At 46.4% G+C, this 124492-nt stretch overlaps 2 protein-coding genes across 2 annotated transcripts; one reads left to right on the top strand and one right to left on the bottom strand.

Annotated features, from left to right (window-relative positions):
* Positions 1-10054: 10054 nt before the first annotated feature.
* On the top strand, positions 10055-53906 carry stambpl1 (STAM binding protein like 1). The gene is made up of 11 exons (XM_033034374.1): positions 10055-10367; positions 28560-28665; positions 33030-33247; positions 35902-35977; positions 36613-36708; positions 37852-38197; positions 38721-38845; positions 46164-46301; positions 49083-49195; positions 52094-52193; positions 53555-53906. The coding sequence occupies exons 2-11, from the start codon at positions 28630-28632 to the stop codon at positions 53609-53611; spliced, it is 1305 nt and encodes a 434-aa protein (XP_032890265.1). The 5' UTR covers positions 10055-10367; positions 28560-28629; the 3' UTR covers positions 53612-53906.
* Positions 53907-55934: 2028 nt separating this feature from the next.
* acta2 (actin alpha 2, smooth muscle) lies at positions 55935-74313 on the bottom strand. Its single transcript, XM_033034375.1, has 9 exons — positions 74181-74313; positions 68396-68541; positions 67672-67800; positions 65037-65147; positions 63398-63482; positions 62346-62507; positions 61045-61236; positions 59941-60122; positions 55935-56102 (listed from the first exon to the last, which is right to left on the bottom strand). The coding sequence occupies exons 2-9, from the start codon at positions 68522-68524 to the stop codon at positions 55959-55961; spliced, it is 1134 nt and encodes a 377-aa protein (XP_032890266.1). The 5' UTR covers positions 68525-68541; positions 74181-74313; the 3' UTR covers positions 55935-55958.
* Positions 74314-124492: the final 50179 nt, after the last annotated feature.

Here is a 124492-nt window from a genome sequence, read left to right on the forward strand (position 1 = left end):
TCCTCCACGAGGGATCCCGGGCTGTAGACGCCGCACCAGCTGGAGTTCTGCAGACCGCGGCTTCAGGCTGCCGGCTGCCGGCTGCCACGGGCCAGCGTAACAGAGCGCTCCGTGAACCTCCGCCCCAGTCTCAAGTCTTTTGCAGACTCTAACAGGTTTTCTTCCAAGATTGCCCTGTATTTGGCTCCATCCATCTTCCCATCAACTCTGACCAGCTTCCCTGTCCCTGCTGAAGAAAAGCATCCCCACAGCATGATGCTGCCACCACCATGTTTCACAGTGGGGATGGTGTGTTCAGGGTGATGTGCAGTGTTAGTTTTCCGCCACACATAGCGTTTTGCATTTAGGCCAAAAACTTCAATTTTTGTCTCATCTGACCAGAGCACCTTCCTCCACATGTTTGCTGTGTCCCCCACATGGCTTGTGGCAAACTGCAAACGGGACTTCTTATGGATTTTTTTCAACAATGGCTTTCTTCTTGCCACTCTTTCATAAAGGCCCGATTTGTGGAGTGCACGACTAATAGTTGTCCTGTGGACAGATTCTCCCACCTGAGCTGTGGATCTCTGCAGGTCCTCCAGAGTTACCATTACCTTCTTGGCTGCTTCTCTGATCAATGCTCTCCTTGCCCGGCCTGTCAGTTTAGGTGGACGGCCATGTCTTGGTAGGTTTGCATTTGTGCCGTACTCTTTCCATTTTCGGATGATGGATTGAACAGTGCTCCGTGAGATGTTCAAAGCTTGGGATATTTTTTTATAACCTAACCCTGCTTTAAACTTCTCCACTACTTTATCCCTGACCTGTCTGGTGTGTTCCTTGGGCTTCATGATGCTGTTTGTTCACTAATGTTCTCTAACAAACCTCTGAGGCCTTCTTCTTCTTCTTCTTCTTCTTCTTCTTCTTCTTCTTCTTCTTCTTCTTCTTCTTCTTCTTCTTCTTCTTCTTCTTCTTCTTCTTCTTCTTCTTCTTCTTCTTCTTCTTCTTCTTCTTCTTCTTCTTCTTCTTCTTCTTCTTCTTCTTCTTCTTCGTTTTACGGCAGCCGGCATCCACAATGTTGCATTGCTGCCACCTTCTGGCTTCACTCCACAGTCCTCATGTCTTTACATTATATCCTTTTTATAAGGCCAGAGGCCCTCAAGAAATTAAACAACACCTTTACTCCTTTTCCTTCCCCTCCATACTCTAGAATGTTCTTTTCTGATATATCTGTCATTCCAATTTTCTTCATTTCAATGATCAAAACTCTTCTTTCTGTTTCATATCTTCTACATGCAACTAGAGCATGCTGAACTGTTTCCGGCTGATGGCATTCCTCACACATCCCAGTAGGGTGTTTTCCCAACATTTTTAATGTGCTGTTCAGGTGAGTGTGTCCTATCCTCAATCTTGCTAATACTACCTGTTCTCTCCTGTTCCCCCCTCTTCTTGCTGTAATGCCCACTCTGTTTTGTAGCGAATAGAGGTGTCTCCCCTTTGTCTCCTGTTCCCAGTATTGTTGCCATTCCTGATTTATTTTCTTCCACACAATGTGTTTTCCTTCAGATTTGGATAATTGTAGGTTTACCTCTATGTTCTCTTTTTTAACGGCCTCTTTTGCTAATTTATCCACTTTTTCATTTCCTAGCACACCAATGTGTGCTGGGACCCACAACAAAGTCACGTCACTGCCCTTCCTTGTTACTTGGCTTAATAGTAGTAGAATTTCATACACTAGGTCAGGCCGCCTATGGGATGCACCAGACCCAATACTCTGGATTGCAGACAATGAGTCGCTACATATTAATACTTTGCATGGTTGCACCTGTTCTATCCACCGAACTGCCATCAAAATAGCGTACAGTTCCACTGTATATACTGCCAAATAGTTATTTGTTCTTTTTCAAATCTCAACATTCATCCCTTGCACTACCACAGCTCCCCCTGTTGTTTCAGCTACTGGGTCCTTTGATCCATCTGTGAAAATTAAGAGGTGTTCCCTGTGTCTATTATATATATGGTTATGGTATTCTGTTTTTAGGTCCGAATTTTTTCCCCTCCTTTTTCCTCCCATATCTCCAGATCAACTTTTGGGATGTTCAGTAACCATATTGGGACAGATGGCCACAATACTGCAGGGCAGAACTCTTTGTCCTCTACTTCCATGTCCCTTGCCACACCTCCTCCAACCCAGCCGAAGCTTCCAGACTGAGCCACCCCTCTCTCCCAGCACTCCTGTACTACCTGTTGTGTTGGGTGGTTCTCTCCATGACCCTTAAGGCTTAGCCAGTAATTAGCCATTAGTTGTCTGCGGCGCAGACTCAACGGCATCTCCCCAGTTTCCACCTGTAGTGCACATACAGGTGACGTCCGCACACCTCCTATACAGACACTTAGAGCTTCCGCTTGGACTTTGTCCAAATCGGACAACACTGACTTAGATGCTGATCCATAAGCTATACTGCCATACTCTAGTCTGGATCTGATCAGTGATACATAGATATGTTTAAGAGATAATATATCTGCTCCTCACTCTAAACCTGCTAAGCATCTCATTACATTGATGGCTTTTTTGCATTTTCCAATTATTTTTGTAATGTGGACCCTCCATGTTAATCTGGAGTCAAAATGGACTCCCAGGAAACGGAAATCTTTTACTCTTTCCAAATTGTTGCCGTATAGTTTTAACTGGACATCCTCTTTAATTTCCTTCCTTGTGAAAACCGTTGTCTTTGTCTTCTCTATAGAGAATTTAAAACCCCATTTCACTCCCCACTCTTCCACCTGGGCTATCCCTTGCTGCATTTTTTCCACGATAAAATCTATATTCTTCCCCTTTCTCCATAGGCTGCCATCATCTGCAAAGAGCGATCGCCCCATCTCTGGTTGAATGTTTGCAAATATATCATTGATCATGATTGAGAATAGGATCGGGGTTATCGCACTTCCCTGGGGAGTTCCATTCTCGACTACACATTTACTAGAGATGTCTGACCCTATTTTAACTTGGATACTTCTACCATTAAGAAAATCCATTATCCAGTTAAAAATATTTCCTCCTACTCCCATTAAATGCAGCTTTATTAGAAGACCTTCTCTCACCTCTGAGGCCTTCACAGAACAGCTGTATGTATACTGAGATTAGATTACACACAAGTGAACTCTATTTACTAATTAGGTGACTTCTGAAGGCAATTGGTTGCACTGGATTTTATTTAGGGGTATCAGAGTAAAGGGGGCTGAATACTTTTGCACGCCACACTTTTCAGTTTTTTATTTGTAAAAAAATTTGAAAACCATGTATCATTTTCCTTCCACTTCACAATTATGCGCCACTTTGTGTTGGTCTATCACATAAAATCCCAATAAAATACATTTACGTTTGTGGTTGTAACGTGACAAAATGTGGAAACGTTCAAGGGGTATGAATACTTTTGCAAGCCACTGTAGATACAGTTACTCTAGCTTTTTGTGTCTATCTTCGGTTTCAACCAACATCTGCAGTTCCTTCCTGAACAATCCATCTGCTCCACTTAGAAGTTAGCGTGTTGTGTTCAGTTTTGGGCACCATGTTAGAGGAAAGATGTTGTCAAGCTGGAAAGGGTGCAGAGAAGATTTACGAGGATGTTTCCAGGACTCGAGGGCCTAAGCTATAGGGAAAGGTGGAGCCGGCTAGGACTTTATTCCTTGGAGCGCAGGATTAGGGTGATCTTATAGAGCTGTACAAAATTATGCAAGGAACAGATGCACAGAGAGTCTCTTGCCCAGAGTAAGGGAATCGGGAACCAGAGGACATAGGTTAAAGGTGCCCCATCTACACTGCCTGCGTTTGGCCCATTTCCCTCTAAACCTATGGGCGATGATGATGGCGCAGCGGTAGAGTTATTACCTTACAGTGCTTGCAGCGCCGAAGTCCCAGGTTCGATCCCAACTACGGGTGCTGTCGGTTTGGAGTTTGCACGTTCTCCCCGTGACCTGCGTGGGTTTTCTCCGAGATCTTCGGTTTCCTCCCACACTCCAAAGACGTACAGGTTTGTAGGTTAATTGGCTTGGTCTAATGGGCCTGTCCCACTTAAGCGATCTTTCAGGTGACTGCCGGCAAATGTCAAGTCGCCGGCAGTCGCCTAAAAAACCGGCGACTGGAACAGTAACTGTCAGAGTGGAACACACACACGCACGCACGCTCGCTCGCACACACACACTCACACACACACACATCGCTTCCTTCACCAGCCCGTTATGCAGGCGGGGGACAGGGCAAGTGGGGGGAGCGCTGTCTGAGTGAAATTCACACGGTGCAAGGCCAATGTGATACAGACACACACCGCGATGAACAGGAAGGTTGGTGCTGTAATGAAGACGGTGAAAGCACAGTGTACAGGAAGGGTCACGTAAGTCCTTTAAACGAGAGGGGAAAAGGGGGGAGAAGGGGGGAGAGAGGGGGAAGAAGGAGTGGAGACAACTTCTGACAAGAAGCCAGAGATACACTGCTATGAAGCTCGCCAGACATTAACATTACCGATTGGTTCTGAAAACTACTGCTTACGGTTTTTTTCACCCAATGAGCCAATGAAATTCACCGTTCAGCACCAGCTACAACCTGCGAGAACCTACGACAACCTTCGACCTCCTGGCAACCCACTAGGACCTCCTGGCGACCCACCTACGGCTCGAGAATTCTCGCTACTCTCCATGGCGGCTTCATTCTGGTCGCCGCTAATTGTTTGCAGCGACCACAATGAGGCCGCGACTAGCTCCCAGATTGCGGGAATTCCTCACGGCCATGACGGCAACTCCCCGGCAACCACCCGCGAACATGTGGCGACCGCATAGTCTCCTGCAGTCGCCTAAAAAGTCACTCGAGTGGGACAGGCCCATAAGTGTAAATTATGCCTGGTGTGTGTGTAGGATAGTGTTGATGTGCGGGGATCGCTGCTCGGCGCGGCCTCGGTGTGTGGACCAGTTGTCACCGCACATTTACACCACCCGACACATGCCAGGGACAATTGATAACATTTAAACCAAGCCAATTAACCTACAAACCTGCACATCATTGGCGTGTGGGAGGAAACCGAAGATCTCGGCGAAAACCCACGCAGGTCAGAACGTACAAACTCCGTACAGACAAGCACCGCTACTCGGGATCGAACCCGGGTCTCTGGCGCTGCGAGGCAGTAGCTCTACCACTGTGCCACATTATCTTCGTAATGAAGCCTTAAGGGCCTGTCCCACTGTACGAGGTAATTCAAGACTTCTCCCGAGTTTCCCCTGATTCAAACTCGGAGAATTACGGTAACAGCCGCTCGTAGGTACTCGGGGCTCTCGTGGACATTTTTCAACAAACTTCACGAGCTTACCGCGTTTCCCGAGTACCTGCCGTTATCGTTACGAGCTGCTAAGAGACGTCCCGAGCTCCGACGTACCCACTACGTACATTCTACGTACTTACCACGAGTTTGATTTTTATAAACTCGGGAGAGCTCTTGGGTAAACTCGTACAGTGGGACAGGGGCCCTTTAGTTGGATTCAAAGATGGTAACAGAACACTCAGTGTCATTTGTAATTACAGTCAAAACCTTTACTGTCCTTGCTCTGTTCTTTGCCACTGTAGCATGAAGCTAACCTACAAAGAGATTAGATTTCAGTATCAACTGATATAATTAAGTTGTGCCTGACACTGTGGCACGTCTTAAAATAGTAACTTCAGGGCAAAATTCATACTGGAAGACATTGAGCAGTTGGGCAGCTAAGAGATGTTCTTGAATTTCTCGTCTCGTATCAGTCAGCAAAGTTGGAGGACTGATCTTCAGACTTTAGTTTAGTTTAGTTTGGATATACATTGAGACATAGAGTCAGAAAGCGATACGGTGCGGAAACAAGCTGGTCAGCCCCAACTTGCCCACATGTCCCAGCTACACTGCCCACTTTGGCCCATATCCCTCCAAACCTGTCCTATCCATGCGCCTGTCTCACTGTTTCTCAAAGGTTGCGATAGTCCCTGCCTCAACTACCTCCTCCGGCAGCTCGTTCCATAGACCCACTACCCTTTGTGTGAAAAAACCACCCCTCACATTCATGTCAAATCTTTTCCCATTCACATTAAACCTATGTCCTCTGGTCCTCTGGTAGACTCTGTGCATCTACCCAATCTATTCCTCTCAAGATTTTATATACAGCATGGAAACAGGCCCTTCGGCTCACCGAGTCCGCACTGAGCAGCGATCCCTGCATCCACACATTTTCCTTTATACAATTTTACCTTTATACCAAGCCAATTAACCTACAAAACCTGTATGTCTTTGGAGTGTGGGAGGAAGCCGGAGCTTCTTGGAGAAAACCCACGCAGGGTCACAGGGGCGAACGTACAAACTCCGTACAAACAGCACCTGTGGTCAGGATCGAACCGGGGCCTCTGGCGTAGTTAGGCAGCAACTCTACCGCAGTGCTACTGTGTGTGCCGCCAATCTCTGTCGTGCCTGGGCGTTGGAGTTGTTGAACCAGGCCGTGATGCAACTCGTCAGCCTACTCTCCATCATACATCAGAGGAGGTTGAATGGAGTGTTCGTCAAAGCTGTTTGAAGGTCGCTCTCTTATTGTATAATGCTACCAGAGATCGTATTTCATAACAGTGGGACAGGACACAATGGGAAGTCATGATATTGTAATATGGAATACTGGTTTGTAGAGTTGCTGCCTTAAGGGCCTGTCCCACGGGCATGCGACCTGCACGCAGCAAGCGCGACCTAAAGGGCCGGTCCCACTAGCATGCGCCTGCACGCGGCAAGCCCGACCTAACATGGTTGCTTGATCCGTACGGCCTCGCGGGGCCGGTCCCACTTCGATCGCCCAGAGCCGTATGGAGTTGTGCGGAGCTGGTCCCGACATTGCGCGGGGCTCCGAAAAACTGACCGTGTTTAAACATTCCGCGCGGCAACGGCCCGCAGCCGCCTCGACGCCGTACGCAGCGCGCGTACTTCCCGCGGACTTCGCTCGCACTTCATGTCACTCACTCGACCTCCGCGTGGCTCCCGCTTCTGGTTAGGTCACGCTTGCCGCATCCAGGTCGCATGCCCATGGGACAGACCCTTTACAGCGCTAGGGACCCGGGTTCGATCCTGACAACGGGCGCTGTCTGTACGGAGGTTGTACGTTCTCCCCGTGACCTGCGTGGGTTTTCTCCAGGTGCTCCGGTTTCCTCCCACATTCCAAAGACGTGCAGGTTTGTGGGTTAATTGGCTTCTGTACATTGCCCCTAGCGTGTAGGACAGTGCTAGTGTGCGGGGATCGCTGGTCGGCGCGGACCCGGTGGGCCGAAGGGCCTGTTCCCGCGCTGAATCTCTTCACTCAACTCAACCCCATGGGTGTGTGGAACTATTGCCTGACTAGAAGATAGACACAAAATGCTGGAGTAACTCAGCGGGACGGGCTGCATCTCTGGAGAGAAGGAATCTCGATCTGAAATGTCACCCATTCCTTCTCCCCAGAGATGCTGCCTGTCCCGCTGAGTTACTCCAGCATTTTGCATCTATCTTCTGTGTAAACCAGCATCTACAGTTCCTTCCTACACATCTTGCGAGATTGTCCTTGGGATGGCTGGCCCACATCTTGCGTTACCCCACATTTCGGCATTAATGAGGAGGTCTTTGTCGGATTAGATGCTTTGACGATCATTTACAATGTTTTAATTCTGTGTGTTTATCAATGCCAAACTAACTTCCTGCTATTGTTATTCCTTTTGAAACAATTTGTCATAACTTGGTGACTTGCTGGGTCCGTTCAGAGGGCAGGAGGTCTGAAGGAACATGAAGGCCAGGACAAAGACAGATAACAATTTTTAATTTTAGTTTTAGTTCTGTGATATACAGCATGGAAACAGCCCTTCGGCCCATCGAGCCCATGTTGACCATCGATCTCCACTTCACAGCAGTTCTATCCCACTTTCTCATCCACTCCCTACAGGGCAGCATGGTGGCGCAGCAGTAGAGTGGCTGCCTCACAGCGCCAGAGACCTGGGTTCGATCCTGACAACGGGTGCTTGCCTGTGCGGAGTTTTACATTCTCCCCATGACCACCTGGGTTTTTTTCCAGATGCTCCAGTTTCCTCCTTTACTCCAAAGACGTGCATGTTTGTAGGTTAATTGGATTTGGCAAAATTGTAAATTGTCCCTAGTGTGCATAGGATGGCGCTAATGTACTCGTTAGAATTTAGAAGATTGAGGGGGCATCTTATAGAAACTTTTTCCGCGCTGTATCTCAAAAGTAAAGTCTAAAGACTGGATTAAACAGCTGAGTGCAGGAAGGAACTGCAGAACCTGGTTTAAACCGAAGAGAGACACAAAAAGCTGGAGTAACTCAGCGGGTCAGACAGCATCTCTGGAGGGAAGGAATAGGTGAAGTTTCAGGTCGAGCCTTCTACAAATCTGTGAGTGTTGTGTTAGAAATTTGCAGAGATCCAGTTAGTCTTTGTTTTTGATTTTCACGGCTGATTAAATTACATTGCATTATTTCCAGCACCTGATTATATTTGTCAACACGGTGAAATTCTTTTGAGTAAAAATTTGACTGTACTTCCTGGTATAAAACAACCCAATGCCATCAAACAACTGAACAATGCATAGAGCTGGCCAGTAGGGTTAGTGGTGTGGTTCAGAGATTATGGGTTATTGTAAGAAATTCATCTGGTTTATTAATATCCTTTATGTATGAAAAAGTATGCTGTTAATGTTTATCAAAGAAAGCAAATGAAGACACGGCTGCTGCCTTACAGCGGCAGAGATCCAGGTTCGATTCTGACTACGGGTGCTGTCTGGACGGAGTTTGTGTGTTCTCCCCATGCCTGCGTGGGTTTTCTCTGGGCGCTCTGGTTTCCTCCCACATCCCAAAGACGTGCGGGTTTGTAGGTTAATTAGCCTCTGAAAAATTGCCTCTAATGTGTGGGCTTTAGTCTTTGGAAATACAGCGCGGAAACAGGCCCTTTGGCCCACGCCGACCAGCGATCACCCTGTACATAGAAACATAGAAAATAGGTGCGGGAGTAGGCCCTTCGGCCCTTCGAGCCTGCACCGCCATTCAATATGATCATGGCTGATCATCCAACTCAGTATCCTGTACTTGCCTTCTCTCCATACCCCCTGATCCCTTTAGCCACAAGGGCCACATCTAACTCCCTCTTAAATATAGCCAATGTACTGGCCTCAACTACCTTCTGTGGCAGAGAATTCCAGAGATTCACCACTCTCTGTTTTTCTCATCACGGTCCTAAAAGATTTCCCCCTTATCCTTAAACTGTGACCCCTTGTTCTGGACTTCCCCAACATCGGGAACAAACTTCCTGCATCTAGCCTGGACATGATATAGCCCGCCACAGGGCACCAGATGAAGGAGACAACAGTTAGTGCAACATTTTGATTCTGAAGAACTCACTTGGGCCAAAGGTAGACACAAAATGCTGGGGTAACTCAGCAGGACAGGCAGTATCTCTGGAGAGAAGGAATGGGTGACTTTTTGGGTCGAGACCCTTCTTCAGACGGAGAGTCGGGGGGGGGGGGGGGGGGGGGGGGGGGGGGAGAGATATAGACGGTGATGTAGAGAGCTATAGAACGAATGAATGAAAGATATTCAAAACAGTAACGATATAAAAGAAACAGGCCATAGTTAGCTGTGGGCTAGGTCAGTTAGTTCTTTGCAAATCTTTCATTCATTTGTTCTAGAATCACAGTCTATATCTCTCGTTCCCCTCACTCTCAGTCTGGAGAAGGGTCTCAACCCGAAACGTCGCCCAGTCCTTCTCAGAGTGATACAGTGTGGAAACAGGCCCTTCGGCCCAACTTGCCCACACCGGCCAACAATGTCCCAGCTACACCAGTCCCACCTGCCTGCGCTTGGTCCATATCCCTCCAAACCTGTCCTATCCGTGTACCTTCTCTCCAGAGATGCTGCCAGTCCTTACTGAGTTACTCCAACATTTCTGTGTCAATTCTTTTTGTTGAAACCAACAGCTGCTGTTCCTTCTTAACGCCTATAGGTGTCCGGGCCACAATGCCCAGTGGATGCAAACGGGCAAAGTCCCCGGGGGTTTGGCACCGCCCTAGTGTTAGCGTTGCAGTGGGTCGAGTGAGAGGAGGGAGGGTTTGGAACGGGCTCGGTAAGTCAGATCTTTAACCGCTTGGTGCTGGCTGGCCGGCCGGTTGCTGCTTGCAGACTACGGGCTACTGTTGCTGAAAAACTGCAGTGGATGTGAGCAATGGTCTTGCAATGGGCTTAATGCAGGGCGAGGGCGTGACTCCTGCTATCACAGCGGCGTGCACAGCACCAGAAGCGGGGAGTGGGGCGGACGAGCGCTGAGTAACAACGGCTTCGGCCCAGCTACACTGGATACACCACTGTGCAAGGTAATTGGTGTGGTGGTGGGGGGGTGGGAGACGCGCCACACAATATTCACATTCTGCACGTTAAATCAGCTCTGCTGCATGAAATCAGCGACAAGATAACACGCGAGGCTTTCAATTAACAGATACAGCGAGACAAAAGCATTTCTGCAGCTGGCCACAGCAAAGGCTGGGAGGTTTTGTGTTTAGATTCAAATTGATACATTCGCATGGCAGCGTCCTTGTTTCAATGCATCCCGCAGTCGTGTTTAAGATTGAACGCGCTAGCATTGATTTCAACGCTTCAGTTGTTGCCAAGATAAAGTGCTGGAACCCCGTGCAAAGAATCGTTTGTTGATTGAGTTTGTTTCTGTGTTGTTTTTTTAAATGTGTGTTTTTGCTCAGTATCTGCCGTCTCTCTCGGGTCTTTTGTGTTTTTTGTTGATGTCGCTAGGTGGCAGAAGGTCAGAGAGTGATACAGTGTGCAAACAGGCCCTTCGGCCCAACATGCTCCATCTACTCCAGTCCCACCTGCTTGCGTTTGGCCCATACCCCTCTAAACCTGTCCTATCCATGCACCTGTGTCCTTGTTTCTTAAAGGTTGCAATAATCCCTGCCCCAACTCCATACACCCACCACCCTTTGTGTGGGGAAAAGTTACCCCTCAGATTCCTATTAAATCTTTGCCCCTTCACCTTAAACCTACGACTTCTGGTTCACAATTCAACTACCCTGGGCAAGAGGCTCTGTCTTCCTGATCTATTCCTCTCTTGATTTTTGTGCACCTCTATAAGATCACCCTCATCCTCCTGCGCTCCAAGGAATAGAGTCCCTGCCTGCTCAACCTCTCCCTATAGCTCAGACCCTCAATCCTGGCAACATCTTTGTAAATTTTCTCTGTACCCATCCTAACTTAACAACCCATTCCTTGTCACCCATTCCTTCCACCCGGAGATGCTGCCAGTCCCGCTGAGTTCCTCCAGCATTTTGTGTCTCTCTTTGGTTTAAACCAGCATCTGCAGTTCCTTCCTACGTCAATAGGTTGGTTTGTGTGATGGTCTGGGCTGCGTCCACAATTCTCTGCAATTTCTTGTGGCCTTGGATGGAACCGTTCCCAAACCAAGCTGCGATGTCTCCTGATAAAATGCTTTCTGTGGCGCATCTGTAGAAGTTGGTGAGAGTTGTAGGAGACATGTCAAACTTCCTAAGCTTCCTAAGGAAGTCGAGGCGTTGGTGTGCTTTCTTGGTCGTTGCTTCAATATGGGTGGTCCAAGGGAAGTTGTTGGTGATATTTACTGTACTCTACTCAAAGTATCTCTACTTCGGCACCGTCAATGTAAACTGGAGTATGTGTGCCGCTTCACTTCCTGAACTCGGTCACTAACTGCTTTGTCTTGCTGACACTGAGAGAAAGGTTGTCTCGACACCAGGACGAGGTTCTCAATCTCCTTCCTGTACTACCTCATCCTTATTTGATATGCGGCCCACAATGATGGTGTCATAAGATCATAAGTGGCCCATCAAGTCTACTCTGCCATTAAATCATGGCGTCTCTCCCCCTCCCCCTCCCCCTCCCCCTCCCCCTCTCCCTCTCTCCTCCCCCTCTCCCCATCTCCTCTCTCCTCCCCCTCTCCCCTCCCCCTCTCCCCTCCCCCTCTCCCCTCTCTCCTCCCCCTCTCCCTCTCTCCTCCCCCATTCTCCTCCCGCCTTCTTCCCATAACCCCATCCTAATCAAGAATCTATCTATCTCTGCCTTGAAAAATATCCACTGACTTTGTCTCCACAGCCTTCTGTGCCAATGAATTGCACAGATTCACCACCCTCTGACTAAAGACATTTCTCCTTCCTAAAATAACATCCATTAATTCTGAGGCTGTGGCCTCGTCCTGGACTCTCCCACTAATGCCGTCTGCGAATGTGAACGTTGAATTAGATGAGTACACGGCTGCCCAGTGGTGGGTGTGCAAGGGGCTGGGAACGCATCCTGGCGGAACTGAGGATTATTGTGGAGGATGACGTCCCGCCCCCTCACTGATTGGGGTCCGTTGGTCAGGGATTGGGGGTTCTGTGGGTCAGGACGTTCAGGGATGCGAAAACACGGTCCCTGCGTTGGCCGGAAGCCCCCTCGTGTTTGGAACGGGTTTGAACGAAAACGCTGAGGTTGTTGTAGTCCTTTATTGCAGGTGAAATCAAATCACTTAAAATGCACGGGCGCAATCTCCGGCTACGCAAACTCTAGCGCTGATATTTGGACGCACATTGTGGATACGGGCGTTATTTGCTAAGTTGTTGGGGGCCACCTGGGTCAACAACAATAGAAAGGGTTCAAAGAGTTTCTGATCTCCCGGTTGCCGAACACTTTAATTCCCCTTCCCATTCCCGCACAGACCTTTCTGTCCTGGGCCTCTGACAATGGTCAGATTGGAGGAACAGCACCTCATATTTTCGCTTGGGCAGCTTACAACCCCAATCTCGACCCGAATCGTCACCCATTCCTTCTCTCCAGAGATGCTGCCTGTCCCGCTGAGTTACTCCAGCATTTTGTGCCTAACTTCGGTTTAAACCAGCATCTGCCGTTCCTCCAACACCAGTGATATGCATATTGATTTCTCTAACTTCAAGTACACCTGGCATTCCCTCTCTCCCTATCCCTCCCCCACCCAAGTCGCACTAGCTTCTCGTTTTCACCCAATAAACAGCTAACAATGGCCTGTTTCCTTGATCATTGTTTTACTTTTTTTGCATCTTTCATTCATTGTTCTTTATCTCTCAACATCATCGTCTATATCTCTCGTTTCCATTTCCCCCAAAGATCATAGAGCGGAGCTCTAGAAAGGTGTCGACCTGAAACGTCACCCATTCCTTCTCTCCAGAGATGCTGCCTGTCCTGTTGAGTTACTCCAGCTTTTATTGTCTTATCTTCTAAATCAAGGGGATCCCGGCCTGCCAAGTGGTTTCTAGCAGGAAGTGCTGTGAGTTTGGCGTCTCAATTGCCCTAGGCTGGATTTTACAAGCTAGCAGGCAGAATGTGTTACACCAATGCTTCACGTCACATTCTTCCAAACCGGTTTCGATCTCTCTCCAGAGGTGCTGTGGCATTAAAAGGGATGTAGGTTGTCGTACGCAAAGAAAATATAAATAAGTATCAAGTGTGAGACGACCTTTGCTACTGAATAGTAGAGGAGTGGCAAGCCAGTTCTGCTCTGTGTGTGTGTGTGTGTGTGTGTGTGGACTGACTGTGTGTATATGACTGACATGTGTGACTGTGACTGTGTGACTGCGTGAGTGTGTGAGACTGTTGAGTGTGTGTGTGAAACCGAGACTGACTCTGTGTGTGAGTGTGACTGTGGGAGAGAGTGTATGTGTGTGAGAATGTGAGTGGGTGTGTGTGAGAGTGTGAGAGTTTGTGTGTGAGACTGAGTGTGAGACAGTGTGTGACTGAGACTGTGTGAGAGAGAGTGTGTGTGTGAGAGAGTGTGTACGTATGTGCGTGTGTGTGTGAATGCGTATGTGAGTGTGTGTGAGAGAGAGTGTGAGAGAGAGTGTGAGAGTGTGTGAGTGTGTGACTGAGTGTGTGTTTGAGACTGTGAGTGTGTGAGAGTATGTGTGTGAGTGTGAGTGTGCCACAGCGTCAGAAACCCGGGTTCTCCCCGTGACCTGCGTGGGTTTTCTTCGGGTGCTCCGGTTTCCTCTCTCACTCCAAAGGCGTACAGGTTTGGTAAAAATAGTAAATTGTCCCCAGTGTGTGCAGGATAGTGCTAGTGTGCGGGGATCGCTGGTCGGCGCGGAATCGGTGGGCCGAAGGGCCGGTTACGAGGAAACAATAAATTGAATTGAATTGAATTGAATCTCTAAACTGAATCTGCAACTCTTCAATCCTCTCTCACACCTTCTGCTTTTATCTCTGGCCTTTGTTCCAGCCATCTGGCTATCAAAACGCCCCCTCGGCTGCATCCACTATTGCCTTTATGCTGCCTCTTCCCCACTCCACCTCTCTTATCCCCCTGCCTACAATCAGTGTGATGAAGGGCCCCGACCCGAAACGTCATCTCTCCACGTTCTCCAGAGATGCCGCCTGACCCGCTGAGTTACTCCAGCAAATTGTAACCAGGGGCCACAGTTGAAGAATAAGGGGCAAGCCATTTAGAACGGAGACGAGGAAACACTTTGTCACACAGAGAGTTGTGAGTCTGTGGAATTCTCTGCCTCAGAGAGCAGTGGAGGCCGGTTCTCTGGATGCTTTCAAGAGAGAGCTAGATAGGGCTCTTAAAGATAGCGGGGTCAGGGGATATGGGGAGAAGGCAGAACGGGTACTGATTGTGGATGATCAGCCATGATCACATTGAATGGCGGTGCTGGCTCGAAGGGCCGAATGGCCTACTCCTGCACCTATTGTCTATTGACATTTTTTTCTGTTGTTTTTAAGTGAAGGAGGTCACAAGGTCATAAGTGATCGGAGCAGAATTAGGCCATTCGGCCCATCAAGTCTACTCCTTCCATTCAATAATGGCTGATCTATCTCTCCCTCCGAACCCCATTCTCCTGTCCGTACTAATCAAACATCCGTACTAATCAAATATCTATCTATCTCTGCCTTAAAAATATCCACTAACTCGGCCTCCACAGCCTTCTATGGCAAATAATTCTACAGATTCACCCACCTCTGACTAAAGAAATTCCTCCTCATCTCCTTCCTCAAAGATCGTTCTTTAATTCTAAGGCATCGACCTCTAGTCCTAGACTCTCCCACTAGTGGAAACATCCTCTCCACATCCACTCTATCTAAGCCTTTCACTATTCTGTTTGTTTCAATGAGGTCCCCCCCCCCCCCTCATTCTTCTGAACCCCAGCGAGTACAGGCCCAGTGCCGTCATCAGTCACCCTACTCACTCACCACGAGGAACAGTGGAGGAAGAGACTGACTTTGGTGCCTTCCCACACAGTGGGGATGTTTTATGTCAAATTCTATAGTGTGTTGTGTTCTTTATTTTTATTGTATGGCTGTATGGGAATTTCATTTCACAGTGCCATCTGGCACATGTGACAATTAAATGTATCTTGAATCTTGAATCATTCCTGGGATCATTCTTGTAAACCTCCTCTGGACCCTCTCCAGAGACAGCGAGCGCATCCTTCCTCAGATGTGGTGTCCAAAATTGCTTGCAACATTCCCGTGTTTTGCATTTCACTCTGTCCCTCGCCTCCAATCTCATCGCGGGCCCGTTCTGTTTTAAAGTCAATTTAGCCCAGAGGGTTTTTGTGTGGAAATGTGTACTTTTTTTCATCCCGAGTGTTAGCCTATTGGGTGGAGTGCCCACACAGGGATTTATTTGCACAGCCCTTTTGTTGTTCTGACTCTCAGGCCACATGTGGAGAACATCGAGACAAAGGGCAGCGATCATATTACAGCAGTTCCTGTTGAAACCAAATGGGTGGGGGGAAAAATACACCTTTTGTTTAGGAAAGGACTGCAGATGCTGGCTTAAATCGAAGATAGATTATCACAAAATGCTGGCGTAACTCAGCGGGTCAGGCAGCATCTCTGGAGGGAATGGAATGGGTGACGTTTCGGGTCGGGACCCTTCTGTAGAATGAAAGTATAGGAGGGGGGGGGGATCGAAAACCAGAGGACGCAGGTTTTAAGGTGAAGGGGAAAAAGTCTTACAGGAATCTGGGAGGTAACTTTGTCACGCAAAGGGTGGTGGGTGTATGGAACGAGGTGCCGGAGGAGGTAGTTGAGGCAAGGACTATCGCAACTTTTGAAAAACAGTTAGACAGGCGCATGGATAGGACAGGTTTGGAGGGATATGGGCCAAACGTGGGCAGGTGGGACCAGTGTAGCTGGGAGGTGGTAGTTGAGGCAGGGACTATCGCAAGGTTTAAGAAGCATAGAAACATAGAAATTAGGTGCAGGAGTAGGCCATTCAGCCCTTCGAGCCTGCACCGCCATTCAATATGATCATGGCTGATCATCCAACTCAGTATCCCGTACCTGCCTTCTCTCCAGATCCCTTTAGCCACAAGGGCCACATCTAACTCCCTCTTAAATATAGCCAATGAAGTGGCCTCAACTACCTTCTGTGGCAGAGAATTCCAGAGATTCACCACTCTCTGTGTGAAAAATGTTTTTCTCATCTCGGTCCTAAAAGATTTCCCCCTTATCCTTAAACTGTGACCCCTTGTTCTGGACCTCTGAAGCAGTTAGACAGGTACATGGATAGGGCAGGTTTAAAGGCATATGGGGAAGAACAATGGAGTACCCGGCATGGGGGGGATCGCCGGGAGGGGGGAAGAGTTCAAGAGAGTTTTATTGCCATGTGTCCCTGATAGGACAATGAAATTCTTGCTTTGCTTTCCACACCAGAACATATTAGGCATGAATACTGAACAGACCAGCGTGTCCATGTACCATTGCATAAATATGTACACACATGAATAATTAAACTGATAAAGTGCAAGTAAACAGATTATCGGTTATTAATGTTCAGAGTTTTTGCCCAAGCCGAGTTTAATAGCCTGATGGCTGTGGGGAAGCAGCTGTTCCAGAACCTGGTCGTTGCAGTCTTCAGGCTCCTGTACCTTCTACCTGAAGGTAGTGGGGAGATGAGTGTGTGGCCAGGATGGTGTGGGTCCTTGATGATGCTGCCAGCCTTTTTGAGGCAGCGACTGCGATAGATCCCCTCGAGGGACGGGAGGTCAGAGCCGATGATGGACTGGGCAGCGTTTACTACTTTTTGTAGTCTTTTCCGCTCCAGGGCGCTCAGGTTTCCGAACCAAATAAATTTCTCCTCATCTCCTTCCTAAAAGAACATTCTTTAATTCTGAGGCTATGACCTCTAGTCCTAGACTCGCCCACTAGTGGAAACATCCTCTCCACATCCACTCTATCCAAGCCTTTCACTTTTCTGTAAGTTTCAATGAGGTTCCCCCTTCATTCTAGTAAACTCCAGCGAGTACAGGCCCAGTGCCGACAAACGCTCATCATAGGTTAACCCACTCATTCCTGGAATCATTCTCGTAAACATCCTCTGGACCCTCTCCAGAGCCAGCACATCCTTCCTCAGATATGGTGCCCAGAATTGCTCACAATATTCCAAATGTGGCCTTACCAGCGCCTTATAGAGCCTCAGCACTACAAGCCCTCTTTGAAATAAATGCTAACATTGAGTTTGCTTTCTTTACTACTGATTTGACGCTTGTGCGTGTGTGATATTGTATGTATTATGCATTTCCATCAGCTATTATAAGAGAAATATTGCGTGTGTGTGATTCCGTATCCATGCTTTAATAAGAGATATTTTCGTGTATGTGTATGTATTTCCATGCAATAATGAGATATATTGTGTGTGTTTGCATTTCTGTGCTATAATAAGAGATATTGTGTGTGTGTGTTTCCGTGCTATAATAAGGGATATTATCTGTGAGATTGCGTGTGCCCATTTTCAGGTAACCAGGTCAGTGAGGAACGTTGGCCCTGATCCATGTTGTGGACACTTTGAAACAATCAGCCTGTTCCGCAAACTCTCAATTTGTTCCTTTCACTCACTCAAGCCTGCGGTCTAATTCCAACGTTGGTTCAGATGCAGAAATAGATTTCCATGAGGTCATAAGCGATGTGGGAGGAGGCTGAGTGCTTCCCGCTGAACCACAGAGCTACCTTAACCGTTCTAAGAGATAAGGTTTTCAGTGAAGGGCAAGGGTAGGGTAGGGATGATTGGGGAACGGAGGGGACCAGGTTATTGCTGGTGAGGCCAGGATTCACAATGGCTCTTGAAATGGAGACGCAGCGGTAGAGTTGCTGCCTTACAGCGAGCGCTTGCAGCGCTGGAGACCCCGGGTCGATCCCCACTACGGGTGCTGTCTGTACGGTGTTTGTACGTTTGACCTGCGTGGGTTTTCTCCGAGACCTTCAATTTCCTCCCACACTCCAAAGACGTACAGGTATGCAGGTTAGTTAGTCGGCTTGGTAAATATTTAAAAATAATTGTCCCTAGTGTGCGTAGGGTAATGTTAATGTGCGAGGATCGCTGGTCGGTGCGGACCCGGTGGGCCGAAGGGCCTGTTCCGGCCCTCTATCTCTAAACTAAGCTACGTGAAACAAAACGAGCGAAGGAATAGGCTGGAGTCTTGAACGAAAAAAGAACAAAGTGCTGGAGGAACTCAGCGGGTCAGGTCTCTTGTTGTGACTTCTCCTTCCCAGCTTTCTCTTCCCAGCTACCATCAGATTGAAGAATGGTCCAGGCCTGAAACGTCAACTATCCGCCGCCCCCTGACCCGCTGAGTTACTCCAGCACTTTGTGTATTTTTTTTTTGTAATCCAGCATCTGCAGTTCCTTGTGTCAAACAATGGCATAGGGGCTGAAGAATGACCCCGACCTGAAATGCCACCTATCCACGTTCTCCCGAGATGCTGCCTGACCCGCTGAGTTACTCCAGCACTCTGTGTCTACCTGATATCCGTGCAGTGATTTAGAGTGAATCACACTTAACTGCCCTTTACAAAAACATCTCTCCTTCAAATAGCGAGACGGAAGCAGTTCCAGGTGTGGTCTCACCAGTACACTGGACAGTTTTACCAAGACGTCTCCAGTTGTAGCTGCTTCTATCTATCTCTTGCCTTAGCTTATCTTAGCTTACTCCATCTCCTTGCAATAACAGTCAACGTTAACCTTAAACACAACACAAAACGTTGGAGTAACTCGGCCCTTCGAGCCAGCACCGCCATTCAATATGATCATGGCTGATCGACCTACAAACTTCGGATAGACATAAAAACTGGAGTATCTCAGCGGGACAGGCAGAATCTCTGGAGAGAAGGAATGGGTGACGTTTCGAGTTGAAACCCTTCTTCAGACTGGTTAGAGATAAGGGAATCGTGAGATATAGGCGATGATCTAGAGAGATAAAGAACAATGAATGAAAGATTTGCAAAAAGTAATGGTGATAAAGGAATCAGGCCATTGTTAGCTGTTTGTTGGGTGAAAATGAGAAACTGGTGGGACTTGGGTGGGGGAGGGATGGAGAGAGAGGGAATGCCGGGGTTACTTGAAGTGAGAGAAATCAATATTCATACCGCTGGGCTGTAAGCTGCCCAAGTGAAATGTGAGATGCTGTTCCTCCAATTATTTAGCCTCACTCTGACAATGGAGGAGACCTAGGACAGAAAGGTCAGTGTGGGAATGGGAAGGAGAATTAAAGTGTTTGGCAACCGGGAGATCAGGTAGGTTTAGGCGGACTGAGCGAAGGTGTTCAGCGAAACGATCGCCTAGTGTACGTTTGGTCTCACCGATGTATAAGAGTCCACACCTACGATACAATAGAACTTTATTCATCCCCGGAGGGGCATTGTTAAAACCTGGAAGCTTTTGGAGGGTGGGAGGAAACCAGAGCACCCGGGGAAAACACATGCGGTCATGTGAGAGAAGAACGTGCAAACTCCGTACAGACAGCCCCCTTAGTCGGGATCGAACCCAGGTCTCTGGCGCTGCACCACCGTGCCGCCCCTAACACCTACTGCCGCTCTTTGTCAAACAGCAGATGGTTGGGCAGCTGTCCTGGGACCTCGTATAACCAACTGATGCTTTGAAAGGCGTTTCCATTTTACAGACAGCAGATTTCCTGTTGTTTTCTGTAATTATGGACAACTGGCTGCACAATAACGGCACAGTTGTACAACTTCCTCTTACATCAAATGATCACTTCATTTTTTAATGCGTTTGATTAATTTTATTAGACAATGTCACAATGTTGACCAATTTAATTTTAACAGTTTACAAATCTGCTTTTATTTTTTTCCCCCTTGAGAGATGAGAATCTTACTTCATCTTTTCCAGTTTTTTTAAAAAACTTTTCATTAATGTTCAGCTGGTGTTTGTGTGTGTGTCTCTGTGCGTCTCCCTCTCACTGTCTCTCTTTGTGTCTCTCTGTCTCTGTGTCTTTCTGTGTGTCTCTCTCTCTGCCTCTCTCTCTCTGAGTATGCGTATGTGTGTGTGTATCTCTCTGCCTCTCTCTCTGTCTCTGTCTGTGTGTGTTGCTCTCTCTATCTCTCTATCTCCGTGTCTCCGTCTCAGCTCCGTGTATGTCTCTCTCTCTCTCTCTCTCTCATTTATCTCCCTCGTTTTGTCTCTTTATCTCTCTCTCTGTCTCTCTCTGTGTCTCCCTCTGTGTCTCCCTCCCTCTCTCTCTGTCTCTCTCTCTCTGTCTCTCTCTCTCTCTGTCTCTCTCTCTGTGTCTCTCTCTGTGTCTCTCTCTGTGTATCTCTCTGTGTCTCCCTCCCTGTCTATCTCTCTCTCTGTCTCTCTCTCTGTCTCTCTCTCTCTGTCTCTCTCTCTCTGTCTCTCTCTCTCTGTCTCTCTCTCTCTGTCTCTCTCTCTCTGTCTCTCTCTCTGTCTCTCTCTCTGTCTCTCTCTCTCTCTGTCTCTCTCTGTGTCTCTCTCTGTCACTGTCTCTTTCTCGATCTCACTCTGTCTGTGTGTGTGTGTCTCTCTGTGTCTCTCTCTCTGTCTCTCTCTGTCTCTGTGTCTCTCTGTCTTTGTGTCTCCCACCGTGTCTCTGTGTCTGTGTCTCTACGAGCTGTGTCTCTCCGTCTGCTCTTCTCTCTGGCTCTGTCTCATTCCATGAATTATTTTCAGACATTGGGCATCTTGGTTGACGGACAAGTTTAGTTTAGAGACACAGCATAGACGCAGGCCCCTCAGCCACGAGTCTGCACCGACCAGCGATCCCCGCACAGTAACGCTATCCTACACACACTAGAGACAATTTATAATTTTACCCAAGCCATTTAACCGACAAACCTGCACGCCTTTGGAGTGCGGGAGGGAGCCGGAGATCCTGGAGGACACGGGGAGAACGTGCAAACTCCGTACAGACAGCATCCGTGGTCAGGATCGAACCCGGGTTTCTGGCGCCGTGAGGCAGCAGCTCTACCCGCTGCACCACCGAGCCGTCTTGTGCTTGGAGATTATTGGCAAAGTTCCCATTTGATTCTGTCTTCAACTGTTTTGCTTTAAACTTAAAATAAGAAAACTAATGCAAAAGCAGAACACTGCAACAGATCAATAATGGAAGTAAAACAGAAACTGCTGGAAATAGGCAGCACCTGTGGGTCGAGGCGCTGAGTTAATGTTTCAGGTCAATCAGCTGTTAGGGGAATTGGAAATGTTAGAGATTAGGAGCGGCACGGTGGCGCAGCAGGTAGAGCTGCTGCCTCACGGCGTCAGGGACCCGGGTTCGATCCTCACCTTGGGTACTGTCAGTGTGGAGTTTGTACGGTCTCCCCGAGGGTTTTCTCCGGGTGCTCCAGTTTCCTCCCACACTCCAAAGACCTGAGTGTTTCTAGGTTCATTGACCACCGTAAATTGCTGCTGGTGTGTAAGGAGTGGGCGGGGAAGTGGGATAACATAGAACTAGTATGAACTAGGTGATCGATGGTCGGTGTGGGCTCGGTGGGCCGTAGGGCCTGTCTCCATGCTGTATCTCTTAAGGGGTTGGACAGGCTAGATGCAGGAAGATTGCTCCCGATGTTGGGGAAGTCCAGGACAAGGGGTCACAGCTTAAGGATAAGGGGGAAATCCTTTAAAACCGAGATGAGAAGAACTTTTTTCACACAGAGAGTGGTGAATCTCTGGAACTCTCTGCCACAGAGGGTAGTCGAGGCCAGTTCATTGGCTATATTTAAGAGGGAGTTAGACGTGGCCCTTGTGGCTAAAGGGATCAGAGGGTATGGAGAGAAGGCAGGTACGGGATACTGAGTTGGATGATCAGCCATGATCATATTGAATGGCGGTGCAGGCTCGAAGGGCCGAATGGCCTACTCCTGCACCTAATTTCTATGTTTCTATCTCTAAACAAAACTACACTAGATGCTGCAGGGAGTGGATGAGAAAATGGGAAAACAAAGAACTAATATGAAGATAGACACAAAATGATGGAGTAGCTCAGCGGGACAGACAGCATCTCTGGATCGAAGCAATGGGTGACGTTTCGGGTCGAGACCCTTCTTCAGTCTTCTTTCTCTGACCCAAAACGTCACCCATGCCTTCTACCCAGAGATGCTGCCTGTCCCGCTGAGTTACTCCAGCATTTTGTGTCTTTATCTTCGGTGTAAACCAGCATCTGCAGTTCCTTCCTAAACATAGAACTAATATGAATGGGTGATCTTTGGGTGGCATGGACTCGGTGGGCCGAACGGCATGTTTCCAAGCTATGTCTCTAAACTTAACTAAACTAAACTAGATGAAAGAGGATTTCAACTGCAGAGTAAAGAACGAAAGGTGAAAAGCAATGAGTAAGGAACAAGAATAATTCAGATGTATTTCCTTTACTTTTTAAATATTGTTCACGTTGACCTACATTACCATGTAATTGTATCATTTTACTCATTTCATTCTCTTTTGTGGGCGGAATCACCAGAATTTAGGTTAAACCTGAATTAAGATTCAATTGTGCTTCTGCTGAACAATGAGTTCCATCCCTGCTCTTGAAATAATTTTGCGTGAAGAACCTTTGGAGTCCCCATCTTGATTCTAACCCCCCACTGATATTGGTTTGATTTGCTGAATTCATTTGAGGGTCGGCACGGTGGCGCAGTGGTAGCGCCAGAGACCCGGGTTCCATCCCGACCTCGGGTGCTGTCTGTGCGGAGTTTGTACGTTCTCCCCATGACCTGCGTGGGTTTTCTCCGGGTGCTCCGGTTTCCTCCCACGGCTCCAGAGACGTAGATTACGTTTGTAGGTTAATTGGCTTGGGTAAAGTTGTAAATTGGCCCTAGTGTGTGCAGGATAGTGCTAGTGTGCGGGGATCGCTGGTCGGCGCGGACTCGGTGTTATTTTCCACACAGACCTTTCTACCCTCGGTCTCCTCCATTGTCAGAGTGAGGCTAAATGCAAAAAAAGAGGAACAGCATCTCGTATTTCGCTTGGGCAGCTTACAGCCCAGTGGTATGAATATTGATATTTCTAACTTCAAGTAACCCCGGCATTCCCTTTCTCTATCCTTCCCCCACCCAAGTCGCACCAGCTTCTCGTTTTCATCCAACAAACAGCTAACAATGGCCTGTTTCCTTTATCATCATTACTTTTTTGCATATCTTCCATTCATTGTTCTTTATCTCTCCACATCACCAACTATATCTCTCGTTTCACTTATCCTTAGCCAGTATGAAGAAGGGTCTCGACCCGAAACGTCGCCCATTCCTTCTCCCCAGAGATGCTGCCTGTCCCGTTGAGCTACTCCAGCTTTTTATGTCCATCTTCTGTTTAAACCAGCATCTGCAGTTCCTTCTTACACATTGTTAACTGTTTGTTGGGTGAAAATGAGAAGCTGGTGCATTTTGGGTGGGGGAGGGCTAGAGAGAGAGAGGGAATGCCGGGGCTACCTGAAGTTAGAGAAATCAATATTCATAACACTGGGCTATAAGCGAAATATGAGTTGCTGTTCCTCCAAGTTGCGTTTAGCCTCACTCTGACAGTGGAGGAGGCCTTGGACAGAAAAGGTCTGTGTGGGAATGGGAAGGAGAATTAAAGTGTTTAGATTACCGACTGACATGGTTTTACACAGAAACATAAAAAATAGGTGCAGGAGTAGGCCATTCGGCCCTTCGAACCAGCAGCGCCATTCAATATGATCATGGCTGATCATCTAAAATCAGTACCCCGTTCCTGCTTTCTCCATATATATCCCTTGATTCCGTTAGCCCAAAGAGCTATATCTAACCCTCTCTTGAAAACATCTTCTACATCGAACTGTCAACACAGCGGTCCTGTACTCGCTGGAGTTTAGAAGGATGAGAGGAACACCTCATTGAAACTTACTGAATAGTGAAAGGCCTGGATAGATTGGGTGTGGAGAGGATGTTTCCACTAGTGGGAGAGTCTAGGACCAGAGGGCACAGTCTCAAAAGAAAAGGATGTACCTTCATAAAGTTGAGGAGAAATTTCTTTGTTCAGAGGGTGGTGAATCTGTGGAATTCTTTGCCACAGACGGCTGTGGAGGCAGTCAGTGGATATTTTTAAGGCAGAGAATGACATATTGATTAGTACGGGTGTGTGTAGGCAAACAGCCACACTCTCATTTCATTCCTACCCTTAGGAAGAAGGTATAGGATTATAAGTTTTAAGATATGAGTGTCCGTGCAAAGTTTGTACGTTCTCCCTGTGACCTGCGTGGGTTCTCTCCAAGATCTTCGGTTTCCTCCCACACTCCAAAGACATACAGGTATGTAGGTTAAAGGTACACAAAAATGCTGGAGAATGCTGCTGCACCCGCTGAGTTTCTCCAGCATTTTTGTGTACCTTCGATCTTCCAGCATCTGCAGTTCCTTCTTGAACAGGTATGTAGGTTAATTGGCTTTGTAAATGTAAAAATTGTCCCTGGTGGGTGTAGGATCGTGTTACTGTGCGGGGATCGCCGGTCGGCGCGGACCCGGTGGGCCGAAGGGCCTGTTTCGGCGCTGTATCTCTAAACTAAAACTAAACTAAAAAAGATGAAAGGGATTCTTAATAAGAGATGTACAAACCTGTGCGTCTTTGGAGTGTGGGAGGAAACCAAAGCACCTGGAGAAAACCCACGCAGGTCACGGGGAGAACGTACAAACTCCGTACAGACAGCGCCCGCAGTCAGGATCGAACCCAGGTCTCTGGTGCAGTGAGGCAGCAACTCTAATGAGAAATTCAGGGTGAAAGCAAGCACAGGAACAGGCATCGAGGACTGACGGACATATTCTCTACGCTTTTTTATTTTGTTTCAAGATTCATAATTATATTGTCACACGGGGCCATGCAGAACTATTTACACAAAGCAGCTCGCTGTTTACACAAAGCATGTTGTTTGATTAAAGGGTGTCAGATTTCTTGAAGATTTTTGAGAGTATTAACTGCGGCTGCCAACTTTCTCACTCCCAAATAAGGGACAAAAAGGTCAAAATACGGGACAAATTCCCGACGGCAATTCGTTGACCGACTCGGCCGCGGCTGGGTGAATGTTGAGTTGGCCCGGGTGCGGGACTGCACACTAAGCCCAGCCGGCGGGCCAGCTGAGGAGCATTGGGCCATGCGACGTCGCACACAAAGTCCAGCGCCCCATCCAACTCATGAACCGATGATCGGCCATGAGAAGGAGGGGTGGTGGTGTCGGCTGTAAGCGAAGGTCGGACAGCTGGCCGGGCTGCCGACCACAGGGCCACGGGCGAGGCGCTGCTGCTGCACTCCATGGGCTGCACTACGTCGGGACGGGTGAGGCGGGGCCGGACGCGGCGCTCCCACCCGACAGTCCCCTCGACCCGAGTAGTAGCAGTCAAATACGGGACATGGCGGTCCCGTACGGGACAAACCGACTTAGCCCAATATACGGGATGTCCCAGCTAATACGGGACAGTTGGCAACACTAGGTTGGACAGACTTGGATTGTTTTCTCTAGAACGTCAATGGGTGAGGCGGCATTTGGAGCATTGCATGCAGTTCTGGTCAACCCATTACAGGAAGGAGGTGGAAGCTCTAGAGAGGGTGCAGAAGAGGTTTGCCAGAATGTTGCCGGGATTAGGGGATATGAGCTACAAGAAGCGGTTGGATGCCTCCGGCATGGCTTTCAGAGTCTGACAGAGAAGTATGTAACCTTATGAGGAGCATAGATGGGGGAGACCATCAGAACCTTTTACCCCCAGGGGTGAAAATGTCAAAGACTGGGGGGCATGTCGTTAAGATGGGAGGAGCGAAGTTGAAATGAGATGTTTATTACACAGAGATAGACAGAAAAAGCTGGAGTAACTCAGCGGGACAGGCAGCATCTCTGGAGAGAAGTCTCGGGTCGTGGTGGTGGGTGCCTGGAACACGTTGCCAGGGGTGGTGGTGGTGGAGACAGATGTGATAGTGATGTTTCCGAGGCTCTTAGAATTATTGTCATGTGTCCCAGATAAGACAATGAAATTCTTACTTGCTGCAGCACAACAGAATATGTAAACATAGCACATAACGGGAGAAGATAAAAAGTTCAGTGTGTGTATACACATGCACACCTACTCAATAAATAAACAAATATAGTGCAATAATAGTGCAGGAACTGGAGGGGGGGATCTTATGGAAACTTACAAAATTCTTAAGGGGTTGGACAGGCTAGATGCAGGAAGATTGTTCCCGATGTTGGGGAAGTCCAGAACAAGGGGTCATAGTTTAAGGATAAGGGGGAAATCTTTTTGGACCGAGATGAGAAAAACATTTTTCACACAGAGAGTGGTGAATCTCTGGAACTCTCTGCCACAGAAGGTAGTTGAGGCCAGTTCATTGGCTATATTTAAGAGGGAGTTAGATGTGGCCCTTGTGGCTAGATAGATAGATAGATCCTTTAAGAATCCTTTACAGGAAATTACAGTGCCACAACAGCTTCAAGACAGACATAACACCACACATTTCCTCAGATAGCTTCCATACTTAATAAGTTAAAATACAATGAATGAATACTAAAAAAGTGCAAAGTTATTTTTGTGCTTTGTAAAACCTTATAGCAGCTGGTATACAAGACTTCCTATATCTCTCAGTTTTGCACATTGGTGCAATCAGTCTCTGACTGAAGGTGCTGCTCTTGATCACCTTCAGGGCATGGAGTGGGTGAGTGGGGTTGGTCATTATTGAACCCAGTTTGTTCAGAGTTCTCGCCTCTGCCACCTGCTGGACCGTTCGTTGCTCAGCCCCGACCACTGAGCCGGCCTTCCTGATCAGCTTGTCCAGTCTGTTTTTGTCCGCTATGCGGGCGCCATCTCCCCAACAGGCCACAGCAAAAAACAGAGCACTGGCCACCACTGAATGGTAGACACTGCACAGCTAAAGGGATCAGGGGGTATGGAGAGAAGGCAGGTACAGGATACTGAGTTGGATGATCAACCATGATCATATTGAATGGCGGTGCAGGCTCGAAGGGCCGAATGGCCTATCCCTGCACCTATTTTCTATGTTTCTATATGGATTATGGATATGGAGGGATATAGACTGACATATGATGAAAGAATGGGTCGATTGAGCTTGCATTCCCTGGGATTTAGAAGGATGAGAGGCAATCTTATAGAAACATATAAAGTTTTTAAGGGCTTGGACAGGCCTAGATGCAGGATAAATTTTCCCCATGTTGGGGGAGTCCAGAACCAGGGGTCACAGTTTAAGAATAAGTGGTAGGCCATTTACGACTGACATGAGGAAAAGCTTTTCCACGCAGAGAGTTGTGAATCTGTGGAATTCTCTGCCACAGAAGGCAGTGGAGGCCAATTCACTGGATGTTTTCAAGAGAGAGTTAGATTTAGCTCTATGGGCTAACGGAATCAAGGGATATGGGGAGAAAGCGGGAACGGGATACTGATTTTGGGTGATCAGCCATGATGACATTGAATGGCGGTGCTGGCTCGATGGGTCGAAGGGCCTACTCCTGCACCTATTTTCTGTGCGTCAGGAGCTGGCTGGGCAGAGGAGACGAGTGTAACTTGGCATTGTGTTAGCATGGACAATGTGGGCCGAAGGGCCTACTCCTGCACCTATTTTCTATGTGTTAGGTGCTGGCTGGGCAGAGGAGATGAGTGTAACTTGGCATCGTGTTAGCATGGACAATGTGGGCCGAAGGGCCTGTTCCTGTGCTGTACTGTTCCATCTTCTCAATGCTTTCAGACGATCCATGCAGATCAAGCCAATTAACTGGGGAAAACCTGCGCGACTTTGGGATGTGGGGATGTAACCGGAGCTCCCGGAGAAAACCCACGCAGGTCACGCACGGGGAGAACGCACAAACTCCGTACAGGCAAGCACCCGTAGACAGGATCGAACCCAGGTCTCTGGCGCTGTGAGGCCGCCCATAATTAGCACGGCGTGGCTTAGAGCAAGTCTTTGCCTCTGTCCCACCTATCTCACAGCGGGGATGTTTGATAAAGCAAAACTGGTAACTATGACATTGAAACACAGAATGCAGTAACATAGATGCTGGTTTGTACCATTGACAGACACAAAAGTGCTGGAGTAACTCAGCGGGACAGGCAGCATTGCCGGAGTAAAGGAATAGGTGACTTTTCGGATCGGAGCCCCTCTTCCGACCAGAAACGCCATCTATTTCTTTTCTCCGGAGGTGATGCCTGCCTGGCCCGCCAAGTTGCTCCAGCATTTCGTGCCCGTGTTGGGTATAAACCAGCATCTGTGCAGCTCCCTCCGACACACCTGGTAACTTGTGCCTTGTTCTTCCCCGCAGGTAAGGTGAGGTGACGAGAGGAATCGAGATCGTGGGTGGGAAGCGCTGTGAAGATAATTCACGTGCCGATATGGAGTTGGATCAGCCGTTTACATTCGCCGCTCTGGTACCGCCTTTCATCATTAACGATAGATTTAAAATTGAGCAAAGTTGGAAATTGTGGCCCTTTTCTCGGGGAAATCTCGCATTATCTCACAACCTGACCTTTACAGGAACTGATGGAATATTTTACTCACCTCATTAGTTAGCAAAAACTCGCTGTGTTTAACTCTTTTTTTTCACCCACCTTAAATGGAATGATTTTGATCAAATTGCACTTGAATGCCTGTTTCCGTAAGATCTTTGTAGGAGGAGAATCAGGCCATTCAGCCCATTGTCTTTCCATCATGGCTGATCTATCTTTCCCTTTCAACCCCATTCTCCTGCCTTCTCCCTGTAACCTTTGACACCCTCACTAATCAAGAATCTATCAATCTATGCTTTAAAAATACCCAATGACTTGGCTCCCACAGCCGTTGGTGGCAATGCATTTTGCAGATTCACCACCCTCTTTGTTCTCATCTCCATTCTGAAGGTACGTCCTTTTATTGTGAGCCGGTGCCCTCTAGTCCGATACTCTCCCATTAGTGGAAAGGTAACTGGATGACTCCCATCAACTTTCCTGTTGAACTTGCTGTATGCATGTGGTGTAACCTATTGAATAATTGAGAAATGCAGCATTCCCTTATCATGTGTCTATACACTGTAAATAGCTTGATTGAAATCATGTATTGTCTTTCCGCTGACGATAGACAATAGGTGCAGAGTAGGTCTTTTGGCCCTTCAAGCCAGCACCGACCGCCATTCACTGTGATCATGGCTGATCATCCACACTCAGTACCCTGCTCTTGCCTTTTCCCCATATCCCTTGACTCCACTATCTTTAAGAGCCCTATCCAACTCTCTCTTGAAAGCAATTGGCCTCCACTGCCTTCTGAGGCAGAGAATTCCACAGATTCACAACTCTCTGTGTGAAAGAGTTTTTCCTCATCTCCGGTCTAAATGACTTGCCCCTTATTCTTAAACTGTGGCCCGTGGTTCTGGACTCCCCCCCCCCCCACATCAGGAACATGTTTCCTGCCTCTAGCATGTCCAAACCGGGTTGCGTTTTATCACCTCTTCTGTACTCTGTATACACACATTTTTGCTGTTCACACTCTGACTCTGTCTTGTTATTTAAGTTTGCAGATGGCACATCTGTGGCAGGTCTTGTTACCAATAACATCGAAACCGTTTACCGTAGTGAAGTAGAGGAGCTAGTAAGGTGGTGTGAGAACAACAACCTCATACTTAACATCTCAAAAACTAAGGAGCTGGTTGTTGATTTCAGAAAGAAGGCCACCCCCCCTCCTCCCTCTCTTCATCAATGGAGAGGTGGTTGAGAGGGTCACCTCCTTTAAGTTCCTCGGGACCACCATACATCAATCCCTATCATGGGAGCTCAACACCAGTCTCATAATCAGTAAGTGCCACCAGCGACTCTACTTCCTGCGGCAGCTCAAAAAATTCAGGGTCAGTCGACCAGCCATGACCCACTTCTATAGGCCTACCGTAGAAAGCATACTCACATTCTCCATGCTTGTCTGGTATGGTCACACAAACTCGCAGGATAAGATTCGGCTGGAGAGAATAGTGCGCCGAGCTTCTAAGATCATCGGTTGCAGCAGACTTCCCTCCGTGACATCACTTTACTCAACAAGACTCACCAGAAAGGCCAAAAAAATCCTAGCAGACCACTTTCACCGGCACATTACCTCTTTAATCTCCTCCCATCAGGAAGGAGATATAGAAGCATTAAAAGTAAAACATCTCGCTTCAGAGACAGCACCTACCTCCAAGCCATCAGATATTTGAATTTGCACTAATCACTTTGCACTTTCTTTTGCACTTGCACTTACGCTTAACATGACGCTGCTGGGTGCTGTCCTTCCTGTATATATTGTCCTTCGTACAGTATTGTCTGTATTATTTATTGTGGTGTATGTGGTGGTTGTATTGTTTCTGTCTGAGAGCGAACCAAGACACATTCCTATCAGCACCTCATATTCCGTCTGGGGACCTTGCGTCCATATGGCATTAACATTGAATTCTCCCAATTTTGCTAGCCTTTGCTGTCTCCTCCCCTTCCTTAACCCTCTAGCTGTCTCCTCCCACCCTCCCATCCGCCCGCCCTCGGGCTCCTCCTCCTCCTCCCCTTTTCCTTCTTTCTCTCCCCCCCCCACCCCCCATCAGTCTGAAGAAGGGTTTCGGCCCGAAACGTCGCCTATTTCCTTCGCTCCATAGATGCTGCTGCACCCGCTGAGTTTCCCCAGCAATTTTGTGTACCTTCCTATCAACTTGTTGACATGGCAATAAACTTCTTGAATCTTGAATCTTGAAACCCAATCTTATATGTTTCAATAAGATACCCTCTCATCCTTCTAAATTCCAGAGTGTACAAGCCCAGCTTGTTACACGTGACAATAAACCAAACTAAACTAAACTAAGGACTTTCGGGGTCCCAGAATGGAGTCAAGGCTGTGATTCATCGTTTGGCCGAGTTGCCAAATGTAGGTCTCAAGCAAGAATCTGAGGCGAATACTGCCCTCTAGCCCCCTCTGCTGGCACCTACTGCACCTCGCACAGGAAGAAAGGGACGGGGATCATGGGATTTAATGAACAATGGTTGCAGCTTAGTTTATTGCCACGGGTACAGAAGTACAGTGAAAAGCTTTTGTTGTTCGCTAACCAGTCAGCGGAATGACAATACGTGATTACAATCGAACCATCCACAGTGTACAGACACATGATAAAGGGAATAATGTACATGGATAGGAGCGATTTGCAGGGATATGGACCAAGAGCAGGCAGGTGGAACTAGTGTAGATTGAGCCTGAAGAAGGGTTTCGGCCCGAAACGTTGCCTATTTCCTTCGCTCCATAGATGCTGCTGCACCCGCTGAGTTTCTCCAGCATTTTTGTGTACCTTCGATTTTCCAGCATCTGCAGTTCCTTCTTAAACAAATAGATTGGACATTGTTGGCCGGTGTGGGCAAATTGGGCCGAAGGACCTGTTTCCACATTGTATCAATCTATGACTTGATAACTCTAATGTTTAGGGCCAGATAAAGCCTAGTAAAGTCCGATCAAAGATATTCCGAGGGTCTCCAATGAGATAGATAGTAGCTCAGGATAGTAGCTCTGCAGTTGTTGGTAGAATGGTTCGATTGCCTGATAACAGCTGGGTACAAACTGCCCCTGAATCTGGAGGTTACAGTTACATTTTAGTTTATGGCCACGTGTGCTGAGGTACAGTGAAAAGCCTCCGTTGCGCGCTAACCAGTCAGCGGTAATACGATACATGATTACAATTGCGGGAACGGTCTCGACCCGAAACGTCACCCGCTCCTTCTCTCCAGAGATGCTGCCTGTCTGTCCCGCTGAGTTAGTTACTCCAATAGGCATTTTGTGCCTATCTTCGGTGTAAACCAGCATCTGCAGTTCCTTCTTACACATTACGAAGGAGCCGTTTAGCAGCTGCTTTTTGTTTCCCGAGCCATTAATTAAGAGCGTTAAGGTGACCATTTCGTGGAACACCTTGGCTCAGCCCGCCTGAACCTACCTGATCTCCCAGTTGCTGGACACTTTAATTCTCCTTCCCATTCCCACACAGACCTTTCAGTCCTCAGTCTCATCCATTGTCAGAGTGAGGCTAAACGCAAATTGGAGGAAGAGCATCTCATATTTCGCTTGGGTAGCTTACAGCCCAGTGATATGAATGTTGATTTCCCTAACTTCAGGTAGCCCCTGCGTTCCCTCTCTCCCTATCCCTTCCCCACCCAAGTCGCACCAGCTTCTCGTTTTCACCCAACAAACAGCCAACCACGGCCTGTTCCTTTATCATCGTTACTTTTTTTGCGTATCTTTTTCATTCATAGAAGCATAGAAAATAGGTGCAGGACTAGAGGCCATTCGTCCCGTCGAGCCTGCACCGCCATTCAATATGATCATGGCTGATCATCCAACTCAGTATCCTGTACCTGCCTTCTCTCCATACCCCCTGAACCCTTTAGCCACAAGGGCCACATCTAACTCCCTCTTAAATATAGCCAATGAACTGGCCTCAACTACCTTCTGTGGCAGAGAGTTCCACAGATTCACCACTCTCTGTGTGAAAAATGTTTTTCTCATCTCGGTCCTAAAATGATTTCCCCCTTATCCTTAAACTGTGACCCCTAGTTCTGGATTTCCACAATTCAATTGTTCTTTATCTCTCCACATCACCGCCTGCATCCATCGTTTCCCTTATCCCCCAACCAGCCTGAAGAAGGGTCTCGACCCGAAACGTCACCCGTTCCTTCTCTCCAGAGATGACTGCAGCTTTTTGTGTCATATATGTTCGCGCTAATCAAGAGCGAGTTGCGACTCTGAGCGAGTTTGTTTTTTCCCACAGAGGAAGCTGGCGGCGGCGCCGAGTCACACGGACGTCACGCTGCCCCCCCAGGAGAGGGTGCGGGTCCTCACCAAGTTTGGCTGCAACATCGAGATCAGCGAGGTCATCACTCCCCGCCGATACTTCCGCTCCGGGGTGGAGATGGTGCAGATGGCAGCCGTCTACTCACAGGAAGGGAACCTTGAAAATGCCTTTGTCCTTTACAACAAGTTCATCACGTGAGAATCACTTTGTGTTGCTTCCGTCCTTTAATGCCACCCCACCCTTTCTCATCCGTCTAGTTTTACCCATCCCCTTCACTCCCCCCCCCCCCCCACCCCCCTCACTCCCATCTGTGGTGAATCTGTGGAATTCTCTGCCTCAGAAAATTCCACAGGTGGAGGCCGGTTCTCTGGATGCTTTCAAGAGAGAGCTAGATAGGGCTCTTAAAGATAGCGGAGTCAGGGGATAAGGGGAGAAGGCAGGAACGGGGTACTGATTGGGGATGATCAGCCATGATCACATTGAATGGCAGTGCTGGCTCGAAGGGCCGAATGGCCTACTCCTGCACCTATTGTCTATTGTCTATTGTTTATTGTCCATCCAGCCCCCTCATGCAATTAGTCTTTCCACCCCTTCATCCCTACCCCCCTCCCTCCCATCCAGCCCCGCTTGTCGTCCACCTGTTTTTTCCGCCCCTTCACACCTCCCCTTTTCTCATCCAACTAATCGTTCCGCCCCCCCACCCATCCGGTCCCTGAGTGTGTACATCTTTCTCCCCATTCCACTGCTCATCTCACTTCATAAGCTCCGGGAGCAGAATTAGTCCATTCGGCCCATCGATCCCACTCAGCCATTCAATCATGGCTGATCTATCTCTTCCTCATTCTCCTGCCTTCTCCCTATAACTCCAGACACACGAACTAATCAAGAATGTGTCATTCTCCGCCTTAAAAAATATCCATTGACTTGGCCTACAGAGCCGTCTGTGGCAATGAATTCCGTCTGGTTTGCCAGCCATCGTAATGCCAGGAACACAATAGACAATAGGTGGAGTAGGTCATTCAGCCCTTCGAGCCAGCACCGCAATTCACTATGATCATGGCTGATCATCCAAATTCAGTTCCCCGTTCCTGCCTTCTCCCCATATCCCCTGACTCCGCTATCTTTAAGAGCTCTATCTATCTCTCTATTGAAAGCATCCAGTGAATTGGCCTCCACTGCTCAGGCAGAGAATTCCACAGATTCACAACTCTCTGGGTGAAAATGTTTTTCCTCATCTTCATTCTTGGTGTTGGAGTAACTCAGCGGGTCAGGCAGCATCTCTGGAACACAGGGGAAGGGCCACCTTTCGAGTCGGGGCCCATCTCCAAATAGTGAAAGGCCTGAAAATCGTGGATATATAGTGAATATATAGGATGTGTCCATTAGTGGGAGAGTCTAGGACCAGAGAACATAGTCTCAGAATTAAAGGACGTACCTATAGTAAGGAGATGAGGAGGAATTTCTTTAGCCAAAGGGTGGTGAGGCTGTGGAATTCATTGACACAGACGGGAGTGGAGGCCAAGTCAGTGGATATTTTTAACGTAGATGTTGGCTGGTGAAGGTGTCAAAGCTGCCTGAGGAACATCAGGAGAATGGGGTTGAGAGAAAATGGTGGAACAGCCATGATTGAATGGTGGAGTCATGGGCATTTAATTAGAGCCCTAGCTGCTAATGTTTATGAGAGAAAGCAAACGGTGGCGCAGCGGTAGAGTTGTTGCCTCACAGCGCCAGAGACCCGGGTTTGACCTTGACCATGGGTGCGGTCTGTATGGCGTTTGTACGATCTCCCTGTGACCGCGTGGGTTTACTCCGGGTGCACCGGTTTCCTCCCACAGTCAAAAGATGTACAGGTTTTTGGGTTGATTGACTCCTGTAAATTGTAAATTGTTCCTCGTGTACCGTACATATTAGTGTACGGGGCGATCGCTGGTCGGCACGGGCCGAAGGGCCACGTTTCCACGCTGTATCTCTCAGGGACTAAAGACAAAATAACTTTGTTTAATGCACAGTAACAGTGGAAGTCTCTTTCCAATCACTACAGTAACATATTAAACATAGAAACATAGAAATTAGGTGCAGGAGTAGGCCATTCGGCCCTTCGAGCCTGCACCGCCATTCAATATGATCATGGCTGATCATCCAACTCAGTATCCCGTACCTGCCTTCTCTCCATACCCTCTGATCCCCTTAGCCACAAGGGCCACATCTAACTCCCTCTTAAATATAGCCAATGAACTGGCCTCGACTACCCTCTGTGGCAGAGAGTTCCAGAGATTCACCACTCTCTGTGTGAAAAAAATTCTTCTCATCTCGGTTTTAAAGGATTTCCCCCTTATCCTTAAGCTGTGACCCCTTGTCCTGGACTTCCCAAACATCGGGAGCAATCTTCCTGCATCTAGCCTGTCCAACCCCTTAAGAATTTTGTAAGTTTCTATAAGATCCCCTCTCAATCTCCTAAATTCTAGAGAGTATAAACCAAGTCTATCCAGTCTTTCTTGATAAGACAGTCCTGACATCCCAGGAATCAGTCTGGTGAACCTTCTCTGCACTCCCTCTATGGCAATAATATCCTTCCTCAGATTTGGAGACCAAAACTGTACGCAATACTCCAGGTGTGGTCTCACCAAGACCCTGTACAACTGCAGTAGAACCTCCCTGCTCCTATACTCAAATCCCTTTGCTATGAAAGCTAACATACCATTCGCTTTCTTCACTGCCTGCTGCACCTGCATGCCCACTTTCAATGACTGGTGTACCATGACACCCAGGTCTCGCTGCATCTCCCCTTTTCCTAATCGGCCACCATTTAGATAATAGTCTGCTTTCCTGTTTTAACCTGTCTTTACAGTTTGTTTGTGGAGAAGTTACCAAATCATCGGGATTACCAAACATGTGCAATACCAGAGAAACAGGATATTCTGAAAGTAAGTACTGTAAGCCTTTTAATCTAGGCGGTCACGGTGGCGCAGGGGTAAAGTTGCTGCCTTACAGCGCTTGCAGCGATAGAGGCCCAGGTTCGATCCTGACTACGGGCTGGCTGTACGGAGTTTGTAGGTTAATTGGCTTGGGTTTGTATACTTGGTATAAGTGTAGGATAGTGTTAATGTGCGCAAATTGATGAGGACTCGGTGGGTCAAAGGGCCTGTTTCCTCACTGCATCTGCTCAAGATATATATTGGAAACAGACATTGAAGCAAAAATGGGTGGGCACGGTGGCATGGAGGTGGAGTTGCTGCCTCACAGCACCAGACACCCGGGTTCGATCGTGCTGTCGGTGCGGAGTTTGCACGTTCTCCCTGTGAACGCGTGGGTTTTCTCCGGGTGCTCCGGTTTCCTCCCACATTGCGAAGACGTGCAGGTTCGACGGTTAATTGGTCTCCGTAAATTGCCCCCCGGTGTGTAAGGATGCGAAAGTGGGATGACACAGAACCGGCGTGAACGGGTGATCGATGATCGGCGTGGACTCGGTGGGCCGAGATGGCCCGTGTTTCCACGCTGTATCTCTAAACTAAACCTCCAGCTCATAACAGCATTGTAATTACTTTCTGCTCCCTTCAAGAAACTAAAGGAGGTGGCATTTCCAAGGGCAGAAGAATTGAAGGCGCAACTTATTGCCAAATATGAAGCTGAATACAAAGAATATTGGAGCGCTCGGGTAAGTTTAATGAGTTTATCTTTCTCATTTAGACATGGAGCACTTTTCTTCCCTTACTGATAACCTGTTCCTTTCTAAAAAGAAAGTACGATAAACCCTCGCAATAACATGTGTAATAATGTGTGTGTGCATATATAAATATGTGTGTGTGTGTGTATATATATATATATGTGTGTATATATATATACACACACACACACACATATATATATATACATATATATATATGTATATATATGTGTGTGTGTATATATATATATATGTGTGTGTATATATATATATGTGTATATAGTGCATTCAGATGCTGTTTATATATATATGTACACACACACACTCATGTGTGTATATATATATACACACATATTATATATATATATATATATAATATATGTGTATATATATAGGAATTAGCTGCAGAGGCGGGTTTATACTGAAGATAGACACAAATGCTGGAGTAACTCATCATTTTGTGTGTGTGCACACAGGCACACATATAAAACACACACACACACACACACACATACATATATAATACTTGTGCATACATTATATATAATACAAATATTAGATATAATACACACATATATAGAACAAACATACATATATATAATAAACACATATATTTACATTACACATTTCAGATTCAGATTCAGATCAGATTCAATTTTAATTGTCATTGTCAGTGTACAGTACAGAGACAACGAAATGCATTTCAGTACACATTTTATATTGCACATATTTATAATGCACGCACACACACACACACACACACACACACACACACACACACACACATAGATAAATAGACACAAAATGCTGGAGTAACTCAGTGGGACAGGGAGAGGGAATCGAAAGATATGGAAGGGTAAGGTGTGAAAAAAGGGTAAGGTGACCTCTTGTTTTCCCACCTCACCCTTCCATAACTCTAATTTCCCTCTCCCCTGACTCTCAGTCTGAAGAAGGGTCTCGACCCAAAACGGCACCCATTCCTTTTCTCCAGAGATGCTGCCGGTCCCGCTGAGTTACTCCAGCATTTTGTGTCTACGGTGTAAACCAGCATCTGCAGCTCCTTCCTACACCCACCCACACACGTGTGTGGTCCGTTGCTGTGTAACGCTACATGTCTGCGGTGGTCCGTTGCAGGGGCGGTGTGGAGCGGAGCGGGTGGAGGAGGAGGAGGAGGCGGGGGAGGAGCAGAGCCGGCTGATTGAGGAGGAGCGGCGGCGGGTGGCGCGGCTGCGGCAGCAGCAGCTGGAGGTGCAGCAGTTCCACATCTTCGAAGAGCAGCTGAAGCGGCAGGACGTGGTGAAGGAGAGGCAGCGGGAGGAGCAGAGCGATGGCAAGGCCGCTGCCCACGGCAATGCCCAGCCTCCCCCCCCACTCCCCCCACGGTGCGCTGGCACCACCGCCGGCCAGGCCCCTCACGATGCCCGGACAGATCAGTGTCCCCCTGTGGACCGGTCCCTCAAACCAACCGGCGGCCCCAGTGGTGAGTGTTGCTTCATTCAGCTTAGTTCTCTAGTCCTTTAATATAGAGTCATACAGCGTGGAAACAGGCCCTTCAGCCCAACTTGCCCATGCTGGCCAATATGCCCCATCTACACTAGTCCCACCTGCACTAGTCCCACCTGCACTAGTCCCACCTGCACTAGTCCCACCTGCACTAGTCCCACCAGCACTAGTCCCACCCACGCAAGTCCCACCCACGCAAGTCCCACCCACGCCAGTCCCACCCACGCAAGTCCCACCCACGCAAGTCCCACCCACGCCAGTCCCACCCACGCAAGTCCCACCCACGCCAGTCCCACCCACGCCAGTCCCACCCACGCAAGTCCCACCCACGCAAGTCCCACCCACGCAAGTCCCACCCACGCAAGTCCCACCCACGCCAGTCCCACCCACGCCAGTCCCACCCACGCAAGTCCCACCTACGCTGCCTGTCCCGCTGAGTTACTCCATCATTTTGTGTCTATCTTAAACTAAAACTAAACTACTCCTCAATATTTTTGCAGAGCAAAGCGTCGATGGGCTTCAGAACGTGGTCCTCCCGAAGAATCTTTGCCAAAGGTTTTTGATGCAGGCTGATGCGAACACAGCGCGAGGGATTGAAACCTGCGGGATTCTCAGCGGAAAGCTGGTGAGATTTTTAACAGAAGAAAAACATCGAAACATAGAAAATAGGTGCAGGAGTAGGCCATTTGGCCCTTCGAGCCAGCACCGCCATTCAATATCATCATCCAGAATCAGTACCCCGTTCCTGCTTTCTCCCCACATCCCTTGATTCCGTTAGCCCTAAGAGCTAAATATACCTCTCTCTTGCAAACATCCAGTGAATTGGCCTCCACTGCCTTCTGTGGCAGAGAATTCCACAGATTCACAACTCTCCGGGTGAAAAAGTTTTTCCTCATCTCAGTCCTCGTGGGAGAGTCTAGGACTAGAGTTCACAGCCTCAGAATTAAAGGGCTTTCTTTTAGGAAGGAGATGAGGAAGAATGTCTTTAGTCAGCGGGCTGTGAATCTGTGGAATTCTTTGCCACAGAAGGCTGTGGAGGCCAAGTCAATGGATATTTTTTATGGCAGAGATAGATAGATTCGTGATTAGTACGGGTGTCAGAGGTTATAAGGAGACGCTGGAGAATGTGGTTAGGAGGGAGAGATAGATCAGGCGTGATTGCATGGCGGAGTAGACTTGATAGGCCGAATGGCCTAATTCTGCTCCTATCACTTATGATCTCATGAAAAGCTTTGCTTTGCGTGCTACCCAAACCGATCAGGTACACCATACAATCAATTCAAACTCGAGTACAATAGAGAGAACAGACTTCCGGTTGGCGCCACGATGTGAGTGGAATCGCGCCATTACAGCTCCGCAAAAAACTGAATTTAAAACGGGGGTAAAAGGGTCAAACAAACGCACTTACCACAGGAGATCGATTGCAAACGGCTCCGGCAGCGTTTAAAAGGTGCGTGACGTCATCAGGCGCGCGATTTTAAGAAGAAATTATGACCCAGCGCTCCCCTCCCCCCACCACTGGAAAAAAATCTATGAGAAGGGAAACTGGCCTCAGCTCGGGTGCTGCTGCTGCTTCTCAAGAAGATGTCTCACAGAGGAAAGCTGAAATGGAGGAACTCAAGACTACCATTCTAGGATAAGAGGAAGAGTATGGAGAGATAAGCAGAGGAAGGAGTATATGGAGGAGATAAAAAGTTTAAAAGCGGATATGCTGGTGTCTCACGAGAAAAATAAAGAAGACTTAATAAAACAAGTTATAACGACGGTAAGAAGTATGATGGATGAGTGGAAGGAAAAGGCTAATGCCGAGTTACAAACTCAAATTGAGGAGGTAAAGGATATAGCTGCTGGGATGGAAAGAAAGCTGGATGGCAAGATAGATCCTACTATAATTTCGCTAGACCAACAAGGCGAAGCAATTAAAGAGCTAACTAAGATTGCTGAAGTGAATACTAAGGAGACCGAAAAACTCCGTGCCGAGAACAAACGCCTCTTAGAATTATTACGCAAAACAAACGAGAAATGTATTGATCTGGAGGGACGCCAACGCCGTAAAAATTTGCGTATAGTTGGTCTGAGCGAAGGTCGTGAGGGGAGTCAAGATCCTCGAAAATTTGTTGCAAAACTTTTAAAGGATATTCTGAATTTGGATCATGAACCCCTGTTGAGCCGTGCACATAGGGCTCTAAGACGGGCCCCTGGGATAGGTTCATCGCCCAGACAAATGATTGTAAAAGTGGCCTTTGACCATGTCTTCGAAGAAATGATGAAGATAATAATAAAAAAGAGAAACCTGAAATACGAGGGAGACAACATCAGTATTTTTAGAGACTACCCAGCAGAAGTGGCCAAGAAAAGATCACTATTTAGAGAAACAAGAGGTATCCTGAGGAATTTACAGAATACTAAGGATCTGAGATATGGCTTGATGTACCCAGCAACACTGAGAGTAACTTATGATGACAAGGAATATCGTTTCGTTAAGCATACTGAAGCATTGAAATTCGCCCGAGGCATACAGCAGAAGCCAGAAGATGAAGAGAGAGAAGACGCGGAGGAAGGACCCGAGGGAGAAGGAGAGAGCTGAACTTTTATCATCGACCTGTGGTTATGAAATACTCACTTAGAAGGAAGTGGAATAATGGACATTTAGTTGTAGTTCTGTATTAATTATTAGAAAATATTTAATTATTCCATGATAATAGTATTACATATTATAGTATTAAATACAATTGATATTAGTAATTAGCAAATAGTAATATGAATAATAGAAATAATTACTAAGTACTAAGTATATAAAGTTAGTACCCCACCCCAATATATATAGCATTTGAGATAGGAGCTGGTATAATTAACATCTTTTTTTTTTAATTAAAAAAAACGGAAGTCTTTAGATTAATGGCCACGTTAGTGTGGCTTTCACCTTCACATACTACACACTATATAAGTGTAGTTTCTTTTTTTTCTGAGCACCCTATTAACACCCTTTACTTTTTTTTTATTATTGATATTTCTTATTGTTTTTGTTTTTTATTGATCTTATATTATATATTATTTGAATGTAGATGTGAAGGATATTGTGTATTTAGTTGAAGAAGACATAGATGCGGATTAAGGTGGATAGAAATTCTCATTGGATTGATGTCCGGGTGCAACGGGGAGCTGGGGGAGTCAAGAAGGCTACTCCAAAAAAAGCCGCCCTAATAGTAAAATGCATGATATAAAGGTGAAGACTGGGGGTGATGGAGTAACCTTCTGCAGTTGGAATGTAAAAGGAATTAATGAACCAATTAAAAGGGGAAAGGTGTTAGCTCAGTTGAACAGATTGAAGACAGATGTCATTTTCCTTCAAGAGACTCATCTTAAAAAAGATGCTCAACATAGATTAACAGCTAAATGGATTTCTAAGGTGTATCATTCTACATTTATTCATAAATCTAGAGGAGTTGCAATAATTATTCGCAAAGGTATACCTTTCATACAAAGTTCTATTATAGAGGATAAAGAAGGCAGATATGTAATAATTACAGGGGAATTATATTCAAAAAAGGTAATTTTAATGAATATATATGCCCCTAATTTTGATAATCCACTATTTTTTAAGAAAATATTTAATAATATTCCTATATCCACTCAACACAATTTAATAATTGGAGGTGATTTAAATTGTACTTTAGATAACTATCTAGATAGATCATCTGCAAAAAGGAAAGCTGCCTCGAAATCAAGTAAATTCATAAATGCTTTTATCAATACATCTAATATTAAAGACATCTGGAGGTTAGATAATCCATCCGGACGAGAATATTCTTTTTTCTCGCCCGTACATGGAACCTATTCGAGGATAGATTATTTTTTAATAGATTCTAAATTACTTCCTTTTACGTATGACGCAAAATATCATAATATTATCATCTCGGATCATGCGCCATTAACATTTAAGATAAAATTAAAAGATATATCTAATAAAACTACTACCTGGAGATTTAACCCTCAGATATTAAAGGACAATGACTGTTGTAAATATGTGATGGATCAGATTAAATTATTTTTTGATACTAATGATAATCCTGAAACTTCTCCATCACTATTTTGGGACACATTTAAGGCATTCATGCGTGGCGCAATAATATCCGCACAAGCACATCTCAATAAAGAAAATCGAAAAATAGAACAAAATTTAGAAAATGAGATAAAACGTCTAGATAATGAAAATATAAAACAGCCTTCCAAAGAATTAAGTAATAAAATTGCATCAGTAAAATATAGATTAAATAAAATATATTCTAATCAAGTGATTAAACTTTTTCAACAAACTAAACAAGTGTATTTTGAATTTGGAGATAAGCCACAAAAATTACTAGCACGACAGCTTAGAAAATTAGAAGATGAGAAGATGATACACGGAATTAGATCTGAGTATGGAAATATATTGATTACTCCAAAAGATATTAATGATAGATTTTTACAATATTATAAAAATCTTTATTCGTCAAAACTAACAGGACAAACAGATAGTATGGAAATATTTTTACAAGAATGTCAAATCAATAGCTTAGATCAGGAAGGTAGAGAATTGTTAAATGCTGAAATAACAGTAAAAGACATTATAGAATCAATTAGTTCGCTAAAGAACGGAAAAGCAGCGGGCCCGGATGGCCTGAGTGCAGAATTTTATAAAAAATTTCAAGATCTGATTTCTCCAAGATTACAAATAATGTATAGATATGCATATGACCAAGGAAAATTACCAGAATCTCTAAATGAATCCACAATTACACTCATCCCTAAAGTAGATAAGGATTTGGAAGATCCTGGATCATATAGAGCGATTGCCCTTTTAAATACAGACCAAAAAATATTAACTAAGGTCTTATCTAGGAGATTAAGTTTAGTGATCTCTAAATTAATACATTATGATCAAACAGGTTTTATCCCAAAACGTTATTCATCCCATAATCTCAGACGCTTGTTTAATATTATATATTCAAAAAGAATACGAGATACGGAACTAGCGGTTATATCATTAGATGCAGAAAAAGCGTTTGATCAGGTGGAATGGATGTATTTATTTAATATAATGGAAAAGTTTCAATTGGGGGATAGATTTTGTAAATGGGTAAGAATTTTATACTCGAATCCTATTGCAAGAATTTTGACTAACCAAATTTTATCAGCCAAATTCAAACTCTCTAGGGGATGCAGACAGGGATGTCCGTTATCACCCTTATTGTTCGCATTGGTGATAGAACCATTGGCGGAAAAAATTAGATCTGAACCTGAAATATATGGCTATAATACTGATACAACAATTAATAACATTTCTTTATATGCAGATGATGTTTTGATTTATATTACAAAACCGGAAATTAGTATTCCCAACCTGCTAAACATTATAACTAAGTTTGGTGCATTTTCTGGGTATAGGGTTAATTGGGATAAAAGCGAGATTATGCCAATAACAGGAATAAATCTAAATACATTACAACAATACCCATAAAAAGTAGTTACAGACAAACTTAAATATTTAGGGATTAACGTAACTAAAACTCATAACTCATTAATAAAATCCAACTATCCTCAACTATTAGATAAACTTAGAAAAAATATTTTATATTGGAAAACACTTCCTATATCCATGATTGGTAGAATAAGTGCCATAAAGATGGTATTTCTACCACAGTTGTTATATTTGTTTCAGGCTATTCCTTTTTTTCTTCCGAAAACTTTTTTTAAAAAAATTGATAATATTGTCAATAGTTTTATTTGGGATTATAAAAATCACAGAATAAATAAAAAACATCTATGCAAAGCTAAGATAAATGGAGGATTAGCACTTCCAAACTTTTTATATTATTTTTGGGCTGTTCAGATTAAGAATATGAATTTCTGGTGGGTAAATATGGATCATGAACCGACATGGTTAAATATAGAAAAGGAAGACTGTCTACCTTTCAATGTAGGTTCGATAATTTTTGCACCAACGGAAGTACAAAAAAAAAATTATAAAGACAACCTAATAATATATAATAATAGACGTATTTGGAAACAAATAGTTAAGACTCTACATTTGGATAATCTCTCATTTAGATTACCAATTATGAATAATCCATCGTTTAAACCTGCTATATTAGATGGGGGGTTTAAACAATGGGATGATTTAGGAATTACAAGGATAGAACACCTTTATAGAAAAGGAAAATTTCTTTTATTCCAGGAGTTACAAGATATTTATGGATTGTCTCCACAACATTTGTTTAGGTATTTACAAATTAGAGATTATATTAAATCCAATACACAAGATTATAAAAATAAAGAAGCAGGATTGTTAGACGAACTGTTTAATTTATATCCAAATACAGAAAAATTAATAGCCTATATATATAACATCATTTTGGATAAGGAGAATCCAATAACGGAAATATATCGTCAAGCATGGGAAAATGAAATGGGATTGGCTATAACAAAAGAAAACTGGGAAGAAAGTCTACAACGAATACACCGGTGTTCATTAAACGCCAGACATATATTGATACAATTTAAAGTATTATATAGGTTACATTATTCGAAAACTAAATTAAATAGTATTTTTCCGAATCTCTCCGCTATTTGTGATAAGTGCAAGAAAGCAGAGGCAAATTTAATACATAGTTTCGTTACATGTCCTAAATTGAATTATTACTGGACAGAAATTTTTAAAGTTATTTCTGAAGTCATCAAAGTTAAATTGGACCCTAACCCAAAGCTAATAATATTTGGAATTCCGGATTTACATCTATCACTTACAGTAAATCAAAGAAATTTCTTTGATTACTGTTTGATAATTGGGAAAAAAATCATATTGAAATTTTGGAAGGGAACATTATCCCCCACAACCAAAATGTGGGCAACAGAGATGATGGAGACGTTACATCTGGAAAGAATTAGATTTGTCCTATTGGACAAGTATAATTCTTTTGAACAGATATGGTCTCCATATATACAGTATTTAGAGAAGTAGCTGTTCTTGGCAACACAGCTCGGCGTGCACCCTGCGGGATTTGGTGAGAATAATTCATTTTTATATTGGAATTAACATATATGTCTTTATTGATACTATCACTTGTAGTAGTGTTATTAACAATACATATTGTGGTTTTTCAAATTTTTTTTTTTTTTTTTTTTTCGTTTCTCTTTTCTTATATATAATCAAATTATTATTTAATCACTCTCTTAATGATTTATAACTGTTCTATTCTTTTTCTATCATTATTTCTAAAAAAAATAGTAGATAAGTATTACTAGTGTTTTACTTAATGCAAATTGAATTAATTTGATATAAAGTTGTTTGAAGCATTGTAATTGATTACCTTTAATAAAAAAATATATTAAAAAAAAACAATAGAGAGAACAAGGGGGAAGGGGATGATGGTTTAGGTTTGTTTGTTGTCACATGTACCGAGGTACAGTGAAAAGCTTTTGTTGCGTGCTATCCAGTCAGCGGAAAGATGTGTAGGTTAAATGGCTTGGTCGTTTTTGCTTGGTGTCGGTGTAAATTGTCCCTAGTGTGGGTCCCTAGTCGTTCCTCCAGGTTGTGTTTGACCTCACTCTGGTGACTATGGAGGAAGCCCAGGACAGAAAGGTTGGTGTGTGAATGGGAAGGGGGAGTTAAGGGCGTCATTTGCGCGTCATTTACACGACATCCTAAAAATTGGTTTGCATGCATGATGCGCGCGTGGCGCGGCGTGGTGGCGTATGCAGTGACGCGCGGTAGTGCGCGGCGCCCCACGAACTTGCGACGCGCAAATGACGCCCAAGTGGGACGGGCCCTTTAAGGTGCCTGGCAACCGGGAGATCGCGTGGGCCAAGATGGGAATGTGCGAAGTTGTTCCGGTAAAAAATAAAACACCGTGACAGGTCACATTTTAACGTTGAGGCTTTTTGTTCTGTTTTTCTGTTTGCAGACGCACGATGAGTTTACAATCACACACGTGATCATCCCAAAACAGTCGGGGGGGCCCGATTACTGTGACACCGAGAATGAAGAGGAGCTGTTTACTGTTCAGAATGAGCACGGCCTCATCACTCTCGGCTGGATCCACGTAAGTTCACAGGTTATAGGAGTAGAATTAGGCCATTCGGCCCATCGAGTACTGCGCCATTCAATCATGGCTGATCTCTGCCTCTTAATCCCATTTTCCTGCCTTCACCCCATAACCCTTGACACCCGTTCTAATCAAGAATTTGTCTATAGAAACATAGAAATTAGGTGCAGGAGTAGGCCATTCGGCCCTTCGAGCCTGCACCGCCATTCAATATGATCATGGCTGATCATCCAACTCAGTATCCCGTACCTGCCTTCTCTCCATACCCTCTGATCCCCTTAGCCACAAGGGCCATATCTAACTCCCTCTTAAATATAGCCAATGAACTGGCCTCGACTACCCTCTGTGGCAGGGAGTTCCAGAGATTCACCACTCTCTGTGTGAAAAAAGTTCTTCTCATCTCGGTTTTAAAGGATTTCCCCCTTATCCTTAAGCTGTGACCCCTTGTCCTGGACTTCCCCAACATCGGGAGCAATCTTCCTGCATCTAGCCTGTCCAACCCCTTAAGAATTTTGTAAGTTTCTATAAGATCCCCTCTCAATCTCCTAAATTCTAGAGAGTATAAACCAAGTCTATCCAGTCTTTCTTCATAAGACAGTCCTGACATCCCAGGAATCAGTCTGGTGAACCTTCTCTGCACTCCCTCTATGGCAATAATGTCCTTCCTCAGATTTGGAGACCAAAACTGTACGCAATACTCCAGGTGTGGTCTCCCCAAGACCCTGTACAACTGCAGTAGAACCTCCCTGCTCCTATACTCAAATCCTTTTGCTATGAAAGCTAACATACCATTCGCTTTCTTCACTGCCTGCTGCACCTGCATGCCCACTTTCAATGACTGGTGTACCATGACACCCAGGTCTCGCTGCATCTCCCCTTTTCCTAGTCGGCCACCATTTAGATAATAGTCTGCTTTCCTGTTTTTGCCACCAAAATGGAGAACCTCACATTTATCCACATTATACTGCATCTGCCAAACATTTGCCCACTCACCCAACCTATCCAAGTCACCTTGCAGTCTCCTAGCATCCTCCTCACAGCTAACACTGCCCCCCAGCTTAGTGTCATCCGCAAACTTGGAGATATTGCCTTCAATTCCCTCATCCAGATCATTAATATATATTGTAAATAGCTGGGGTCCCAGCACTGAGCCTTGCGGTACCCCACTAGTCACTGCCTGCCATTGTGAAAAGGACCCGTTTACTCCTACTCTTTGCTTCCTGTTTGCCAGCCAGTTCTCTATCCACATCAATACTGAACCCCCAATGCCGTGTGCTTTAAGTTTGTAAACTAATCTCTTATGTGGGACCTTGTCGAAAGCCTTCTGGAAGTCCAGATACACCACATCCACTGGTTCTCCCCTATCCACGCTACTAGTTACATCCTCGAAGAATTCTATAAGATTCGTCAGACATGATTTACCTTTTGTAAATCCATGCTGACTTTGTCCAATGATTTCACCACTTTCCAAATGTGCTGCTATCCCATCTTTAATAACTGACTCTAGCAGTTTCCCCACTACCGATGTTAGACTAACTGGTCTATAATTCCCCGTTTTCTCTCTCCCTCCCTTCTTAAAAGAGAGTCTATCTCTGCCTTGAAAATATCCACTGACTTGGCCTCCACAGACACCTGTAGCAATGAGTTCCACAGATTCACTACCCTCTGAATAAAGAAATTCCTCCTCGTCTCCTTCCTAAAGGAACGTCCTTGAATTCTGTCCTTGTCTGACCCCTTTTGGTGTGCTGGCCATTCTCACTTGCTCCACCCATCTGCCAATGAACCTGTTCCTCCCCTCAACTGTATCCACCTATCACTTGCCAGCGTCTGTTTTGCCAACAGCTCTCTTTCCCAGCTTTCTCCCCCCAAGTTCCTCCTCGACTCTTTTCTGAAAGATTGCCCTTTAATTCTGAGGCTATAACATTCTGGGAATTGTAGGCAATTCCATCTCCTTCCCGGTGGATCAGCGGTAGAGTTGCTGCCTCACAGCGCCAGAGACCCGGGTTCAATCCCGACTACGGGTGCTGCCTGTACGGAGTTTGTACGTTCTCCCCGTGACCTCCCACGCTCCAAAGTCACGCAGGATTGTAGGCTAATTGGCTTTGAGGAAAGAAATGTCCCTACTGTGTAGGATACTGCTAGTGCACGGGGAAACGAAGGGTCTGTGTCCGTGGTGTGGGAGCCATTTATGCTTAAGATAGTTACTGTTAGTATATTATAGTATTTTGTCTAGATATTTCTAATTGTATCATTACGAGCGCTTGAGGGTGGCATTTTGATACATAGATGGGTGTGAATTTATCTAGATGGGAGTGACTTGCATTGAACTCAGCGATACGACAATAGACAATAGGTGCAGGAGTAGGCCATTCGGCCCTTCGAGCCAGCACCGCCATTTAATGTGATCATGGCAGATCATCCCCAATCAGTACCCCGTTCCTGCCTTCTCCTCATATCCCCTGACTCTGCTATTTTTAAGAGCCCTATCTTACCGAACCTCTGAGGCAGAGAATTCCACAGACCCACAACTCCCTGTGAGAAAAAGTGTTTCCTCATCTCCGTTCTAAGTGGCTTACCCCTTATTCTTAAACTGTGTGGCCCCTGGTTCTGGACTCCCCCAGCATTGGGAACATGTTTCCTGCCTCTAGCGTGTCCAAACCCTTAACAGTCTTATATGTAGGAGAGAGGTTGTCAGTGGGAGAGGCGTAGAATGAGTGCAATGCCCACGTGTACAGCCATAGATTCTTCTCACGCGGAGGTTTTTCATTTTTTTTTCAGACCCATCCGACACAGACTGCGTTCCTTTCAAGTGTGGATCTTCACACTCATTGCTCCTATCAGTTAATGTTGCCAGAGTCCATCGCCATTGTTTGTGCCCCCAAACACAATGAGTAAGTAGACGCCTCATTACATTTCTTGATTAGTATTTGTGTTGGAGGTTACGGGGAGAAGGCAGGGGAATGGGGTTAGGAGGGAGAGATAGATCAGCCATGATTGAATGGAAGGAGTAGACTCCGGGGGCTGTGTGGCCTAATTCTGCTCCTATAACTTATCACTTTTAAATCAATGTGGAGAGGATGTTTCCACTAGTGGGAGGGTCTAAGACCAGAGGCCACAGCCTCAGAATAAAAAGACCTACTTTTTAGAAAGGAGATGAGGAGGAATTTCTGTAGTCAGAGGGTGGTGAATCTGTGGATGTTATTGCCTCAGACGGATGTGGAGGCCAAGTCAGTGGATGTTTTTAATGCAGAGATACATAGATTCTTGATTAGTGCGGGTGTCAGGGGTTGTGGGGAGAAAACAGAAGAATGGGGCTAGGAGGGAGAGATAGATCAGCCATGATTGAATGGCGGAGTAGACTTGATGGGCTGAATGGCCTAATTCTGCTCCTATCACTTATGACCTTATGACATAGAGATATGAAGACGCTCATTATTTGTCTCTTTACGCTTGCTTTGAGGGGAATCTAACAGTCCTGGTTTTGTTTAGGAAGGAACGCCTGGCAAATTGATTCTTGGGTAGTCTGAGGAACTTCGAAACATATTGAGGCAGGGTTTGCAACACCTGTTATGCTAATGTAGAGCATTGCCTAGGGTGGCACGGTGGCACAGCGGGTAGAACTGCTGCCTCAGGCGCCAGAGGCGCGGGTTCGTGCCTGACCACGGGTGCTGTCTGTACGGAGTTTGTACGTTCTCCCCGTGACCTGCGTGGGTTTTCTCCGGTTTGCCTCCCACACTCCAAAGACGTGCAGGTTTGTAGGTTAATTGGCTTTGGTAAAAATTGTAAATTGTCCCAAGTGTGTGTAGGATAGTCTTGGTGTACGGAGTGATCGCTGGTCAGCAAGGACTCGGTGGGCCGAAGGGCTTGTTCCCGCTCCGTATCTCAAAACTAAATTAAATTGGTGATCGGATGGTGCTACCCTTTGTCATTAGTGGCACTCACACCTCTAGAGGTCGGGGGTCAAGACCTGCTGTTGAGACGTCAACATAAACTCTCGACTGATTTTTTTGGTTTAGCTCAGGTCATTTATTTATCTATTTATTTATTTATTTATTTATTTTGTATACATAGTGAGAAAGAAGAGAAAAAAACACGATATAAAAGAATAGAACAAATTACCAATTACCAAGTTTAGTTTAGAGATACAGTGCAGAAACAGGCCCTTTTGGCCCACCGTGTCCGCACCAACCAGCGATCCCTCGCACATTCTCACTAGATACTCGCTAGAATTTAGAAGATTGAGGGGGGATCTTATAGAAACTTACAAAATTCTTAAGGGGTTGGACAGGCTAGATGCAGGAAGATTGTTCCCAATGTTGGGGAAGTCCAGAACAAGGGGTCACAGTTTAAGGATAAAGGGGAAATCTTTTAGGACCGAGATGAGAAAAACATTTTCCACACAGAGAGAGGTGAATCTGTGGAATTCTCTGCCACAGAAGGTAGTTGAGGCCAGTTCATTGGCTATATTTAAGAGGGAGTTAGATGTGGCCCTTGTGGCTAAAGGGATCAGGGGGTATGGAGAGAAGGCAGGTACAGGATACTGAGTTGGATGATCAGCCATGGTCATATTGAATGGCAGTGCAGGTTCGAAGGGCTGAATGGCCTACTCCTGCACCTATTTTCTATGTTTCTATTAACACCACTCTACACGCACGAGGGACAATTTTACATTCATACTGAAGCCAATTAAACTACAAACCTGCACCTCTTTGGAGTGTGGGTGGAAGCCGGAGCACCCGGAGAAAACCCACGCGGGTCACGGGGAGAACGTACAAACTCCGTACACCCGCAGTCAGGATCGAACCGGGGTCTCTGGCGCTGAACGGCAGCAACTCTACCACTGCGTCACGGTGCCACCATGAAATTATCCTGTATGAAGTGTTGTTTTGTGTTTTTCTTTCTTTAATGGTTGTAGACGGTCCCCAAGGCATTACGGCAAAGCAGGGCCAAGCTGTTATCCGTGAGATCATCGACTTAAATAGACGGTCTGGCAGCTAATACATTGCCAGGTTTTGCACTGTTGTGTCTCCCAGCTCACATCACAGTCTGCTCTTCAAAATCACTTCATGGTCTCTCATGTATATCTGTTTTGCTCTCCCCACCAGAAAAATGCTTTCTCGCCCTCTCTCTGCCCCCCCTCTCTCTGCCCCCCCTCTCTCTGCCCCCCCCCTCTCTCTGCCCCCCCTCTCTCTGCCCCCCCTCTCTCTGCCTGCCCCCCCCTCTCTCTGCCCCTCTCTCGGCCCCCCTCCTCTCTCTGCCCCCCTCTCCTGCTGCCCCCCTCCCTCTGCCCCCCTCTCTCTGCCCCCCTTCTCTCTGCCCCCCTCTCTCTGCACCCCCCCCCTCGGCTCTGCCCCCCCCCCTCTCTCTGCCCCCCCCTCTCTCTGCCCCCCCTCTCTCTGCCCCCCCCCTCTCTCTACCCCTACTCTGCCCCTCTCCCTTTCTCTCTCTCTCCCCGCTCCCTCTCTCGCTCTCTGTCTGCCCTCTCCCTCTCTCTAGGAAAGAGGGAGAAGCAGAGAGAGGGGGACAAAGAGTTAGAGAGGGGAGGCAGAGAGTTGGGGGTGGGGGTGGAAGGGGGTTGGGGGGCAGAGGATATTGGTTTATCTTGCCATCATGTTAGGCATGGACTTTATGTACATGAGGGCCTGTTCTTGTGCTGTACTGTTCTACGTTCTACACTATTTTCGTAGAGCATAGAATACAGTACATCGCAGCAACAGGACCTTTGGCCCGCAATGTCCATGTCCAACACGATGCCACATTGCTGAAGCATCATCTGATCTATTTTCCAGGACGACAGCCTTCTGCCTTACGCCGGCCGGGATGCTGGAGGTTTCCACCTGCCGCAAGAAAAGTTTCCACCCGCATTCGAAAGAGCCCGCACTCTACCAAGTACGTACTTCCCCCGTTGTCAGATGCAGTTGCCATTTCCTGCTGGTCCCCATGGGACAGGAAGTGGAAGCGGGAGTCGGCCATTTTGTCCACTCGACAAGATGGCGAATCTTTTTACCTCGGTGTCACTTCCCCGCATGTATTCCCACACCCAACGGCTATCTGAATGACCTATGGTGATCTCTCTCTTAAAAATACTCGACCACTGAGCTTTCTAAGCTCTCTTGGGGTGAGAATTCCAAAAATTTACCATCATCAGGGTGAAGGCATTTCTTCTCACAACAGCCCTGGATGGCTGACCTGTTATTTTGAGACCACGTCTCCTGTTTCTAGACACCCCAGCCAGGAGAAACCTCCCTCTCCCTCCAGTTTTCTCTCGCCTCCCGTTCTACCCCCCCCCCCCCCCCCCCTCCCCCCCCCTCTCTTTGTAGGGCTTGTAGGACAATTGGCCTCTGTAAATTGTCCTTAATGTGCAGGTAGTGGATGGGAGAGTGGAATAACCTATAATTTGTATGAGTGGGGTCGGTGTGGACTCAGTGGGCCGAAGGGCCTGTTTCCATACTGTATCTTTCAATCCTTTACTTAAAGAATACACTTGTGCCAGAGAACCGGGTTCGATCCTGACCTCGGGTGCTGCCTTTGTGGATATGCATGTTCATCTCGTACCTGCATGGGTTTCCTTCGAGGTGCTCCCAAGGGCATAACCCTGGCCTCTGCAAATTGTCCTTAATGCGGAGGGAGTGGATGAGAAACCGGGATAACATAGAACTAGTCCAAACGGATGATCGATGGATGGCGTGGACTCGGTGGGCCGTAGGACTTGTTTCCGCACTCTATCTCGAAACAAGGGTGTCGGGTGTGGGTAAGAAAGTGGCATAACATAGAACGAGTGCAAACGGGGTATCGATGGTCTGTCTGGAATCGGTGGGCTGAAGGGCCTGTTTTCATACTGTACCTTTCGATCATTCAATCGATCAATCAAACACATAATATTCAATTGAGGATTGTTTATGAGGTTTGATACATTAGTCTGTGAATGGAACAATGGGCGGCACAGCGGTAGAGTTGCTGCCTTACAGCGCCGGAGATTCCGGTTCGATCCCGGGTCTCCGGGCGCTCGTCTGTACGGAGTTTACACGTTCTCCCCGTAACCGCGTGGGTTTTCTCCGAGATCTTCGGTTTCCTCCCACACTCCAAAGAGGTACAGATTTGTAGGTTAATTGGCTTGGTATAAATGTAAATTGTCCCTAGTGTACGTGTGTAGGATAGTGTTAGTGTGCGGGGATCGCCGGTCGGTGGGCCGAAGGGCCTGTTTCCGTGCCTAATCTCTAAAGGAAACTATGCCTCTGATTCTTTTTCAGACTTGCAAACACATCGTTGTAAAAGATATGACTATAATCATCTTGGATATGAGGTGACAATATGGGACCACCACATACATGGAACTGGTATACATTATCTCTACAGCAAAGATGGAAACATTTCCTTCAGATTTCAATGACCAGTTTTGGCAAACCATTATTTAACTAACACTCCTTTTGTACGATTGGGTTGCAAAAAAAAAAGCATACCAGTGACTGATATTTATTTTTGAAACGCACCAAATATTTTACAGGTATAACGTGGACTGACAACGCTAGTTATCCTAAAGAGAATGTTTGTAAAATCGAACCCGCAGTTCCGTCAGAAGCTAATAAATATTGTTTTCTTTAATACATGGTTTTCTCTTTGTTTCATTGAGTTTCGAAATACGGCTTGAATTGTTCCAACAGACTTGTCTGGGCGGAGTTTGCACGTTTTTTCTCCCCGTGACTTGCGTGGGTTTTCTCCGCGATCTTCGGTTTCCTCCCACACTCCAAAGACGTGCAGGTTTGTCGGTTAATTGGCTTTGACAGAATTGTACGTTTTACCTGGTGTGTAGGATGGTGCTAGTGTGCGGGGTGATCGCTGGTCGGCGCGGACTTGGTGGGCCGAAGGGCCTGTTTCCACGGAGTATCTATCAAGTCTAAAAGGGTGCTGTCTGCACGAAGTGTGTACGTTCTCCCTGTTTCTCCGGGTGCTCCGGTTTCCTCCCACACTCCAAAGGTGTGTGTTTTTTACAGGCTAATTGATGGTCACCTTGTGATAGGAAATTTGTTGTCAAGCTTGAAAGGGTGCAGCGAAGATTTGCGAGGATGTAGCCAGGACTCGAGGACCTGAGCTGTAGGGACAGGTTGAGCAGGCTGGGACTCTATTCCTTGGAGCACAGGAGGGTGAGGGGTGATCTTATAGAGGTGTACAAAATCATGAGAGAATTAATAGCGAGACTGCACACTCTTACCTGAGGTAGGGGAATCAAGAACATTGATTTAAGGTGAGGGGGGAAATATTTAATAGGAACCTGAGGGGTAACTTTTTCATACAAGACGTGGTGGGTGTATGGAACAAACTGCTGGAGGAGGTAGTGGAATCAGGTACCATCGCAATGTTTAATAAACATTTGGACAGGTACATGGATAGGAGAGGTTTAGAGGGATATGGGCCAAATGCAGGCAGGTGGGACTAGTGTAGATGGGGGCATGTGATTGGCGTGGGAAAGGGCCTACACTGCATGACTCGATGAGCAGTGACAATATTTCCGAGGATTATTTTATACCTGATTGGCGACAGTCCCATGGATTTTTTTTTCAGTATTACAGGCGCAGGCCACAAGTGAACTCGGAAATCCACTGGACTTCACGAAACTAGCATATTTTACCACAATTTATTAAAAAAAAATTTTTTAATAGCGGTAATTTCATGACAGCTGGTATTGGAAGTAAGAGCAGAATACAACTTGGTGAAAGGAGATTAGGGAGATGTGGACAGGTCACAAATGTTGTTTTTGGGAGACCTTTTCACGTAAAGCCAAACAATTCAATTTTAATTGGATTAATGTACCCTAGATCCATTGACATCTTGCAATAAATAAACTGAGGTGTGAGATTACATTTTATCCGGCGTGGTTATTTTCTGTTCATGTTAAACTTGTTTTCCAATAGCTAAATAAATAGGCATCAAATATATTTCTTGGAACGCACGATCCTGGCGGCACAGCGGTAGAGTTGCTGCCTCACGGCGCCAGAGACCCAGGTTCGATCCTGACCACGGTTGCTGTCCGTGTGGAGTTCGCACGATCTCCCCGTGACGGCCTGGGTTTTCTCCGGGTGCTCTGGTTTCCCCCCCACACCCCAAATACGTGCAGGTTTGTAAGTTCATTGGCTTCGGTAAAAATTGTAAATCGTCCCTAGTGTGTGTGTGTGTGTGTGTGTCACAGCGCTACTGTGTGGGGCGATCGCTGGTCGGCCCGGAGTCGGTGGGCCCAAGGGCCTGTTGCCTCGCCGTATCTCGAAAACTATAAATCCCCAAAACGTGCAGGTTTGCAGGTTAATTGGCTTCTGTAAATTGTCCCCAGTGTGTGGGATAGAACTAATGTGAACGGGTGATCGGCGCGGGCGCGGTGGGCCGAAGGGCCTGTTTCCGCGCCATGTCTCCAAACTAAAACTAAACCAAAGACGATTGTGACCAGACTGGTAGCACGTTCTGACTTTATTTTAAAGAAAGGGAGAGAGGGGGGGGGGGGGGGGGGGGGGGGGGGAGGGGGGGGAGGGAGAGGAGGAAGAAAAGGAGCGAGGGATGGAGAGGAGAGTTGGAGTAAAGGAGGGAGAGGGAAAGAGAGAGAAGGGGGAAAGAGAGAGCGAGAAGGAGAATGGAGCGAGGGGGATAGGAGAAGGAGGAAGGGGAGGATTAGAAGCATTTGCGGTGCACAATAGATGGACCGGCCTCATCGTATTCAGGCTTGCTAATCCACATCTGCTGGAAGGTGGAGAGGGAGGCCAGGATGGAGCCGCCGATCCAGACCGAGTACTTGCGCTCGGGAGGGGCGATGATCTGTTAATGACGACAGCGAGAGAGAGAATGATCAGTCATTACAGCACATGCTTCTCAATCACAGCACAAGTCGACGACCGGACGTGGGACATCGAACAGGCCCTTCGGCCCACATTGTCTGTGCTAAACATGACGCCAAAACCACCTCTTAACCTGCCAGCATATAATTCTTGCTCATCCATATTGATCTTCATAAATGATAGGAGCAGAATTAGGCCATTCGGTCCATCAAGTCCATTCTGCCACTCAATCATGGCTGATCTATCTATCTCTCCCTCCGAACCCCATTCTCCTGCCTTCCCCCCGGACACCCGTACTAATCAAGAATCAATCTATCTCTGCCTTAAAAATATCCACTGATTTGCCCTCTACAGCCTTCTGTGGCATAGAATTCCACAGATTCACCACCCTCTGACTAAAGACATTTCTCCTCATCCCCTTCCCAAAAGAATGTGCGTTAATTCTGAGTTCTGCAATGCTGAATTCTGAATTTAATGGGGGTGGAAAGGGAAAGATAGATCAGCCATGATAGAATGGCCATGATTAAACTTGATGGGCCGAATGGCCTAATTCTGCTCCTGCAGCTTATGAAACCATTGAAACATTGAGCAAGAACAAAGTTGACTTTGCCACAGTCTGGCTTAGACTCTCGACTCTGACAAAGAAATCTTTACATTCCTTTGCCCTCTATTTAACCATTAGGTAGTGATCGATGTCACAGAGAAGGTTCCACTCTGATTGTTAAAAGTATCACTTTACTACGAAGAGAATAATCCTGGTTGATGCTATCAACTGAGGTCAATAATGGTAAGGCACAAGATAACATTCCTGATGCTTTTCATGAGCGATAGGAGCAGAATTAAGACATTCGGCCCATCAAGTCCACTCTGCCATTCAATCATGGCTGATCTATCTCTCCCTCTCAACCCCATTCTCCTGTTTTCTCCCTATATCCCCCAACACCAGTACTAATCAAGAATCTATCAATCTCTGCATTCAAAAATACCCAATGACTTGGCCTCCACATCCGTCTGAGGCAATAAATTCCACAGATTCACCACCCTCTGACTACAGAAATTCCTCCTCACCTCCTTTGCAAAAGTAGGTATTCTTATTCTGAGGCTATGGTCTCTGGTCATTATTTCCATCATGAACATACAATAGTGATAGAGGACACCAGGTCCTACTACGGTAAACTCACGAGCTACTACGGTATATCTAGGAGTTAAAAAGTATCAAATTTTTCCATCTCGAGTATATTTTACTCGTGGACATTTTTCAACATGTTGAAAAATCTTCACGAGTTACCCCGTTTCCCGAGTACCTGCCATTAGCGCTAAGAGACGTCCCGAGCTCCGACGTACCTGCTACATTCATTCTACGTGCTTACCACGAGTTTGATTTTTTTTTTTAAACTCGGGAGAGGTCTTGGGTGAACTCGCACAGTGGGACAGGGCTTTAAGTGGAAACATCCTCTCCACATCCACTCTATCCAAGCCTTTCACTTTTCGGTTGGTTTTAATGCCGTCCCCCCTCCCCCTCATCCTTCTAAACTCCAGCGAGTACAGGCCCAGTGCCGTCAAACGCTCATCACACGTTAACCCACTCATTCCCTGGATCGTTCTTGAAAACCTCCTCTGGACCCTCTCCAGAACCAGCACATCCATCCCTCAGATATGGGGCCCAAAACTGCTCACAATACCCCAAATGCGGGCTGACCTGTGCCTTATGGAGCCGCAGCATTACCCCTGTGTCTTTGCATTCCAGCCCTCTCGAAATAACAGGTAGAATTCAAGAGAGAGAGAGATAGAGCTCTTAGGGCTAACGGAATCAAGGGATATGGGGAGGAAGCAGGAACAGGGCACTGATTTTGGATGATCTGCCATGATCCTATTGAATGGCGATGCTGGCTCAAAGGGGCCGAATGGCCTACTCCAGCACCTATTTTCTATGTTTATCTAAAAGATCAAAATTTAAGTTAACTTGTATTGTCTGGTTCTGACAGATCAGATCTGTTAATGCCTTCCACTGTGTTCGATAAATATTGTGGCATTGAACTGAACCTTATTCCTGTCTTCGGGCATGTAATAATTTAAAGCATTTAAAATATTAAGTTTATATGTTCTCTGTTGTTTTTATATGTTCTCTGTTGTTTTTTTTTTTTAATTATTGTCTGTAACTGTGGAACTGTGCTGCTGCCTGTCTTGGCCAGGACTCTCTTGTAAAAGAGATTTTTAATCTCAATGAGACTTATCCTGGTTAAATAAAGGTTAAATAAAAATAAAATAAAAAATATTTTAAATATGTTTTGAAACCAATTTTCAATGTTTCAGATATGTCTTTTTTCCCCCCCGAAATTTGCCTGGGTTTCAGCAACTAAGTTACAGAGAAAGGTTGAACAAGTTAGGGCTTTATTCTTTGGAGCGCAGAAGGTTAAGGGGGGACTTGATAGAGGTTTTTAAAATGATGAGAGGGATAGACAGAGTTGACGTGGAAAAGCTTTTCTCACTGAGAGTAGGGAAGATTCAAACAAGGGGACATGACTTGAGAATTAAGGGACTGAAGTTTAGGGGTAACATGAGGGGGAACTTCTTTACTCAGAGAGTGGTAGCGGTGTGGAATGAGCTTCCAGTGAAGGTGGTGGAGGCAGGTTCGTTTTTATCATTTAAAAATAAATTGGATAGTTATATGGATGGGAAAGGAATGGAGGGTTATGGTCTGAGCGCAGGTATATGGGACTAGGGGAGATTATGTGTTCGGCACGGACTAGAAGGGTCGCGATGGCCTGTTTCCGTGCTGTAATTGTTATATGGTTATATGGTTAATAGACAAAATGCTCCCATGGTAGACAAAAATGCTGGAGAAACTCAGCGGGTGAGGCAGCATCCATGGAGCAAAGGAATAGGTGACGTTTCAGATCTCGACCCGAATCGTCACCTATTCCTTCGCTCCATCGATGCTGCCTCACCCGCTGAGTTTCTCCAGCGTTTTTGTCTACCTTCGATTTTTCCAGCATCTGCAGTTCCTTCTTAAACAGAGGCTTCCCGTGGAGCTGTTTCCCAATATCACCATGAAAAGAAAGTGTGAAGAAAATCAAATAAGACGGCAGATGCTGGAAACATGAAATAAAAAATAACATTTGGTTAAAATGTCAGCAGGTCAGATATCTGTGGGAACAGTTAATGTTTACATAACACACAGGGCTGTGCACAGCGAACGGCTCGATTGTGATCATGCATATACTTTCTGGCTGGTTAGCACGCAACAAAAGCTATTGAGACTCAAAGTGTTGGAGTAACTCAGTGGGTCAGGTAGAATCCCTGGAGAACATGGATACGTGACGTTTCGGATTGGGACCCTTCTTCAGACAGACCGAATTATCACCCATCCATTTTAGCCAGGAAAGATGCCTGAACTGCAGAGTTCAGTTTAGTTTGGTTTAGAGATACAGCGCGGAAACAGGCCCTTCGGCCCACCGAGTCCGCGCCGACCAGCGATCCCCGCACATTAACACTATCCTACACACACACTAGGGACAATTTACACATACACCAAGCCAATTAACCTACATACCTGTACGCCTTTGGAATGTGGGAGGAAACCGAAGATTTCGGAGGAAACCCACGCAGGTCATGGGGAGAAGGTACAAACTCCGTACAGACAAGCGCCCGTAGTCGGGATCGAACTCTGGTCTCCGGCGCCGAAAGCACTGGCAGGCAGCAACTCTACCGCTGCCCACTCCTTTACTCCAGCACTTTGGGTCTTTTTTTGTTGTTGTAAATCTGCACTTGCAGTTCCTTGTTTCTACAGGGAGTCTAGAACCAGTGGTCATACTGACCTTGATTTTCATGGTGCTGGGAGCCAGGGCAGTGATTTCCTTTTGCATGCGGTCCGCGATGCCAGGGTACATGGTGGTCCCACCGGACAGCACGTTATTGGCATATAAATCTTTCCTGATGTCGATGTCACACTTCATGATGCTGTTGTACGTGGTTTCATGGATGCCAGCAGACTCCATCCCTGTCAGACAAATGCCACAGTTAGTAAAGTCATAGAGTGATATAGCATGGAAACAGGCCCCACTTGGCTGCACCGACCAACATGTCCCAGCTACGTACACTAGTCCCACCTGCCTGCGTTTGGCCCATATCCCTCCAAACCTGTTCTACCCATATATATCTATCTAAATGTTTAGAGTCATAGTTATAGTGATACAGTGTGGAAACAGGCCCCTCGGCCCAACTCGCCCACACCGACCAACATGTCCCAGCTACACTAGTCCCACCTGCCTGCATTTGGCCCATATCCCTCAAAACCCGTCCTACCCATGTACCTATCTAAATGTTTCTTAGACATTGCGATGGTCCTTGCCTCAACTAGCTCCTCTGGCAGATCATTCCATGCACTGTACACTAGTTCGAGGGGCCGAAGGGCCTATTTCCACGATTTCTCTCTAAAATCTAATGTAAACTATTGTATCTGCTTCTCCACATTTCATCGCCCACCTGCCTCTCTGTAAACAAGAACTTGCCCCGAACATCTCCTTTAAACTTTGCCCCTCATACATGCAGTCTAATGAATGGCCTGTTTCCGTGCCCTATTTCAAAAGTCTAAAATAAATGTTTACCCTCAGCTAACAATGGTCCATACAACATTATCCTGCATCATCCTTTTCACACCTTGCCCTTCCTCATCTCTAGTCTCCCCCTCTCCCGATTCTCAGTCCGAAAGAAGGGACTCGACCCGAAACGTCACCCATTCCTTCTCTCCAGAGATGCTGCCTGTCCCGCTGAGTTACTCCAGCACTTTGTACCCATCTTTGGTGTAAACCAGCATCTGCAGTTCCTTCTTAAAACGACTGTGACTGGAAAATGGTGCGGATTTATCTCCAGCACTTTGTGTCCATCTGAGGGAAATGTTTGGAGTGGTCGGGTTAACTCACCAATGAAGGAAGGTTGGAAGAGTGTTTCGGGACAGCGGAAGCGTTCGTTGCCGATGGTGATGACTTGGCCGTCCGGCAGCTCGTAACTCTTCTCCAGAGAGGATGAGGAGGCAGCGGTGGACATTTCGTTCTCAAAGTCCAGGGCCACGTAGCAGAGTTTCTCCTTAATGTCACGGACAATCTCACGTTCAGCTGTGAATCAGACACATCGCACATTGGGCATCACCAGCGTCTACACAGGCCGCGCCGTAGGAAGCATTTTATCACGAGATGCATCCAAGAAATTGCAGAGAGATATAGACGCAGCCCAGACCATCACACAAACCAACCTCCCTTCCATTGACTCCATCTACGCCTCACGCTGCCTCGGCAAGGCCAGCGGCATAATCAAGGACGAGTCGCACCCTGGCCACTCCCTCTTCTCCCCTCCCCCATCGGGCAAGACGTAAAGAAGTGTGAAAACGCACGACTCCAGATTCACCCAGTTTCTTCCCAGCTAATATCAGGCAACTGAACCAACTTGATAGAGATCGGTCTTGAGCCACCATCTACATCATTGGAGACCCTCAGACTATCCTTAATTGGACTTGACGTTACACTAAATGTTATTCCCTTTCTCTTGTATCTGTACACTAAGGATGTATCGATTGTAATCGCATGCAGTGTTATCCACTGGCTGGTTAGCACGCAACAAACAGCTTTTCACTGTACCTCAGTACACGTGACAACAATGAGCTAAACTAAACTAGTTATCACTTAACTACTGTATATCTGATGGTTAGTTCTGCTATGGGAACTAGTTTAGTTTCGAGACACAGCATGGAAACAGGCCCTTCGGCCCACCAAGTCCACACACGGACCATCGATCACCCGTTCACACTAGTTCTACATTATCCCATTTTCTCATCCACTCCCTACACACTGGGGGTCAATTTTACACAAGCCGATTAATCTACAAACCTGCGTGTCTTTTTGGGATGTGGGAGGAAACTGGAGCAACTGGGAAAACCCACTGGATTTCTGGGTACAAACGCCACACTGACAGTACCCGAGGTCAGGATCGAACCCGGGTCTCTGGCACTGCGATGCAGCGACTCTACCCGCTGTGCCACCCTCGGTTTCCACCTCTCCATGTCACGCGGGCAGGTTACCTGCAGTGACTAGTACCTGTAGTGTCCAGAGTCTGATGAAGGGTCTCGACCCGAAACGTCACCCATTCCTTCTCTCCAGAGATGCTGCCTGTCCCGCTGAGTTAGTGCAGTATTTTTGTGTCTATATCTGCAGTTCCTTCCGACACTTACCTGTGGTGACGAAGGAGTAGCCACGTTCAGTGAGGATTTTCATGAGGTAGTCGGTGAGATCACGGCCCGCCAGGTCCAGGCGCATGATGGCGTGGGGTAGGGCATAGCCCTCGTAGATGGGCACGTTGTGGGTAACACCATCTCCAGAGTCAAGTACAATACCTGCAAACACAGGCCCGCGGGCATCAGGTCAGACACAGACACAGACCCAGACGCACACAGACCCAGACACACACACACAGATCCAGACACACACACACACAGACCCAGACACACACACACAGACCCAGACACACACACAGTCCCAGATACACACACACAGACCCAGACACACACACACAGACCCAGACACACACACACAGACCCAGACACACACACAGACCCAGACACACACACACAGACCCAGACACACACACAGACCCAGACACACACACAGTCCCAGATACACACACACAGACCCAGACACACACACAGACCCAGACACACACACACACAGACCCAGACACACACACACACACAGACCGAGACACACACACAGACCCAGATACACACACACAGACCCAGACACACACACAGACCCAGACACACACACACACACACACAGACCGAGACACACACACACAGACCCAGACACACACACACAGACCCAGACACACACCTCCCCATCTCCCTCTCTCGCTGACATTAGGACAAATTGGACATTCTCAATGTCGGGGAGAAGTCCAGAAACTGGGGGTCACAGTTTAAGGATATGGGGTGGGCCATTTAGGACTGAGACGGGGGGGAAATCTTTTTCACCCAGAGAGTTGTGAATCTGTGGAATTCTCTGCCACAGAAGGCCGTCAAGGCCAATTCAATGGATGTTTTCAAGAGAGAGTTACCATAGCTTTAGCTCTTAGGGCTAACGGAATCAAGGGCTATGGGGAGAAAGCAGGAACAGGGTACTGATTTTGGACGATCAGCCATGGTCATGTTGAATGGCGGTGCTGGCTCGAGGGGCCTCCTCCTGCTCCTATTTTCCACGCTTCGACGTTAATGCAACAAACACTCACCGGTGGTTCGGCCGGAGGCGTAGAGTGACAGCACGGCTTGGATGGCAACGTACATGGCCGGCACATTGAAGGTCTCGAACATGATCTGTTGAAGGTCAGAGAACAGGGAAAGTTACGCAGAGCTGGTCACCCTGGTGTGTAGTGAAAGGCCTGGATAGAGTGGATGTGGAGAGGATGTTTCCACTAGTTCGGAGAGTTTAGGATCAGAGGGCACAGCCTTGGGATAAAAGGACGTACCTTCAGAAAGGAGGTGAGGAGGAATTTCTTTAGTCAGACGGTGGTGAATCTGTGGAATTCATTGCCACTGATGGCTGTGGGGGCCAAGTCCATGGATATGTTTAAGGCGGAGATTGACAAGATTCTTGATTTGTCGGGGGGGTTATGGGGAGAAGTCAGGAGAATGGGGTTAGGAGGGAGAGATAGATCAGACATGATTGAATGGCGAAGTAGACTTGATGGGCCGATGGCCTAATTCTGCTCCTATAACTTCTGAATCATTGGTATAAGCCTGCATGTACATCAGTGTATAACCTTATGTCCTACTTCTTTAGATGGCTTAGGAAGTTCTGCCTGTCCACAACAGCTCTCTCCAACTTCTACAGATGCGGCGTAGAAATTTTATCGGGATGCATCACAGCACAGCTTGGGAGCGGCTCAGACCATCACACAAACCAACCTCCCTTCCATTGGCTCCATCTACACCTCACGCTGCCTCGGCAAGGCCAGCAGCATAATCGAGAACAAGTCTCACCCCCGGTCACTCCCTCTTCTCCCCGCTCCCATCAGGCACGAGGTGCAGAAGTGTGAAATCGCACGCCTCCAGATTCAGAGACAGTTTCTTCCCAGCTGTTATCAGGCAACTGATCCATCCCATCAACAACTAGAGAGCGGTCCTGAGCTACCATCAACCTCATTGGAGACTCTTGGACTATCTTCAATCAGATTATTCCCTTTATCATGTATCCATCGATTGTAATTACGTATAGTCTTTCCGCTGACTTGTTAGCTAGCACGCAATAAAAAGCTTTTCATCGTACCTCGGTACATATGACAATAAGCTAAACTAATGCCTGTCCAAACATTACTCAACGGCACTTTACTGCCACGTGTGCCAGGGTGCAGTGAAATTGCTTCTTATTGCATACTGTTCAGTGAAATCTTACTACATTTAAGCGTAGTCATGCTTAAGCACAAGAGTGCAAGAATGTAGTAAGAATAGGCGTGTACACGATGATTGCCAGATTTGATGGACAAGTCAGTGGCTATTTTTAAGGCAGAAGTTGATAGATTCTTGATTAGTGCGGGTGTCAGAGGTTATGGGGAGAAGGCAGGAGAATGGGGTTAGGAGGGAGAGATAGATCAGCCATGATTGAATGGCGAAGTAGACTTGATGGGCCGAATGGCCTAATTCTGCTCGTATCACATGACCTTCTTCTTCTTCTTCTTGCGTATGGCGTTCCCAGCCTAAAGTTGTAGGACAACTTGTTCTATTTGATTGTGCACGCCGGGTCGATTGCATTCGTCGAAACAGGGCGGACCACGTGAAGGTTGCAATCTCCCACCCCATCGCATGACCACATGTTCTATGACTGGGTTAGTCACACCGAAGAGGTGGAAGGGCGTAGAGGAGGTGCTCTACCTGGGTCATCTTCTCTCGGTTGGCTTTGGGGTTGAGGGGAGCCTCGGTCAGCAGAGTTGGATGTTCCTCTGGGGCTACTCGCAGCTCGTTATAGAAAGTGTGGTGCCAGATCTGCAGGAAGAACGGCCACAGTTTTAATATCGCGCTCGATCGAAACAGCCAGTTAAACATTTGATGTTTTGGTTAGTTTAGATATATAGTGTGGAAACAGGCCCTTCGGCCCACTGCTTCCGTGCCGTCCAGCGATCATCCACGCACTCATTCCATCCTACACATTAGGGACCATTTACAGAAGCCAATTAAAATACAATTTAATAAAATTACAGTATTTATTTTAGACCACGAAGTTGTTAACTTGAATAAATGAACGCATTACGGTGGCGCAGCGGTAGAGTTGCTGCCTTACAACGCTAGAGACCCGGGTGCGATCCTGACTACGGGTGCTGTCTGTACGGAGTTTGTACGTTCTCCCCGTGACCCGCGTGGGTTCTCTCCGGGATCTCCAGTTTTCTCCCACACTCCAAAGACGTACAGCTTTGCAGGCTAATTGGTTTGGTATAATCATCGCATAATCTTATGTCCCCAGTGTGTGTTGGATAGTGTTAGTGTGTGAGGATCGCTGGTCGGCACAGACACGGTGGGCCGAAGGGCCTGTTTCTGCGCAGTATCTCTAAACTAAACTTGCAAACGCACACGCCTTTGGACATGGGAGGAAAATGGAGTTCCGGGGCGAAACCCACACGGTCACGGGATAACGTACAATTTCTGTAAAGACAGCTCCCGACGTCAGGATCGAACCTGGGTCTCTGACGCTGTCTGGTAGGAATTTGGTTGACTTGGTTTTGGTTTTAATACACTGGCCCCCAATCTACAGCCACAGCGAAGGATTGAAACTGGACCGCGAAAGGGACCCAACCAATTAATTTTGTTTTCGGTGATTTAAGTTGATTTCTTTAATATTTAATGCTGTAATTTTGGGACTAATAAGCTGTACAGCCAATATGTGATGTTTAGAAAACGCAAACCATTTTCACAATATTAGGGAGCGGTGCGGTGGTGCAGCAGGTAGAGCTGCTGCCTCACAGCGCCAGAACACTGGGTTTCAACCGGGCTGCAGGTGCTGTCTGTGTGGAGTTTGCATGTTCTCCCTGTGACCGCGTGGGTTTCCTCCAGGTGCTCTGGCTTCCTCCCACATCCCAAAGACTTGTGGGTTTGCGGTTTAGCGGGCCTCTGTAAATTGTCCCCTAGTGTGTAGGGAGTGGATGAGAAATTGGGATAATATAGAACTAGTGTGAACGGGTGATCGATGGTTAGCATGCACTCAGTGGGCCGAAGGGCCTGTTTACAAGCCATATCTTTCATTAATTCATTAATGAAACATAAAACGGGCTTTGCTGATGTTTCTAGTGCATCTCCTGCAATGTGAACATCGGATAAGCTGTTTTAAAAAATCACAACACACAATTTGTAGGTTAACAATAACTTTAACACGTTGATCAATGGTCAGCATGTGGTCGGTGAGCCAACGAGCCTATAGCAACTTTCACCACTCATTCAACTCAACTCATTCACCTCACCTCAACCCCTCAACTGAATTCAATCACTCAACTTAATCACTAAACCTCAACTACCTCAACCTCAGCTCATCTCAACTCACCTCAACCACAACTCACCTCAACCTCAATCTCAACTCACCTCAACCTCAATCTCAACTCACCTCAACCTCAACTCACCTTAACCTCAACTCACCTCAACCACAACTCACCTCAATCTCAATCTCAACTCACCTCAACCTCAACTCACCTCAATCTCCTCACCTCAACCTCAATCTCAATTTACCTCAACCTCAACTCACCTCAACCTCAACCTCAACTCACCTTAACCTCAACTCACCTCAACCCCAACTTACTCAACCTCAACTCACCTCAACCTCAACTCACCTCAACCCCAACTCACTCAACCTCACCTCAACCTCAACTCACCTCAACCTCAACCTCAACTCACCTCAACCTCAACTCAACCCCAACTCAACCTCAACTCACCTCAACCCCAACTCAACCTCAACCTCAACTCACCTCAACTCACTCAAACTCAACTACCCAACCACAACTCACTCAACCTCACCCTCACCTCAACCTCAACTCACCTCAACCTCAACCTCAACTCACCTCAACCCCAACTCAACCTCAACTCAACCTCAACCCCAACTCACCTCAACTCCAACTCAACCTCAACCCCAACTCACCTCAACTCACTCAAACTCAACTCCCTCAACCTCAACTACAACTCACTCAACCTTAAATACAACTGACTCAACCCCAACTGACTCAACCTCACCTCATCACTCAACTCAATGCTCGCTCACTCAACTCAATCTCACTCATTCTGCCCTCACTCACCTCAATCAATCCACTCAACTCATCACTCAACTCATCAGTTACCTCAATCACGCAATCACTCATTCCACTCAACTCAACCTTCAACTCAACCACTCACTGAACTCAACTATCAATTCATCAGGCTCTCTTAAAATATCGGCCTTCAGTCCAAATGCGTGCTCTGTTTTCGGCGGTGGATGGGAAAGATTGGGAGCCACGGGATGAATGGTTCATGTAGACCGCAGGTCACCCCTTACCTTCTCCATGTCGTCCCAATTTGTGATGATTCCGTGCTCGATGGGATATTTCAAGGTGAGGATGCCTCTCTTGCTTTGTGCCTCGTCACCGACGTAGCTGTCCTTCTGGCCCATCCCGACCATGACGCCCTGTGGGATGGAAGGGAACATGGTTGTCCGAGATGCCTCTCCATCTATTCAGGGAGTGTTGCGTAGGTTCACCAGGTTTTTGATCTCTGGGATGGCGGGACTGTCATATGAGGAAAGATTGAAAAGGCTAGGCTTGTATTCACTGGAGTTTAGAAGGATGAGGGGGCATCTTATAGAAACATAAAATTATAAAAAAGGACTGGACAAGCTAGATGCAGGAAAAATGTTCCCAATGTTGGGCGAGTCCAGAACCAGGGGGTCACAGTTTAAGAATAAGGAGTAGGCCATTTAGGACTGAGATGAGGAAAAACTTTTCACCCAGAGAGTTGTGAATCTGTGGAATTCTCTGCCACAGAGGGCAGTGGAAGCCAATTCACGGGATGTTCTCAAGAGAGAGTTAGATAGAACTCTTAGCGCTAATTTGGATGATCAGCCATGATCACAATGAATGGCGGTGCTAGTTCGAAGGGCCGAATGGCCTACTCGTGCGCCTATTTTTCTATGTTTTCTATGTTTCTACGAAGCCTCGCCCTGTAGGCTTCAGCTGCCTTGCTTGGTGGCGGATCCAGACCCCGGGAGGCTGGGGACGACTCACCTGGTGCCGGGGGCGGCCGACGATGGAGGGGAAGACGGCGCGGGGGGCATCGTCCCCGGCGAAGCCAGCCTTGCACAGCCCGGAGCCGTTGTCACAGACCAGCGCTGTGCTCTCCTCCTCGTCACACATGGTCAACCTTGCTGTGTCTGCGGGGCAAACGGAGAGAGAGGGTCAACCAGCCAGTCCGGGGCAGAAAACACATCCTGGCGCTTGTGTGTGTGTGTGTGTGTGTGTGTGTGTGTGTGTGTGTGTGTGTGTGTGTGTGTGTGTGTGTGTGTGTGTATTCGTGTACGCGACTGTGTGTGTGTGTATTCGTGTACGCGACTGTGTGTGTGTCAGTGTGTGTGTGTGTGTCAGTGTGTGTGTGTGTGGCGTGTGTATTCGTGTACGCGACTGTGTGTGTGTCTAAGTGTGTGTGTGTGTCAGTGTGTGTGTGTGTGTGTGGCGTGTGTATTCGTGTACGCGACTGTGTGTGTGTCTGTAAGTGTGTGTGTGTGTGTGTGTGTGTGCGTGTGTGTGTGAGGCTTGTGTATTCGTGTACGCGACTGTGTGTGTGTGTGGGTGACTGATAGATAAATTGTGAGTGTGTGTATATGTGTGTGTGAGATTGAGTGAGCGTGAGTGTGTCTGGCTGAATGTGTGAGTGAGTGAGTGTGAGTGGGCGTGAGAGACGAATTGTGAGTAAGCCTGTGTAGGAGTGTGTGTGAGATTGAGTGTGCGCGTGGCTGAGTGTGTATGAGTGTGTGTGTGAGATTGAGTGAGTGTGTGTGTGAAAGAGAAAAATTGTGAGTAAATGTGCGTGTGTGTGTGTGCATGAATGTGAGATCGTGCGTGTGTGTTCAAGAGTGTGTCGGTGTATGTGTGCGTGTGAGAGGGAGAGTGTATTGTGTGTGTGTGAATGAATGTGTGAGAGTGTATGAGCGTGTGAGATAATGTGTGAGAGAGTGAATGAGAATGAGTGTGAGAGAATATGTGTGAGTGTGTGTGAGTATGTGCGTGCATGCGCAATAGTGTGAGTGTGTATATGATAGTGTATGTGAGTGAGTTTGGGTATTTGTGAGAGCGAGTGTGTGTGTAAATGTGAGTGTGTGAGAGAAATAATGTGAGTGTGTGTGTGTGAGTGTGAGTGTGTGTGTGTGTGTGTGTGAGTGTGTGTGAGTGTGTGTGTGTGTGTGAGTGTGTGCGTGCGTGTGCGTGAGTGCGTGTGAGTGCGTGCGTGTGCAAGTAAGTGTGTTCTTTAAATGTAGTTTATTTTCCTCTGAGCTCACGTATTTATCAATACATTCAAACATAATCGATTATTTGTTTAAAACCCCCACAAAGTGCTGGAGTAGCTCAGCCGGTCAGTCTGAAGAAGGGTCTCGACCCGAAACGTCACCTATCCATGTTCTCCAGGGACGCCGCCTGTCCCGCTGAGTTACTCTAGCACTTTGTGTCATTTTGCGGTTTAACCGGCATCTGCAGTTCTTTATTTATTTCATCGAGTACAGGCGACACCGTGGCGCTGTTGATGGAGTTGCCGCCTCTCAGCGCTGGAGACCCGGGTTCGATCCTGACCTCGGGTGCTGTTTAGTGGAGTTTGCACGTTTTCCCTGTGACCTGCGTGGGTTTTCTACGGGTGCTCCGGTTTCCTCCCACATCTGTGCAAATTGCCCTTAGAGTGTGTAGGGAGTGGACATGGAGCAACATGGATCTAGTGTGACACAAAATGCTGGAGTAACTCAGCGGGTCAGGCAGCAAGCATCTCTGATCATGCCTGATGCTGCCTGACCCGCTGAGTTACTCCAGCATTTTGTATGTATCTTCGGTGTAAACCAGCACCTGCAGTTCATAGTCCACGATGGGTCAGCGTGGACTCGATGGACTGAATGGCCTGCTTCCACGTTGTATCTTTCAATCGACCAACATAAATACAGACCTTAAAGAAATAAGGTCTGAAGAAGGGTCCCGGCCAGAAACATCCATCACCTATTCCTTTTCCCCAGTGATGCTGCCTGACCCGCTGAGTTCCTCCAGCATTTTGTGTCTATCTTCGAAATAAATGCAACGCGGATTCCACAATCAAACTTGATTTGGTAGGTACACAAAAAAGCTGGAGAAACTCAGCGGGTGCAGCAGCATCTATGGAGCGAAGGAAATAGGCAACGTTTCGGGCCGAAACGTTGCCTATTTCCTTCGCTCCATAGATGCTGCTGCACCCGCTGAGTTTCTCCAACTTTTTTGCGTACCTTCGATTTCCCAGCATCTGCAGTTCCTTCTTAAACAATTGAACAGGTTTGGAATAAAAATTGCATTTTGAATTGATTGCAATCGTCATTGCCTGTTTTAAATGCCTTCAAGCCATTTTCCTGAAGTTCTTGTTGAATTTTAAAATTGCACACAAAAATGGTTTGTGCTGTTTTTCACTGTGCATTTCCAGTGCAGATCTGTCAGTAGGAGGGATTTGTTTCCACTCCTCTTAGTAAGTAGCCTTGCTCAGCCAGGAAGTCCAAGAACGTGGAAGGCCCTTCTTTGAAACGGATTTATTTTTCCCTAATTAGGAGATCCTTGCGCCTCTGCAAAAGTTCTCTTTAGAGAGAGAGAGTGTGTGTTTGTGTGTTTGTGTGTTTTGGAGCAAGGTTGCCAGTGAGTGACCCGCTGCTCATTCTCAGAGCTCGCTTCAAGCTTGCAACTCCAGCGCTGGCCAAAAGGGGGGGGGGGGGGGAGTCGGAGACGGGGCCGAGATAGAACCATATTTAGTAAAAAACTTGGGCGATTGCAAGACCAATATCTGACAATAATCGCACGGAGGAGCCAAAAATCGTCTGAAGTTGAACCAGCGATCCTCCCCGCAGATCCCATCCCGACTGGCCGCAAACAGTCAGAAGTTGGACACAAAATGCTGGAGTAACTCAGCTGGTCAGGCAGCATCTCTGGAGAGAAGGGATGGGTGGCTTCCGGAGTTGACCCTTCTTCAGACTACTTTTTTTGAAGTTAATGAAGTCCATTAGTTTTGCATGGGTTATGCATAACTAATATTATATATATTCTTCATTATATATATATAGAAGGAAGGGGTGACGTTTCGAATCGAGACTTAGTGGGTCAGGCAGCATCTCTGGAGAAAAGGAATAGGTGATGTTTTGGATGTGTATATATATATATATATATATATATATATATATATAGTATATATATATATATATATATATATATATATATATATATACATCCAATATTTATATTAATGATATATATATTAAATACAATTATATATATATAAAATAATATATATTAAATAATATATATATTAAATGAAGAAGGGTCCAGATCCAAAACATCACCTATTCCTTTTCTCCAGAGATGCTGCCTGACCCACTGAGTTACCATGGCATTTTGTGCCTATCTTTGGTGTAAACCAGCATTTGCAGTTCCATCCTTATGCACACACAGAGAACAGTACAGCACAGGAACAGGCCCTTCGGCCCACAATGTCCATGCTGGACACGGTTCCAAGATCAACTAATCCGGGCATCCTCCTCTGCACCTTTCCCAAAGCCTCCACTTCCTTCCTGTAATGGGGTGACCAGAACTGCACGCAAATGCAGCCTAACCAAAGTTTTATAAAGCTGCATCATGACTTCCTGAATCCTATACTCAGTGCCCCGACATATGAAGGCCATTATCATATGCCTTGTTTACCATCCTATCTACTTGAGTTGCCAATTGAGGTAATGGATCTCAAGATCCCTCTATACATCAATGCTGTTAAGGGTCTTGCCATAAATTGTGTGTTTCCACTTGAATTCGACCCCCCTCCCCTCCCCCCCGCCTCTCCTCGCCCTCACTGTATAGCTAAGCCCGCTAATCTTTGACATTTCCATCCAAGGGGTTGATAAAGGTTCTAACTGTCTCCCCTATCTATGCCTCTCATCATTTTATATACTTCTATCTGGTCTCCCCCTTCAATCTCAGGTGCTCCAGAGAAAACAATCCAAGTGTATCAAACCTCCTCTCTCATCTTCACACCTTACCCTTCCATATCTCTATGTCTCCCCCCTCCCCTGACTCTCAGTCTGAAGAAGGGCCTTGACCCAAAACAATAGACAATCCAGAGATGAAGGAATATTGTCCAACATCGTTCACTGATAGACTCGGAGGGATTCCCACCAAAATGTACCCAAAACTCTACCTAGACAGTGGCGGGGAACCAAGTGGTACTTGGAGAGGCAGTAAAGATAACACATCAATGCTAGTTGCAAATTCAATGCTACTACTTACTACATACACACACAAACAAACGCACACACACACAACCTTATTTAGGTCGCTGAACACCTCCGCCCAGACCAACATGATCTCCTTCCTGGTTGCCAGACACGTCTACTCCCCCTCCCATTCCCACACTGACCTTTCTGTCCTGGGCCTCCTCCATTGTCAGAGTGAGGCCCAGCGCAAATTTGAGGAACAGCACCTCGTATTTCCCTTGGGCAGCTTACACCCCAGGAGTATGAATTGTGATTTCTCTAACTTCACGTTCCCCTCTCCAACTCCTGCATCACCTCTCTCGACAACCCTCCCCCCCCCCACCCCCCACCTCCACCCCCACCTAAGTCGTTGTACCAGCTTCAAGGTCGTCTTGTTGAGTCTCATTGTCTGTGACTCGTTTTCACCTAGACCACGGCTAACCGAGCCCATCTGCAGTTCCTTCCCACACAGATGTGTTTAAATACTTGCATTCATCATTGACAGCGGCACCTCTTTATCATCCACGTAACTGCAATTCACAGTTGAAATCCCACAGACTGCTTGCTACAGGTTTAACTTCGTATCTTTCTGCTGATGTTACCCCCGTCAGAAACCACGTGCAATAAGTTACTATCTCCCATTTACATTTGAATTACTGCAACGGCCAGAAATAAAACCTCCGCCTCCACCCACAACAGACCCACGGTCTGAAGAAACGTCGCCTATTCCTCGTCTCCAGAGATGCTGCCTGACCCGCTGAGTTACTCCAGCTGGTTTCAACTGTAGCAAGCGACAGGGTTATTTCACAATGCGAGTCACTCCAGCATTTTGTGGCAATCTACGATTATTCTTCCACACAAGCACCTTGTGAATTACAACGGGGAGGGGGTTCGTAACATCAGGTTAGAGATACAGCGCGGAAACAGGCCCTTCGGCCCACCGAGTCTGCACCGACCAGCGACCTCCACACATTAACACTATCCTACACACACTAGGGACAATTTACACATACACCAAGCCTCTATACCTGTACGTCTTTGGAATCGTTCGTAGAAATATAGAAAATAGGTGCAGGAGTAGGCCATTCGGCCCTTCGAGCCAGAACCGCCATTCAATATGATCATGGCAGATCATCCAGAATCAGTACCCCGTTCCTGCTTTCTCCCCATAGCCCTCAATTCCATTAGCTCTCAGGGCTATATATAACTCTATCTCGAAACATCCAGAGAATTGGCCTCCACTGCCTTCTGTGGCAGAGAATTCCACAGATTCACAACTCTCTGGGTGAAAAAGTTTTTTCCTCATCTCAGTCCTAAATGGTCTACCCCTTATTCATAAACTGTGACCCCCTGGTTCTGGACTCCCCCAACATGGGGAACATTTTTCCTGCATCTAGCCTGTCCAATTCTTTAAGAATTTTACATGTAAATCTCCCTCCCCCAATTAATAAAATTCAGAATGTTTGTTAAAAATAATGGGTTGTTACATAACATGAAATAATAACATAACATTATGCCCATGGAATTAACCGCTGGTGAAACTCATGTTTGCGACTCACCTTGTCGGTGCTTTGGCCGGGGTAGTTCACTCGGAGATGGTGCACTGGTCCTGCCTGGTGTGTTTAAGTTTTATAGCCCTCGTCAACCTCTGCCTCCACCCACTTACAGAACCAAAAAAGGACCAGACCCTAGGCTTGGTTTCACGGATTACCACGGCCATATACGGTTCCTGCGCTCAGAAGCCCTTCGCTGGATGGGCGAGAGTTGTGGGTGAATCTCACTGCATTCCAAGTACTCCTAGTAAACGGGGAGTATCGGCGTCCTAACGTAAACACACTGGAAAGTCGCGAACAGCTGTGGGTGTACATCTGCAGACGCTGATAGATCTCTCCCCTCTCTCCCCTTTCTTCCCTCACTCCCTCTCTCCCTCTCTCTCTCCCTCTCTCCCTCTCTCTCTCCCTCTCTCTCCCTCTCTCTCCCTCTCTCCCTCTCTCCCTCTCCCTCCCCCCTCCCCCTCTTCACTCTCTCTCCTCCTTCTCTCCCTCTCTATCCCCCCCCTTCTCTCCCTCTCTATCCCTCTCCCTCTCTCTCCCTCTCTCCCCCTCTCTCCCCCTCTCTCCCTCTCTAATCCCCTCTCCCTCTCTCCTCCCCCTCCCCCTGCTCCCTCTCTTCGTCACTCTCCCTCCCTCTCTCTCTCCCCCTTCTCTTCCTCTCTCCTCCTTCTCCCCCTCTCTCCCTCTCTCCCTTCTCCCCCCTCTCCCTCTCTCTCTCTACCCCTCTCCCCATCCTCTCCCCCTCTCCTTCCCTTTCCCCCGTTCCCTCTCCCTCTCTCTCTTCCTCTCTTCCTATCTTCCTCTCTCCCCCTCACTCTCCCTCTCTCCCTCACTATCCCTCTCTGTGTCTCTCTCCCCCTCTCTCCCTCCCTCACTCTCTCTCTTCTCTCTCTCTCTCCCCTTCTCCCCCCCCCTCTCTCTCTCTCCCTCTCTCACCTCTCTCTCCCCTCTCTCTCTCTCTCCCTCTCTCTCTCTCTCTCTCTCTCTCTCTCCCTCTCTCCCTCTCGCCCTCTCTACCTCCCTCCTTCTCTCCCTCCCTCTCTCCTTCCCTCCCTCTCTCCCCAACTCTCTCCCTCGCTCCCTCTCCCCCCTTCTCTCTCCCTCTCCCTCTCTCCCTCCCCCCCCCCCCCCCCCCCCCCTTCCCTCCTTTCCCCCTCTCTCCCTCTCTCCCGGGGAAACAAAAATCTCTCTGATCCTCCGTTAGTCCCAAATGAACAGGTTAAAACTCCCCGGAAAAATGAAACTTCCCTTTTTTATTTTTGGGGTCTGTTTGTGTGTTTTTGCACATATATGAGTTTTGATTTGTGGCGCCCGTTTAGCGGCAACGTAAGGTTTGACTTTGATGGGAGCGGTTTCTCGGTGAGTTCGCGGTCTACATGGAGATCGAGAATAGCCCATAGATGGTAAGGAATAAAAGTAATGGTCGCGCCACAGCCCTTTCAATGAAGGATTTCATTCTCCGGGAATTAAAGTGGTATCACTGCAAAGCACCTATTTCAGACGCCTGATTCCCGAAGAAACGCTGTGTGCCTGGAAGTTTACTATTTGGTTTGGTATTTTGACACTCTGCTTAAATAACGATTCAATAAAGATTTTGATATCTCTCTGGGTTCAAAATGCTTTTGATACATTTGCCTAGCAGTGCCACAGTTCGAAGAGGAACCATTTTAAGAGTGGTATAGCATGGCCGTTCCCCCCAACTTACCAACATGTCCCATTTACACTAGTCCCACCTGCCTGCGCTTGGCCCATATCCCTCTAAACCTGTCCTATCCATGTACCTGTCCAAATGTTTCTTAAACATTGGGATAGTCCCCCAGCCTCAACTATCTCCTCTGGCACCTCGTTCCATACACCCACCACCCTTTGTGAGAAAAGGTCACCCCTCAGATTCCTATTAAATCTTTCCCCCTATGTCGTCTGGTACTCGATTCACATACTCTGGGCAAGAGACTCTGTGCATCAAATATTTTAGGTTTTAACTTCCCCAAAACTCAATCGCATCTTGTTTACGGAGTCATGAGGTCATACAGCATAGAACCAGGCCCTTCGGCCCAAGTTGACCACACCGGCCAACATGTTCCATCTACACTAGTCCCACTTGCCCACGTTACATCTGCCACACCCATATGTCCAGCTTAGTTTAATTTGGTTTAGTTATTTTAGAAATACAGCATGGATGTAGGCTTGATGGCCCACCTAGTCCAAGCCGACCACAACCCTTTACACTAGTTCTATGCTTTCCCATTTTCTCATCCACTCCTTGCACACTAGTTTAGAGATACAGCATGGAAACAGGCCCTTCAGCCCACCGAGTTCGTGCCGACCATCGATCACCCGTTCACACTAGTTCTATGTTATCCCAGTTTCACATCCACTCCCAACCCACTTTAGAGGCCATTTAACCTACAAACCCACATGTCTTTGGGATATGATCTATATATCCTTATAACTATAAATCTCTGATCTTGTATGTGGATTTGTGGATTTCTATGTTTGTTTGTGCGTGATCACATCTTGTCGAAAAACCGATGCGCTAACAGAGACATATTTACATACTCCGACAGAGATTTATGCCGCCAAGTCAAAAATCGCCTTATCTGAAAAGTTATTTATCAAAATGTTCAAGAATCTGAAATAACTTTGAAAATAAAACGAGTGGCTTTGGCTCATGACGTCACAATCACAATCGCTCTGCGTGCTGCCGTCTTCGATCTGCGCGCTGCGAGTGATGTCCCGGCCGTGAGCTGCCCACCACGCTCCCCTCCTCTTCCCCCTCTTCTCCTCTCCCCCCTTCTCTCCCCCTTCTCTCTCCCCCTCCTCACCCCCCTCCTCTCTCCCCCCTTCTCTCTCCCCCTCCTCACCCCCCTCCTTTCTCCCCCTTCTCTCTCTCCCCTCCTCTCTCTCCCACCCTCACCTCCTCTCCCCCTTCTCTCTCCCCCCTCCTCTCTCTCCCCCTCCACCCCCCCTCCTCCCCTCCACACCCCTGCTCTCCCCCTCCCTCACCCCTCTCCCCACCCTCTCCCCCCTCCCCCTCCCTCGTCCCTCCCTTTCCCCCCTCCATTTCACCCCCCTCTCCCCCCCTACCACCCTCTCTACCCCTCCTCCCCCTCTGCCCCCTCTCTTTCTCTGTCTCTACCCCTCTCTCTATGTCTCTGCCCCTCTCTCTCTCTGACCCTCTCTCTCTGTGTCTCTGTCCCCTCTCTCTCTGCCCTCTCTCTCTACCTCCCCCTCCCCCTCCCTCTCTAGACGCGCCTGCGAGTTGGGGGCTATGCGTGAGTGGATAGGGCGGGGACGGGGTAAAAGGAGCGAATTGATAATATTAATATAATATCAAGGGGGCGGTTAGTGTGTATGTGTGGGGGGTGGTTAGTATGTGGGTGTGACGCCACGGGCCGCCATCCCCCTCCCCCCCGCGTTGAGGGGACGGAACCCAACGGGTCCCACTTGGTCTAGTGATATATATATATATATATTTGTTTGTATGCGTATAGACATACGCTGAACTTTTTGTCTCCCTTGTTTATTATATTGTTTACAGTGCGCCATGTTTGCATATTCTGTTGTACTGCTGCAAGTAAGAATTTCATTGTTCTATCTGGGACCTATAACAATAAAACACTCTTGATACTTGACTCTCTCGACAAGTTGGACTGAGGGGCCTGTTCCCTTGGCTGCATGACTCTAAAACTCTGTGACCAACAGGGTTATTACATACATGGTAAAACAATTTATATGAGCAGCCCTTTTCGGAGTGGTCGGGTGCACTGCGACAGATGACGTTCAAAGGGAATTTACTTGCAAGGAGTTAAGAGTCTAAAATAACATAACGTTAAAGCTGACATCAGTGAATTCCAATGCAGTAACAGAGGGTTATCCTTCCATGGAAGATGTAGCATTCTCTTTAAGCTCATGCAATGCTGCCCTCCACTTTCATCAGTCATTTGTTTTAGGTGCTCTACTCAAATTATGTTAACATGTGTTCATGCTCATAGGTTCTAGGAGAATCTCTTAATGTCGAGGACAATCTCATGTCCAACTGTGAACCAAATACATCGAACTTCAGGCATCACTTCATTATAAGTTATAAATGACAATAAACTCACTTGAACTTGAACTTGAACTTAAATATAAGTTATAAGTTCTAGGAGAAAAATTAGGCCATTCGGCCCTTCACGTCTACTCTGCCATTCGATCATGGCTGGTCTATCTTCCCCTCTCAACCCCATTCTCCCACCTTCACCCCATAACCCCTGACACCCGTATACTAGTCAAGAATTAGTTAATTCCCGCCTTAGCAGTATCAATTGACTTGGCCTCCAGAGCCGCCTGTGACAATGGACTCATGTTCATAAGTGCTAGGAGCTGAATTAGGCCCCAACGGCCCATCAAGTCTTCCCCACCATTCAATCATGGCTGATCTATCTTCCCCTCTCAACCCCATTCTCCTGCCTTCTCCCCATAACCCCTCCGACACCTGTACTCATCAAGAATGAGTTAATCTCCGCCTTAAATATATCCACTGACTGGGCCTCCACAGCCTTCTGTGGTAATGAATTCCACAGATTCACCACCCTCTGACTAAAGAAATTCCTCCTCATCTCCTTTCTAAATGTAGGTATTTTTATTCTGAGGCTATATGTATGTAAAAATGCTGTTATTACAGTCTTGGAGCCAAGGAAACAGGCCTTTTGTTCCAATTTATCCATAGCCCACCTAGGCAAGTCTTATTTGCTCACGTTTTGCCCGTAGCCCTCAACCCATTCCTATCCACATACTTGTTCAAGTGTCTTTTAAACGCTGTTATCGTACCTGCCCTCAACTACCTCCGGCGGCAGCTCGTTCCATATACTCTCTGTGTGAAAAGGTTGCCCCTTAGATTCCTCATAAATCTTTCACCCCCTCACCTTAAACCTACGGTGGGCACCACAGTGGCGCAGCGGTAGAGTTGCTGCCTTACAGCGCCAGAGACACGGGCTGGATCCTGACTACAGGTGCTGCCAGCACGGAGATTGTACGTTCTCCCGGTGACCGCTGGCTTTTCCCCGGATGCTCTGGTTTCCTCCCACACTCCAAAGACATACAAGTTTGTAGATTAATTGGTTGCGATAAGTTATAAGATAGTATGTAGGATGGTGTTAGTGTATGGCGTGATCACTGGTCGGCGTGGGCTGAAGGGCCTGTTTCTGCGCTGTATCTCGAAAGTCTGAACGTCTGAAGTAAAGTCCATGTCCTCTGGTTCTTGATACTTTTATCCTGGGTACAAATCTCCATGCACCCATCTTATCTATTCCATTTATATACCTCCATAAGATCACCCCTCAGCCTCCTGCGCTCCAGGGAATAAAACCGTAGGATGCCCAACCTCTCCCTAAAACTCAGGCCGTTGAGTCCTGGCAACATATTCACAAATCTTCTCTGCACTCTCTCTAGATCAGTTATATCCTTCATGTAGCAGGGCGACTACAAGTGCTCCTAATGCCGTCTCACCAACGTTCTCAAAACAAGAACGGCTAATGCTGCCACGGACAGCGCGGCACGGTGGCGCAGCGGTAGAGTTGCTGCCTTACAGCACCAGGGACCTGCGTTTGATCCCGACCACGGGTGCTGTCTGATTGGAGTTTGCACGATCCCCCCTGGGGTGGGAAATTGCAACCTTCACATGGTCCCCCCTGCTTCGACTAATGCAATCAACCCGACGTGCACAAACAAATAGATGTAGTGTTTTGGTGTCTACAACTGTGCACGCCATATGCTAGAAGACGAAGAAGAAGAAGACATTCTTCCTGTGACCACGTGGGTTTTCTCCGGGCGCACCGGTTTTCACCCACATTCCAAGGACGTGCAGGTTTGTAGGTTAATTGGCCTCTGTAAATTATCCCTATTGTGTCGGATGGAACTGCAGTAGTGTGTAAGGGTGATCACTGGTCGGACTCGGTGGGCTGAAGAGCCTGACACCACGTTGTATCTCTAAACTAAACTAAACTAAACTAAACTAAATTCCCATCATGATTCAATGACTGTGAACAACAATTTTTAAATTTTATTTATTTCACTCTCTCAAGTAATATCAGAGCCAATCTAATCAGTCTGTGACTTGAGCCATGAGATTAAAGTACAATGATTTAGTTCAGAAACAAAACAATGCTGGTAAACACTCAAGAGATCAGGCAACATCCATGGAGGGCGAAACAAATCAATTTTTTAACGCCCGTGATCTTACATAAGAATATTTGAGGGCATAAATTCACAGGTGGCGCAGCGGTAGAGTTGCTGCCTTACAGCGCCAGAGACCCAGGTTCGATCCTGACTATGGGTGCTGCCTATACGGAGTTTGTACGTTCTCCCCGTGACCGCGTGGGTTTTCTCCGGGTGCTCTGGTTTCCTCCCACACTCCAAAGAAGGTGCAGGTTTGTAGCTTAGTTGGCTTTGATAAAAATTGTAAATTGTCCCTAGTGTGTAGGATTGAACTTGTTGGTCGGCGCGGACTCGGTGGGCCGAAGGGCCTCTTTCCATGCTGTATCTCTAAAACAAAACAAAAATCTCTAAAACAAGACACAGCAGAAAAACAAATCAATTCAGTGGACATCTTCTAATCCCCAGAACAGGGTCATTCTTTGGAGTGCAGGAGGATGAGGGGTGATCTTATAGAGGTGTACAAGATCATGAGGGGAATAGATCGGGTAAACACACACAGAATGTTTTACTCAGAGGACGTTGCTTTAAGGGTTAAGACATGGGTGGAAAGATTTCATAGGAACCCGAGGGGCAACTGTTTCTGCACAGAGGATGATGGGTAGATGGAACGAGATACCGGAGGAGGTAGTTGAGGCAGGCACCACTATTTAGAGACATGTTCAGTTTAGTTCATTGTCACGTGTGCCGAGGTACAGTGAAAAGCTTTTGTCGCGCGCTAACCAGTCAGCAGAGAGACAACACATGATTACAATCGAGCCATTTACAGTGTATAGATACACGATAAGGGAATAACGTTTAGTGCAAGTTAAAGCCAGCAAAGCCTGATCAAAGATAGTCCGAGGGTCACCAAGGAGGTAGATAGTAGCCCAGGACTGCTCTCTGGTTGTGGTAGGATGAGTCAGTTGCCTGAGAACAGCTGGGAAGAAGCTGCCCCTGAATCTGGGGGTGTGCGTTTTCACACCTCTATACATTTTGCCCGATGGGAGAGGGGAGAAGAGGGAGCAGCCGGGGTGCGATTATGCTGCTGGACATAATGCATGGTAAAAATCAGTGCAGAGTAAGGGTCAGGGATTGCAAAGGAACTGTTTGCAAATGTAGACAAGATTAGAAAATACAGGGAAGGCCTCTGGCAGGGTAAAACGGCACAAAATTAAATGGCAATAATGGAGTAGGCTTGGTGAACTACAACTGTAAAGAGAGAAGAGTGCGGCACGGTGGCGCAGCGGTAGAGTTGCTGCCTTACAGCAAATGCAGTGCCGGAGACCCGAGTTCGATCCTGACTACGGGTGCTGTCTGTATATTCGTCCCATGATCTGCGTGGGTTTTCTCCGAGATCTTCAGTTTCCTCCCACGCTCCAAAGACGTACAGGTTTGTAGGTTAATTGGCTTGGTAAATGTAAAAAATTGTCTCTAGTGGGTGTAGGGTAGTGTTAATGTGCGGGGATCGCTGGTCGGCGCGGACCCAGTGGGCCGAAGGGCCTGTTTCCGCGCTGTATCTCTAAACTAAACTAAGAGAAGATATAATAAGAGAAGGTATAACTGACTAAAGTAGAATAATTATCTGAGATTGCCAGAAGAAAAAGGACGTGGATTCTGGAAATGTAATTCTTGGTTTTCAAAAATTGTTGAACTCAAGTTGAACCTGGATAATTTGGTTCAGTTCAGTTTAAAGATGCAGCTATGGATACAGGCCCTTCGGCCCACCGAGCCCACCACCTAGTACTTGTGCCTGTGCTCACTTACTGGCAGAATAATCCAAATTTAATCACGGTGGCGCAGTGGGTAGAGCCGCCTCACTGCGCCAGAGACCCCGGTTCGAGCCTGACGTTGGGTGCTGTCTGTGTGGAGTTTGTACGTTCATCCCCGCGTGACCGCGTGGTTTTCCTCCGAGTGCTCCGGTTTCCTCCCACACTCCAAAGACGTGCAGGTTTATAGGTTAATTGGCCTCGGTAAATTGGTGCTAGTGTGTAGTTTAGTTTTGTTTATTTGAGGCACAGTTAAAAACTGTTTTTGTTGCGTGCTAGCCAGTCAGCGGAATGATTATACGTGATTCCAATCAAGCCGTCCACAGTGTACAGATACAGGATAAAGGGAATAAAGTTTAGAGCAAGATTAAGTTCAGTAAAGTCCGATTAAAGATAGTCCGAGGGTCTCCAATGAGGTAGATGGCCAGGACAGCTCTCCAGTTGTTAATAGGATGGTTCAGTTGCCTGGTAACAGCCAGGAAGTAACTGTTTAAGAAGGAACTGCAGATGCTGGAAAATCGAAGGTACACAAAAATGCTGGAGAAACTCAGCGGGTGCAGCAGCATCTATGGAGCGAAGGAAATAGGCAACGTTTCGGGCCGAAACCCTTCTTCAGACCTTTCTTCAGGAAGAAACTGTCCCTGAATCAGGAGGTGTGCGTTTTCACACTTCTGTACCTCTTGCCCGATGGGAGTAAAGGGAAGAGTCAAAACTCAAGAGTGTTTTATTGTTATATGTCCCAGATAGAACAATGAAACTCAAATGCCCCTGTCCCACTTAGGAAACCTGAACGGAAACCTCTGGAGACTTTCCGCCCCACCCAAGGTTTCCGTGCGGTTCCCGGTGGTTCTCCCTACCTGCTTCCACTACCTGCAACCTCCGGCAACCACCTGCAACCTCCGGGACCGTAAAAGGAATAGGCTGAAGCCACAAAGTTTATTTTTGCCGATCCTATACAATTAAATTAAATTAAATTAAATTTCTTTATTTATATAGCACATTTTTAGTCAACTTGCATTGACCCCAAAGTGCTTCACATACTTACATCCACACACACAGGCAAAGGTGGGTGAAGTGTCTTGCCCAAGGACACACACAGGCAAAGGTGGGTGAAGTGTCTTGCCCAAGGACACAACGACAGTATGCACTCCAAGCGGGATTCGAACCAGCTACCTTCCGGTTGCCAGCCGAACACTTAGCCCATTGTGCCATCCGTAAGATAACATTACAAAGGAAATAGCATTACAAAGGAAAGGGACAGAAGTTTAGGGGTAACATGAGGGGGAACTTCTTTACTCAGAGAGTGGTGGCTGTGTGGAATGAGCTTCCAGTGGAAGTGGTGGAGGCAGGTTCGATTTTATCATTTAAAAATAAATTGGATAGGTATATGGACGGGAAAGGAATGGAGGGTTATGGTCTGAGTGCAGGTAGATGGGAATAGGGGAAAATAAGTGTTCGGCACGGACTTGAAGTGCCGAGATGGCCTGTTTCCGTGCTGTAATTGTTATATTATATATATTATATTATTAAAAAAATAAACATTACTCTAAATTGTAATCCTTACTTCTTTTACATTTTAATCATTTTACATTATAATCCTTAATTATTTTACATTTTAAGGCTTTTTTGAAACTCAACAGAGGGCTACAAAATTTCAACTCATCACTAAGGCCCGTTCCATAATTTGACTCCCAAAACTGAGACACATCTATATTGGTTGTCACTTTACATGTTTTAAAAAATACACAACCCTCTTAAATTATAATGTCCTTCTCTAATAGTATTGTGCAATAGAAAATGGATGATGTGGAACTAGTGTGAATCGATGGCTCGCAAGGACACAGTAGGCCCAAGGCCCTGTTTCCATGGTATATAAGGTCATAAGGTCATAAGTGATAGGAGCAGAATTAGGGCATTCGGCCCATCAAGTCTCCTCCGCCATTCAATCATGGCTGATCTATCTCTCCCCCTAACTCCATTCTCTGGCCTTCCCCCCACAACCCTTGGCTCCCCTAAACGAAAACTATCTCTAAACGACGGATAATCTAAAGATTAATCCTAGTTCCCTTTACACTCTGTTTCTTCTTATAATATGATTGATTATTTAATCGTACTTTAAAAGCTGGACTGAGCTTCTCCAGAAAAATCCACATTCTGAGAATTAATTTTTAATTTAGCCTCCAAAGTGATTTGCTGGAAATGATGACATGTATTTTCCATCTCAGTTTGCCCTATATATGGTGCCTAACTTTGTGAACTGCTGTCATCTGTAACCTCTTCCCTTTTATCTCAACTACTTCATGTGTCAAAACACTCAATGGTTCAATGGCGCTTTTTATTGTCACATGTTCATGAGAGACAGGAGCAGCATTAGGCCATTCGGCCCATCAAGTGTACTCCGCCATTCAATCATGGCTGATCTATCTATCTCCCTCCTAACCCTATTCCCATGACTTCTCCCCACAACCATCTGGATACGTACACGGTGGCGCAGCGGTAGAGTTGCTGCCTTACACCTAAAGCAGCTCTGGGGACCCGGGTTCGATCCCGACTATGGGTGCTGTCTGTACGGAGTTTGTACGTTCTCCCCATGACCTGCTTGGGTTTTCTCAGAGATCTTCGGTTTCCTCCCACACTCCAAACATGTACACTGGTGTGTAGGTTAATTGGCTTGGTAAATGTCCCTAGTATGTGCAGGATAGTGTTAGCGTGCGGGGATCGCTGGTCGGTGCAGGCTCGGTGGGCTGAAGGACATTTTTTCACTCAGAAGGCGGTGAGTATAGGGGGGTTGCACGTAAGGTCAGCGGGTCAAAGGGCGTGATGCAAGGAGCAGCTCAATCCATGCGGAGGACATGACAGCCTACCACATACACTGTTAATACACGGGACTCGTACGTTCTTAGCTGTTAAAAAACGTCGAAATGGTCAATTGTTTCTCTATAAATAATTGTGGAAATCAGTGTAACCGTGGAGACATTTATCCTACTTCCGAATTCCAAAAGTGAGGAGAAATAATGGTAGGGAGAAGCGAGAGCTGCAGGGACAGCAACAGCTAACGTGGTTGGCGAATATTGGCCGTGCAGATATCAAGATTGAAAATATTGTGAATTACCGCGTTTGCTCACTACATTTCATCAACAGCAAGGCATTACTTGTGTTTTTTCTTGATTCCTTTGGTATCTAAAAAGTTTCAGAAGTGATAAATCTGGCTGTAAAATTTTAAAATCGCCCATGGTTCTCAAGTGGGTTTTTACATGCAAAAAGAAATCGCTTCTGACGCTAAATTTATCATTAAAAAAAACCTCCAGACTTACGAGTGGTTTGTGGAAAAGTACGTTTTCTATCGTTGTGCTATTCAGATGTATATTTTGGCAAATAATAAAATGTCCTGACAGCTCAAACACCCAGTCCCTTTCAAAGATATTGTCAATTTGCTGAGGTTGATTATGTCCAATTAACAATTATGCCGTTCCTTGGCTTGCATCTGAGTAAAATGTAATTCAAAACCAACATGTGGTTTGCGATTTTTTTAATGATAAATTTAGCTTCAGAAGCGTTTTCTGAATCAAGGATGAGTGCGACTCGTCCTTGATTATGCTGGTGCTCTGCGTTATATGTTCTACATATTCCATGCCCTGCATCGTATCCTCCATGTTCTATGCTCAACACTTTAATTCCCCTTCCCATTCCCACACTGACCTTTCTGTCCTGGGCCTCCTCCACTGTCAGAGTGAGGCCCAACGCAAATTGGAGGAACAGCACCTCATATTTCGCTTGGGCAGCTTACACCCCAGCGGTATGAATATTGACTCCTCTAACTTCAAGTAACCATTGCTTTTCCTCTCTCTCCATCCCTCCCCCCAGCCTAGTTCTACTGTCCTCCTGATTAAATGTTACAGATTGCACGCCTCGTTGTCACCTTCCCCATGGCTAACAATGATCCATTCTACATTTTCCTTGAGCCTCATCCCCTTTGATCTCTTGTTTTCACACCTTACCCTCCCACATCTCTGTGTCTCCCTCACCTCGTCTCTCAGTCTGAAGAAGGGTCTCGACCCGAAACATCACCCGTTCCTTCTATCCAGAGATGCTGCCTGTCCCGCTGAGTTTCTCCAGCTTTTTGTGTCTATCTTAAACTAAAACTAAACTACTCCTCAATATTTTTGGTGTAAAGCAGCATCTGCAGTTCCTTCCTACACGCTCCACAGTCTACGATCTGAAATCAGAATCATTGAAGTGCCTGTTCCACTTGGCGATTTTTTTGGCGACTGCCGGCATCATCGACTGACGTATCAGGTCACCGAAAAAGTCTCGGCGTGACTTGGTGAGACCACACCTGGAGTATTGCGTACAGTTTTGGTCTCCTAATCTGAGGAAAGACATTCTTGCCATAGAGGGAGTACAGAGAAGGTTCACCAGACTGATTCCTGGGATGTCAGGACTTTCATATGAAGAAAGACTGGACAGACTCGGCTTGTACTCGCTAGAATTTAGTAGATTGAGGGGGGATCTTATAGAGACTTACAAAATTCTTAAGGGGTTGGACAGGCTAGATGCAGGAAGATTGTTCCCGATGTTGGGGAAGTCCAGAACAAGGGGTCACAGTTTAAGGATAAGGGGGAAATCTTTTAGGACCGAGATGAGAAAAACATTTTTCACACGGAGAGTGGTGAATCTCTGGAATTCTCTGCCACAGAAGGTAGTTGAGGCCAGTCCATTGGCTATATTTAAGAGGGAGTTAGATGTGGCCCTTGTGGCTAAAGGGATCAGGGGGTATGGAGAGAAGGCAGGTACAGGATACTGAGTTGGATGATCAGCCATGATCATATTGAATGGCGGTGCAGGCTCGAAGGGCCGAATGGCCTACTCCTGCACCTATTGTCTATGTTTCTATGTGACGACATATTGACGAGCGGTGTTTCCTCAAGTGTCGCAACATTTTTTTTTGTCTCCGCTGGATTTTGAAATGTTCAAAATCTTTCGGCGACCCTGATACGTCAGTCAATGACGCCGGCAGTCGCCGAAAACAATCGCCAAGTGGGACAGGCCCTTTATTACTCTCCACAGAGGTTGCCTGACCTGATCGGTATTTTCAGCATTCTCTGTTTCAAATTAAGAATTTTGGCTTTTGCAATATTTTGGTTGTGAAAAAATACTACGTTCGAACCTGGAACTTAGTGTTTTATTTTGAGGAATGCATGGTTGCCAAGGCCTAACGTACTCCTTGTGTGGGGTCACTACAGAGTCAAAATAATTAATTAAAATGGAGGAGTCCAACAAGTTTTAGAATGGAAGTTAAAGGAATTAATAAGTTAAAATTTAAAAAATGTGTTCTGTTGACATAAGATGGGGGTAGATAGACCACAGATAGGGCAGACAGCAGCATGTACAGGATAAACAGTGGCATAGTTTAGCGATTAGAGATTAATTTAGTTTAGAGATAGGGGTGAGACTGGCCCTTCATTGTCTGTGTTGCTACTTTCAAGAAATTATGGACTTGCACTGCACCCCTGGTTTTCGTGAGCAAGGAATGGCCCACAATTGAATTCTCACTCGTTCACGTTAAAGGAGTAGAATTAGGCCATTCGGCCCATCGAGTCTACTCCGCCATTCAATCCTGGCTGATCTCTGCCTCCTAATCCCATTTTCCTGCATTCTCCCCATAACCCTTGGCACAAGATCTAATCAAGAATTTGTTTATCTCTGCCTTAAAAATATCCACTGACCTTTCCTCTGTGGCAATGAGTTCCACAGATTAACTACCCTCTGACTAAAGAAGTTCCTCCTCACCTCTTTTCTAGAAGAGCGCCCATTCATTCTGAGGCTACGACCTCTGGTCCTAGACTCTCCCACCAGTGGAAACATCCTTTCCACATCCATTCTATCGATGCCTTACATTATTCTGTACCGTAGGTACAGGAGCCTGAAGACTGCAACGACCAGGTTCAGGAATAGCTACTTCCCCACAGCCATCACATTAAACTTGGCTCGGACAAAACTCTGAACATTAATAGCCCATTATCTGTTATTTGCACTTTATCGGTTTATTTATTCATGTGTGTATATATTTATATAATGGTTATATGGACACACTGATCTGTTTTGTAGTCAATGCCTACTATGTTATGTTGTGCTGAAGCAAAGCAAGAATTTCATTGTCCTATCAGGGACACATGACAATAAAGTTTCTTGAATCTCTCTTGAATCTCTTGAATCTTGACGTTTCAATGAGGTCCTTCCTCATCCTTCTAAACTCCAGTGAGTAGAGGCCCCGTGCTGTCAAACGCTCATCATATATGAACCCACTCATTCCTGGGATCATTCTTGTAAACCTCCTCTGGACCCTGTCCAGAGCCAGCACATCCTTCCTCAGATATGGGGCCCAAATGTGCTCACATTACTCCAAATGCGGCCTGACCAGAGCCTTATCGAGCATCAGCATTACATCTCTGATGCGTTAAAACAAGGATTTCTGTACTCTAAAATATTCAGACTCTGCATCCATTGTCATTTGAGGAAGATGGACAAATCTCAAATAGGGGGGAAAAAAATCTAATCTCTGTTTTAAATGGGCCACATTTTTTTAAGCAATTACCTCTGGTTCCAAGTTCTCCCACAAGAGAAAAATGCTCTTCGAATCGACTCAATCAAGGTGGTTCAGGATATATCCATTACACTTGCCCAGAAAGGGGTTTGTTCCAATCTTACTGAGTTTGGGCAGCACGTTGCAGCCAATGCTGGAAGTTAAACTGTACTCGACATATTTGAAGGCTTTGTCTATGAATGAACTGCAGATGCTGGTTTACACCGAATATAGACAGTCCTCGTCGTATGAATGATAGCATTGAATTTGCCTTCCTTACTGATTCGACTTGCAAATGAACTTTTTGGGAGTCTTGCAAAGAATCTCACTGTACCTTGGTACACGACATGATAATAAAGGAACGGTTGACCATTGAGAGGGGGAGAGGTTTAACAGGGACCTGATGGCAATTTTTTCACTCACGTTCACAAGTTCACAAGTTATAGAGGTGGAATTAGCCCATTCTACTCATTCTAATCAAGAACGTCTATCTCTGCCTCAGAAATAGCCACTGACTCGGCCTCCACAGCCCTCTGTGGCAATGAGTTCCACAGATTAACTACCCTCTGACTAAAGATGTTCCTCCACAACTCCACAACTCAGAGGGTTGTCCTTTTTATTTGAGTTTTGAGATACAGCGCGGAAACAGGCTCTTCGGCCCACCGAGTCACAGGTTCACAAGTTATAGGAGTAGAATTAGGCCATTCGGCCGACCGAGTCTACTCGGCCACTCGATCATGGCTGATCTCTGCCACCGAATCCCATTTTCCTACCTTCTCCCCATAACCCTTGACACCCGTTCTAAACAAGAACTTGTCTATCTCTGCCATAAACATATCCGTCGACTTGGCCTCCACAGCCTACCTTGGCAATGAGTTCCACAGATGAGTCCACGCTGACCAGCAATCCCCGCACACTAACACCATCCTACACACACTAGGGACTACTAATAATATTTACCGAAGGGGGAGGAGACTGGAGCCCCCGGAGAAAATCCACGCGGTCACGGGGAGAACGTACAAACTCCGTACAGACAGCACCTGTAGTCAGGATTGAACCCGGGCCTACGTAAGTCAGCAATTCTACTGCTGCGCCACTGTGCCACCCTGGTCTTGACATTATGTTTGGCACAGACATTGTGGGCCAAAGAACCTGCTCTTGAGTTCTACCATTCTATGTCTCATAGACTCAGAATAAAAGGGCGTGCCTTTAGAAAGGAGATGAGGAGGAATTTCTTTGGTCAGAGTTGCCTCAGAAGGCTGTGGAGGCCAAGTCAATAGATATCTTTATGGCGGAGATTCTTAATTCGTACGGGTGTCGGAGGTTATGGGGAGAAGGCAGGACTATACGATGCGATACGATATAATTTTATTTATCCCAGGAGGGAAATTGATCTGTCAACAGTCATAAAAACACAAAATACATGAAACCTGAACTTAAAGTGATGAGTGGAAAGAATTGGGGATGTGCAAAGTTGGGGGGTGGGGGGGGAGGGGTCAGCTTCAGTCTACCCCACGACAGAAGGGGGAGGAGTTGTACAGTTTGATAGCCACAGGATCTTGGTAGAACCAGTCTGTTGCTGAAGGTGCTCCTTAGGTTGACCAGTGTGTCATGGAGGGGGTGAGCTGTACCTGAATGGGGTTGAGAGGGAAAGATAGATCAGTCATGATTGAATGGCGGAGTAGACTTGATGGGCCGAATGGCCTGATTGTGCTCCTAGAACCTGGGTACATGATCGAACCCGGGTCTCTGGCGCTACCCCTATGCCAACGTACCACCCTAATCTTGACATTGCGTTCAGCACTGTTCTTGTACTACTTCATCCTATGTTCTATGTTCATATTCCTCCATCCCCTGCATATTCATGTGCCTATCCAGCAGTTTCTTAAAAGGGATATAGCACGGAAACAGGCCCTTCGGCCCATCTAGTATATACATCACACACGCACACACACACACACACACACACACACACACACACACACACACACACACACACACACACACACACACACACACACACACACACACACACACACACACACACACTGAATACTGAATGTGTCGGGAGGAACTGCAGATGCTGGTTTAAACCAAAGATAGACACTAAAAGCTGGTGTAACTCAGCGGGCCAGGCAGCATCTCTGGGGAAAAGGAATGGGCGACGTTTCGGGTCGAAACCTTAGTCTGAAGAAGGGTCTCGACCCGAAACGTCACCTATTCCTTCTACCCAGAGATACTGCCTGTTACTCCAGCTTTTTGTGTTTATCTTACTGAATACTGAAGCTGTTTTTCTTACAAGCAGCCTAGTGGAATATTGCCATACCATGCCGAATTAGAAAGTGTACACTGTTGTATCTGCCCCTCTATGTTGAACACAAATCCCCCTCATCTGAACTAGTAACGCCTATTAAGTGCTTTAAAACCCTGGGTGGAATTATCTGTGTACATTTTAAAGGGTTCTTGAAGTGAAATGGCCCGTTCTGGAAGTTCTTGGCTAACGCTGGATGCGAGCCTGCAGTACAGTCTAACCCATTACATGTCAGCGCTAGCCTTATATGGAGGTTTAAACGTGTGTGAGAGCTTGGCAGTCCAATTCCCTGCTTCGGATACAGCGAAAAGCACAATCTTGCAACAGTAAATCCACTTATTGTCTGGCAAAGTCCACTTATCTCCTTGGCTGCGACTGATTTTGGGAGAAGCCGTTCAGTGTGTGTGTGTGAGAGAGAGAGAGAGAGAGTGTTGGGATTTGCATTGACTAGGAGTGGGGGAAACCTACACTGGCTTCCTCGTTGGCGAGCGCCTCGGCTTGTGATCTCCGTATCCCATCTTGGGTAAAACAGGCTGCGATTAAACTCGAGCATCCAGCTGTGAGTGGCCTTGTGTCATCTATCTGTGCTCCTTTAAACATATCCCTGTATGGATGGGAGTGGTGCAGCCCCAGGGCGTAGGTGCTGAGCGAGAAGGTTTAACGCTTCCGTATTCAGTGTGTGTGATGTACATATTCGATGGGCCGAAGGGCCTGTAACCCTGTTGGATCTTTTGTAACTATGTATATATATATACAGTATGAGTGTGTGATGTATATACTCGATGGGCCGAAGGGCCTGTTTCCCTGCTGTTCCTCTTGTAACTCTGTGTATGTGTGTGTGTGTGTGTGTGTGTGTGTGTGTGTGTGTGTGTATGTGTGTGTGTGTGTGTGTGTGTGTGTGTGTGTGTGTATGTGCGTGTGTATATGTGTGTGTGTATGGGTGTGTGTATATGTGTGTGTGTGTGTGTATGTGTGTGTGTGTGGTGTGTGTGTGTGTGTGTGTGTGTGTGTGTGTGTGTGTGTGTGTGTGTGTGTGTGTGTGTGTGTGTGTGTGTGTGTGTGTGTGTGTGTGTGTGTATATGTGTGTGTGTGTGTGTGTGTGTGTGTGTGTGTGTGTGTGTGTGTGTGTGTGTATATGTGTGTGTGTGTGTGTGTGTGTGTGTGTGTGTGTGTGTGTGTGTGTGTGTTTCAAGGCCAGTTTATTGTCACGTGTACCAATTAAGGTACAGTGAAAGTCGACTTACCATACAGCCATACTAAAAAACAACAAGACACACAACTACATAAAAGTTACCATAAATATCCACCACAGCAGATTCCCCACATTCCTCACTGTGTCTGTGTCTGTGACTATATATATAAAACTAAATATATATGCAATAATTTATATATATATAAACTAATATAAATACATATATAAATGAATATATATATATATGTATGTGTGTGTTTATATATATATTGTTGCATATGTCTATAATTACATATATTTAGTTTTATATATGTCACACATATGCATATACAATATATATGTGTGTGTGTGAAACTATACGTGTAATTATATATATGCCACCATATATATTCGTTGTATATATATATAGTTTATGTAGTCTATATAGTGTATATATATGCTAATATATAAACTAATATATATATATATACACACTAATATGCAGAATATATAGTTGCACATATAATTATGTATATAGTTATATATATATCATACATATATAGTATATATATTAGCCTATATATATATAAACCATATAAACGATATATATAAACTAAAATGTGTGTGTAACTATATTTATGTTATGTAAAACATATTAATCTATAGGTTGACCATATGAATCATGACTCATTAGTTTTACTCAAATGAAACGTTTGACGGCACTGGGCTTGTACTCGCTGGAGTTTAGAAGCATGAGGGTGGACTTCTTGGAAACACATCGACTGAATGGTGAAAGGCCTGGATGGAGTAGATGTGGAGAGGATGTTTCCACTAGTCCTGGACTCTTCCCTAGTGGGAGAGTCTAGGACTAGAGGGCACAGCCACAGAATAAAAGGATATACCTTCAGAAAGGAGATGAGGAGGAATTTATTCCATTGGAGGGTGGCGAATCTGTGGAATTCATTGCTGCAGGAGGCTGCGGAGGCCAAGTCAATGGGTGTTTTTAAGGCGGAGATTTATAGAATCTTGATTAGTACTGGAGTCAGGGGTTATGGGGAGAAGGCAGGAGAATGGGGTTGAGAGGGGAAAGATAGATCAACCAAGATTGAATGGTGGAGTAGGCCCGATGGGCCTACTCCTATGGCTGAACATAAATGGTGAATTACCTTTGAAAATGTGCAAATATAACCTTCCCCCGGATTTAGTTTTGTAGAATTAATTGGCAACTAAATGGTTTATTTATTTAGCTTAATAATAGGGAATATGGAAATGAAATTTTCAAGAGTCAAGAGAGTTTATTGCCATGTGTCCCTGACAGGGCAATGAAATTCTTGCTTTGCTTCAGCACAACAGAACATAGTGGGCATTGACTACTTTTTATACAATTTATAGAACTTATAGAATTTATACTTTTTATAGAATTTTATACAATGGAGCTAAAACTATCCGTTATTGAAGGTCTCTGTCTGAAGAGGACAATATGCAGGTTTACGCAATCTACTTCCCACATGCATCATATAAGGAATGCACCAACGCTGATGACTTAATCTGTAAACAAAATCCAAGGAATTAAAATCATTTCAGACATTCACTTCCTTATTTAGTCATGGCAGTACAAAGAATGTGCAGACTGTGGAATTCAGGAGTTGCACAATTTGAGTTGTATGGGGACAGCTATCATGTTCGATCCCCTCCATATCTAACATCGGGGAGAGAGAGAGGCGGAGGGAGAAGGGGAGGGAGGGAGAGAGAGAGAGATTGAGTGGGAGGGAGATTGAGTGGGAGAGAGAGATGGAGAAATTGACAGATGGAGAGAGAGGGAGTGATGGATTGAGAGAGGGGTGGGGAGAGAGGGAGGGAGAGAGAGTGAGAGAGGGAGGGGTGGGAGGGGTGGGGGAGGAGATAGAGGGGGAGAGAGGGGGGTAGAAAGGGGGATAGAGAGAGAAAATAGGGGAGCGAGAGAGCGGGAGGGGATTGGGAGAGGGAGAGAGAGAGAAGGGGAGGGGGTAGAGGGAGGGAGGGAGAGAGATTGAATGGGAGATAGATTGAGTGTGAGAGAGATAAATTAGAGGGAGAGAGGGAGGGAGGAGGGAGAGAGAGGGAGAAAGAGGGAGGGGAAGAGGAGAGAGGGAGGGAGAGGTGGGGGGAGATAGAGGGGGAGAGAGAGGGGGAGAAAGGGAGAGAGAGTGAACAAAATAGGGGAGGGAGAGAGGGGGAGGGAGGGGGAGGAAGATAGCGAAAGAGAAGAGGAGTGGGTAGAGAGAGATTGTGTGAGAGACAGATAAATTAACAGAGAGAAGGAGGGAGAGGGAGGGAGGGAGGGGGAGAAAGAGAGCGAGGGAGTTAGAGAGGGAGGGGAGAAGGAGAGAGAGGGAGTTAGAGGGGAGAGAGAAATGGAGGGAGAGAGAGAAATAGGGGAGGGAGAGAGTGGGGAGGGAGAGAGGGTGAGAGGGGGAGGGAGAGAGAGAAATGGAGGGAGGGTGAGAGAGAGAGAAAAAAAGGGGCAGGGAGGGAGGGAGAGAGAGAGAGATATTTAAACATTGCACTCTTCTCATGTTAAAGGCTCCCCGGGCAAACGGCCCTTACCTAAATTGGAAGAGCAAAACTCGAAGAACAGCACTGGCAGTGTGAGTGGGTAACAGCACTGCAGACATAGAGAGAGAGAGAGAGAGAGAGTCTTACAACTGCAATTGTTTCAGCTCTCCTTATTTCAGATTGGAGCGGGTTCTTCACACACAAAGTGATTCTATTTCCCATAAATAGTCATCCGAGAGCTTTGGCACGAGAAGCCCATTAAATATTAAAAAACCCCTTCAAACTCCAGAGAGAGAGTTTTACCCACGGAGCTAACCGACGTCACTTTTCAAAACGCAACACACTCTGCTCACTTTCAATGGGAAGTTAAAACATTCTAAGTGGAGAATTTTACTTGCTGGTGGAAATAACCTTGGCTTTCTTCATGAGAATGTCTAAACTGAAAGGGGGAACGATCTTGTTATTGAAGGCTGCAGAACATTGGACATTTGGGGGGTTCCCTTTGGTCGCTAAATAAATGACCCCTCAGAAAGTCCCCCCGTTTGTGGTCAGGCCATTTCAGAACTCGCTACATTTGTTTGTCGGTAGGTGGATGTCTTCAAAACGTTGCCTGCCACAATAAATGGCAGAGTCACCGAGCTGCAGGGCTCAGAAACAGGCCCTTCGGCCCAACTCGCCTATGTTGACCAAGTTGCCCTAACCAAGGCGGTCTCGCTCACCTGTCTCTCTGGCCCACATCCCTCCCAACCTTTCCATATAGAAACATAGAAAATAGGTGCAGGAGTAGGAATATGATCATGGCTGATCATCTAAAATCAGTACCTCGTTCCTGCTTTCTCCCCATATCCCTTGATTCTTTTAGTCCTAACAGCTATATCTAACTCTCTCTTGAAAACATCCCGTGAATTGGCCTCCACTGTCTTCTGCGGCAGAGAATTCCACAGATTCACAACTCTCTGGGTGAAAATGTTATTCCTCATCTCAGTCCCCTCCCTTATTCTTAAACTGTGACCCCTGGTTCTGGACGCCCCCAACATCGGGAACATTTCCCCTGCATCTAGCCTGTCCAATCCTTTAAGAATTTTATATGTTTCTATAAGATACCCTCTCATCCGTCTAAATTCCAGTGAACACAGGCCCAGTCGATCCATTCTTTCATCATATGTCAGTCTCGCCATCCCGGGGATTAACCTGGTGAACCTATGCTGCACTCCTTCAATAGCAATAATGTCCTTCCTCAAATTAGGAGACCAAAATTGCACACAATACTCCAGGTGCGGTCTCACCAGGATCCTGTACAACTGCAGTAGGACCTCCTTGCTCCTAAACTCAAATCCTCTCGCAATGAAGGCCAACATGCCATTAGCTTTCTTCGCTGCCTGCCGTACCTGCATGCTTACTTTCAGTGACTGATGTACAAGCACACCCAGGTCTCGTTGCACCTCCCCTTTTCCTAATCTGACACCATTCATAAACTGCCTTCCTGTTCTTGCCACCAAAGTGGATAACCTCACATTTATCCACATTATACTGCATCTGCCATGCATCCGCCCACTCACCCAACCTATACAAGTCATCCTGCAGCCTCATAGCATCCACATCGCTGCTCACACTGCTTTGTGTCATCTGCAAACTTGAAGATGTCACATTTAATTCCCTCGTCTAAATTATTTATATACATTGTAAATAACTGGGTTCCCAGCACCGAGCCTTGCGGCACCCCACTAGTCACTGCCTGCCATTCTGAAAAGGACCCATTAATTCCTACTCTTTCCTGTCTGTCAACTAGTTCTCTATCCATGTCAATATCCTACCCCCAATACCATGTGCTCTAATATTGCACACTAATCTCTTGTGTGGGACCTAGTCAAAGGCTTTTTGAAAGTCCAGATACACTACATCCACTGGCTCTCCCTTATCCATTCTACTTGTTACTTGTATCTGCCCAAGCGACTATTAAATGTCCTAGTTGTGTCCCACCTTTATTCATGAGATCATGTGATAGGAGTAGAATTAGGCCATTCGTCCCATCAAGTCTACTCCGCCATTCGATCATGGCTGATCTATCTCTCGCTCCTAACCCCATTCTCCTGCCTTCTCCCCATAATCCCTGACATGAGATTCAAGATTCAAGAGAGTTTATTGTCATGTGCCCCGGATAGGACAATGAAATTCTTGCTTTGCTTCAGCACAACGGAACATAGTAGGCATGACTACAGAACAGATCAGTGTGTCCATATACCATTATATAAATATATACACATATGAATAAATAAGGGGGTGCAAATAAACAGATAATGAGCTATTAATGTTCAGAGTTTTGTCAGAGCCAGGTTTAATAGCCTGATGGCTGAGGGGAAGTAGCTATTCCTGTACCTGGTCGTTGCAGTCTTCAGGCTCCTGTACCTTCTACCTGAAGGTAGCAGGGAGATGAGTGTGTGGCCAGGATGGTGTGGGTCCTTGATGATGTACTAATCAAGGATCTATCTATCTCTGCCTTAAATATATCCACTGACTTGATCTCCTCTGTGGCAAAGAATTCCACAAATTCACCGCCCTCTTTTGTGTCCTCTGGCAGGTTGCTCCATGGATACACTGCCCCACTGTGTGTAGATATTGTCCCTCAGGAGAAAGGAAGAACTGCACCATCTGAAGACTTGAGCAAAATACAAACTACTGGTGTTACCAGCAGCAAAGTGGCTCCGTTGGTAGAGCCTTCCTTAGGAGGTTCGGCACATCCCCAACCACTCTCACCACCTTCTCCATTTGCACCCACAAAGTATTTTATCAGAAGAGCAACACAAAAAGCTGGAGTAAGTCAGCGGGACAGGCAGCATCTCTGGAGAGAAGGAATGGATGACGTTTCGGGTCGAGACCCTTCTTCGGACTTTTATCACAGAATGGTTTGGGAACTGCCTCATTCAAGACCACCACCATATCTGAGGAAGGATGTGCTGGCTCTGGAGAGGGTTTACAAGGATGATCCCAGGAATGTACCCAACAATGCTGGAGAAACTCAGCGGGTGCAGCAGCGTCTATGGAGCGAAGGAAATAGGCAACGTTTCAGGCCGAAACCCTTCAATGATCCCAGGAATGAGCAGGTTGATATATGATGAGCGTTTGTCCACTGTCCATTAGATGTTTCCACCAGTGGGAGAGTCTAGGACTAGAGGTCATAGCCTAAGAATTAAAAAACGTTCCTTTAGGAAGGAGGTGTGGATGAATTCCTTTAGTCAGAGGGTAGTGAATCTGTGGAATTCATTGCCACAGAAGGCCGTGGAGGCCAAGTCAATGGAGGTTGACAGATTCGTGATTAGTACGGGTGTCGAGGGTTATGGGGAGAAGGCAGGTAAATGGGGTTAGGAAGAAGAGATAGATCAGCCATGATTGAATGGTGTAGTAGACTTGATGGGCCGAGTGGCCTAATTCTGCTCCTACTACACAAATGACCGATGACTTTATAAGCGCTAGAATTTGCAGCACATTTTGGACGCAGCCCAGACCATCACAGAAACCAATCTCCCTTCCATTGACTCCATTTAGACAATAGACAATAGACAATAGGTGCAGGAGTAGGTCATTCGGCCCTTCGAGCCAGCACCGCCATTCAATGTGATCATGGCTGATCATCCCCAATCACCTCACGCTGCCTCGGCAAGGCCAACAGCATAATCAAGGATGAGTCACACCCCGGCCACTCCCTCTTCTCCCCTCTCCCGTCAGGCAAGAGGTATAGAAGTGAGAAAACGAACGCCTCCAGATTCAGGGACAGTTTCTTCCCAGCTGTTATCAGGCAACTGAACCGTTCTACCACCAATTAGAGAGCGGTCCTAACTGCTGCTGAATCATGGGTGGAGATGTGTCAGTGTTAGGAGAGAGACAGAACATCTGGTCGAGTGGCACCAACCTCCCGCCCAGCGTCAACAAGACCCTTGTCATTGTTCGCCTCTATATATCTCTACGTCATCACCTCTTCCACAGCCAACAACGGACCATTGTGGGCTCCACCTTCCCTTGCTCAGCTGTGGTTTAGAGTCATAGAGTCATAGAGTGATACTGAGTGGAAACAGGGCCTTCGGCCCCAACTTGCCCCACACCGGCCAACATGTCCCAGCTGCACTAGTCCCACCTGCCAGCGTTTGGTCCATATCCCTCCAAACCTGTCCTGTCCAAGTACCTGCCCAGGAACGAACTGTGCATCTAACCAATTATTCCTCTCGTGATCTTATACACCTCTACAAGATAACCCCTCACCCTCCTGCGCTCCAAGGAATAGTCCCAGCCTTCTCAACCTTTGCCTATAGCTCAGGTGTTTGTTCTGTACCTTGACATACCTCCAGTTTCCCTCCCCCCCCCTCCCTCTCCCGACTCTCACCCCTGAAACAGGGTCTCGACTAAGAATCAGAGTTTCACTGTTTGTATCTACTCGTTATCATATTCTCCTCAACCAACAATGGACCATTGTGGGCTCCATTTCCCCTTGATCATCGTTGCCTTTGATTTTGTTCTTTTGCGCACCTTTCATTCATTTGTTCTTTGTACCTCTTCATACCTCTGGTCCCCCCCCCCCCCCCACCCCGACTATCTGTCTGAAGTAGGGTCCCAATCTGAAACGTCCCCAATTCCTTTCCTCCAGAGATACTGCCTCACCCGCTGAGTTACTCCAGCATCTTATGTCTATCTTCAGTGTAAATCAACATATGCAGTTCCTTCCTACACCAACATACTAATCTTTGACTTCAGAAAGGGAAAGTCAGAAAACCATGCCCCAGTTTACATTGGTGGGTTGGCGGTGGAGAGAGATAGCAGCTTCAGTGAGATTTCACATCTCAGATCGACACAAAATGCTGGAGTTATTCAATGGGGGGGGGGGGGGGGGGGGGGGGGGGGGCAGCATCCCTGTAGAGAAGGAATGGGTGACTTTTCCGGTCGAGACTCTTCAGTCTCTGAGTGTTTTATTGTCAAAAGACAGGTACATGTCTAGGAACAGGTACATGGACATGGATAGAGGGTATGGGCCAAACTCAAGCAAATGTGAGATGTTGCATCTTGGTCGGCATGGAGGAGTTGGGCTGAGTGGCCTGTTTCCATGCTGCATGACTCTATGACTCGCTGACTCCATGCCCTCTGGATTCTGTGCTTTGGAATATCTATACATAACTAAAACTTTGATCTTGTGGTCTTGCGGTTTGTGTTTTTTTTCTGTTTATGCAAAAATGGTGCAGGATAGCGCTACGATTTTTCGCCACCTTACACAACATTCTCCTGTGCTCGTGTGCACCAAGTTTTTGTTCCAATCGATGGTATAGTTTCAAAGTTATTAAGGTTTGAAAATCTTAAAAACCGCACATGCGCAGATTGGTCTCCTCTCCTGTCAGTGACCGGCACTCAGATTGGTCTCCTGTCCTGTCATTCACCGGCAGCGCCCGCCTCTCCCAGCGTTGCTGCCGCGGTCCACAGCCAGAGTCGCCACGGGACACAGCTCGAGCCACCGCTGCTCCGGGGGAAAGTAGTGCAAACCGGGGGAAAGTAGCGCGAGATCCTGGGGAGGTGAGGAGGGAGAGTGGGCGATTGAGGGAGTGGAGGGGGTTGGGAGGGAGAGGGGGGGAAAGTGGGAGAGGTGAGGAGGGGGCATAGAGGGAGAGGAGTGGGGGAGATATGGAGTGGGGAATAGAGGGAGTGGAGGGCAGTGGGGGAGATGAGGAGGGGATCTTATAGAAACTTACAAAATTCTTAAGGGGTTGGACAGGCTAGATGCAGGAAGATTGCTCCCGATGTTGGGGAAGTCCAGGACAAGGGGTCACAGCTTAAGGATAAGGGGGAAATCCTTTAAAACCGAGATGAGAAGAACTTTTTTCACACAGAGAGTAGTGAATCTCTGGAACTCCCTGCCACAGAGGGTAGTCGAGGCCAGTTCATTGGCTATATTTAAGAGGGAGTTAGATGTGGCCCTTGTGGCTAAGGGGATCAGAGGGTATGGAGAGAAGGCAGGTACGGGATACTGAGTTGGATGATCAGCCATGATCATATTGAATGGCGGTGCAGGCTCGAAGGGCCGAATGGCCTACTCCTGCACATAATTTCTATGTTTCTATGTTTCTATGATAGGGGAGGTGAGGAGTGGGGGATAGAGGGATAGGAAGGGGGTCGGAAGGGGAGAGGAGTTATGGAGGGAGGGAGGAAGTGACTGAGAGTAGGGAAAAGGGGAGGGAAGGAGAGGTGAGGGAGGAATTGGGGAGGGGAGAAGGAGAGGGGAAAGAAGAGGGAGGATGAAGAGGAGGGGGATGAGGGGAAATGAGCCACACCTGCGCAGTTGGGGGCTATGGGTGAGTGGTGGAATATTGCGCTGGGGGAAAGGTTTGCGTTGGGGGAACGGGTTGCGTTGGGGGAAATGGGTTGCGTTGGGGGAACGGGTGAGTGGTGGAATATTTTCCGTTGAGGGAATGGGTTGCGTTGAGGGACCAGACCTCCAGTGTGACAGGGACCCAACTTAGTCTAGTTAAATGTATAAATCTCTGCTATCTATACTCAAGTGAGTATGCGTTTAGTTTATTGTCACGTGTACCAGGTACAGTGAAAATCATTTTGTTTTGCGCTAACCAGTCAGCGGAAAGACTATACATGATTACAATCGAGCCATCCACAGTGTACAGATCCAAGATAAAGGGACTAAGGTTTAGTGCAAGATAAAGTCCAGTAAAATCCTATTAAAGACAGTCCAAGGAACTTCATTGAAGAGGATAGTAGCTCATGACTGCTCTCTGTTGGTAGGATGGTTCGGTTGCCCGATAACAGCTGGGAAGAAACTGTCCAATAGTAATTGGGGACTCTATTGTTAGGGGGTCGGATAGGCGTTTCTGTGGACGCAGTCGGGAGACCAGGATGGTGGTCTGCCTCCCTGGTGCCAAGGTCTCGGACGTGTCTCAACGCATCCAAGATATCCTGAAATCAGAGGGAGAGGAGCCTGAGGTCGTGGTACATATTGGTACAAATGACATAGGTAAAAAAAGTGAAGAGGTCTTGAAGGGAGGATTTAGGGTGTTGGGAGGAGAGTTAAGGAAAAGGACCAAAAAGGTGGCAATCTCAGGATTACTGCCTGTACCACGCGACAGTGAGAGTAAGAATGGAGCGAGGTGGAGGATAAATGCGTGGCTGAAAGACTGGTGCAGAGGGCAGGGATTCAAGTTTCTGGATCATTGGGACTTCTTTTGGGGAAGGTGGGACCTGTACAGAGAGGATGGGTTGCACTTGAACCCGAGGGGGACCAACATCCTGGCGGGGAAATTTGCAAAGGTCACTGGGGGGACTTTAAACTAGAATGGTTGGGGCGAGGGACTCAAATAGAGAAAGCTAGTAGACTGAATGGGAGGCAGGAAGCAGAAAAGGGAAGCACTCGGACACAAGAGGAGAAAGAAAAAAAAGGAAATAAACAGAGAAGAAGAGACGGGGGGTTTCTTAAATGTGCATATTTTAATGCTAGGAGCATTGTAAGAAAGGTGGATGGGCTTAGAGTCTGGATAGACACATGGAAGTATGATGTTGTGGCGATCAGTGAAACATGGTTGCAGGAGGGCTGTGATTGGAAACTAAATATTCCAGGATTTCGTTGCTTCAGGTGTGATAGAATTGGAGGGGCAAGAGGTGGTGGTGTTGCATTGCTAGTCAGGGAAGATATTACAGCAGTGCTTTGGAAGGATAGATTGGAGGGCTCATCTAGGGAGGCTAGGGAAGCGGAAAATCAAAATGTGACAGGAGGATCCAGAATGTGTGAAGATAAAGCTCTAGATGTAAAAGGGGCAAAAACGGAAAGGAAGGGTAGTAAAAATCATCTGAAAGTGCTTTATCTAAATGCACGGAGTATTCGAAATAAGATAGATGAATTAACGGTGCAATTAAGTATATATGGTTATGATATCGTGGCCATTACGGAGACATGGCTGCAAGGGGATCAGGACTGGGAGTTAAATATAGAGGGGTACTCGACAATTAGAAAAGATAGACAGGAAAGAAAGGGAGGAGGGGTGGCCCTTTTAATAAGGGAGGGAATAACGGCAATAGAGAGGAAGGATATTGCGTTGAAGGATCAGGATAGTGAAACAGCTTGGGTACAGATAGAGAATAACAAGGGGAAAAAAACACTAGTGGGTGTAATTTATAGACCTCCAAATAGCTGTGACGCTGTTAGTCAGAACATAAATCTGCAAATAGTTGACGCATGTAAAAAGGGAACTGCTGTAATCATGGGGGACTTCAATTTTCATATTAATTGGGCAAACCAAACTGGGCAGGGTAGACTAGAGGAAGAGTTTATAGAATGTATTAGAGACGGGTTCCTAGAACAGTATGTCACAGAACCGACAAGGGGGGAGGCAATCTTGGATCTGGTCCTGTGTAATGAAGCAGGATTGATTAAAAATGTCATAGTTAGGGACTCGTTGGGAACAAGTGACCACAATATGGTCGAATTCCATATTCAAATAGAAGGGGAGCAGGTTGAAACTCAGGCTAGGGTGCTTAGTCTAAATAAGGGGGATTATGAAGGTATGAGGACTGAGCTGATCAAAGTTGACTGGGATAGCAGACTCAAGAATAAGACGGTACATGAGCAGTGGTGTACGTTTAAGGATCTACTGTATAACCTTCAAGAAAAATTTATTCCTATGAAGAAAAAAAGGGGTAAGGGTAAGAACAGTCAGCCATGGCTCAGTAAAACTATAAAGGATAGTATTCGGCTGAAGGCAAGGGCATATAAGGTAGCCAGAGATAGTGGGAGGGTAGAGGATTGGGAAGCATTTAAAGGTCAGCAAAGAATAACTGAGAGATTAATTAAGACGGGGAAAATAGACTATGAAAGGAATTTAGCGAACAACATAAAAACTAATAGTAAGAGTTTTTATAGCTATATAAAAAGAAAAAGGGTGGCTAAGGTGAACGTTGGTCCATTGGAGGGTGAGACTGGAGAGTTGTTGGTGGGGAACATGGAAATGGCAAAGGCATTAAACGAGTATTTTGTATCAGTCTTCACCATAGAAGACACAAAAAATATTCCAACGCTGGATAAACAGGGGGCGGTAGGAATGGAGGAGCTAAATACTATTAAGATCACCAAGGAGGTGGTATTAGGGAAATTAATGAGACTGAAGGAGGATAAATCCCCTGGGCCTGATGGATTACATCCAAGGGTCTTGAGGGAGATAGCGGTGGGGATTGTGGATGCATTGGTGATAATTTTCCAAAACTCCCTGGAGGCAGGAACGGTCCCAGTGGATTGGAAAATGGCCAATGTAACACCTATATTTAAAAAGGAAGTAGACAGAAGGCGGGTAACTATAGACCGGTTAGTCTAACATCGGTGGTGGGTAAAATGTTAGAGACAATTATTAAAGAAACACTAACGGGGCACTTGGATAAACATGACTTCATCGGACAGAACCAGCATGGTTTTGTGAAGGGGAAATCCTGTTTAACGAATCTGCTCGAATTCTTTGAGGAAGTAACAACCCGGGTGGATAAAGGGGAACCGGTGGATGTGGTATACTTGGACTTCCAAAAGGCTTTTGACAAGGTGCCACATAAGAGACTATTGCTAAAAATAAAAAATTATGGGATTGGGGGTAATATATTAGCATGGGTAGAGGATTGGCTGACAAATAGGAAGCAGAGAGTGGGGATAAATGGTTCATACTCGGGATGGCAACCGGTAACTAGCGGGGTTCCGCAAGGGTCGGTGCTGGGACCCCAGTTGTTCACAATTTATATAAATGATTTGGAGGAGGGAACCAAGTGTAATATATCAAAATTTGCGGACGATACAAAAATGGGAGGAAAAGTTGGGGATGAGGAGGATAGGAAGAGTCTGCAAATGGATATAGATAAGCTAGGTGAGTGGGCAACAACTTGGCAGATGAAATTTAATACTAATAAATGTGAAGTCATTCACTTTGGGAAAAAAAATGATAGGGCAAGTTATTTTCTAAATGAGGAGGAGCTGCGTTGTAATGCAACGCAAAGGGATCTAGGGGTATTAGTACATGAATCACTAAAGGTCAGTATGCAGGTGCAGCAAGCAATCAGGAAGGCCAATGGAGTTTTGGCCTTTATTGCTAGGGGGATTGAGTATAAAAACACGGAGGTCTTGCTGCAGCTGTACACAGTATTAGTGAGACCACATTTGGAATACTGTGTACAGTTCTGGGGTCCATACTTAAGGAAGGATGTACTAGCCCTGGAGGCAGTGCAGCGAAGGTTTACAAGATTAATTCCTGCAATGAGGGGATTGACATATGAGGAAAGGTTAAGTAAGCTGGAGCTCTACTCTTTGGAGTTTAGGAGAATGAGAGGCGATCTCATTGAAACATATAAGATCGTGAGGGGCCTTGATCGGGTGGATGCACCGAGGATGTTCCCAATGATCGGGGAAACTAGAACTAGGGGACATAGTTGCAGAATAAGGGGGGGCTCTTTTAAAACTGAGACGAGGAAGAACTTCTTCACCAAGAGGGTGGTTAATTTATGGAATTCACTGCCCCAGGGAGCAGTGGAAGCAGAAACGTTAAATATATTTAAGTCTAGAATAGATGGTTTTTTAGCTGCCGAGGGGATAAGGGGCTACGGGGAGAGGGCAGGGATATGGACCTAGGTATGGTTAGTATAGTGAGACCTGAGTGATCTCCTGGACAAGTGTCGATCGCCTGGATTGGGGTCGGAGAGGAATTTCCCGGATTTTTTTTCCCGAATTGGACCTGGGTTTTTATCCGGTTTTTTGCCTCCCCCAGGAGATCACGCGGTTCTTGGGGTGGAGAGGGGTGATAGCGGTATGAAGGGGAGGGTAGTGTCTTGTGTTCTGTGTCTTGTGTCTACTGTTTGTGGGTAAGTGTGTCTGTTTAGTGTTCAGCCATGAGCGAATGGCGGTGCGGGCTCGACGGACCTGGTGGTCTACTCTCGCACCTACTTTCTATGTTTCTATGTTTCTATGTCCCTGATTCTGGACTAACACATGGAAGTTATCACAAAGAAGGTGTACTACCTCCACTATTTTCTTAGATGTTTAAGAGAATCGGCACGTCACTAAGGGCGGCACAGTGGTGCAACGGTAGAGTTGCTGCCTTGCAGCACTTACAGCACCGGAGACCCGGGTTCGATCCCGATTATGGGTGCTGTCCGTATGGAGTTTGTACGTTCTCCCTGTGATTGAATGGGTTTTCTGTGAGATCTTCGGTTTCCGCCCACACTCCAAAGATGTACAGGTATGGAGGTTAGTTGGCTTGGTGAATTAAAATATTGGCCCTAGTGTTTGTAGGATAGTGTTAATGTGCCGGGATTGTTGGTCGGCACGGACCCGGTGGGCCGAAGGGCCTGTTTCCGTGCTGTATCTCCAAAAAAAAACAAAATACTCTAACAACCCTCTACAGATATGGCACGGTGGTGCAGCGGTAGATTTGCTGCCTTACAACGCTGGGGTCCCAGACTCAATCCTGACTACGGGTGCTGACTGTAAGTTGTACATTTTCCATGTGACCTGCGTGGGTTTCCTCCGGGCTGCTCCGGTTTCCTCCCACACTCCAAAGACGTGCAGGTTTGTAGGTTAATTGGCTTGTGTGGGATAGAACTAGTGTGAATGGGTGATTGTAGGTCAGCATGGACTCGGCGGGCCGAAGGGCCTGTTTCCGTGCTGTATCTCTGAACGCAACTAAAACAAAAAACAAACCAAAAAAATCTAAAAGTAATATATAAAAAACACAACTACTTACGTACATTTATCTTTCCAGTCTAATTTTATCACTCAAAATCCTTTTCTGCCACCTCATTTTTCAACCATGAATCTTCTGATACCGACTCTCCACTCGTGTATTCTCGGCCTGGACCTCTCCCCGCACCCTCCTTCTCTGCGACAAATACCGAACGATGATTTCTAAACGATAAAAATAAAATTGTGTTTCCGCTTTGCTGTTATTGACAATCTGCACATCGATGGCGTTCTAAACTAAAGTCATCTTGCAAAGAGTTTACTTCATCCCCATTTAAAGTTGCAAAATGGTAAATGCAAAATCTCTTAACCAGTGCAATTAAAATCCAAATATTATACATTCACGTTAAGAAAAAACACAGTCTCCAGGGAAGGGATGCTGCCTGACCCGCTGAATTACTCCAGCACTTTGTGCCCTTTTGTGTATTAACCAGCATCTGCAGTTCTTTGTTTCTATGGATTCTTCCTGATATTGCAACGAACGGCGACCATTTTGACCATATAACCATGTAACCATTACTGTCAGGGCAGAAGATAGTCACAAAATGCTGGAGTAACTCAGCGGGACAGGCAGCATCTCTGGAGAGAGGGAATGGGTGACGTCTCGGGTAGAGACCCTTCTTCAGACCCGTAACATCTCCCATTCCTTCTCTCCCGAGATGCTGCCTGTCCCGCTGAGTTACTCCAGCATTTTGTATCTATCTTTGGTTTAAACCAACATCTGCAGTTCCTTCCTACACATTTCAGCTAGGGCAGACCTGAGGTAGGGTTGGTTTATTTACGCCTCTATTCGCTAGAGTTGAGAAGAATGAAAGGGGATTTCCTTGATTGGCAAAAAGCAATTAAAGACGAGAACTGATTCTGCTGAGACAGTGAGAAAACTGAGGCCAAATATAACGTGTAACCTGATCTCCCCGTTGCTAAACACTTTAATTCTCCTTCCCATTCCCACACAGACCTTTCAGTCCTCGGTCTCCTCCATTGTCAGAGTGAGGCTAAACGCAATTTGGAGGAACAAAGCGTCTCATATTTCGCTTGGGCAACTTACAGCCCAGTGAGATGAAATTTGATTTCTCTAACTTCAAGTAACCGCGGCATTCCCTCTCACTCCATCCCTCCCCCACCCAAGTCGCACCAGCTTCTCGTTCTCATCCAGCAAAGAAGGGAGGGAGAGAGAAAACGGGGAATTACAGACCAGTTAGTCTAACATCGGTAGTGGGGAAACTGCTAGAGTCAGTTATTAAAGATGGGATAGCAGCACATTTGGAAAGTGGTGAAATCATTGGACAAAGTCAGCATGGATTTACAAAAGGTAAATCATGTCTGACGAATCTTATAGAATTTTTCGAGGATGTAACTAGTAGCATGGATAGGGGAGAACCAGTGGATGTGGTGTATCTGGACTTCCAGAAGGCTTTCGACAAGGTCCCACATAAGAGATTAGTATACAAACTTAAAGCACACGGCATTGGGGGTTCAGTATTGATGTGGATAGAGAACTGGCTGGCAAACAGGAAGCAAAGAGTAGGAGTAAACGGGTCCTTTTCACAATTGCAGGCAGTGACTAGTGGAGTACCGCAAGGCTCAGTGCTGGGACCCCAGCTATTTACAATATATATTAATGATCTGGATGAGGGAATTGAAGGCAATATCTCCAAGTTTGCGGATGACACTAAGCTGGGGGGCAGTGTTAGCTGTGAGGAGGATGCTAGGAGACTGCAAGGTGACTTGGATAGGCTGGGTGAGTGGGCAAATGTTTGGCAGATGCAGTATAATGTGGATAAATGTGAGGTTATCCATTTTGGTGGCAAAAACAGGAAAGCAGACTATTATCTAAATGGTGGCCGACTAGGAAAAGGGGAGATGCAGCGAGACCTGGGTGTCATGGTACACCAGTCATTGAAAGTAGGCATGCAGGTGCAGCAGGCAGTGAAGAAAGCGAACGGTATGTTAGCTTTCATAGCAAAATGATTTGAGTATAGGAGCAGGGAGGTTCTACTGCAGTTGTACAGGGTCTTGGTGAGACCACACCTGGAGTATTGCGTACAGTTTTGGTCTCCAAATCTGAGGAAGGACATTATTGCCAGAGAGGGAGTGCAGAGAAGGTTCACCAGACTGATTCCTGGGATGTCAGGACTGTCTTATGAAGAAAGACTGGATAGACTTGGTTTATACTCTCTAGAATTTAGGAGATTGAGAGGGGATCTTATAGAAACTTATAAAATTCTTAAGGGGTTGGACAGGCTAGATGCAGGAAGATAGCTCCCGATGTTGGGGAAGTCCAGGACAAGGGGTCACAGCTTAAGGATAAGGGGGAAATCCTTTAAAACCGAGATGAGAAGAACTTTTTTCACACAGAGAGTGGTGAATCTCTGGAACTCTCTGCCACAGAGGGTAGTCGAGGCCAGTTCATTGGCTATATTTAAGAGGGAGTTAGATGTGGCCCTTGTGGCTAAGGGGATCAGAGGGTATGGAGAGAAGGCAGGTACGGGATACTGAGTTGGATGATCAGCCATGATCATATTGAATGGCGGTGCAGGCTCGAAGGGCCGAATGGCCTACTCCTGCACCTAATTTCTATGTTTCTATGTTTCTAAACAGCTAACAATGGCTTGTTTCCTTTATCACTGTTATATTTTTGCACATCTTTTATTCATTTGTTCTATCTCTCTTTACACATCATTGTCTATATCTCTAGTTTCCCTTTCTTCTGACTCTAATCTGAAGAAGGGTCTCGACCTGAAATGTCACCCATTCCTTCTCTCCGGAGATGCTGCCTGTCACTCAAGCTTTTTGTGTCTATCTTTGGTTTAAACCAGCATCTGCAGTTCCTTCCTACACATAACGAGTGAGTCATGTTTCACGGAAACAGTCTCCTTTGCACAAGTATACAAAAACATGAGGGGAATAGATCGGGTAGATGCACAGAGTCTCTTGCTCAGAGTAGGGGAGTCATGAACTAGAGAGCAGAGGTTTAAGGTGAAGTGGGAAAGATTTTCTCACTGGGAAAGATTGGGCAGCTTTTTCTACACTAAAGGTGGTGGGAGTATGGAACGAGCTGACAGGGGAGGTAGTCGAGGCTGGGACTATCCCAACGTTTAAGAAACAGTTAGACAAGATGGTATGGCAGTCACGGTGGCACAGCGGTAGAGCTGCTCACAAGTGAGTATGTGTATATACACACACGGAACTTTTTTTTCTCTCTCGTTTATCATATTGTTTACAGCGTGCAATGTTTACATATTCTGTTGTGCTGCAGCAAGTAAGAATTTCATTCTTCTATCAGGGACATATGACTCTTGACTCTTGTCCGCTCGAATGCACTATGTGTCCTTTGCAGCAGTCAATGGGTGGCATGGTGGCGCAGCGGTAGAGTTGTTGCCTTACAGTGCTTGCAGGGCCAGAGACCAGGGTTCGATCCCGACTATGGGCGCTGTCTGCACGGAGTGTGTACGTTCTTCTCGTGACCGCGTGGGTTTTCATAATCATAATCATACTTTATTAGCCAAGTATGTTTTGCAACATAGGAGGAATTTGATTTGCCGTACAGACATACCAATAAAAAGCAACAAGACACACAAAATATATTTTAACATAAACATCCACCACAGTGACTCCTCCACATCCTCACTGTGATGGAAGGAGAAAAAAAAGTTCAATCTCTTCCCTTCATTGTTCTCCCGCGGTCGTGGGCCTCGAGCGTCGGGGCGATCAAGCTCCTGCATCGGGGGGGGGGGATTCTCAGCTCCCCCGCGCTGGGCGATCTGACCCCGGGTCGGGGCTGGTCGAAGCTTCTACTTCGTTTGGAGCTTCCCGACATCGGTCTCTACCCGAGACTGCGAGCTCCTCGATGGTGAAATCCACAGGCAAGGGATCGGCTCCTGATGGGAAGCCCACGGCCCCGCGGTGGGGCTCAAAGTCAGTCCCGAGCAAGGCTGGCAGCTCCATGATGTTAGGCCGCAGAGCGACCGGAGATACGATCCGGAAAACAATCGCATCTCCGGCAAAGGTAAGAATTGAAAAAAAAATTCCCCCGACCCCCTCCCCCACCCCCCACATAAAACAAACCACAGAACATTAACACAAACATTTGAAACACACTAAAAATAACAAAAAAGACAAAAAAAACAGACAGTCCGTTGGCGAGGCTTTCGGTGGAAACCTCCGAGATCTTCGGTTTCCTCCCACAATCCAAAGACTTATGGGTTTGTAGGTTAATTGGCTTGGTGTATGTGTAAACTATCCCTTGTGTGTGTAGGATGTGTGTGGTGTGTGTAGGAGAGTGTTCATGTGCGGGGATCGCTGGTCGGCGTGGACTCTGTGGGCCAAAGGGCCTGTTTCCGCGCTGTATCTCTGAACTAAACTAACCTAAACTTACCGACCCACTGTGGGAGGAAGCCACGGGGTCACAGTGAAAGAAAGTGATTCAAAGAGTTTGTGGCCAGGGTGAGAGGGGTCAGAGATGATCTTGCCCGTTCGCTTCCTGGCCCTTGCAGTGTACAGTTCATCAATGGAGGGAAGGTTGCAGACAATAACCTTCTCTGCTGATCGGACGATTCGCTGCAGCCTCCAGGTGTCGTGCTTGGTGGCTGAGCTAAACCAGACCATGATGGAGAAGGTGAGAACAGACTCTACGATGGCCGTGTAGAATTGGACCATCATTGCCTGTGGCAGATTGTGTTTCCTCAGCTGCCGCAGGAAGTACATCCTCTGTTGGGCCTTTTTTTAGTTTAAATCTTTTTATTTGAATTTTGAATTTAACAGCAATTTGCATACATGCAATGATAACAGACAGTGATAGTCAGGACATAATTGTACAACAGTATGTAAACGACCCTCAAAACCCTTACCCTTACCCACCCTCGCCACCCGGGGACAAACAACACTCACATACGTACACATCCACACAAATACGATTAAAAAAATAAATAAAATAAAATAAAAATAAGGAATAAATAAAAAAAAAAATTTTAAAAATTAAAAAAATTGTTGGGAGGGAGGGGGGGGGAGGGGTTGAGGGGATAGCAGCTGCAATAAAACAGAGCTGTGATAGAGGGCACTCAGTCCTCTTCCGAGTTCGGAAACAAGTTAAGAGAGTTAACAAGTTCCAGGAAAGGGTTCCATGTATCTAGGAATGTCTTGGTAGAGCCTTTGAGAGAGAACCTAAGTTTTTCAAGCTTTAAGTTGTAGAGCACCTCCTTGATCCAGCGGGCGTGTGTCGGGGGACAGGTAAGTCTCCAGTTAAGCAAAATCAGTCTCCGGGCTAACAGGGTTGTAAAAGCCAGGACCCGCTTCAACGCAACAGAGAGGTTGGTGTTGGGGGGAATACCAAAAATAGCTGACAATGGGTTTGGAGGAATAGTCTGGCCATAGGCTCTGCTTAGCACGTCGAAAGCACTCCTCCAAAAGGTTGCTAGCTTAGGGCAAGACCAAAACATATGACTATGGTTGGCAGGGGATTGATTGCATCTGTTGCAGGTGTCTTTAACAGCGGGGTATATTCTAGATAATCTTGCGTTTGTGTAGTGGACTTTGTGAAGGACTTTGCATTGAATTAGGCCATGACGGGCACATATGGAGGAAGAATGGATCAAATCCAAGGCAGAGTCCCATTGCTGGTCTGTTAGTTTCATATTCAGCTCGCCCTCCCACGCAGCTTTTAATGAGGTATAAGGTTTCAATATAACCGACCCTAACAAGTTGTACAAAAAAGAGATGCATTTCTTCCGGTTGGGATCTAGAGCTAGGATGGAATCGGTCAGGGTTTCAGGGGGACGATTTGGGAAATGGGGGAATATCTTCTTCACAAAATTCCTAATCTGGAAAAAACGAAAAAGGTGGGAGTTTGGGAGGCTATAGTTGTACGAAAGCTCCGCAAAAGACGAAAAAATGCCATCCTTGTATAGGTTTTTGATACTACTGATGCCGTTGCTATGCCAGGTTTTGAATGCGGAGTCTGTACTTGAAGGTTTAAAGATGTGATTTTTAAGCAGTGGGGTCAAGATGGAAGGGCCTTGTAAACCGAAGTTTTTACTAAATTGACTCCATATCTTGAGCGAGAGGGACGCAATTGGGCCTGCACCCGCAGATGTTATAGAAAGGGGGAGTTGAGAGCATAGGACAGACCGCAACGGGAGATGTGAACTCGCCTTTTCCATGTGTACCCAGGTCGGTAGGTGGTCGCAATCATCATTCATCCAGTACAGGATTTTTTGCAAGTTAGCAGCCCAGTAGTATCGCCTAAAGTCAGGAAGTGCCAAACCGCCGTCACTCTTAGGAGACTGCAGTAGCGTCTTTCGAATTCTGGCCGGTTTGCTACCCCATAAAAATTTAGATATTCTCCTTTCTAATTTATCAAAAAAAGATTCAGTGATAAATATAGGAACATGCTGGAAAAGGTACAGGAATTTGGGTAGGACGACCATCTTGACCAGATTTATCCGGGCCGCGAGGGATAACGGTAAGACTGACCAGCGGTCAAAGTCTCTTTCAGCTTTCTCAACTAGAGGCAGGAAGTTTGTGCGGAACATATCAAATATAGGTATTGTGATAAAAACGCCGAGGTAGCGAAATCCATCCTCCGCCCATTTGAATGAGGTTAAAGAGCGAGGGAGCTGCTTAGCCGATGAGTTAATCGGTAATAGTTCACTTTTTTGGTAGTTAAGTTTATAACCAGAGTACACCCCAAACCGTTCTAAAATATTCATAATCACAGGGAGAGAGCTGACTGGATTCGAGATGTACAGGAGCAGGTCATCCGCATACAATGATACTTTATGGGTTGTGTCAAACCGTGTGATACCTTTAAAGCCCTTCTCTGAGCGTAACCAAACTGCCAAGGTTTCTATCGCGACAGCAAACAGAAGTGGTGATAACGGGCAACCCTGCCTGGTACCTCTCCGAAGGGGGAAGTGGGGCGACAGTGTGTCGTTTGTTTGTACTGAGGCCACCGGGGACGAGTATAATAGACTGACCCAATAAATGAAACTATTGCCGAGGCCAAACCTGTCCATCGCCTCGTATAGGTACTTCCACTCGACCCTGTCGAAAGCTTTTTCGGCGTCGAGGGAGACCACTATCTCCGGGGTCTCACTACTTGGTGAATGGATGATGTTAAGGAGACGCCTAGTATTGTGGGAGGACTGTCGGCCTGGCATAAACCCTATTTGATCTAATGAGATAATAAAGGGCATCACTTGTTGAAGATGGAGCGCAAGAACTTTAGAGAGGATTTTGAGGTCCACATCAGGAGTGAAATTGGTCTATAGCTACTACAAAGCAGAGGATCTTTCTCCTTATTAAGAATTAGGGAGATAGTAGCCAACGACAAGGTGGGCGGTAGGCGACGATGTAGAAACGCCTCATTGTACATATCTCTCAGGACTGGTGCGAGGAGAGCCGAGAAAGCCTTGTAATATTCTACAGTGAAGCCGTCTGTTGGGCCTTTATGACTGTGTGACTGTGTTTCCTTCATAAAGCAGCATCTGCATCTGCAGTTCCTTGTTTCTATACTGTACTTTGAAACACTATGCGTCATCCTTTCAATAAATTTACAGTTCTTTACTCATGTGGGGTGGGAGGTTGCAACCTTCTCGTGGTCCACCCTGTTTTCGACTAATGCAATCAACCCCGACGTGCACGAACAAGATCAAATAGAACAAGGTGACCTGCAACTTTAGGCTGTGCATGCCATACGCAAGAAGAAGAAGACTCATGTGAAATTCTTCACAAAATCTTAAAGGTCTTTCAAGTCCAAAGAAAATTAAATGGTATCCATGCTAAAATCGTGGTTTTATACGCAACACAGTTACGTATTTAATTTAATTTAGTTTAGTTTAGTTTTGTCTCGTTTAGTTTAGTTTAGTTTAGTTTGGAGTAGAAACATAGAAACATAGAAAATAGGTGCAGGAGTAGGCCATTTGGCCCTTCGAGCCTGCACCGCCACTCAATATGATCATGGCTGATCATCCAACTCAGTATCCTGTACCTGCCTTCTCTCCATACCCCCTGATCCCTTTAGCCACAAGAGCCACATCTAACTCCCTCTTAAATATAGCCAATGAACTGGCCTCAACTACCTTCTGTGGCAGAGAATACCACAGAATCACCACTCGCTGTGTAAAAAATCATTTTCTCATCTCGGTCTGAAAAGACTTCCCTCTTATCCTTAAACTGTGACCCCTTGTTCTGGACTTCCCCAACATCGGGAACAATCTTCCTGCATCTAGCCTGTCCAACCCCTTAAGAATTTTGTAAGTTTCTATAAGATCCCCCCTCAATCTTCTAAATTCTAGCGAGTACAAGCCGAGTCTATCCAGTCTTTCTTCATATGAAAGTCCTGCCATCCCAGGAATCAGTCTGGTGAACCTTCTCTGTACTCCCTCTATGGCAAGAATGTCAGGCCCATCGGCCCACTGAGTCCACATCGATCATCGATCACCCGTTCACACTGTACTGTCCTGCAGAAACGTAAATTGTGGTACAAAGGGTCATTGATTCTTACATATACTCATCAGGAACACTTTCGGCAGCTTTGTTCATGAGTTATAGTAGCAGAATTAGGCCATTCGGCCCATCAAGTTGAGGGCAGCACGTTGGCGCAGCGGTAGAGTTGCTGCCTTACAGTGTTAGAGATCCGGGTTTGATCCTGACTATGGGCGCTTGTCTGCACGGAAGTTTGTACATTCTCCCCGTGACCCTGTGGGTTTTCTCCGGGTGCTCCGGTTTCCTCCCACACAAAGACATTCAGGTTTGTAGGTTAATTGGCTTGGTATAATTGTAAATTGTCCCTAGTGTGTGTAACGTAGTATTCGTGTGCGGGGATCGATTATTGGTGTGGACTCAGTGCCAGTTTCCGCACTATATCTCTAAACTAAACAAAACTCAGTCTACGTAGACTACTCAGAGTTAGGCCTGTCAGCCCATCAAGTCTACTCCGCCATTCAATCTTGGCTGATCTATCTTTCTCACTCAACCCCATTCTCCTGCCTTCTCCCCATAGCCACTGACACCCGTACTAATTAAGAATCTGGCAATCTCCGCCTTAACAAATATCCATTGACTTGGCCTCCACAGCCGTCTGTGGCAATGAATTCCACAGATTCATCACCCTTAGCTACTGTTTGGAAGATGTGAAGACACCATCATGAATTACAGTCATTTAGTTTTGTTTAGAAATACAGCATGGAAACAGGTCCTTTGGCCCAGCGTGTCCATGCCGAACAGCAATCGCCTGCTCACACCAGTTCTATGCTATTCCAATTCTGCATGCACTTCCGACACACTAGGGGCAAGTTACAGAAGCCAACAAACCTGCAAATCCCACACATCTTTAGGATGCGGGAGAAAAACCGGAATGCCCACAGTGGAAACCCACGTGGTCACGGGGAGAACGTGCAAACTCCGTACAGACAGCACCCGAGGTCAGGATCGAACCTGGGTCTCTGGCGCTGTGTGGCTGCAACTCTACCAGCTGCGACACTGCACCGTCCCAATTGGTTAAACCAGCAAAGCATGTTGGACCTCTGCATTTTGAGTGGAAATCTGCATGAGAATCCATGGACATTGAATGTCCAATGTCATCAGTAACGCATTACGGTAAAACAAATTTATAGTTTACAGTTTAGTTTATTGTCACGTGTGCCGAGTTACGGTGAAAAGCTTTTGTTGTGTACTATCCAGTCAGTGGAAAGACAACACATGATTACAATAGAGCCATTTACAGTTTATAGATATATAATAAGGGATTAACGTTTAGCGCAAGGTGAAGCCAGCAAAGTCCGATCAAGGATAGTCCGAGGGCCACCAACGAGGTAGATCGTAGTTCAGGACTGCTCTCTGGTTGTGGTAGAACTAGGCCGTTCGGCCCATCAACGCTACTCTGCCATTCAATCATGGCTGATCTATCTCTCCCACCGAATCCCATTCTTCTGCCTTATAGATTCATAGAGTGATGCAGTGTGGACACAGGCCCTTCGGCCCAACTCGCCCACACCAGCCAACAATGTCCCAGCTACACTGGTCCCACTTGCCTGCGCTTGGTCTTAAACGATGGGATAGTCTCAGCCTCAACTACCTCCTCTGGCAGCTTGTTCCATACACCCACCACCCTTTGTGTGAATAAGTTACCCCTCAGATTCCTATTAACACTTTTCCCCTTCACCTTGAACCTATGTCCTCTGGTCCTCGATTCCCCTACTCTGGGCAAGAGACTGTGCATCTACCCGATCTATTCATCTCATGATTATGTATACCTCTATAAGATCTCCCCTTATCCTCCTGCGCTCCATAGAATAGAGACCCAGCCTACTAAACCTCTCCTGATAGCTCACACCCTCTAGTCCTGGTAACATCCTCGTAAATCTTTTCCGAATCATTTCAACCTTGACAATATCTTTCCTATAACATGGTGCCCAGAACTGAACACAAAATTCAAAATGCAGTCTCACCAACAACTTACACAACTGCAACATGGCCTCCAAACTTCTATACTCAATACACTGACTGATGAAGGCCAAAGTGCCAAAAGTCTTTTTGACCACCGTATCTACCTGTGACTTGACCCTCAAGGAAACATGCACCTGTACTCTGAGATCCCTCTGCTCTACAACGCTACCCAGAGGCCTAACATTTACTGTGTAGGTCCTGCCCTTGTTCGACGTCCCAAAATGCAACACCTCACACTTCACTGTATTCCATCAACCATTCCTTCGCCCACCTGGCCAATCGATCCAGATCCTGCTGCAATCTTTCACAACCATCTTCACTATCTGCAAAACCACTAATCACTAACCTTCTCCTCTTAACCTCTGACACCCGTACTAATCAAGAATCTATCTATCTCTGCCTTAAAAGTATTCACTGACTTGGCCTCCACAACCTTCTGTGGCAAAGAATTCCACAGATTCACCACCCTCTGACTAATGAAATTTCTCCTCATCTCCTTCCTAAAAGAACGTCCTTTAATTCCGAGGCTATGACCTCCAGTTCTAGACTCTCCCGCCAATGGAAACATCCTCTCCACATCCACTTTATCCAAGCCTTTCACTATTCTGTATGTTTCAATGAGGTCCTCCCTCATTCTCCAGCTAGTACTGGCCCAGTGTCGACAAACGCTCATCATAGGTTAACCTACTCCTTCCTGAGATCATTCTTGTAAACCTGCTCTGGACCCTCTCCAGAGCCAGCACATCCTTCCACAGATACGGTGCCCGAAAAATTGCTCACAACATTCCAAATGCGGCCTTACTAGTGCCTTATAGAGTCTCAGTATTACATCCCTGTTTTTGTATACAAGCCCTCTTGAAATAAATGCTAGCATTGAGTTTACTACCGATTCGACTTGCAGGTTAGTTTTTTGGGAATCCTGCACCAGCAGTCCCTTCGTTCTGCCTGTTACCTGCATGGGTTTTCTCCAAGACCTTCGGTTTCCTCCCACACTTCAAGGATGTAGGTAAATTAGCTTGGTAAATGTAAAAATTGTCCCGAGTGTAGGATAGTGTTAGTATGCGGGGATAGCATGTCGGCGCCGACCTGGTGGGCTGAAGGGCCTGTTTTCACGCTGTATTTCTAAACTAAAGTCTCTAAGCTAAACTAAAATATGCTGCCTGTACTGCTGGGTTACACCAGCTTTATGTATCTATCTTAGGCAAGGCAGGAAGTCAACCGTGCAAAATTACAATGCACTACTTGTGCTGCAGGCATTCAGTCACCAGCCATACACTGTCGATAACATCAAAACCACAGCATGTAAAATATCACATTTCACTATATGCAAGACTTGAACTGCCTTGTTAGACTCATAGAGTGATACAGTGTGGAAATAGGCCATTTGGCCCAACTTGCCCACACCAGCCAACATGTCCCAGCTACACTAGTCCCACCTGCTTGCGCTTGATCCATATCCCTGCAAACCTATCTTATCCATGACCTGTCTGTTTCTTAAATGTTGGGATAGTCCCTGCCTTAACTGCCTCCTCTGGCAGCTTGTTCCATACACCCACCACCCTTTGAGTGATGGGTGTATGTAAATATTTTCCCCTTCACCTTGAACCCGTGTCCTCTGGTCCACGATTCCCCTACTCTGGGCAAGAGATTCTGTGCATCTACCCGATCTATTCCTCTCATGATTTTACTTCGGAGTCACGTGAGTGACTACATGAAGACCCCGCCAGCACGCGTGCGCGACATAGCGTCTCACGCAGTGCAACAGCGACGGGCGGGGGTGGAGCGTTCCCGCGGCAAAATTGAAACGGACCTACAAGGTAAGAAAAATGATATTGAAGTTGTATTTCTTCCCCTTGCTGTGCTTTATGTTGCAGCACGTTGGACAAGGGGAAGAAAAAACGGACGCCTGGACTGCAGGCTGCGGGGGAACCAGGAAGTTCCCGGCAGCCATGGACAACCAGCGGCTCCAGGACCGCAGGCTGCGGGGAACCAGGAAGGTTCCGACAGCCGACAGCCGTGGGCGACCAGCGGCACCTGGACCGGGGCGGCGACTGCGGGTGCTAGGAAGGCCTCGACCACGAGTGAACATCTGGGAAGATCGGAGGGGAGGCTGGCTGGACTATGGTGCCTTCCTCACCTTGGTGCCACTGTGTTATGTTGTGTCGTGGACTTTCTGTGTTTGTGCTTTTTTTAAAATTCTATTTTATTTTTAATATGTTTTATTATTTATTATTATTTATTTATTTTTATGATACTGCCTGTAAAGGGAAATTCATTTCGTTGTCTCTAACTGAGACAATGACAATAAATTTGAATACAATATAATACAAAGGCTGCGGGGGATCTAGGGAAAGTTCCGGCAGCCAACAGCTGACACCGGGTACGACCGGCGCAGGCTCAGCCCAGCACGGCGAGCTGTAAATCCGGAAACAGCGCAGCGGGCTGGAGGCAAGCAGAACAGGAGTCGGTCTGGCCGATAGACTCAGGGAGTCCGGCCAGGAGGAAGTGACTGTTGGAGTGGTTACTAAGGTCCACTTACAGACTCCAGCTCTGCCAAGCTGAATCCAGCGCCATGAGCCGTACAGCTCAAATCAGCGCAGCAGGCTGGAGGCAAAGCCCAGCAGGATTCAGCCCGGCCGATCATACTCATCTGAGTCCGGCCGAGAGGATGCGCTGCCCGAGTGCAGCAGAGGTCCGCCCGTGACTTGCTCCGGGAGATGGAGCAAGCTCACCATGGGAGTCTTCGCACTCCCACAACAGCACCTTATCGAGGGCTGTAAAACAATGCATCTCCCTCGACAGAGGAGAGCATTGTGGAACAGGGCTGGGCTGGTCCTGAAGAAGGGGACGTGGCTGAAGAAAACGGCAGTGTGCAGGGGGTGCAGAATCCTAAGGAGCTACTGGGAGTGATCACCAAAATTACGGATCAACGAAAAGTACCATTGCAGACCAAGCTGGCGGCCAGCATCGACTACCTGTACTTCCATCCTCTGCAGGAACAGGTAACAAAATTACGGAGATGTATATGCCTCCTGTGAACTTTACTTCGTTAAAAATGCCTGCAGCAAACAATGCGATCTGGGGGTACAGTGGGATTGGCACAAAAACCCAGGAGGTCAAACTACAGAAGATTTAAAACTTCTGACAGCGAGCATATCATTGGTTGCTCGCCCAGACGATGGTACAGAGATGACAGCAGGATTGACATTGCTCCGCAATACCCACTATGAAATCAATTGCTTGCGAGAGCACAGTAAACCTGCACTAAACCCCAAATTTGCAAGGTTGTGCGAAACAGCTGCAACACAACCAGGGGGGAAACCTGTTTAAACAAGTAAAAAAGCTCGACGAAGAGTTTAAAGCCGTCGGGCTCATAACAGCGTCATCAGCAACGACAGCACCCCAATGCATCCACCAGCAGGTATCAACACCAGGACGCTGGTGAAAGCATGAGGGCCGCGCAGCACCACGAAGGTCCTTTTTAGGCCAAGGCCCAGAGCGACCCTCATGGAAAACGCGCCAACCCCGCACTCCGGCGCCTCTTCCGCAGAAGAAGCAGAAATTGAAGAAAGGGACGTACCACCGGCAACCAGGGAGGTAGGAGGATCTGGTTCCTTCCAGAACACAAAGGTGTACGACCTGCACTAACAGGGGGAATGTTACACTTGTTTTGGGAGACATGGAGGGATCATTGTCGATACCTAAAATTTAACTGGATGGGGCAAATATGGCAGAGTATAGCGTTGCCTAATGGCCTAACTTCAGCCCCAAGACTGTTCACCAAGATATTAAAACTGGCCTTGGCAATATTAGAAACAAAAACATATTGTCATGGCATATCTTGATGATATATCAATTGCGGGGAAACCCTGGATCTAGCTAAATCAGCAGTTTTAGCTACCAAACATTAGGTGAAACTCTGGGGTCATCTCCATCCAGATAAATCTAAGTTGACGGCATCCACAACTATGGACTTTCTGGGATTTACAATTAACGTTATCCATATGTCTGTAACATTGCCAAAGAGAAAAGCAGACTTGGTGGAAGCCTACAACAAAATTAATTATTACAAAATAAACCATCCATTAGACAGGAGACAAGGGTAATTGGAAAACTAGTAGCAGCATTTCCAGCTACTCAGTTTGGGCCTTGCATCATTAAAGCTCAAAAAGGGGATAAGTGCAAGAGCAAAAACACCTTGCAGGTCACTTTGATCGACCTATGCAGTTACCAGCCAAAGCAATTCGGAGTTATAACGATGAAAGGGAATACTTGGCATAGTTCCAGCCCATCATTATTAGTAATCATGATTACTAAAAACACTGGGTATTTAGAGATGTTGGGTGCGTTTCATGGGCTAAAAGCCTACTGCTCACAATGCACCATCTGCATGTCCGCCTACAAATTGATAATACCACAGTGGTGGCATAGAAACATAGAAAATAGGTGCAGGTGTATGCCATTCGGCCCTTCGAGCCTGCACCGCCATTCAATATGATCATGGCTGATCATCCAACTCAGCATATATTAATCATATGGGTGGAATAAGATCGATATCATGTGTCAATCTGGCCAATATAATTTGGCTAGGGTGTGTTAACATACATATTTGGCTATCAGCAAACTTACCTACCAGGTAAGCTCAATACAGTGGCACACACCAGGTCATGAAAATTCAATGACAGCACCGAATGGCTGTTGGACCACAAAAAAGTTGCTGATATTACCAAAAGAGGGACACCAGATATCGATCCATTTGCATCTAGACCCAATCACAAGTTACCAACATATGTCGCTTGGGAACCACACTTGGGGCAGCAGCAATGGACGTTACTCACTGAATGGGGGATAATTGTTTACAATGTTTTTCCCTCCTGCCTCATCAGTCGGATCCTAAGCAAATTACATATGGACTCAGCATCAGGTGTCTTGGAAGTACCTGATTGGCCTACACAGCCATGGATCCCTGTGGCCTTTGACATAGTCTCTGAACCATAGTCGTCCATGCTTGATCCGGGCTGGTGGACAGGACCATGAGCATGATCACGGCAGCCTATCAAGAATCAACAAGGACTGGTGTAGCGTATAATACAGCTACAACCACCAACGTCCTGGGAATTCCTGTCCAGCCTTCATGTAGATGAAGGACTGAGCTGCAGCACTATAATTGCGCAGGAGTGCCCTGTCAGCTTGCTGGTGGCAGGGGCCACGACAACTCTCCATGGGATCTCACCCTCTAGTTGCCAAACTTATGAGGATTAGTTACAACACTAACCCTCCTAGAGTGAGGTACTCCCAGATCTGGGACGTCAGTGTTGTACTAACATTGCTAACATTACTAACATTATACAGGCCTCTTCTCTGTCTGTTTTTAAATCACTTCTTAAAACCCATCTCTTCTCCGTGGCCTTTGATACCCAGTAAGATGTCGACTTTATTTATTTACTTGATTTAATTTCTTATTTTGATTGCTTTTATTGCGTGGTTATTATTTTTACTCATGTTTTATGTCTTTTAATTTATTGTTGTATTTCATATGTAATTTTTGCGCCTTATGTGAGCTGTTATGTTATGTTCTGTTATGTTGTCTGTTTATGATGTCTTGTTTATTCTTCTGTACAGCACTTTGGTCAACATTGGTTGTTTTAAAGTGCTTAACAAATAAAGTTGGATTGGATTGGATTGGATTGCTAGGGGCACCAGCAATGTCCCTGTCCCTGGGGGAAAACTGACATTTAAAAACAGTATGCTGATAGTACTGGTCTCAGCTCTAAAGGTCCAGTTTCTACATAAACTGAGACTGGGATAAAATGATGGCATCTCCAGAAAAGATAACTTCGCATTAGAGCTTGTTAAACAAGATAGACCAGGAACATCAGGACAAAATTTGGAATTCCAGGTATACCCATCTGACACCCGACTGTGTGTAATGACACACCTTCTACTATACCTTAAGACTACTAAAACTTAAGAGGAAGTAAATTGGCACTATGGGCAGCCATAAACAGCCTAATGGCTGGGTATCAGCACAAACCATATTTAGCCCTAGGGAGCATTATTTTGTTAAAATAATTTGTTATTGTTTGAATGGCTCAGACAGGTTTGGGAGCTGCTGGGGTGGATACTGACATCTTAAATCTCTATCCACAAGGGCAACAGCAACACCGGCAGCTAGAGACAAGGAAGTGCCTATGGACCATATCCTGGCAACAGCAGGATAGTCTAGAGAAAGACCTCCAATTCTTTATAATAAGCCAACAATCAAACCTGCGGTGTTGCAGAATCAAGTTTGAATTCTGTAATATATTTAGCCCTAGGGAGCATTATTTTGTTAAAATAATTTGTTATTGTTTGAATTGGATACATGTCTGAATACAATAACATACTTCCTCCCTTGAATGACTTTGGCAGTGAGTGAAGCATGGACTGTTCCACGGCTTGAAATCACAGATCTTGCTGGCGGGGTCTTCACGTAATCCCTCATCGTAACTCCTCATAAAACAAAGATCAAACTTCAAACTGGTAAGTTCTCGTTTAATCTTACTATTTTATTTGTTATTGAAGATAGACACAAAATGCCGGAGTAACTCAGAGGGACAGGCAGCATCTGTGGAGAGACGGAATGGGTGACGTTTCGGGTCGAGGCCCTTCTTCAAACTGAGAGTTTAGGGGAGAGGGAGACACAAGAGATATGGAAGGGTCAGCTGTGAAAACCGAGACATCAAAGGGGAGGAGGCTCAAGGAAGATGTAGAATAGATCACTGTTAGCTGGGGGAAGTTGACAACGAAGCGTACACAGATAAAGTTTAACCAGGAGGACAGTCAGACTGGTTGGAGAATTAGGATACGGGAGGAATCTGCATGAAACACATGCATGTGTATATTGCTTTTCTGAAGGCAGCTATATTGAAGCAGTTACAGCTAAATATAGAGAATGCGTTGTCATATAGAAAAGGATAACCAGTTCTTTTAATTATTAATCTAGGCGGGCGAGTTAATATGTCAATGTGACAAGTTGCTCTATTTTTTTAAACTATTTACAGAATTCCTTTTAGTTTAGTTTAGTTTAGAGATACAGTGCGGAGACAGGTCCTTCGGCCCCACCGGCCAGTGATCCCCGCACACTAGGGGACAATTTTAACACTATCCTACACACACTAGGGACAGTTTTACATTTATAGCAAGTGAATTAACCTGCAAACTTGTACGTCTTTGGAGTGTGGGAGGAAACCGAAGATCTCGGAGAAAACCCACGCAGATCACGGGGAGAACGTACAAACTCCATACAGACACCACCCGTAGTCGGGATCAAACCCGGGTCTCCGGCACTGCAAGCGCTGTAAGTCAGCAACTCTACTTCTGCGCCACCGTGCCTCCCGGTATAAAACCATGAGAGGAATAGATCGGGTAGAGGCACAGTTGAATTGGTGAATCGAGGACTAGAGGGGTAACATGAGGGGGATCTTCTTTACTCAGAGAATGGTGGCTGTGTGGAATGAGCTTCCAGTGAAGGTGGTGGAGGCAGGTTCATTTTTATCATTTAAAAATAAATTGGATAGTTATATGGACGGGAAAGGAATGGA

The sequence above is a fragment of the Amblyraja radiata genome, chromosome 15 (assembly GCF_010909765.2).
Source record: "Amblyraja radiata isolate CabotCenter1 chromosome 15, sAmbRad1.1.pri, whole genome shotgun sequence".
NCBI classification, from domain to species: Eukaryota; Metazoa; Chordata; class Chondrichthyes; order Rajiformes; family Rajidae; genus Amblyraja; species Amblyraja radiata.

Bases quoted from the DNA above. Each gene is read 5' to 3' on its own strand.
- stambpl1 (XM_033034374.1), top strand. From the start codon at position 28,630: ATGGAGTTGGATCAGCCGTTTACATTCGCCGCTCTG. The intron at 33,248-35,901 runs GTGAGAATCACT...CTGTCTTTACAG, and splicing joins CTTTACAACAAGTTCATCAC to TTTGTTTGTGGAGAAGTTAC. The intron at 46,302-49,082 runs GTAAGTTCACAG...TTTTTTTTTCAG, and splicing joins TCACTCTCGGCTGGATCCAC to ACCCATCCGACACAGACTGC.
- acta2 (XM_033034375.1), bottom strand. From the start codon at position 68,524: ATGTGTGACGAGGAGGAGAGCACAGCGCTGGTCTGTGACAACGGCTCC. The intron at 65,148-67,671 runs GTAAGGGGTGAC...TTCTTCCTGCAG, and splicing joins ATTGGGACGACATGGAGAAG to ATCTGGCACCACACTTTCTA. The intron at 61,237-62,345 runs GTAAGTGTCGGA...TCTGATTCACAG, and splicing joins CTACTCCTTCGTCACCACAG to CTGAACGTGAGATTGTCCGT.